This window comes from Plecotus auritus (genome assembly GCF_963455305.1).
Source record: "Plecotus auritus genome assembly, chromosome: 5".
In the NCBI taxonomy this organism is placed as follows: Eukaryota; Metazoa; Chordata; class Mammalia; order Chiroptera; family Vespertilionidae; genus Plecotus; species Plecotus auritus.
Genome location: NC_137776.1, coordinates 168,530,266 through 168,674,444, shown reverse-complemented (window position 1 = coordinate 168,674,444; position 144,179 = coordinate 168,530,266). Strand labels below are relative to the sequence as shown.

The following is a 144,179-nucleotide window of genomic DNA, read 5'->3' as shown; positions in this document are numbered from 1 at the left end:
TGTCCTCTTACTGCTCTCCTTGAATGACTTAAAGCTGAATGGAGGAAACGCAGATAAATGTCAGATAAACTTCCAGAGTCAATATCAAATCAGGACACCGTGAGGTTATTTGAGGTTCCAAGGGCAACAGTGAAGAATCCAGATCTCCTGTCCCAGCTCAGGGGACTTTGTCATCTGAGTCTCTGGTCCCAGGACAGACTTTAGTTGGAACTGTCTGTTCCTGCCCGTCAAGACACCAACGGTTGGTTGTTCTTAAAAGTTGGCTCTTCTGAAACATTGTTCTGCTGCTTACAAAACATGTATGATGGCTCTGTTTGGTTATTAGGATAATAGACGATTGCTGGCTGACGGCTTGGTAAGGACAGACAGAGGCCTGGAGAGTCAGCTTGATGAGGAGAGCCTGGTCCGGGCAGAAGTCCTGGGAGGCCGCACTGACCGTGAGGACCTGCTTGGTAGGCTTTGGCCGGCGACGCAGGCTGTGGGGGAATTCACAGCTGAGAGAAGAGAGTGACATAGATAGGAAGTTTACCTTACTTTCCACGAAGGGAAAGGTCCAAGTACTGCCAATCACTACAGGGCAAGACACCAATGACGGCCTGCTCTTTTAAGCAGAGGCTGTTGATAAGCAAAAAGAGAGGGGAATTTGGGTCTGAAGTTGAGCAGACCTTAGGAGCTGTGTTGAAAAGTTAGAGTTTTTTGTTTGTTTTACAGGAGAGAACCCTGCAGATGTCCAGGGAGGTGTCTTATCAGTATTTTCCCCAAGGCTGTGAATCATGCTTAGAGCAAAAATTATGAAGAGTTTGAAGGGAAGAAGGGAAGGGAACTTTCTATTAACTAGAGACTCCTTGGTGCGAATTATCCCTGAGTTCTAAAAACAGCAGGGAAGAGAGGCATGCAAGAATGTGGCCATGAGAGTAGCTTATCTTGTCTTGCAGTTTGAACAGAGGGGTTGTTTGATTCAGAAGAGCTGACTATCTTGGGGATTCATTACCAGGTGCTTCTCATAAACTGTGGAAGGCTACAGCAAAGGGAAAAAAAAAGGTCTTTTTTTCCTGTCCTTACACCGGTTGCCAGGAGTCACACCACCGCCTTTAGTTTCCCAGCTTTCTGTTAAACCTGAATCGTTAGGTACACAATTGCCTCAGACACCCAGGAGCACTCCTGTCTCTGGACCCTTTGTATGAAACACTCCACACTCAGACATCTGCATGGCCTGCCCCCTCACGACATTCTGGTCCCTGTGTGTCTCCTGACACAGAGGACTCCTCTGAACTCAAGCATTAAGTAGTGCTCTTTCTCCACCTTCCTTGACTGGCCTCTCATACTGATTTGTTCACAGCCTGGACCAGCTTGCTCGAAGGTCAGTGCAATGAAGTCAAGGAACTGATTTTGTTCACTGCAATAGTCAACACCCGAAACAGTGCTTAGTTCTAGGACACAGGCACTCTGTGCTGTTGATTTCATCAGTAGCCTCCCTGACCTCCACAGGACAGCCTTGTGATCTGCTTTGACCAGTGGAAAGTCCCCATGTTGTGTGCACCAGGATTTCGGAAAGCTCTACAGGTGATTCAAAAGTGCAGCCACAGTTGAAAAACATTCATGTAATGATGGAATGAGTTGGTGTCACCACTTATGTCTACAGTAGAATCAAAGAGCTAGAGCCGTGGAGAGGGGGTGCCTGAACTTCCCCAAACGAAGTTCTGCAGATGGGGGTGATGATCACAGTGTGGCCCCGGTACTGTGAGGAACTCCAGAGAATGGTTTAGACCCCTCACAGGGGACCGTTCCAACGCCCCTGGCTCAGGCTTGTCTTCCCTGCAGTTGGGCATGCACCTCGAACTGGGCATTACCTGGAGCCTGAGCCTCTATCTCAGGATGTCCGCGGGAGGCCTGGCGCCTCCTGGTGGCTGAACGCACGCATCACAACTGCCTCCTCTTGGGCACTGTATGAAAATAGCCAGGTACCTTGGGGTCTACACTGAATTGGGCACTAAGAAACGATGGGCCACTTTGGGAGGCCTATTTCAGAAAGCCTGGGGCTCACACTGGCTTCCCCAGGTTTCAGCAGGACCAGAAAGCCAGGTCAGCGGGGAGCATGAAGGAAAAGGCAGTCTAAGGAGGCTGTGCACCAGGGGAAGTATGAGGCTGCAGCTGGCCTCCCTAAAGGGATGCTTTTAGAACCTGGATGTCTCCGGACACCAGCTGGAGTGGCAGAGCTTAGTATTAGGGCTTGCAGGGGCCCTGTGTTGGCAGAGCCTGCAGCCAGCTGGTGGTTTGTTAGAGGTAGCCTCCCAAATGTGTCTGGGAACCACAAGCCTTTGCTCATCAGAACTCAGGGCCCATCAGAATCTGGACCTCACAACCAGGGTCTGCTGGTCACCCAGTATCCTGCAAGATGTGTGTGGATTCTTTACTCCCAGACAGCCAACTCCAGTGCCTTTAGGAACTTAGAAAGCAGCACCTCCCATAATAACCCAGGGCCTTAGCCCAGCCTCTTCTCTGAGGCCTGTGTATCAGTGCAGGGCCAGAAGTCATCAGTTCTGTCTTCCAAAGATAGGCATTTCACTGATTAATATCAGAAATAAAATATCATGTTCGTAAAATTCAGAGGTTCTGTGTGCAAATGCTAACTGCAAACTTATTTCCTATTGTTAATAATAGTTTTCTTGAGGTATAATTGACAATCAACTGCACATATTTGAAGCATAAAACTTGAGCCCTGGCTGGGTGGCTCAGTTGGTTGGAGCATCATCCCATATACCTAGAGGTGGTGGGTTCGATTCAAGGTTGGGGCACATACCTAGGTTGCGGGTTCGATCCCTGGTCAAGGTGCATACAGAAGGCAATAGTGATGTCCTCCACCTTCTCCTTTTCTCTCTCTCTAAAAATCAATAAAAACAGATCCTTAGGTGAGGATTAAAAAAAATTAAAGTATGAAATTTGACAAGTTTTTACAGGGAGATGCCCATGAAACCACCACCACTGTCTGGATATGAATTTACCCATGGTCCTCTGTAGTTTCCTTTGTGTCCTTGTGATCCCTCCCTCCCACTGTGCCACTCAAAGCCCCAGGCAAGCCCTAGCTGGTTTGGCTCAGTGAATAGAGCGTCTGCCTGCTGACTGAAGGGTCCCAGGTTTGATTCTGGTCAAGGGCACATGCCTGGGTTGAGGTCAGTAGGGGGCCTGCAGGAAGCAGCTGATCAATGAGTCTCTCTCATCATTGATGTTTCTATCTCTCCCTCTCCCTTCCTCTCTGAAATCAATAAAAATATTTTTTTAAAAAACAAAGAACTAAAGGACTGGGAAAACATTCTGTGGCATATGCCTTCATTTCTGGTTTTCTCTTGGGGCACACAGTGGCAGTGCCCAGAAGCATACAATTGCAATATGATGCTCTGGTGTGTGTATGGAGTTAGGAGGGTGGAGGGATGGGATACAGATGGTGGGGCAGCACCGTTGCTGATTCTCCCCTCAGCTTTGTAGCCCAATTCATCTTGCAAACCTGGTTGCTCACAGGGTACCATCTATTCTTGGAGAGAATCAACTAGACAAAATGAAGTGCACAGCCTTTGCCACCATTCAAGAAGCGCAGTTCCTCTATCTTAGGGGCAGGATAGTCTATAGCTCACCCATGGTGCCTAAATTTATATGAACATCAAAATACCAGTGATTAGGTGTTTCTTAAGCATTACCTAGGGATCACTTTGGAAAACAGGCCGCAGAGAGAATGCCACAGTTCCTTCGCTCTCTGCTTTGTGCCCAGCTCCTCCCATGACACTGGCCTCTTTCTGTTTCAGGGGGTGCAAAAGGGAGCCATTAGCACAAGCCAGGAATGAGCCACAGCTCTTAACCAGCCCCAGTAACAGGCACAGGAGCCTAAATCACAACATTCCTCTCACCAAGAATCCCCTTCCCACGTGCTCTCCACATCTCCACACATGTCTAACCTTCAAGACCTTCCCCAAAACCCACTTTCCCAAGAATAATTTTCTGATTCCACCAGCCCAGCTGTGCCAGCCATTAGTCTGAGGGTTCTACACACACCATCCCATTGAATCCCCATCATAATCTATCAACAGGTGCAATTATCCTCATCAAGAGGTCACTAAGGCTCTGAGAGGTTAAATTTGTTCTTCTGGCTTCCAAATGACAGGGATGGGAATGAAACCCAGTACATGATTCCAAAGCCTATGTTCTTAAGCACTTTCTACATAATGTCACCTGCCCAGCATCACCCCTTTTTCTGATCCATGATGGTCTGGACTTGGTCCCACACTGTTGAGTTAGTTCATATGCTTGTAGAATGAAGTTTTTCTTTTTTTTAATTTAATAAATCTTTATTGTTCAGATTATTACAATAGCTCCCCTCTACCCAGTTCCCACCCCACCCTCTGCCCTTACCTCCCCCCCACTGTCCTCATCCATAGGTGTACGATTTTTCTCCAGTCTCTTCCTGCACCCCCCATACCGTTTCCCCCTGAGAATTATCAGTCCACTCCCTTTCTATACCCCTAATTCTATTATATTCACCAATTATTTTGTTCCTCAGATTTTTAATTCACTTGATTTTTAGGTTCACTTGTTGAGAGATATGTATTTGTTGTTCATAATTTTTCTCTTTACTTTTTTCTTCTTCCTCTTCTTAAAGAATACCTTTCAGCATTTCATATAATACTGGTTTGGTGGTGATGAACTCCTTTAGCTTTTTCTTATCTGTGAAGCTCTTTATCTGACCTTCCATTCTGAATGATAACTTTGCTGGGTAGAGTAATCTTGGTTGTAGGTTCTTGCTTTTCATTACTTTGAATATTTCTTGCCACTCCCATCTGTCCTAGTTTCTGTTGAGAAATCAGCTGACAATCATATGGGTGGTCCCTTGTAGGTAATTAACTGTTTTTCTCTTGCTGCTTTTAACATTCTCTCTTTGTCTTTTGCTCTTGGCATTTTAATTATGATGTGTCTTGGTGTGGTCCTCTTTGGATTCCTCTTGTTTGGGGTTCTGTGTGCTTCCTGGACTTGTAAGTCTATTTCTTTCACCAGGTAGGGGAAATTTTCAGTCATTATTTCTTCAAATAGGTTTTCAGTATCTTGCTCTCTCTCTTCTTCTGGCACCCCCATAATTCTGATGTTGTTACGCTTGAAGTTATCCCAGAGGCTTCTTACACTATCTTCAACTTTTTGGATTCTTTTTTCTTTTTGCTTTTCCGGTTGAGTGTTTTTTTCTTCTTTGTTTTTCAATCTTTGACTTGATTTTGCATTCCTCTAGTCTGCTGTTGGGTCTCTGTATAATATTTTTTATTTCAGTCAGTGTATGCTTAATTTCTAGTTGGTCCTTTTTCATATCCTCGAGGGTCTCGCTAAATTTATCGGCCTTTTCTAGGATATTCTTGAAAAGCCTTATAACCGTGGTTTTGAATTCTATATCCAGTCGTTTGTTTTCCCCCATTTCTTTCATTTGTGATCTGTTTCTTTGCCTCCACATTTTCGTTGCTTCCCTGAGTTGGTAGGGTAGCTTTGTGTGCTAGGTTTCCTATATGGCCTAGTGGGTCAGCCTCCCCAGTTAACCTGAGGTGGACACGCTTGGTGCACCCTTTTGTGGACTGTGTGTACAGCCTTGTTGTAGTTAAGTCTTGATTGTTGTTAGTATAACTGGGAGGAATAGACCTCCAGGCCAGTTGGTTGTGAGGATCAGCTGTGTCTACACTGAAAGAAGTTCAGTGCTGGAGACAGCCTTATAGGATTAGACTTGCCAAATTGCAATAGCCTCTGTGCTCAGCTTGGATGGGGCAGAGTCTCAGGGTGGAGCAGACAGTCTTGGCTTCCCGTCAGCCCTGCCCTTGCGCGTGCGCCTCCAGACCTCTGCCTTCCGCGACTCCCCTGAGTTTCTGCCTGACAGTCCAGATTCCCCCTGTAAGAGCGTGGGTCCCCAGGGGCTTTTACAGAACTGGGGTTCAGTGCAGTTTGAACTAGGGTTCAGTGCAATCAGGAGCTTCTGACTCCCTTCCGCTAGAGAATGCCTGCGGCAACCTCCATGTTCAGCTTTCTCTGTGAGCACTCGCGTGGGCACGTGCACGCCTACAGACTCACCGCGGCTCCCCTGAGTCTCTGAGTCTCCGTGTGCCTTTCTCTCTACCTGACAGTCCAGACTCCCCCTGTATGAGCCTGGGTCCACGGGGTTTCGCCCGGAACTGGGTTTCAGTGCAGTCGGAACTGGGGTTCAGTGCAGTTGGGGGCTTCCTTCCCCCTCCCGCCAGAGAAAGTCAGCCAGGCACTCGGTCGCCCTTCCTCTCTGCGCGCGTCTCCGTACCTCAGCCCTCCTTTGCCGCTCCTCTGATTCTCCGTGAGCTTTCCTCTTTCCTTCTAGTTGTAGAATTTCCACTCAGCCAGCCTTCTTGTGATTCTGGATGATGTCTGTTGTTTTTTAGTTGTAGTTTTGAAATTGTTGTGCGAGGCAGCAGTTTAGGTGCTTACCTATGCCGCCATCTTGGTTTCTCCTGATAAAGTTTTCCTTGAGTATGTAAAGCATTTCCCCACCTTCATTGAAAATTTCTTGAAGAAATGGATGTCATCTTCTACTTCTCTGTTTCTCTTATGGGGTCCATGGTATATAGCGAGGTATATGGAGTGATTAAACATTTGTACATTCATCATGGTTGAATTCAGACAATAAGGAAAAGGAATTAAAATGTGCTCAGTACAGACACCATACTTTCAAGACATGGTTTTATTCAAACCCATTCTAATCTGGAATGCTTTGAGATGGTCCTAACATATTTACTTATTTATTTTTAAATATATTTTTATTGATTTCAGAGATGAAGGGAGAGAGAGAGAGAGAGAGAGAGAGAGAGAGAGAGAGAGAGATCAATAATGGGAATCATTGATTGGCTGCCTCCTGCATGCCCCCTACTAGGGGTCGAGCCAGCAACCCGGACATATGCCCTTGACTGGAATCAAACCCAGGACCCTTCAGTCCCCAGGCTGACACTCTATCCACTGAGCCTAACCAGGTAGGGTGGTCTTATCATCTTTAGTAGAGATAGTTTCTTTGCTTCTGAGGCTAATTATAATGGAGTAACTCACCTGTTTCCACACACTGTGTGAGTGGTGGAACATGGATTGTCCACACATTCTACTTCCCAGTTCTACTCCATTTCTGACACACATAATTGGCTTTCTGATTTCACAGTTAACTCAGGTTTCAAAAGGCAGCCTTTTATGACGTCCACTATTTTTTTTTTTGAGTATTCCTTTTGATCAATTTCAGTTCACTAAGTACATCTAATAGAGATGAGATTGACAAAAACAATCTTGGCCTCACATCAATGAATACAGACCATGCCTGAAGTGGGAGGAGAAAAGGTGCCGCCCTGTGGACAAAAAAGTGGACCCAGAATGAATATAAAGACAGAGGATCTGGGGAGTGGAGGCGCCATCAGGTAAAGACTCACTCCAAGTGCCTGTAGCTGAGTCAGTGTCGTCTCTCCCAAGATGAAACTGCTGCTGATGTGTCTGGGGCTGACGCTGGTCTGTGCCCATCATGAAGGAAACCATGATGTTGTGACAAGCAACTTCGATATGTCAAAGGTAGAGTTGGGGGAACATAGCGTCTTCTGACTTTGGGGGTGTTTGGGGGCATTCTGAAGCAAGATGGCCCTACTGGAGGGCAAGAGGTTTTCAACATATTGGACAAAGGGGTTGGTTTCTGACCTTGGACAAAAAGCAATCATAAGATGTGGAAAGATGATAACACTTGGGGACCTCCATTCTCATTGGAGGTCAGTGAAAGGAGCCTTTCATGTGGAATCAATTGACCTGGGTTCTAATTCCATCTCCATATCACCACTATGAGTCCTGGCCCACAGGCCAGAGTTCAAGGATACAGATGTTTATGTGGTATCCCCTCTCTTCTTTTCTTACCCATTTTAATGTTTTTTTTTTTTTGCAGATTTCAGGGGAGTGGTATTCCATTCTCTTGGCCTCAGACATGAAGGAGATTATAGAAGAAAATGGTAGCATGAGAATTTTTGTGGAATCGATTAAAGTCTTGGACAACTCTTCCTTGTCATTTAAATATCATAAGAAGTAAGTATGGCTTATTTTCACTTGGGAAAAAAACACCAGAAGCCTGACTGTGGTCTTGGAGCTCTACACACACAGACACACACACACACACACACACACACACACGTGTGTGCACTTACATTGTGGGCTTGTATCCAAAATCAGAGTCATTTATCAGGCACTGATCCATGACATAATGAACTAAGGATTCAGATATATGAGTTGGTGACAGGAATGAATTTAATTGGGGATAGGGGAGTTCAGAGATTGAGGGGTATCAGAATCATAAGAAATGTGGCAATATAGCATAGGTTAAGTGCATAGGATTGGGGGTCAACAGCCTAGCTATCTCTTGAAATTATCTCTTACAAGTTGTGTGATCCAGCAATTTTATCTCTTTCCACCCCAATTTTCCCTTGGGTAAAAGAGGAAGATAATAATTCTCTATCATGGATTTCTTTTTTGTGAAACAATGTTTATTGAGCACTTATCTGAGAGGCTGGCACATCTGAGAACTCAACTGATTATCTAGGCAAGTAGCTAGCTATATATACAAAACCCTAATATTCAAGTAGACCGAACAGCGGAACAACCAAACAACTATTCGCTATGACGTGCACAGGGGGTGGGCGTGGAAATTGGCAAGCGTCAGCAGCACATGGCAGAGCACAGAACATGGCGGGCTTTGGCTGTGGCAGGATGGTGGATAAGGTGAGAAGGGGCACCAGTCCAAGGCAGGGCGCTGATCACTGTCATTGGGGCAAGCATCTGGTGGTTACTGAAAATTCTTTGTTCTCTCACGCCGCAGTACTGCCTGATGCTCGCACCTGCTGTCGGTGCCAGCCCCGCTCGCACCCACTGCTGGCACCGGAGCCACTGCTCACACCCTCTGCCTGGCACCGGAGCCACTGCTCACACCCTCTGGCACCGGAGCCACTGCTCACACCCAGCACCAGCCCCAATCGCTTGGTGTCGTCAATGGGTGCAAGCGATGGTTGCCAGCCCTGATCGCCGCTGAGGGCTTCTCCACCTCTCCCTGCTCCTGAGGGGTGATCGGGGCAGCAGCAGCCACTAGCACCTGCTGACGGCGCTGGCCCCACTTACACCCGCTGTTGGCGCCGGCCCAAATTGCTCCGTGCCGTTAGTGGGTGCAAGTGGGCCTGGCAGGAGCAGGGCTGCTGGCAGAAAGGGGACTGGGGGTTGTCATGGGAGGGGCCGGGCAGGGATGCAGAGGATGGGCTGAGACTCACCCCTGTGCCTACCACAGCCTCACGGCCCACAGTTCCTTTCAAGGTACGGGAATTCATGAACTGGGCCCCTAGTGATAATAATAATAGTATGAAGTGGTGGTAGAGTAATAGTGACTTCAGTAGTAGACTCTTTCTTAAAGTAGCAAGTAAAGTGAAATAAGGTAAATAAAAGCTGTTTCAAATTTGTACCAAAATGTTCTACAGGTAATTGGAATCAGACACTCAAGTCACAGGTGGAATGTGAGGGAGCCAGACCCATCAATATCTCTTGGACATCAGCTCATTCTGTTTTACAGGGTCAATGGAGAGTGTATTGAAATTTTTTTCATTTGTGACAAAACAGAAGAGAAGGGTGTATATAGTGTTGAATGTAAGTATACATTGAAAGTGTTTGTAAATTCTACTTTCAACTGCAAGAAATTTACTAAATCCCAATATCATTCATATCCTGATTAATTCTTGATTGATACTTATTTAGGTAATGTAAATGGGGCTATCTAATAGCCAACATCCTCAATTTGGGAGAACCTGGTGTGTAAAAGCCAAAATATGGTACATAATATCACCAGAAAAAGATGGCAATTTGGTCACATGCACCACCTACAACAAAAGAACATAGGCACACACAAAAAATAAATTTTTCTGATAGCTCTTTATTCCCTGCCCACTTTGTTGATTTTTGGTGGCCACTAACAGCAAATTGCTTGCACAGAGTGTTGCGTATATAATGCCAGTGGGTTTATAGGCAAGACAGAGACACATAGTTGGCAGAGATGGCTGAGGGAACTACATGAGCTTAATAGAAGGTAAGTTGCAGCTGTGGCTGAATTTTTTACCACTAGCAATCAATGTACTACTGCTTGTCAGTTCTATACTTAGAAGTCACCAGATGAAGCCTAGGGAGATGCAAATGGAAGACATTAGCTCTTACTCTTTATCTCTTCCAAGGTATGCACTTGAATTTGCTCCGTGAAAGAGAATAGTTAAAGAATTTCACTTGCTTCCTATGCACTATGGAAGTTCTGAGTTATTTTCTTTCCCCCCCACAGATGATGGATACAATACATTTCACATAATTGAAGCTGTCTATAGTGACTATCTTATTTTTTATGTCAGTAATGTCAACAATGAGGAAGAAACCCAAGTGATGGAGCTCTATGGTAGAGTATTTTTATATGGATATTCACCTTAGAGGGTGCTGGAGACAAAATGATCCTTACAATCTTATCCTGGGCTGTCTCTCCTTCTCTGAAGAGAGGGACTCATCTTGGGTAATCCCTCAGGCTCAGTGATGGAAAGATGATGAAATTTCTCATCATGCCAGAAGGATATCCTAAAAATGTCAAATTCAATACAGGAGATAGCCCATCCCTAACTTCTGCCTAAGCACCAATTGGTGCCAATCATCTGTCCCCACTGCCCCCAAGAGCCTCAATGACCAAGACACAAGATACAACAGTTATTGTCACTCTTCCCACAGCCCGAAAACCAGATGTGAGCCCCAAACTCAAGGAAAGGTTTAGAAAACTTTGCAAAAAAATTGGAATTGCTGAGGAAAACATACTGGACTTGACCAAAGTCGGTAAGTTTAGCTAACTCTGGTTTTCTCTTTTCAAATTCCCATATTCCTGGATGGAGAAATGCAAGAGAAGGTAACATCTCCAACCAGTCCCCTTGGTCCTGACCTGGGAAATCATTTGATCTCCTGCTGAGAAATGAATGGGTTTGTGTTTGACTGTGCTCTGCTCTGCCTCTGCAGATCGCTGTCTCCAAGCCCGAGGGAGCCATGATGCCCAGGCCTCCAGGTTGGTCATGTCTGATGGAGAGGGGGTGGCACAGGCACCACTGCCTTCCAACACCATTAGGGGTTTGTGACCAAAGATTACAATAAAAATAATTGGGCAAGGAAGCTTGTGGGATGAGCTTGAAATTTGGAGTTGGGGGTCCTGGGTTCCATGAGCTGTAGAGCAAATGACCTATGCAATTAAAAGGAAAACAATAACGTGTACCTTACAGAGTTACTCTGTGGATATCCTGCTGGTGAAAAGTAAAGTCCTAAAAATCACTAAGTCTTGGAATTTGAAATAGGAAAAGAATACTAGGGTGTGAGCATGAAAACCCAAATACATTTCTGTCTTCCAAGGCCAAATGTGTGGTCTCACCCTCTAATATTTGATAATACTGTCTCTCTTCGATCTCTGCACATCCTTAGCTTCTAATCTGGAAACAGAGCTTTCTGACCTTCCAGTTGTCGTTCATCTGAAAAATAGGCTCTGATTTTCCTCATCTCTTTCCTACCTTAGCTTTATTTTGCCCCAATTTGCCCCGATCTAGAATTCTCTTTCTCAAGGAGATACTGAGAGACAATTGCTGCTGAAGCTGATACTGGCTCACCATGTTTCAGGACATGCCTCCACATCCCAGCTTCCCTACATTATTCAGATAATATATGGAAATATATTAGCAACTATGGCCTGCATAAAGTCAGCATTTAATACAAGGTAGCTATGGTTTTGGCCATTCTTCCTTAATTTATCAAAAATTCCTCAAAACATTTAATGCTGAGAATGGCAGAAACCAGCTTAGGGCCCTTCATTGATGTGGATGAACCATTGATTCCATGGTTCAAAAAGAATCATTGATTCAATGACCTCCTTCCCCCTATTTCAGCAAGTAACATAGGTTACAGTGCAGGTAGAATGATATCTATTTCTTCACCATTTTTCTCTGTAATAAAAATTCTCTTTGTCTTTAATTCAACTCAGAAGTGCTTAATGAGTTTCTATGTTCCCTCTCATCTGCTTGTTTAGTGCTGAGTGAATGATTCCTCACCTGGGCTCCACGATCTTCATTCCATGGTCCCCGTGTCAGCCTGTCCTAAGGTCTGCGACCTGATCTCCGTTAGTATCATCCAAGAAGGCATTATCTCTGAATCAAAGGATCTTCTCTAATTGTCTAGACAGACTCATCAATTCACCAAGAATCAAAGGTTTCCTCCAAATTTCTGAGTCTGTTTGCCATACCCAGAACTCTACCATGAATAAGACCTCCTGTACCTGATCAATAAATGACTAGTCTTGCAGTCATGTGATTGTCTTTGTGTGTGAGAGAGACATGGGGCTGATGGCAAAGGAATGAGGGAACATCCTTGACTCGGTACCCATATGGTCCTCTAACTTCTCAGAATCTTCCTGAATTTCAGGATTTCCCTTTCTAGCAGTCTTTGTTCCTGTGATGCTGCTCCCCCTTTGTTTGGCCTATTTCTTAGTGAATAAAGCAAATTATGAGACTTGCCTCACAATATTACCGATCCTAGAATTCTCTTTCTCAAGGGAGTACTGAGAGACAGTTGCTGCTGAGGCTGATCCCGGTTCACCATGTTTCAGGACATGCCTCCACATCCCAGTTTCCCTACATCATTCATTCTATGACACAGAGCATCATCTTTTCATGCTCTCAGAAAACCAGCACTGTTATCGACTGTGAGCATGTTAAATGAGATGCCATGAAATGTGAACAATAGAGATCTTTAGCCATCGGTACTTGGTACAGTCAGGAATCATCAAGGAGGCTAAAGAGCTTTATCCTCTTTTGAGGGGGAGCTTCTGCGCTTTGAAGAAAGGAAAGTTAAGGTTCTTCCTCCACTTATAATCCTTTCCTTATGTCCGATGATAAAACTGTCAAAGTTGCATGTGGGTGCTGGAACAGAGCAACATGGGTAGGGGGTTGTCATGCAGGAAGAATGACTCAGTCATTATGAACATAAGCTTAAGGACAGAAGGCTTTCAAGGGATATGACACTCCACTTATCTTACTCTGCCTTCATGTCAGAAGAAAAAGTAAGGTTTAGGCTTATTTCTCCAGAATTATGCACTTGACCTGGTTTGCTGACATATGCAGAAGGCCATGAAGAAAGTCAACCAGTCATGCTGGGACCTGTCATTTTCAAATGTTATTTAAAGGACAGAATAGCTAATGCCCAGAGGGCATGGCCTAGCAGATCCTTGGAAATGTTTGGAACATTAACAACCATAACAATCAATGCAAGGAGGACCACTTTGATGGTGGGAGACGGCTGGCTAGTGTCATATGTCAGGAGACTACAGCCAAGAGGGAGGCACAAAGACCCTCAGCTGCTCCTGGATCAAGATGGCAGCTTAAACTTACTCTGAAACCTACCCCTCAATTCCAAACATTTTCTGTAAATGAGGCATGAAATGTTAAGAACACTCAAAAACAAGGAGTGGCCCTAGCCAGTTTGGCCCACTGAGTGAAGCGTCCCAGGTTTGATTCCGGTCAAGGGCACATACCTGGGTTGCAGGTTTGATACCCTGCCCTGGTCAGGGTGCATTTTGGAGGCAACCAATCGATGTTTCTCTCTGTGTGTCTCCCCTTCCCTTCCACTTTCTCTAAAAATCAATGGAAAAATATCCTCAGGTGTGGGTCAACAACAAAAAAGCAAGGAGCGAAGACATCTATAAATCAGAAACAGAACAGAGCGGTTATTTTCAAAAGGAAAAAGATAAAAGTTATGGTGGAATCAGCCATCAATGGGAGCTACACTACTGCTCTATGGGGCACTTTGCTCAGGGGCTGGAGGGCCAAAGTAACAGGCAAGTCCTATTGGGGATTTTCCACCATGACATGTAAATGCTAAGTTGTTTTTTCACTAGTCCCTACTCTTACCACACTGCCCATCAACACATTCTTAGGATCTGAAAACAAATGAAGTTGGGTCAAGAATGGGAAACAAGCGTATTGTAAAGAGCGCCACGGAAAAAATGGCCCCAATGCAGGCAGGTGTGAATTGGAATTATTCAGTAGATCATATAGGCCTCACTTCCTTCAAGAGTTAACTCTGCCAGTGTACCAGAAATAGTGGCATAGTGAGGACACTCTATTCTTGGCATACAGCTGGACAGGAGAAACGAGTCCTGTACTAGTTTCCTGTTTGTGCCAGAACAAATCGCCACAAAATTAGTGGCTTAAAACAGCACAAGTTTATTATACTACAGTTTTTGAGGTCAGAAGTCTGACACTTGGCTCCTAGTACCAAACCCAAACGAGCCCCATGTCTGTCAATGTTTTCAGATAATCTTCTATGTCTTTTCTCAGAGTTTTAAAATTCTCTCCTTGGTCGTCTTCTTGTGTATTCTTGTTTGTTAATTCCTGTATACTTTTGTTACCAGAGAAATTAGGGGGTCTATTTTTCCCAATGCTAGTGGGTGTGGGGTGGCTCTTGTGATATCTTCTGAAAGAGAATTTTCTGAGATTCACAGAGGAGAATGAATGGTTTTTATTGGCATGGTGTTACATCCCTCAGCTGTAAAGTCCATTGTCACTTAACTGAGTCCTGAGAAAGATGCAGCTGGGAGTTCAGCAAAGCCAAAAGCAAGGCCAGCGTCCAGAGCTTCTGTTTCATGTTGCAGCCGAGTCCAGCATCAGGTTATTTGAAGTCCATTAGTCCATTGTGTGGAATCCACATTGCGTGGCGTCCGCAGGGCAGTGTGGGGGAATGCAGGGGAGTGGGCCCCCTGCAACAGGAGTCCCCAGAGGTTCAAGAGCCATGAGTGGGAATTTCCTTTGTGCAGAAGTTTAAATATTCAGGTTTCAAGCCCTTGCAGTGTCCACGCCTATTATGGCCCATTACCTGTTCCCAGGTGTGGTTGATAGACAGGTAAGCACCTTTCCACCTCATTCAGACCTTACTGGTAATGTGTCTATTGTCCAGTCCCCTCCCCAGTGATCAGTGGGGAACAGACTTAAAGAGTGGCATGCCTATATTATCTAGTCTTTCCTTTACTCCTTTCCTGTTAAATAATAACCAGATTATTACAAGGGTATCACTTTCACCAGTTTGTTTGTTTTACTGTATAAAGTTTTTATATTTAGAATTAACCAGCTGGACTCAGTTTAGATGATGCCAATTTTATTGACAACATCCAAAGCACAATAGTTGGGCGACATTTGAATGTATGCCTCTTGTCTCCATCTGGCCTGATCAGGGTGTTGATCTTGGATATGTCAATGTCATAGAGCTTCTTCACAGCCTGTTTGATCTGGTGCTTATTGGCCTTGACATGCACAATGAACACAAGTGTACTGTTGTCTTCTACCTTCTTCGTCGGTGGTCAGGGGGAACGGATGATGGCATAGTGTTCAACCTTGTTTCTCCGGGGGGTGTTTTTCCAAGGATATTTAGGCTGCCTCAGCACCACAGTGTCTTTGGCCATCGAAGGTAGGTAACAAACAGATCTCTTTTATGGCTGTGAATGCTTTCAGCACTGCTTTCTTTGCCTTCAAAGCCTTTGTTTTGGCTTTGGCTTTGGGAGGGGGAGGGGCTTCCTTCTTCACATTGGGCTCCATCTTTGTGGAACAGGTTGTTTTCCTGATCGTTAGTTATGATCATGAGTTTTTGCTGGTATAGAGAAATATACCAATATATACCAAATATGCCAATAACTTACTATTGATTTCTGCAAGCTAATGTCTCTAGCAACTTTGATGAAATTTTTTATAGTTATAATGAAATAGGTTCAATACTTTGTGGATTCCATTGGTTTTATAGGTATTTGGTCATATTATTGCAAATGTCAATCTATCTCTTTCAATACTTATGCTTCTTTCTCTCTTTGTGTTTCTCCTCTCCTTATAACTTTAGCCAGAACCCCCTAGGGCACTTAAATATTGAAACCATGTTTTCTATACCAGAAGTTGGTTTGGAACTATGGCCCATAGGCCAAATCCTGTCCACTGCCTATTTTTGTATTGTCCGTGGGCCAAGACATGTGTAATCAATGCAATATTAAAAACACTATTTCCAACTCAATGATTTCCAGTCACTTTATTTCAGAAAAGAATCAATTCCTCTCACTAATAGATTTGTATTTTCAAAACAAATTATATTCAATTTTGAATTTCATCAAAAAATGTGGAAATGTGTTTTCTCCATTATTCTATTAGTACCTACACAATATCTTTGATTTTGCCTCTTGGCCTGCAAGACCTAAAATGTGTCCTCTCCTGCCCTTTAGAGAAAAAATTTGCTAGTCCCTTGTCTGTACCATGGTCTCTCCCCTGACTGCTATTTGTTATGCACTGACCCCCAAATGCACAATTGTGTCAAAACAAACCCCTCAGAGTGCCTTCAATAAAATGGGCATCATATTATCTAATCATGGGATCAGGAGATATTTTTAAGTTGTCCTCTTACTGCTCCCCTTGAATGACTTAAAGCTGAATGGAGGAAATGCAGACAAATGTCAAATAAACTTCCAGAGTCAATGTCAAACCAGGACACCCTGAGGTTATTTGGGATTCCAAGAGCAACAGTGAAGACTCCAAATCTCCTGTCCCAGCTGAGGGGACTTTGCCATATGAGTCTCTGGTCTCAGGAAAGACTCTAGTTGGACCTGTCTGTTCTTGGAAGTAGGCCCATCAAGACACCAGTGGTCATTCTTAAAAGTTAGCTCTTCTGAAACATGTTCTGTTGCTTACAAAACATGTATGAAAGCTCTGTTTGGTTACTGGAAGAACAGGCGATTGCTGGCTGACCCTTTGGTAAGGGAACACAGAGGCCTGGAGAGCCAGCTTGCTGAGGAGAGCCTGGCCCAGGCAGAAGCTGAGTGGCTGCACTGACCTCGAGGACATTGCTGCCAGGATTCCCACCGCCATCTTCCGTTCCCCAGGTTTCTGTTAAACCGCAGTCATTATGACCCACCCCAAAATGGGAATTTGAAAAATAGAAAATCCAGATATATAACCAATTGCCTATGGAAATTTCACATAAAATAAGGCAGCATGTCCAGTCAGTGGGGAAAGCATAGACCTTTTGTAAGTTATCATAAGTAATTAGGCCCATGAAAAAAGATAACATTAGGATAAATTGCAAACAGATATGTAAAGAAAAAAATAGGAGAACTGGAGGGAAATCTGAGTGAATTCCTTTACATACTGGCCTTGAGGGAAATGTTCCTAATTATGATTCAAAAAAGACCAATAAAATATAGTGATAAAATTGAGTGCGCAAACCCAGAAAACTTTTGCATAACAAAAAAATACTACATGAGAAAAATTAAGGCACCGGCTGAGAGAAAAAAATTTACTAACATATTACAAAGTTTTAGTGTCACCAATATTATAAAAAGTTTTGAAAATTTGAGAAGAAAAAATCAATGATATGATAGGAAAAAATAAACATATTAATAAAAATAAAAAAATTAAGCATCACCCAAAAAGGGTCCTCCAAAGAATAAATACAAATGGCCCTTAAATATGAGATGTTCTACCTCAGGAAAGAAATGCACATTAAAATTATACTGAGATGCGAGCTCTTGCCCATCACATTGGCAAAAATTCCAAGTCTAACAACCTGCTCTGTTGGTGATGCTGTGGGTAGACGGTCTCAAAGCTACTGCTGGTGTTCAGGGGCCTTCTTCTGTACCACCTATTACAACATCCATAAACAGGCAGATGTTCTTTTTCTTCAAAGTTGAAACACTTTACATGGCTCTGGGAACTGGTAGAAAGGATTTGAGAATTTTCTTTTCCCTTCTCCTTCAAATCACTGGAGGTAACATGACTATTACGCCATTTCAATTGTTTTAACTGGATTTTAATTTTCTAAAATTTTAATCACTTTCCTCTCTAACTAAAACCATCGCCTGATTTATAATGTTTTCCATTGTCACATGCCTCGGTCACTTAAGAAAGTCACATGTGCACACACTTTACCATTTTTTTTGTCGTTGTTTTTGTAATAATAAAAGCTCCAATGATCTTAAAAAATAATGGGTTACTGAGGAACACCAAAAGGAGTGGTGACTGCAATGGACTGAGCATATAAACAAGGACCATCCACAAATACAGCCCTAAATCCATTTAAATATGGGGGTGCTTAAAAGCCTAAACCAGAGTATTTGTCAATGAGAATATTTTCCAAGAGGTCCCATGGGTCACCTTACAATTGCAGAATGAAAAACATACTTTACAACAGCGACATCTGGTGGTCACCCTCTTAACCAGGCGACTAAATTAAACATCACCACTAATGGGGCCACCTGAGACTATGTGTCTCCTTGTGTGATGCAATATGTAGTACACTGCATCACCTATGACAAATTGTTGCCCTAAATGCTTAACTTGAAATTAATCAAGCATTTAGCCCTAATCTCCAGTTTACAGGAAATTAAAGGGATAACGGAACAGGTTAGATAGCAATATAAGAACCCAGACAAACCCAGGGATAGGACATTAAAAACAACAACACACAACTGGCTTAGTCTCTTCAAAACGTCAATATCATATTGTATGTCAACTGTAATTAAATTTTTTAACTCAATATCATGGGTGGGGGAGAGGCAGGAATCAATGATGTAGGAAAAAAGTGAGAGGATGGTACCCAAGATGCTACTGATCACTGATCTGTTACTCAAAGTTTCTAGTAAAGGCTCAGTATGGCTAACAGGGCTGCATTTTTAGTGCTGCTGATTGATCAGGCTGGGCCCCCTGGTCCAGGATCTCAAAAGCATGTGAGGGACAGGGGTGGCTGCAGGCCAAGGGCGATAAGATCAAAACTTGATGCAACAAGGACGAGAACCAGAACTCAGTCGCTCCCTCTTTTGTCTGCACAGAGCATCCTCACGAACAGTAGGCCATTTCATAAAACATGTCTTTATATGCCAGGAGTTACTTTAAGTCACAAATAAGTTTTCATTCTGAAATTAGAGTGTCCACTTTAATTTATTAATCAACATTTTGATATTCATTGTGAAAAGAGGTCTTCTCCCTTCTCCTAGGGCTAAGGCCACTGCAGACTTCAGGGGAGTGTCTTTTTCTCTTTTCCCCACTTCTTCACCCTTAGATTCCTAAGGGCAGTTTCTGGCCTATAAGAGAGCAGAGTGCAGAGAGGGAGAAGGAACAGGGAGTGAAAACTGGCTGAAACTATCACAAGATGGCTTTGTGCTCTCTGGACTTGGCAGGTGTTTAAAGCTGACCCTTACTCATGTGTGTTCCCCTGAAGGGTTTCTCTGACCATCCGCCCTCCTCCCCCAATCCAGTGCTCCTTTGACTAGCTTCTTCTGACCCCTTCCAACCCCATCCAGTATGTTTCTGTAATATATCCCAGAATCTCCTCTGGAAGTCCATCCTCTTGGGAAAATGTCTTTTTAAGCCTGGCCAACATTTTCTGCAAACATTTCTGAGAATTCTGGCCTTTGTCCTCAGTTATGGAGAGGTATCTCTTTAAAATATCCTACCTGATAAGAATGCCTTTGGGTACCTAGGGGTCTGGGGCCACACCAAAGAGTCTAACAGTGGGATTTATGATGGGGGTTTTGGGCCATGCAATAGCAGCTCAGGACACAGGTTGCCAAGCCTGTAATGTTAAAGTCTGCATTCTGGAGCTCTAGTAAAAACTCGACGCCAAGGCTCAGGCGAGCTTCTCCGGTTGGCAATTCTCCACGCATATTGTCCCACATTTTTGCCAGGAGAGTAGCACCATCCATGAGTCCATTAGGAGAGGACAACTGCAGGCTCCATTCTTGGGACCTTCCTGACTCTGCCCTATGCATCTCTTTCCTGGGCTGATTTTAATCCATATCTTTTTACTGTCAAAAGCATCACTGAGAGTTTAACAGCTTCCAGTGTGAGTTCTTTGAATGAATTATCAAACCTGAGGGTCGTCTTGGGAGCCCTCCTAACTTGCCATTGCTGTCAAAGGTGAGGGTGGTCTTGTAGATGGCCTCCCCAACATGGCAAGTGCCTTGAACAAACAAATGTGCAATAAGTGTTCACGGAATGAAGGAAAGGATGAAGGAATTTGTATATACCAGCAGAAGAAGCCATGCCAGTTACCTAAGGGTAGTGTTTTCTCAAATGCAGCATGATAAGGTTTGTGCTCATGTTGTTGTTGTTTTTTGTTAATGCTCACCCAAGAATATTTTCCCATTGGTTTTTTTAGAGAAAGTGGAAGAGAGAGGGAAAGACAGAGAGAGAGAAACTTTGATGTGAGATAAACACATTGATTGGTTGCCTCCTGCATGTGCCCCAACCAGGGGCTGTTGGTGTGTGTGTCGGGGGGGGGGGGGGGGCGCGCTTTTAATTAATTTTTTTTGTTAATCCTCACATGAGGATATTTTTCCATTGAGTTTTAGGGAGAGTGGAAGAGAGGGGGAAAGACACAGAGAAAGAAACATCAATGTGAGAGAGACACATCAATTGGTTGCCTCCCCGCATGCCCAACCAGGGCCAGGGATTGAGCCTGCAACCGAGGTACGTGCCCTTGACTGGAATCGAACCTGGGATCCTTTAATTCGCAGGCTGATGCTATATCCACTGAGCAAAACTAGCTAGGCTGTGCTCAGATTTTGTATGACAAAATTAGACTTTTTAATGCTGTGGGTTTTCTTCCCAAGTACACTTGGATTTTCCTGGTCACACCTTAAACACATTTCAATTGCCACACTACTTCAAAGACTAAACATTAAGCAGATTTCTGCCTGAAGAGTGGGAGTAATAGCATTGTCATAAAGCTCTTTACTGAGTAATGTAGGGTTTGAGGCTGGCCTGAACTATTGCCCATTGTACCTTTCTCCAGCGCTCCTTTAATATGGACACAGGAGGACAGCTGGCCGCAGGACACACCCTCCACCCAGAGCTGGCTAAAGCTTCACAGTCAGGAATGACCACTCTAAGAAACCTCAGGGACACAGCACACTCCCTAAACTGCTGTCCATGGACAAAATGAGGTCTCCCCTCAGTAAGAGACCATGCTATTTATGACCCCGGGGAAAAATAAAGCCTGTAGATGTAACATCGAGGGCTTCCTCCCTGTCCTCCCTCCTTTGGAGACCCAGGGAAGGTCTTCTCCGACTTCTTTGGCACCTTCGACCTCAGGGTCAGAAACAACCCATTAACAGGTTACTTTCCATAAGTATTTGAGGGCGGCCTTTTCCTCCCACACTGTTTTCAAGAGTGAATTGCTGTGAGGCAGTTGCCATATACTCATTATCAGAGAACAGAGAGTACGTTCAGATAGTATGAGAATGAGGCCCAGCAGAGCTCAAAAAGAACTTCAGATTCCTAATTCCTATCAGCTTCTGGATGGCCTGGTATCTGAGTTTTTGCCCAGGAGCCAATTCTGGCCTCAGAAATCACCAAAGAAATATCGGCTACATTATCCAGACCTGGGGTCACTGCCCTTTTAACTCCCAACTGAGCGATAAAGTTTTGATCAGATAGCCTCAGGTGATGCAAAATTTTGGTTCAGATGTCCATAGTCTCTTTGCAAGAATTCTTACTTTTATCCTAGGAATTTAGAGTCAACTTCCATTTGCACACTTCCCTGGTGGGTCAATTCTGTATCAGTGGAATCCAAATATTAGGTAGTGCCTCCTAGCCTTTAAGTTCTATAGAACACTGGCTTGAACCTCCCTTCTACAGTCTGGAAGTCCAAAGCTTTTTAAACACTTACTACAAGTTCTCAGGGGGTATGTTCTTCTGTTCACTCAGTTTCCATGCTCAGCCTCCTTGGGCTGCCTTTCTTCAAATTATCACAATTCTTAAGAAATATCCTTTAACTACCAACTACTTAAAACACCCCATCTAATCATACCATCTCTCTCCATTTTTTCTTCTCAAGCCTCTCCAAACAAATACCTTTATTGCAGCAGAGTTCTTGCTCCTGAACCCCAAATTTTTATCAAAAAAAATTTTTTAAACAATTAAAATGTTTTTCTTCATCTCATAAAGAACTATTTTGGTGCCACTGGGATCAATGAACCATATTAGGAAAGATAAACCCATATAAAGAATATGTATTTGTCCTGGTCAAGATGGTAACTGCCCCGTCTAGTGTGCAAGAGATCCAACGGAATCAAGTTACAGCCAAGTGACTGGTTAGTTTCCTTAGGGGATGATGCTGTATCAAAGGTTCAGTGTTGGTCTTTGCTGCTAACAGGTTGGATTTTAAACAGAAACAAGATCAACTGTTAGACCAATGCACAGCCTCCATCCCTGGTTACTCTGTTAATGCACTCATTGTACCAACACTCAGGTAGCTGATGACGGAGGCCTTGGCCTGCCTGCTGATGGCGGAGGCCTTGGCCTGCCTGCTGATGATGGAGGCCTTCACCCTTGAAATCGATTTCTATTCCCAGCTTAAACTTCTCTGTCACCACACACACACACACACACTCCCTCACTGTTCTTTCCCTAGCCTCAACAGTGACATGTGGGTGCCCTCCCTGGCCTACTGTCCCTGATCGTCACAGAAATGATTGCTTCTCTCTTTTCCGTTATATTCAGACTCTCCTCACCCTCCTTCCCCATCTTTCTCTTCTGAGACAAGACTTCATGTTTGATATGGAAGGCCCTAACTGAAGTCACTAGCAAACTCCTGAACTGGGGGCTCCAGTGTCTGATCCCTTCTCTCAACACACAATAGGTGTCCCAGTCCTCAGAGGTGGTAAGATGATGAGAGACTGAGCCCTACCCTCTTATCTCTAAAGGAAAATTTAGGCCTCAGCTAAACAGGGTTGAGGTACAAGGATACCAAAACTGGGTGGCATACACTTGGGGTTCTGGAAAAAGAGGGACTGTGAACTAATAGGGGATTGGGAGATAAACCCCACACTGAAGGAAATGAGCCAATATAAAACACTCTCCAATACTGGGAAAGAATGAGTGATTGTTTATTCTCTGGGCCCAAATCCTATAAAAAGTCTAGGCCTCCACATGCTGGTCTCTTATGTGACTGAGGGATAGAGCCAAGAATCTCTAATTTCAGATATCAGTGAGAGCAGGTATCATTTTCTTGGTGAAAAGTGGTAAGTGTGAGAAAACGTATGTTATATATTTCCCAAGACATGTTCAATGGAAAGTATTTATGTTTGAGTACTTTGAAAGCTCAGAACTGTGTAGAAAACAAGCTGTTCTCCCCTAGGGTGCCTTCTTCCCACATAATATCTCATGTACATTTATCTAGCTTATCTTCCCTACCTCTCTGTGACCTTCTCTAGTCCAAAGAGAGGCCAGCCCCTCCTCTTTACAATAGGATCTAGATCCATCACTGCCCTCTCCACCCTAATTCTTCAACCAATTCCTTCCCACTGGCTCTTTTCCCTCTGCCTAAAACCCTTCCCAATAACCACACTTGAAGGCCAGGGCTGCCATGTTGCACAACTGCACAAGGCACCACTGAATCATAGTCTGTGTGAATGGTGCCCCCTGGAGTTGAACATTGTGCACTTAATAGAATGAATGAACAGGGAAGGGGGGAAAGGAGCATTTCCTCTGTTCACTAGGTGGCGCTCAGGCAATTTTCAACTATGTGATGTGTCAACAGCTCAGAGATTCACTACAGCAGTTTGGCAATCTCACTACTATTTTCTTAGCCAAGTAAACCTTTATTATATGGATCCTGGAATTATAGACTCAGATCCTAAAGGAAGCTTTGGGTTTGTGTATCCTTAACTTAAAACATCTCCAGTGGAAGGAGTATAATTCCCCCTTAAAGAACTCAGTCAGCTGTTCATGCATTCATTCAAGAAGCATTTATAGAGCACCTACTACATATCAGGCACTGTGCTCCGTGCTGAGGATTCAGCTGAGGATAAAAAGAAAGAAAGGGCGGGGAACAACAACATGATCTCATGGACCTTTTAGGCATTCATTAAAAGTTCATACAAATACCATTAAATTATAACAGTGGAAAGACCTGCACATGAAAGGTACATGATGCTGTGGGAACATCTAATAGACCAAGACAGGAAGTTCAAGGAAGGTTTACTTGAGAACAGGATGGTTGAGTTAACATCTAAAGAGAGTAGATGTTTATTAGATAAAATGGAAATGGGATGTCATAAGCAGAAATAAAAGCATGATCTAGGGCCCTATGGGGCATTTGAAGAGATGAGTGGAATGTTGAAGACCAATGTGGCTGGACCAGTGTGAGCAATTGGGAGTTTCAAGTGAGATGAGGCTGGAGAGGTAGGGTGGGCCAGACCTGGTAAGTCTTATAGGCTATAATATGAATTGTGTTCCTATACTTGATCTTAGCTAAAAGGCCAAGAAGTGATGAACTGTGGTCCTTATTCCAAAAATAACTGGAAGTAACTAAAAGGTTGTAAGCAGAGATATGACATGATTATATCTGTACCTTAAAAGGATCACTTTGGCTGAATAATGTATTGGAGGGGCTTTAGAGGTGTGGCAAACAAATTAGGAGATTACTGTGGTAGAGCAGGAGAGAGACACTGGTGGTTTGTACTGAGGTAGGTTTCGAAAGCTCTGGCTATTAGAAATTCCTTCCTTATATCAAAGCAAAATTTGTCCCAGCTTTTTCTTCTGAGACCACAAAGACCAAGTCAACTCCACATCAACCTGGCAAACCTTCAAGCAGATTAAGAATACACTGCCCCGCAACCTCTTCCACTCTACCCCTTCTTGACCTCATCACTTAATCCTCCTTTCTTCTTGTTGACAACACAGTTCTTTTAACAGGTCCTTACATGGCCTGACTATGAATTCTCTTGGCCATCCTCACTACCCATCTCAGAACAGTGTTAGTTGGCCAATAAAGACTGAAGCCCTCAATTAGCCAAAGCTTCTAGAGGTTAAGATGAACACAAAGATAGGATTGATATGCTAAACCCTGATTACAGTATGAAAACAAACAAGGAAGAGTTAAACCTACCACCAGAAGCTAGAACATTATAAATTAACATCTGACTTCTCTATCAGGCTGAAAATAATAGAAATTAACATATATTGAGACTATTTTAAACATATAACATGCATTAAGTCCTTTTGTCCTCTCAACAAACCTTGAGGTAGGCCCTAATATTATTCCCATCTTACAGATGAGAAAAACAAGGTATGAAAGACTAAGGTCACACAGTCAGGAAGCAAAAGAACCAGGACTCAGGCACTAATCTGACTTCAGGACATGTGCTCTTAGCCACTATACTACACTACCTTCAAGAGCAAGGAAAATTATCTTCATACTTAGAAGAAAACACACACAATAAAAAAGAATTAAAGTCCCCCCCCCACCCCCCAAAAAGAGAAGATAACCAGAGGAACTTGCAACTTCTTGATTTAATTTTAATCTAAAGCCAAGATGAAAAGTATATTAAGACACGGTGAGATATGAACCCGAAATAACAGTTGTTCATCTTTAAGAAATATTGGATGACCAACACATTAAAAGACAAATTTATTTTTTTTAAAAAGAGTAGCACTGTTTTTAATGAGTTTTAGTCCAGAATACAAAACAGGGTGCTAGCTATGGCCTCAATGTTAGTACAACTGTGAACAATGACTTTTCCTTCCCCCTTAAAGACAAGTTACAAAAGTGTATCAGATGGAAGGGGATGAGACATTCCAGTCTATTTTTGAAAAAAACGCCCTGAAGCTGGTGGCATTGTTGCAGTTTCAAAGGCTTTTCCATAACCTCTTCACTCTACACCCACCCAATAGGAATTCAAATTCTGGGCCTTTCTTGATCCAAGAGATTTTTGTGGGAGAATTTCTCTTTTGAGACTTTTAGAGTGCAAAGGTCATTTTTCTTGTTTTTGTTTGTGTTTTTTTTTGTTTTGTTTTTTTAAATCTTGTTGAACTTTCTGTCACTGGATGAGTAAGGAAGCCAGTGCGGTTCTTTATGAGTTCTTCTGAAGAACTTGTCTGTGATTTTTTTTTAAAGGGTCAATTTTAGAAAATTGATGTACTTTCTCTCTGTCTTAACTCACTTCTGTATTAATATCTTTTATCATCAACCAGGAAGATGACTTTAGAGAAGGCTTTGAAATTTTGGCTCCTTTAACTAATCATCTACTTGTTTGTTCACAAATATTAAAAAATATCTGCTACATGCCACGCAGACTGCTAGGTGCTGAAGAGTCAAAATAGCCAGGGTTCTTACCCTCATGGGGAATATCATTATTGACATAATAATTTCAGGAGTGGCCATAATTATAGGCTGAGTCACCTGCTATAATTATTTAAGAAATTTCTCCCAGAGCAGTTTCTAATATTTTAGTGACAAGCAAGAATGTAGATGACTCTTCTTTCCATATTTTAATGACATTCACACAATGGAAAAAATATATTAAAAATCTTTCAGTGACTTAAAAGTTTGATCATAGTCTTACAGTAAGATTATGCCTTAAATTAGAATACAAAGTTTGTAAAATTATATAAATCATTGAAACACCATTAAAATCTTAATAAAAATGAAATTGAAGAATCTGCTTTGAGTCAATTTTTTAAATCTCCTGATATATATAATTCATATGCCATAAAAGTTAGCCTTTTAAAGTGTACAATTCAGTGGATTTAGTATATTCACAAGGTTGTGCAACCATCTCCACTGTCTAATTCCAGAACATCTTCATCACCCAAAAAGAAAGCCCATATCCACTAGCAGTCTTTCCCCGTTGCCCTCTCCCTGCAGTCCCTGGAAATACATCTATTTTCTGTTCCTATGGATTTGCCTAATTTGAACATTTTGTATAAACAGAATTATAGAATATAGGGCCTTTCGTGTCTGACTTCTTTCTTTCACTTGAGATGTTTCCAAGGTTCATCCATGTCTTAGCCTGTATCAGCACTTCGTTCCTTTTGTTGTGGAATAAGTGATTAGCCAAAAGAACACCATTTTACATGCACTGGATATCAATACAATAGACCACATAAATTTCATATTTTTCATGTAATTTCTGGATTCAGGAGTTAAATATTATACTCTCAAATACAGGTTTATTCAAATGAGCTACAAGCTATGATTATTCTATAAGAGCCTGGACACTTCAAGATATAATATGGCTTTTATCTCAAGATGGTGGGAGGATATATGCATTACCTCTCCTTCCTCTCAAAATATTATTGAATTCAAAAGGAATATTTAAAGTCTAAATAAGAATAACTCGATTGAGCCAAAGGCAAACAGGACAGATGCCATCAGTGAACCAGAACCATCAAGAAACATCAGGAAGATGCTAGGCAGATAGAGCCAGCATGAAATCCATAGAACAGAGACATCCAAAAGCTGGTGAGAAAGGGAGAGGGCATTGTTCTCCTTCCTTGTTAAAGGGAAGTGACATGAAATAAACACTAACCCAGATATGTGATGACTCAACCTAATCTTCAAAACATTAACTTGCTTTCTGGAGGGGGAAGCAGATGTATTTTTTCCTCGGCCCTCTATGGTTCTGCAAATGTGGTGATATCTACATGTGGGGTGTGGTCTTGACTGTCCCTTTTCTCCCTCTGGACGAAGTTATGAATTTTCCACAAGATTCATGTTTTCCTCACACTTTTATTCCCTGAAATCAGAAAGCAGTTATGTGCCTAACTTAATGTAGCTCATTACAGAAGTGTTTTCTGACCTGTACTGGCCACATCTCTCCAAGATCTACTTTTTTTTCTGTTTCATAAAGCAAAATCTGACTGATAAAATGACAGTGCAGACATGTAAATACTGAGTTAGGGTGATAGCAGGTATATTGCCCTTTCCCCCTCCGCCCCTCCCTTGAATTACACAATGCGGTTTTTAAGACAAAACTTAAGTAGTCAGAAACAGAAACTTTTTTTTTTTTTTTGAGGAACAGAAACTTAATTTTCATTTCTTAATTTTTTTTTAAATTGTGGAGACTTTCACTTTGAGGCTACTGATCACATGTTGGGTAAGGAGTGTAGCTCAGAGCCCCCACTCCCTAAACTAGGGAACAAGTATCTATCAGCTCCCCATGGTGAAGCTCCTGAGTGGAATCAGTTTCTGAGGAGAGAGTGAGAAGCACAGATGTGTGTGTTAAGAGTTGCTATATCCTGGCCAAGGAGAACTGAGGAGGGCTGGTTAGTGGGGATTAAAGTATTTCTAAATGCTCCTTTGCCAAAAACATTCCTGGTGTATTATATCAGGAGCTGCCAGAAAGTGATGAGACAGGAAATATGGAAACATAGGCTATAGCTTCTAGCTCTAAATCCAGTTTCAGTGGCTGCAAAGCTTTCGATAAATCAGGGCTTGGAGGAACAGCAGGATTCTGAGATCACTTTGTAGATTTGATTTAGTGGTGACAGTTTGTCCAAAGTGTAGTGCTGATGAAACTAAGAGTCTCATCCCAAGGTACCTGTGAGTTAAACCTACACCCATGGCCACGTGCTACTCTGCTGCGAATCCATGCAAGATGTTGGAGGGTTTAGTTTAGTGTGACCCATCACCACTGCATGGGAGGAAGAGTGGTTCTGTGGGAGGTCTGAGTCATGGAATTGAAAACTCGTCCTTACTAACTGTGGTTTGGGGCCTCAGGTTTGTTAGGAGGTTGTTCTAAATAATGACTGACATTTAATTTTTCTGAAAGTCTAAACCCATGGGTTCCCCAGACAATGGAATAAAATAGATCTTTATTCATTATTTATCAAATATTGACTGCATGCCATCTAAGCGCCAGACAATGTGTTGGGCTCTGGGGCTTGATGTCAACCAAAATATGGGCTCAGCCCCCCTTGATTGTACAGTCTAATGTTACAGCCAAAATACATGAATCAAATTTATCACAAAAACAGATGTGAAAAGTTCAACTGTGATAAGAAGAGGTCTTATGAGGTGCTAAGGAACCCTATAATGGGGATGGGGTGGAATAAATGACTTAGCCAGAAAAGTCAGGAAATTTTTTCCCAAGGAAGTGGCATGTACGCTGAGACCCAAAGGATCTTTAGCAGGTTGTAGATAGAAGGAATAGTATGTGCAAAGGCATGTGTAGGAGAAGCAAAGATCATCTGAGAAATAGGAAGCCAATATGGCTCGAGTAGAAACAAGAGACAGCCTGGTACAGGATGAAGGTGCAAAGGTAGTTAATTACCAGACAGTGCAAGGCTGGCAGACCATGTAAGAGGATTTGGCTTTAAAATAAGATATGCATTTTGAAAAGATAAATCTGGTTTCAGTATTAGAGAGGAATGAAGTGGATACATATAAAATATTAGCAGTTTATTGTGTGGGCCAAGCAAGAGAAAATGATACTTTGAACTAGGTTGCTGCTATGAAAATGGAAAAACATTTATAAATTCCAGAGATATTTAAGAGGTTAAATAAACATGATTTGATAAGGAACTGTGTAAAAAAAGGCAAGAGAGAGAAAGATATCAAAGATACCTTTCTAGCTTACACATCTGTATGTATATAGTGCTATTCACAATGATAGAGAACACTGTATTGGGGGTGAGGAAAGGAGACTATGAGTTTGGTCTTGTATATATTGATAAGATAACAGGTGGGTAATTGATATGTGAGTCAGGAGCTCAGAGAAAGGTTTGAAATGTAGACACAACTTAATGAGTCAACTACATATAAGTGGTAGTTGAAACTATATGTGTAGATGAGATTGTTTACATAAGACACTAAGAAGAAAGCCCATGGTTGAGCCATATGAATTATAAATTTAAAGACTGGTTAGAGTTTGATGAGTCTCCAAAGATGAGAGGAGTGGCCAGAGAGAAAGGAGATATGCCAGGAGGTGTGGTGCTACCAAAGCAAGAGAATAAACTCTCAGCGGTTAGGAAAGAGGTCAAAACTCTCAAAGGTTGCTCAGAGTCAAGTAAGACGAGAACTGAAAATGTCCATTGAATTTAACGACACAGAATGACTGATGACCTCCGAAAAAAAATCCATTTTAGTGACATGATAGAGCTAGAAATAAAATAGAAAATAGTAGAAGAGTTTGAAAGTTTGAAGGGAATCACTAATTTCTGAACTTGTAATTTTGGAGAACTAAAGAGTGAGAGGTGGCTGAAGAAACATCACAGAGCTGCTGGGTAGCTTCGAGGGCTCATTTGAGATTAGAGTTTGTAAATTTATAGTTAAAATCTGCCCTATTGTGAGACTTCCCCCAGCAGTCCTCAGCTACTAGAATGCCAGCCCATAATTGGGTTCATCCACGGTTGACATGCATTGAAAACATAGAAGAACCAGAGAGTTTGATCTACTGAGAAGGATGATACTAAAATGATGTACCATAAAATCTAATTTGGAGGAAGAGAAGAAAGGAAAAACTACTTGTTTGGAAAATCATACATTAGTGTAGGGGTATATGGATCCTGATAACATCAAAGAATCATTAAAGTGGGAGTAGTTGAACAAGCAACACAGAAGGAGAGGATGCTGTAGGCAGAGAGTGGGGTGTTTGAATTAATGACTTTGGAGTTGGCACAGTACAGTTGATCAGATACAGGATCCAAGGGAGTCTGTGGCTGAACAAGGGTGGAAGTCACTAAAGATGAAAGGCCTTGGGTTTGACTCCATCAAGTCTCTTTTATTTGCAATTGATAGAAAACCCAAATCAAACTTCGAAGGGGAATGTAGAAGGCTTTGTTATTAAAAAGTCAAGGGATAATTTAGCTTCATCATAGCTCTCATGATGTCATTAGGATCTGGACTCTCTCCGTCTTTCAGCTCCTCTGTTCTCTGTGTGCACTCTGATCTCTGATAAGCTCCTTTCTAGTGGTAGCAAAACATCTTCTAGCAACTCCAGGCTTTCATCCTCATCAGTCGAAGACAGAGTAGAAAAGAATAAGCCTAACTAAGCTTAAATCCTGGGCCTTATTCTGACTGGTCCAAATTTGGGTCACATTCCCATCTCTGAACCAATCACTGATCACAGGCACGCATTGCTGGGATTGGTCAGACTTGAGTCTCATATCCACTTTGAGGATGTTCATCAAAACAAAAAGGGGTGTTGTTACCAGAAGAGTCAATGTATGCTGGCCAGTGAAAACAACAGATGTCTTTCTTCTTCTACAGTGCTGAGCAGGTTGTTCATGAGGTTATTCAAGTTGGTAGCAGAGGTTGGGGTGGAGAGGGATCCCACAGAGCCAGTCTCTGAAGCAAGAGGAGATATGGCCGGGCGTCAGTGACTTCACATGTAAAACAGAAGGTAGAGTGTTAGTACAAGTGCCTTTTGATAACTTTTTGTGTTGCTAATCCTCACTGGAGGATGTTTTTTTCATTGACTTTTAGAGAGAGTAGAAGCGAGTAAGGGAGGGGGGAGAGAGAGAGGTGGAGAGAGACATTGATGTAAGAGAGACACATTAATTGGTTGCCTACCCCACGCACCTAATTGGGGTCGAGGATCAAAACAGCAACCCAGGCCCTCACCGGTTTGGCTCAGTGGATAGAGCGTCGGTCTGCGGACTGAAAGGTCCCAGGTTCAATTCCGGTCAAGGGCATGTACCTTGGTTGTGGGCACATCCCCAGTAGGAGGTGTGTAGGAGGCAGCTGATTGATGTTTCTCTCTCATCGATGTTTCTAACTCTCTATCCCTCTCCCTTCCTCTCTGTAAAAAATCAATAAAATATATATTTAAAAAAAAACAAACAAACAAAAAAAAACAGCAACCCAGGTACATGCCCTTGGCTGATAATCAAACCAGTGACCTTTTGGTGCTCGGGCCGACAATTTAACCACTGAGCAACACCAGCTAGGGCAGACTGCAAGATCTTTGAGGGCAAAGAAGTTTGTATCCCTGGTACCTACTAGTAAGCCTGATACTCAAAATATTCCTGTAAATAGATGGATAGATAAATGCATAGTAAATTATAGATGAATGAATGAATGAACCACTTTATTTGAATATATCTTAGGAATAAGCTCACAGTATTTGATGGAAAGTATTTAACAAACAAATGCCTTTATAAAACGTATCTCTTCTGTTCACTTACATAAAAAGTGGAGCATTGTGAAAATAACATACACTCGGAAGTCACAAACCTAGATTTGAATCTTGGCTCTGTGTGATCCTTGTGCAAATTATTTAGCTACCCCGAGTCTTAGTTTCCTCATCTATAAAGTTGGGTAATGTTGGGGTGCCACCTCAAGGGGGAAAGGCCAATGAAACAATCTCCCAAGAGTATCCATATGTAACATTAATCATTTTGATAAATTTATAGATAGGGCCTCATTATCAGTCTAGCAAAATAAAAACAACAACAACTTCATTTCATCATCACATGGAGAGGGAAGCCATTTTCCAGACAGAGGCTCCCATGCCATTAACCTAATCAGACAGGTAGATGCAATATAATCAGAATGCCAACTTACTAATTTACCATGAGAAATTTTTTAGAGCATCCAAGTAACTATCACATTTTCTCCCTGTGTGTGTGCAACTGTATTTGTGAAGGAAAATCATAAGCAGAAGATTGTTGTGATCAGGCAAAGGGACATGGGCTGCCACTTTCTGTGGTGACAGGCCAGCCACTGGGAAACCCTCAGAAGAAGGGGTGACTGACAGGGTTTGTCCTCATGTCCTAGGATGAGAACAAAGTCTTTGCTTTGTTCTAGTATATATTTATGTTTCGGAAGGTATCTTATTTTCCTCGCATTGCAATGTCTCAGGGAAAGGCTGACCCCAACTCCTAAAATATTAACAATAAAAAGGACAACACCTTCTTGATCGGTGCAGCCTGCACATCAGCGGCAGGGGTTTCTTTGGCCGTTAAGATCTGGGTCAGATGGCTTCACTCCCCATGTCCATCGCTGTGACAGTCCCAAGCCCATCTAAGATTTCAGCAAATCCTTGTGTTCCTGTGGACTCCTCTTCCATTTGCTTCCTCATGATCTCTGCTCAGCATAGTCAATCCAGACACGAATCACAGCTGCTTCACTGATATCCTCCAAAATGAAAAATAAAAAAATCCCGCTCACACAAACCTTTCCTGAGCAGACTCTGCTAAAGAACTGAGGAGGCAGGGAGAAGTCTCAGGAAGGATTCATCTACACATGACTGACTACACAAGCTGTTCAAAACCCATATGAGACATTCCTATCCTGACAGGAATACCAGGGTTCCTGTCCTGGCCCTTCCCACCAACAGTCCTCCTTCCCACACCTCTTTCCCTCTCTCTCTCCCTTCTCTCTCCTCTTCTCTCTCTCCCACCCCTCCCACTCCAACACATCAGACAACTTCCTCTCTTTGACTCAGAAACAGAGGTTCCACCCCCTCTCTGGAGCCTCCTCCACAGCTGAAATCCAGGCCAGGGCATTTCACCTTCTAACTGATCAAAGGTATTTTCCCAACAAAGACTACTCCTTTCTAAATTGAATTTTGGGGCCAGCTGTTAATAAAATAAAAGTATGTAAAGTGCCTGGGATGTACATTCAATAAACAAGCTTCCATCCGCTCCTCTTGTTCCTCTCCATTTATGCAATACATTGTTGTTGATCAATGATAATTTCAAAATGACGAAGATGTCTCTGCTCCTTTCCACATTCATAGGTTGGTTGGGAGGACACCCTTAAATAAAATTTCCCATAGCCATTGGCATTTAAAGACTGGTGCCAAATACTGGCTCCCCAATTTACTGGCTTTGTGATCTTGTGCAAATTACTTAACCTTACTGGCTTCAGTTTCTCCACCCAGAAAATGAGAGGATGGACTAGCTTAAAGACTTCTTGGGTGTGGCTCAGTTGGTTGAGTATCATCCTGTGCACAGAAAGGTTGCTGGTTCAATTCCCGGTCAAGGCAAATGCCCAGGTTTTGGGCCCGATCCCTGTTAGGGGTCATGCAGGAGACAGCCAATTGATGTTTCTCTCTCTCTCCCTCTCCCTCTCCCTTCCTCTCTCTCCAAAAATAAAATAAAATGAGACTTCTCAGGAGGATTAAATTACTTTGCTAGTACAGAGTAAGGGCTCAGTAAATGTTAGCTGCTTAAAAACATTATTTTTTGTTTCTTTATCTTCAAATAAGTGACTTTACCAATGTAAAAGATAAGAGAGTTTAACCTTTGCATTTTAATAAAGTCAACCTTGAGCTAGAGACTAAAGCAATAGAGTCAGGGTTCAACTTGGCTCATGGGCTATATATACCCGGCCAGTACCCTAAGCCACAGAGGATGGCCAAGTACTAACTCAGTTGGGACCTGCATTCAGAGACGGAGGGGGTAGTAGAGACATGATGAAAATACACTCCAAACCAGAGTAGCCTAAACTGGGAGAGATATCCACTGCCTGGGTCTAGTTCATTTCTGGGTCAGAGGATTCAGGCTTGGAGGGTCCCAGGGCTGGCTAGCATCATGATGAGCCACTCCCACTATCCCACTAGACTTGTCCTGTATCTCCTGTGAATCTCAGAGATGGGAAGAACTGAGACACCACAGACCCTCCCAGAGAGGATGAAGGCTGCCCTCTAGTGTCTGCAGCCCCAAGAATAGCCAGACTCCTTGATTAAAATGAGCAAAGTGGGCTCTCTGGTCCAGGCTGCTTGCTCTCATGGCCATATCTGATTGCTGAGTACCATCTTCCCCCATCACCTCCCCATCCCCTGGAGCCTCTGCCCCTCACAGGAACAGGCTGGTTGGACTACTTCCTGCAGCCTCTGGAAAAACAGGGTTTAGGAATGGAGTGGGAGAGCCAGGCATGGGTTAGGTGAAACCAGTTCCTCCCAAGGTGGGCCCAGGTGAGGGGGAGGAAGAGGGAAGGAAGGGAGGAAGGGAGGAAGGGAGGAAGGGAGGAAGGGAGGAAGGGAGGAAGGAAGGAAGGAAGGAAGGAAGGAAGGAAGGAAGGAAGGAAGGAAGGAAGGGAGCTTTGAGGGGACTGCCAGGCCAGCTCCACAGGGCACATCTTGAAGGGGGGTGTGACTAAGTGGGTCTTTCTCTTTGCAGAAGGCACAGTTGTCTGGGCCTGGACACAGGGGGCTGCCTACGGACAGGGAGGGGTAGAGAAGATTACGGCTCACCTAAAAACTACCTAAAGGACACATTTCTATAGAAACCCGTTTAGATGTAGTCCCTACACCCAGAAGTACATTATCCATGTGGCTTTATAAACTCTCCCTGCAGACTTGAGCTTCCCATGTGTGACTCTGGGTTCCGGCTCATTCACGCTGCCTGGCTGCGTCAGGGTTAAGCCCACAGGGGAAGAAGTTTGCATTCTGACTCTCCATCCCTGGGCAGCTCTCCATGATTGGCACATATCGCACCCCTCGTACATACTGTTACCCCTGCTCCACCCGCCACCCTGGTCCTCTTTGCAGAAGTGTGTGCTTAAAGGCGGAAGCGAGGCAGCCTGGGGGCTCTCAGCCCGTGCAGTGACAAGCCCTAGCTAGGAGATGCCCAGCGACCTGCGGGAGGTCCCGGCACTCCTGGCTGTGGGGAAATCTGAAATCGGCGCCTGGTCGGGCGGCTGCGCTCACTGGAGCAGCGTGATGCGCGGCCACGGGTGGGGACGCGAGGGCCAAGACTCGCTGTGCGCTCCTCTGCGCCTGGCCGCCCTAGACGGCCGCCGGCTCCAGGGGCGGGGGCGGAGGGGAGGGCGGAGCGCGGCCTTTTCTGGCTGGGGAGGCGTGGCCGCGGCCGGGAAGGTCACTTGGCCGCTGGGCTAGCTGCTGTCACAGGCGCCCCGCGCCCAGCTCAGTGGTTCTGTCTTCTCCAGGCTCACCCGTTCGCCCCAACTGCGCGGCTCGCATTTGCGCTCTGGAGCAGCGCGCACTGAGCAAGCTCCTCTATTCTCCATCAGAGATCCCATGGGTCCCCAGGCCACCTGCCCTTGCTGGGGCTTCCAGTCTCGCCTCCAGGTGAGGACCTGGATCGAGCCCGTGGTGGCCTCCACTCAGGTGGCCAGCTCCCTCTACGATGCGGGGCTGCTCCTAGTGCTGAAGGAATCCTTAGGGGCCAGAGTCTCCAACCACAGCGCCAGCCCGTCGCCCCGGGGGGCTCTAGAGGACCAACAGCAGAAGGCCATCTCCAATTTCTACATCATCTACAACGTCGTGACCGGCCTGACGCCCCTGCTGCCTGCCTACCTCCTGGGCTGGCTCAGCGACCGCTACCACCGCAAGATCTCAATTTGCGTGGCCCTGCTGGGCATCCTGCTCTGCCGCCTCGCGCTGCTGTTCAAGGTGCTGTGGGACTGGCCCGTGGAGGTGATGTACTGGGCCGTGGCGCTGAATGGACTCTGCGGAGGCCTCTCAGCGTACTGGGCCGGAGTTATATCCCTGGGCTCCCTCGGCTCCTCGGAGGGCGGCCGCTCGGTCCGCCTCATCTTTATTGACCTGATCCTGGGCCTGGGGGGATTCTGTGGGAGCATGGTCTCCGGGCATCTCTTCCAGCAGACGTCTGGGAAAGCCTGGCAGGGCCTGGTGCTGACGGCCTGCAGCGTGAGCTGTGCCTCTTTCGCCCTCTTCTACAGCCTCTTGGTCCTGAAGGTCCCCGAGTCGGTGGCCAAGCCCAGAAAGGCACTCTCCACTGTGGACACAGTGTCTGGCACGACTGGCACATATCGCACCCTAGATCCTGATCAGCCAGACATGCAGAGTGTGGTGGGGCATCCTCTATCTCCTGGGAAAGCAAAGCCCCCCAAAACCATGATTGTCCTGCTCTTTCTGGGTGCCATCATCTATGACCTGGCCGTGGTGGGCACAGTGGACGTGATGCCCCTGTTTGTGCTAAGGGCGCCTCTCAGTTGGAACCAGGTGCAGGTGGGCTATGGTATGGCCGCAGGGTACATCATCTTCATCACCAGTTTCCTGGGCGTCCTGGTCTTCTCCCGCTGCTTCCGGGATACCACCATGATCATGATTGGGATGGTCTCCTTTGGATCAGGAGCCCTCCTATTGAGTTTTGTGAAAGAGACGTACATGTTCTACATTGGTGAGTCTGACCTTCTTGGAGAGGCAAGACAAAGACACCCCTGAGTCATGGGGCTGACACCCAGGGATGCTGTGGTCTAGGTGTCCCAGCTCAGCACCAGGGATTATATCTGCTACCTAGGAAGTTCAAGGGAGACAGGATTATGTGCACTTGAGTTTATCTGTGTTGTATTGGGTATTGTGTTATCTGTATTGCCCATTGAAATGTTACCAGAGTGGTGTCCATGGCTCTAGAATGGCTTTGGATGGAGGAGATGGGGTTTGGTTTCTTCTCCCCAATTTTAAAGAGATAAAACATTGAATATTTCACCTGAAAAGATCCTTTAATTAAAATCATTTCGGGCCAAGCAAGAGCTTTCTAAAAATGGATTTACAAAAATTTCTCCATAAATGTTTTCTACACCTCATGTAATAATAAATTCCTTCAAGGAAGCAGAATGTAGTCTGTAATGTAATAAATTCCTTCAAGGAAGCAGAATGTAGTTTCCACGAGAGGACACAGCTCCAACAACCACAAGCAGACAGCTCCAGACCAACGCTCCAGCAGAGCTTTCTCCAATGATAAAAATGCTCTCTATCTGTTCTAAGATAGTAGCTACAAGCCACATGTGGCTATTGAGCACTTGAAATATGACTAGTGCATCATTTAAAATTTTATTTCATTTTAATCTATTTAAATAGCCACACATGGCTAGTGGCTAACATATTAGAAAGAATAACTTAAACTAGTTACCAAGAGGGCATGAGTCTTCGAGAGCAGGCCACATAGGAGCTACGGGAAGGGGGAATTCTAAGTGAGACCTTTGCTTTATTCTAATTCACACCTTGGCCAAAGATGGGCTATAGTGAGAAGTGTTCTTGTGTGATTTCTTTCCAGCTCGAGCCGTCATGCTGTTTGCTCTCATCCCCATCACAACCATTCGATCAGCAATGTCCAAACTCATCAAGGACTCCTCATACGGTGAGTAACATGAATCTCTCTGAGATTCTCTGCCCGGGCTGTTTCAGAGCTCTTTGGCTTGAGGCACAGGGTTTGGACTCACAGAAGACACACGAAGAGAGCTCCGGGAGCAATCTCAAATACTTCAGGAACACACTGATGTTCGTCCAGGGCAGAGGGAGGGAAAACAGGAGGGTGGGGCAGACTCAGAAAATCAGTCACCGGAGAGCCACAGTCAAAGGAAGACACTACTATTCACAGGCCACAGGTAGAGCCACAGAAGGGAGGCAGGAGTCCTGGTGAGATGAGCCATGAAGACTGAGAGGGAATCCTGGGAAGTGGGAGGGGTCTCCTGAGAGCTCCCAGGGATCCAGCTAGCTGGGAACAGGGAGGGAGCGCAGCCTATGTTCTTGGTGACCTCTGTTCCTTCCACAGGAAAGGTGTTTGTCATCCTGCAGCTGTTCCTGACTCTGACCTGGGTGGTGACATCCACGATGTATAATGAGATCTATCAGGTCACCATGGAAACGTTTGTTGGTACCTGCTTTGCTCTCTCCTCCTTTCTCTCCTTCCTGGCCATCGTTCCAATTGGGTAAGACAGGAGCAGCGTCCGCTGTTTGGGTTGGGACCCTGGGACTTAGGTCAAGGGCTGTTGGACAATCTCCAACGCATTACCATAAAGCATTGCTTATTTTCAGTGGGTTCTCACAGAAAGAAAAAAGTGCTGCAGTTCTTCCAAATTAATTATTTGGGAATTCCCCATAGTCATAAGTAATGAACAGAAGGCGCCAACCAGCTGGCTCACTTCCTGGCAGTTTTGTAATACAATTTATTTATAGGAGCCTCATACATTTCTTGTCATCAGAAGCCGGGATTAGAAAATCTCTTGAAGCTCTCAGCCCTCTTTGGTTTAGCCTGTTTAGGGGCGAGTACTCCCTCCTCACTTCTGTGCCCTCCCAGGGCTCGGCATCTGGCAGCCCCTGTGCTCAGTGCCCCTGAAATTTCATGGCCACTGGACGTGTGAGGTCCCTGGAAGACTTGGACAATTCCCTTGATGTCTTTGGGGGAATTGTCTCATTTGTAAAACAAAAGCACTCAAGTCTGGGAAATAACAGGCCAGAAAAAAGCTGGAAAAGCAAAGGAGAGGCATTCCAGGCCCTTGGCCAGAGCGCCAGCCCGAGTCATCACCAAACTGAACCACACGGAACAGTCTGGTCTTCGACCCCATCCCTGTCCCATGAAAATACGGAATGAGCCATACATGCAAGCCATGTCGGTGATGTTGAACTTTCCAGTAGTCACATTTAACAATGATAGAAGTAACAGGTGAAATCAATTTAATGACATATTTGATTTAACCCACTATATCCAAACTATCATTTTCACATGTTTACAAAATTAATCAATGAGATTTTTTTTTTTACGGAGTCTTTGAAATCTGGTATGGATTTCATGCCGACAGCGTGTCTCAATTTGGACTAGTCACATTTCAAGTGGTTAGGAGCCAGTGTGACTAGGGGCAGCACAGCTTGGAGTGTTTAAGGCCTTTCCCCCCTTCCCCTAAAGCACGTTCTCTCAGGCTTGTATCAATTCCAGCAGAAGAGAAAGGAATGCAACAAAAATATCCACAACAAGGTGCAAGGGATTTGATGTAGAGTTGCATTTTAAAGGGACCTGCCTAGGAGCACATAAGAGCTGCGCATATCAGTAATGATGGCATTACAGGCAGCAGGGCAGAAAATAAGTGAAGGCAGGTGGGAGAAGTAGAAAGTGGCCCTGATTTGAATTCTCACATTACATCACAACATGTGTCCCTGCCTGCATATGAAGGGACTGAGACAGAGGCCATCAATCATTAAGGCTTTTTACAGCCAGAACAGGCCAAGGCTGTACCATTAATCATTAAGTGACATCAACAGGAAAGACCAGTAGAACTCTAACCACAGAAAGAACAGCTACATTCCAAGGACATAAGAACCCAGGAAGACACGTCAGAGCAGGAGAGCCGAGGAGCCGTGGAGGACAGAAGGCTGGGAGGAGAGGTCCCTGGGTACAGCTGCCAACAGCCTATTTGCAAGAAGGGGCTTTGGCCCCAGCAGTTCCTGGTACCAATTTCAGTTACCGTAGAATCTGCCCTCTCCTGCTTGCTCTTCTTTATATGCAGTAGGGAGATGCCGAGGAAACAAATATCTGGCCCTGCCTATCTGCCGCCCACTGCCCACCCAACACACGCACTCAGCTGCTGCCTCGTGCTTCATAGAGAAAATAGAAGCCATCAGAGGAGAATGGTCCCATCTTTCCCAAAGTTCATCTACAAACCTACCTTCATTTGCATCCATCCTATTCTTCTCCTCCCCCACCCTTTAAAAAATGATAATAATTGCAAACACGTAAGTGTTCTTAATATGTGCCAGGCACTACTTTAATTATTTTATATATTTTAATTAGTGTAATACCCTCAAACAGTCCTCCTATATAATTTCTATCCCCATTTTGCAGGTCAGAAAACAGACTCTAAGGTATTATATAACTTGCCAAAGGTTACACAGCTAATAAGTGGCAGAAACAGGATTCGAACCCAGGCAGTCTCCCTTACCTACTACATGACATTGCTTCTTAGAAATGTCACCAGGTGTCTGGGTGCCACCTCTCCCATCTCCTCAGAGAGACCACTACTAGTTAGCTGCTATCTCGCTCCTGATTTCTTCCTACCAGAACTGACACATGATCCACTGCCCTTTCTCCTTCTCCTCCTTTCCCCACTCCTCCTCCTCTGTTTTATAGCCAAGTTCTCCAAAGGCTGGTCTGCACATGCTGTCTCATGTCCCCCCTCCCATTCACTTTGCAACCCTCAACAGACTTATGTCCCCAGCTCAAATCCCCCGAGCTGCTCTCACCAAGACTAAGATATGACTTCCGCAAAGCTGAATCCAGTGGACGCGCTGCCATCTCGCCCCACATGATTTCTCAGTGACCCCCAACACTGTTGATCACTCTTTCCTTGGGTGGCACTTGTCACTGTCACTCACCTTTCTCAACACCTCACTCTCCTGGTTGTTCTCCCACCTCTGTGATTGCTTCTTCTCCACAAACTCCCAAATGGAAGAATCTTTGGGGCTCTGCTCTGGGTTGTCTCTCACTTCATATTTTCTAAGTCATCTAAAGTACTCTCAAATTTTCAAATTATCATATAAATTTCTAAAATTGGATTCTGGACACCTTCCTAAGTCTGTTCTCCCTCCAGTCTTTCCCATCTCATTTCTACCACTCACCCAGGACAGAGATCAGATTCACCAATGTCCTCCCTCTTCTTCCTCTCTCTACCTGCAATCCATCAGGCCTCATTGATTCTACCTCCAAAATATGCCTCAACTTCATCCTTTTCTTTTTATCTTTCTGCTGCCATTCCTAGTCCAAAGCACTCATGACCGAATTAGCTTCTGAGCCATTCTCCCCACATCCACTCTTGTTCTCCTCCCATCTTTTCTTCACCAGGTGGCCAGAGCAATTTCCTGGGAGGGTAAATCAGATCATGTCATCTCTTGCTCAAAACTCTGCACTTGGCTTTCAATGTTCTTAGGATAAAACTCAAACATCTCACCACGGACCACAAGGTCCTGTGACATCTGGCCTTGCCAATCTCTCTAGGCTCCTATTCCTGCCACTAACCACCTTCCCCCCAACTCTATGCTTCAGCTCCAGTAGCCTCCCCTCATGCTCTGCCCCTTCCTCACCCACACATCTTTCTTAACCCAACTCACTGTGATCTTAAACACCATTTTCTCAAAAAGGATTTGAGAAAAATCCCCTTTTCAATCTGAAATAGATCCTTCTATTATATGCTGCCCAAGCCTCCTATACTTTTTCTTCATAGCATGACAGATGATGACTATCTGTTTCATGTACTTGCCCACTAGAGCGCAGGCTCCCTGGAGGGATCATGGCTGGATTGCCAGGTGTCCTCTGTGTCCAGTAGCTAACCTGGCATAAAAGAAGTACTCCAGTACATTTGTTTAATGAATGAATGATCTGTCAAAGGGTGTGGAACCTACTACCAGCACTGCTGATCATCACATCCCTGTGTTGCCTGTTGGCTGACCTTGAAGTCAGGGGCTGGCCATCACCATGTGGCTGTGCTATAGTGGTCCACCAAAGGGGTCAGCTGCAGAGTCAGGGCTCAACCCAGAGATCACATGGTCCTGGGCTGGCTTCCTCCAAGTCTTAGCTCTCCTCTTGCCAGTTTTATAATAATAAGTTTTAAGGGCAGTAAGTGTCCCTCTCTGTAGAATCCTGGGGCTCATGGAAGGTGGGAAATCAGAGAGATTGGAACTTTCCACAAAGCTTTCCCTTTGAGATTTGGATTTAAGCTCCTACCCCATCCAGCAGCTCCAAGTGTCCCATGTCATCCAGGAAGAGGTTAGAACCTGAAGTACCTAGAGCTCAAACAGATGAGAAAACCTCTGATGGACACACCAAAAGTCACACAGATCCAAGAGTTCAACTTAGAGCTATGCAGTCCTACACATTCATTTACCTAAAAATATGTTTATCAATGCAATGACTCATGGAAGAGGTAAAGAGGCTGTTGAAAGGCAGAAGATGAGGCAGCTAATTCTACTTGGGATTAGTGACCCTTGGTCTTGAGATACATGGGGAAGTTCATCCTCATGCAGAAGACGTAAGATGGACAGAGGATATAGCCTCTCCGTCTATCGGTGATAAAGAGATGACCAGAGCCCTCCCCACCATCAGTGAGGAGGAAAAAGCACATCTTTGCCCCAGTCCAGCTCTTCTCTTGTAATTCTCTCTTGTAAATTCTTACAGCATCATGGCCTATAAACAAGCCTCATGGTTGAAACATGCAGACATCACAGAGACATGAAGGTGCTGACCCACAGAAGCTGCAAACACCAGCAATGGCCAGGTCCCTCTGAAGACAAAGGGAGGGACCAGGAACTGGTGACCAAAGCAACCTACTGCTGAGAAACCTGAGTTCCAGCCAGTCAGCTTCGGATGACCTGCTCTGGCTTAGGGGTCCCTGGTGGGTGGGAAAAGCACTTTCCTGGTGATGGAAGACCTGTCTCAGCTTTCAGACACCCCTGACAGGCAGAGGTTAGGTTCTGCGGGCAGTAGAGCATGAACTTTAATGTTACATGCAAGCTGCACACACAGCCATACCAGGCTCTGCAAGGAGCTTCAGGCAGCAGCCTCCTTTTTTCCAGAAATTGTCTTCCAGGCTCCAAGGTATGGCTAACTGGTCACCTGGGTCCGGTGCTAGGAGTCCCATGTGAGAATTCAAACCAAACAGCTTCCAGCAACTCCTCAAACCAAAGCACGCATTTTCAACAGCCTGAGGGGAATGTCGAAGGGATGCTTTGTAAGAACTGCCAATAGTGAACATCAGCCAATATTTTTTAAATGAAAATAAAACCTTGGATAAAAGTTAGCTTTTTTTTTTCCCCCCCCTGCGGCCTTGCTAGCTGTGAACTCTCAGGAAAGATTCCAAGCTCTGGCACTTGGCTTTGGGGTAGTTTTGTTGTCATTGTTCTTGTTGTTTTTAAGAAGCGATTTTCAAGGCCTTTTCTTTAACAGAATATTAAATTGAATACTTTCAGTCAACAATACTTCCCGAAGTGAGTGGTCTGAAGGGAAGGGGAGAGGAAGTACAGGAAGAGCCATTTTATTTGAAGGTACTTTTATTGCCTATTTTATTTACACATATAAAAGCACACTCGCCTCCTCGTAAAATCAACATTCACGGTAAGTATGTGACTCAGTCTTTCCCAGGTCAGATTCCCTTCGTAACCACAGACACAGCATTCTTATACTGGGGTAAAACTTAGAGCTAGAGAATGCACTTAACTCGCAGAGCATCTGGGCTCAGAGGCTTTGTATCTCTGATCCTTTGCAGGGAAGGAACAAAACTTCTTGGTGCATCTACTGAGGTCCCAGCACCATGCTAAGTGCTGAGATACAGCGAGAATATGACTGCTCCTGCCCCAACAGAGTGCACTGTCCTAACAGAGTGTATTTTCAACTAAAAACAGTTTCACTCTAGGGAAATGGGGCTAGCTGTTGGAAGGTCTTAAGCAGGAACACGGAATGCTTCCCTTTGCATCTCTGAAAGAGCTCTCTGGCACACCGAGGATGAATCGATAGGGGAAGGAGTGAACAAGATTTGCAGAAAGGAGACAAGCAGAGAGACCCTTGCAGTAGCCCAGGTGAAGGATAATGGTGGACTGATATTGGGTAAGAAGCTATGAGGATGGAGAAATGTAGGTGGACTTGAAGAAACATTTGGAAGCTAGAGGTCAACAGGAGGTGGTGATAGATGGACTGTAGAGGGTGAGATAGATGGAGGCAAGAATGATTCGGATTTGGGTTTCAGGCAACTAGGAAGAAAGTAGAGCCCCTCACTGAGACAAGCAACATAAACCCAGAAGGTGGGATGGGGAAGGTGAGTTCAAGGCCATGCTCCCATCTAAATTCTCACCAATATGCTCATTCCTCTTGACTCTGCCTTCCACCCCAGTTGTAAATGATTCCCCCAACCTGAATGAATCTAATCATTGGCTTCTTCATTTCTGCTTCTGAAAAGCTTGCTCTGAACATCTAGAACAATCTCCTTATTTGTCCACATTGATCCTGCCATACACTCTGGGGTTTAACCTGACTAGGGCTCTCAAAGCCCCAATAGTGGCTCCTTTATGGGTGGGGCCCAACAATTGCTATTTTCACAAGCCTTTATGCTTAAAAATCAGGGTTCTAATCTGTGGTCCTGACTTTTTCTCCTTAAAATCTGTCTCTGGGTCCCCCTCCTCCTCTCCCTGCATCCTGAATTCTTGAGTCCCTCAAATCCATGTCCTTGGTTCTCTTCCCAAGTAATCTAGTTTACTTCCATGGACTCCAGAAGTCTCTTTCTAATAATCCAGTAACACCTCCACCTGGATCTCCTCAGACATAAATCCAAACCAAACTCCTCTTCTCCCACCCTATCCTCTAATATCTTTTATATTCTCCTCCTGATTGATTTCACAGTTCACCTCCCAGCTCCTAGGCTGGAGGTCTCCAAGTCATCTCTGGCCCCTTCTCTCACCACAGAAATCTCTTCAGTCAGCTCCCTTTCTATCACTTCTTGCCACTTTTGCAATCTACTCCCATCGAATCCTCCACATACTACTTCCATCGTCCTTTTAAAAGAAACCCATTGAAAAGGTATTAACCCCCCCCCAAAAAAAAAGGTATACCCCACTTCTTAATTTTCAATGGCAAAGCATCCAAAAAGTATAGTCATGGGAATATTCTTAATATCTAACTTGGCCATATTTAAACAAGTTCTAGGAAGAGTCTTCCCATAAGGGCTCTCCTATAATGGGTGCCCAGCAGACACTAGGTGCTTTGTATACATTATGCTAGTCCAGTGGTCAGCAAACTCATTAGTCAACAGAGCGAGCAACCCTTCAGGGGAGGCATGTCTTCATTCACAAATCACAACACTGGCATACACAGGCCTAGCTCCTGAGGGCGCCAGCCTGGCGCCTGGAAGTGTGAGGAGCCTGCAAGCCTCTCTGCTCTTCTAGCTTGGTGCAGTCAGCCCTGCTGGTGTCCATACCAAGTCTGTCTAGCTCAGCCATGGCTCTTGTCAGATCTTCATTGCATCTACTTTTCCTTGGACAACGTCATATCCTTGTCTTCATTTCAAGTATTAGATTGACTTATTGCTCAAAATTCTCATTCTGTTCATGTTTTCTACAAGCAGAATTCCCTGGCTGAGAGATAAAATTTTCCCAATGGGACATTTGAGGAGGTCAAATCAGGTTGATTCAGTCCATGCCCAGGTCATTGTCGAGGAGTAACTAAGATGCGCTTCTGGTCTGACTGCTCAAACTGAATTTCGTGATACAAACCACATGCAGAAATAAATTATATTCTATACATATTAAAAAATCACAACAACGCTGTGGTGAGAGTTCGGAGATGTGGCTTGCCTAAAGTTACAATTTAATGCCAAATCTCTCTCCTTCATCCACCTTGCTGCCTCATTTTGTATGGCTACATTATATTAATGACATCTACTATCAGTAAGCCAAATTTAACACCAGTTTAAGTCCACTTCCAGGCCATTGTCTTCATTAGGAAAGCTTAACCTAGCTTTCTGGCCTCTAATTTGCAACACACTGTAACACTCTAATGAACCACAGACATTTCTTCTTAAGGATTTTTAAATAACATCCAAGCAGTCAAAAAGAAATCAGGAAATGACTGGCCCTGGCCCAGAAAACGAGGTTGTGCTTTGCTATGGAGGGAGTAGGAAGAAGTCCTTCCTGTAACTCCGGGGCTGGCTGCCAGCCTCCCCGCCAATCCTGGTTTCATACACAGTTTTGTCTTGGTTACACTACAGACACTAGGTAGTTTCTTCATCTCCCCAAGCCAGTGCCAGCATGTAAATGTAGGAGACAGTGAATTGAGGATGAGTCTATAAAGAAGTGAAGAACAAAAACTGGTCAATTATATTTTGTTGCTGTTGCTCTATATATCCCGATTTTTGCAGGCAAGCTTTAGAGAAGAAGAAAAAAGAGAGACATGCATGTTTTTGCTCTTATAAAGGGGTACAAATGAGAACAAGACTCAAGGTAAAGAAAGCATCTTTTATAGATTTATTGGTCCATTACTTTAATTGAGGTAAAGAAACCTTGAAAATTTACAGGCTAACAGTTTATCAAGCAATACAAATTCTTTTGTTTACCTCAAAATGTAATACTAATCCCATAGTAAACAATGGACAGAATTGTTTATACACAAACATATGAAAAAAAAAAAAAGTGGACAAAACCTCGTGCCAACATAAAAAAATGCAACAAAAGGTCTTTTTCTTTTTACAATCTCTGGGTTCCACAACAGGGGGGAAAAGGTGACATTCTTTTTAAAATTTGGTACCTTCATGACACAAAGACTTTGATCTGTAAATAAATCACTTTCTCATCAACACACATTCTTGAATACATATTTTTTTATTCACAGCTTTTGATTTGGCTTAATGGCAGCATGGAGAGAGAACACATTTACACAGAGGACTTGATCAACACCTCAGAAGGTGTTTTTTTTTTTTTTTCTTTAGAAAATTTAAATGTAAATAATGACTTCTAAACATAAGAAATACGGTCCGTAATTTGGACATGACCTAAGCAAAGGGTTGTTTTTGTTTTGTCTTTTTCAACAGTTAAAATACAAGTAGAAAGTCTGCTGGCAGTTTATGTCATGGAAATACTATCAGGTATACATCATTTCTCCATGCATTCCCAACTCATAGACCTCAAGGGAGCAGGCACACAGAAGTACAGCGGACAGGGCATCTGCTGGCCGGAACCAAACCTCAGGGTGAGCAGGTGAATGGGGTGGACTGTTCAGAGCTGCTGGCTTGTTATTCGGGGAAGGCCCAGCTGACATGGCCACCATTTCAACATACTGAGTCATGTTTTTGTTTACAATCTACTTTCATCGCTCCATTTCCACACCGAGGAAAAAGCATCACCCCTTTTTCTTTGCAGTGTGTGGCTGGAGGGCTGGCCTGGGACGGTGAACCAGCCTGTCAGACAGGGGTGATGACAGCTGTTGCCTGCTCTCACCTGGCCTGCAGGGAGCCAGAATCCCCCAGTGAGAGCAGAGCACGTACAATACCCAGTCACTGGTTTTCACTGAAAAAGCCCTAGTAAAATTGACTAAATTATGTGAGTCAACACAATACGTTTTCTGTTTTTGGCATTTTAACCTGTGGAGCATTTCTTCCTGAAATGTGCTGGTCTGGTGCCCCCACAGTATCTCTTAAAAAGCTGCTCTGCAGAATCAGGGTAAACCTTTGATATTATCATAATCTATAGAGTTCTTTGTATCTATGTGATTTGTCGATGCTGATGCCATTTTTCCTCTACAATCAAAAGTGTGCCAAAAGGCACTAAGTTAGTCTTTCCCACTCTAAAACAAAATGGTCTTGTGGTCCCTGTGTGTCCTTACATTATCAAAAACATCATTTGGCAATAGCAATACTTAGCTTTCTCCTCCCAAAAGGCAGCCCTTATTATGAACCCTACTTTCTTACTTGTTTCTTTAAGAGGACTGAGGACTGACTATGTTAGACCTCTTGTATTTAAGCTGAACAACTGATTACATTTCTAAAAATTCTTTTCTTTTTTTTAAATCCAGAATCTAAAAAACACCCAATGAAAAATATTTTTAACAGGTGTTGACAAATTCTCAAAAAGTAGAGTCAGGCCTTTAACAGTATGTGGCATTTTAAAAAGTCTGGATTGGTTTATTTTCAAGTGTTAAGTACACAGAATGTTTATGTATGAGACACAGAATCTTACTGGTTTATTAAAGTTATTTTTTCAAAGCCCTTATTTACAGGCTCTCTATAGTAGTAAAAACTACCTGGATAATGCATTTTTCTGCCACACAGAAGGAATCAGACAGCCGTACCCGGAAAGCATTTCAAATACATATGATTAAGAAAGAACAATCAAACCCCCTGTAACAAAGTCCCACCCACCTTTTCTAATGTTGCCAGCCCTGTGCATGCTCTAATCCGTGCAGCTATGGGGAGACCAGACATCCCTCAAACAAAAAGCTAACCACCTACTGGGTAGACTGATCAAAAACCGGGTTTCTGGTTTAGTCATCTTGAGGACTTTTGAAAGTAAGAGGCAAACCCCCATTCCCAACATCATTTTGTCAACGGAGATGACCAAAGCGGTGTTACCCCAGCCTCATAATTAGATTAACCAGTTTCCACAAACCTTCAGAGTAGGCGTCTAGGAAGGCGGGGTCCAGGATGATACACCCGCCCTGACCACAGGCAGCCCATTTGCTCAGCAGAAGCACCTTTTAGCGCAGCCAGAGCGGAGCCCAGCTCTGGCCCATCCCAAGACTCAAACAGATGAGGCCAACATAGACCCAGGAGGCAGCTCTGGACCTCAATGTCCCTCCTGTCTCACCTGTCAGGACAGTACAGAGAATGACTGTTCTGCAATCCCATGAATGGCATTAAAAGAGCCACTGGTGCCCATGGTTTCAATGCTCCCAATCTCAGGGTCAAGTTACACAAACTCTGGGTTTCTTGGACTGATGCCGTCCCGAGAGAAACTCCACTGGCCGACTGCTGTGGGGCCATCACGCCTTCCTCTAAAGCAGAGCTTCCTGTCGTTCCGTCACAAAAGGCGGCCTCCCAGGAAATGAGCAGCAAGTGTGCGTGGATGGCGACTGAGAAAACATTCATTCAACAACATGCAGAACACGCTCCGGTGTGGCTGAAATTTGGCATGAAGATAAGCTTATGTTACATTCCCCAGGATCCCAGCGTGGTGCCGGGTTGTGTTATTTCAACTAAAGAAAGGTGTCTGGTGAGTTCAAGGAGCCGCACAGTGAAATACAAGCTGATCGCCTCCCAAATCGCACTTATCTGAGCTCACCGGGAATCGTCATTAAGCCTTACTAAAGGAGAAAGCCCCACCATGCAGGACAGGCCTCCTCCATCAGGGGCAGTGGTTCCTTGCAGAGTAGCCCAGGATCTTCTTGTAGGCCCAGCCCACGATAAGGAAGAGCAATGCCTGCATCTGCTGCCATCTTATCTTCACCACCACCTGCTCTCCAAAACCTGCTCAGTTTCTAGGAACCCTCTCTTCTGCCTTGGCCTGGATTTATGACCTGGTAAATGAAACCTGTTGTTTCCCAGGCCCGGGGGCAGCGGACGGGATGACTGTCTATCCCACTGCCATGTGCTTTCAAGCCTCACAACCTGCCCATGTCTGTCTGCCTGAGGCAAGGCGCATCTGCAAGCAAAAATCTCCTGGAAAATAAATATAAGACAGGAGTCGGTGCTCTCAGCACCACGGCTTCGTGGAGACAAGGAGGATGGGGTGACGAAGCCTCGATGAGGCAGTCTTTGGCACAGAAGTCTCTGGATCACACATCTCTCCTAGGGGATCAACCACCTTTGTGCTGATCGAGATGAAGAGGTGAATGCTTGGGCCTGCTGACCCTCAGGGGAGCCCTGGGAGGACTGGAGAGCCTCCCTCACTGCCTACCGTCCCTTTCCTTCTGGCCCTGACTCCTCACCTTAAGATGCCAGCTTAGGCCATTTCTCCAAGGAAGCCTGTACTACACACAGCTTTCCCCAGATTTACTACCAGTAGCATGCTGGAAGGCAGTTTGCCGTGTTTCAGCTTTTGCTGGTGTCTTACAGCACAGGAACATCACACGGGGGCCAAAGAGAGGAAGACAAAATCCCAAAATGCCCAAACCCTTTCAGAGCTAGTCTTTCACCTCCAGAAATGTCCAGAGATGACTGCAGACCCTACTCCCTTCCCCAAATGTCCCATGATGAACCTAGCAGACTACCGTCTAGTTTTCCTGTAACTCCTGCCATCGTTCTTTCTGAGTATTTATTACACTGGGCAACATTGTAAAAGCACACATTCCATAAGGCAAGGCTTCACACATTCCCAAAGATGAGTGTTCTCTGCTGGGCCAGTCTAGTGTCTTCTATCAAATATCAATAGAGAGCCATCAACCCACCCTGATTCTACCAGCAAGCGGTCAGGCTGGACCCGGGCACCCATGCCCACATCAACGTGATGGTTTAGAGGTAGAACGAAGCACTGAATCATCCCTCGGGGTAGATGGACTGTTCTTATCCATCTATTTCAATGTATCATTTCTAATCGTACCAAACTGAAAATTCACATCCAAGGATTTGAGCATAGCACAAACAGGGTCTAACAGTGCAGTGAAGTACCCATTGATATAAAAATTATAATTTAAACCGCAACTTTTTCAAACATGATGAAACAGAACCAACTGTCCTGTGCCGTCCAGCTGCTGTCCCGACAGCATCACAGCGTGGCTGACACCAGGTCAGCTCTGCCGTCGGAAGTGGAGTGGAGTGACTTCCACGTGCCGCCCGCTGGCTGGCGGCATCTGCAGGTTACCTTCCACGTGCAGCACTGTCTCCGCACAGCTGCTTCGTTAAAAAAAGAGAAAACTACCACGTATTTGAGGCTCAGATTTATAATTTTATAAGGATGAGCCAGAGAAGAAAGAGCACAAACATGATATGTAGCTTCCTTTCAGGAGAAGAAAAAACCTAGTTGGAAGATAGATCTTTTTTTCCCCCATTGGCTTGTTTGATGTTGATTTTAAAAGTAAACCTGGTAATAGTTTGGAATAAAGACTAGATGCAGCCAGCAGGCCCCAGGAAGTTGGCTACAAACTGACCTTAGCTCAACCAGAAGCAGAGTCCCCTGCCGCTGGAGTCATAGTGCAGGTTCGACCGGGGACTGACTTTCCTCCTGCTCAGAAATAGTAGGGGTTAAAGCACTTCCTGTAGGACACTCACACTGAGTTTGCAGAATCTCGACTGTGTTATAACCACACGCCAGCCTCTCACCAACACATTGCCTGAGCACTCAGTGGACGTAATAGGAAACATTAAACTAGGACTTTTTGGTGAGGTAAAGGCAATTGCACAAAGCAGATGTGGGAAGCGGGGCTTGGTGTCTGCCCCATGATCTCAACAACAGGGGGAGCTACCCTGACTTGGAGACTATAGCTACTCCCCCACAGGCCTACTCTCTACTTTGATGACATTTCACAAACAAAAACAACAACATGGAAGGACGTCACAGAGAAAAATGCACCTTTTTTTCATTTTACACAAAAACAGTTTCCAATCTTCCGCATTCTAGTGTCAGAAACAAGTTTGGGGAGCCCTGTCCTCCAGCTCCCCGAGGCATCGCATAAGGACAAGGACACTGCTGGCTGGCTCTAGTTCGGATGCATTTAGACACTGATTTAAATGGCCCCACGGGAACCAGAAACCATCAGACGGGCACCACTCATCACGAGCAGGCCACTGTACATTAAGGACCTTCCACGGAGGTGCCAATACCTCCTGCCGGGCTGGGACATGTCGTTGCCCACAGAGGTCAGTCCAGAGCTGCTGTGTGTCCATGGGAAGTAAGAATGGCCTCCTGTGTGTACCTTCCTCACATCCCTGAAAAGCGGGGCCCGGGTTCTCTTCCGCAACAGGCAGCTCCGCTGTCCCAGGACAGGAAACAGTGACAAGATGTCAGAGTGTCAACTGAGGATGTCTGGTCCCTCACTTTCGAATCTTCGTAGTGTTCCGTGTCATAGGTTCCTTCACAGCACGGAGGTCTGCGGCTTTAGCTGAGAGATGATTATAGCCTTACACCTCCGCCAAGGAATAAATACTAAGTGAAAACAACTGTCAGACAAAGGCAGGTGGGGAAGGGAAAGAAATACACGAGTAGAGATGTTTCTGTGGTTGCTTGCTCGGTGCCTGCTCTCTGGCACAGCAGGGACATTCCGGGATGGCGTGTGTGCCCTGTGTAGGTGGAAGAGCCTCTGTCCCCAGAAGGAACTCACTTGGCCTCTTGCTTCTCCTGTAGAAGTGGAATAATCGACTCCCACGCCATGAGGCACTGAAACAACAACACGGGGCACGGAGTATCAGCATCGGGTTTCAGATTTCAGGGTCAGCTTCTTAGTTCTGCTCTAATCCTGCCGATCCTGCTGGGTGACCTTGTCTAATGATGCCCACATGCGTTATCCATAACTACTAGCAAGGGAGGAGGTAACAGGTGCTGGTTTCAAATATTTCACCCCCATTTCTACAAAAGATACACAGCGTCTGTACAAGGTCGCAATGCACTGTCCATACTAAATGCTCACATCCAGTGAGTGGAAATGGAGTCACTGAGAGAAATTCCTTCCCTTCAAAAAGCAGAGAAGAGACCAGGCTGCAAACCCTTGATGAGGCCCTAGGTTCTCAGCCAGGATGGGGACATGGCTCCAGGTATGGGTGGTGCCTGCATAAGGCTGTAAGTCACACTGGAATGAGTCAGCCACCTGGCTCCGAGGGGGTGGAAACCCGCTCTTCCTCCCCAACTTCACTTTTGCTTGTATGGCGGCTCCAGGAGCTCCCAACTGGGACAATGGTGGGAGGGAACTCTGGATTTATTGTTTCATCATGTCCAAACACTGCCACGTATTTTACATTCACTATCAGTAGTCCTCACGACACACACACACACACACACACACACACACACACTTCATAGGTGAGGAAAATGAGACCCAGGAGGTTAAGTAACTTGCCCAAGACACACTGCTAGTAAATGGCAGAGCTCATGACTCCAAAACAAGAGTTCTTCCGACTATACCAATCCCCCTGCACCTCAGGTCCGCAGACAACTTGGGCTCGCTCCTCTAAGACCACCCTACTCAGCAGAACTGATTTTCCCTTTGACAAGTCTTTTGCAAAGAGGGACGGGCAGGGGAATCACACAAGGCCTTTCTTTGAAGCAGGAATATGTGCTGAGTCATTTGGGGGTGAATTCAGAGGAGATGGGAGGAAAGAGGCATCCTTAGGTCAAGAGTAGTGAAATCACTCCCTGCTACTCTTTCTTGGTGACTCTGAGGTTGGAGAAGAAGCCAGACGCAGAGCTTACTTTCAGAACCAGAGACCAGGGCGGGGTCCAAGGCATTCTGGGTCCTGCTCTCTCCCTTAAGGATCCTTCTGTGTCAGCGATGGATCCAAGGTCACACCAGTTTTCCTTTTAATCCTCAAATGCTTAAGCTTTTTCTGACCTTGCATATGTTGCACATGTTGTTCCCTTTGCCTGGAATACTTACTCCCCAAGTCCTTGTCTCTGAGAATCAGATTAAATGCAATTTCCTCAGTTTGGCCTTTCCTGCCCACTCCACTTGCCCCTTCCTGTCCCTAATCTGAATTATGCCCCCAGTACTTTCTCCCAGTTTCCTGTTCTTTCCCTCACTCTGCAGTGGTGGCATTATTGTACCAATGCATATCCTCCACCAGACTGAGGGCTCGTTAATGGCAGGGGTCCTGCTGTTTTGTTTATTAATGTGTACCCACCCCTTGCACACAGCAGATACACAGAAAGCATTTGTTAAATGTACGTAGGAGCCAAGATGAGGTCCCAAGACAGTGACCCTATTTGTGATAGAAGGGAATTTATGAAAAAAGCTGTTTTTGTTTCCCTTGTAATTCTACATGCCTTTTAAAAAGATATTTAAAGTCTGTTTTAAAACAAAACAAAACAGTATTTTGATAAGGGGTCTACAGGCCTCAGCAAATGACCAAAGGGATCCATGGCACAATGGAAGTAAGGAACCCCTGGAGGTAGAACCACAGCAGGTGATTGCTTTAAGCTGCAACCCCAAAGCCTCCATTAAAGTAACCCCAAAACCACATTAATGTAACCCCAAACCTCCGCTGACTGGGGCATCCCTGTGCTGAAGGCCTGACTGATTCTGGGAAGTGGCGAGCTGCCAGGGCCAAAGGACACGGAAGAGAAAACCACTTCCATCAGCAGTGACTGCAACTGAAACCCCGGTGGGGGTTCTGCTCCCAAAATCAGCACCACATCAAGCACAGCTGGGCACAGACATGCAGGGGCTGCTAAGGATAAAGTAAAATAGGGAAGGAGTTGGAACTGACAGGATCCCTAATTCTGGGTTTGACAGGCCCTCCCGAAAGGCTCTGCCTATGGGAAACACTTCCTTAATGAGAGGGCTGTGGTCCTTCGGCGTGCCCCTTACCTTCTCATAATATTGGATGTTCTTGTCAGCCATTCCCATGAGCAGCTGCCGGAAGTCCTGCCTCTTGTTGTTCTGCCACCTCTCCATGTCGGCTTTCAGGTCAGCATTGAAGCACTCCATCCGATCCTGACATTTCTCAACATCCGTGGGCACCTGAAGGGCAATGCAGAAGTGGGTGAAACTGGTCTCTCATGCCCCAAACTGCTCTGCTCACTCATTTGTGAAGGGCCAAATCACTACATTAAAATGCCATAAACCCACTCTCTCCTCTGGAGGCATTTACCTGAAGGCAGAGCCCATTGTTTTCAGGTCTAAGAAGGAACTCTAAAAGACCACCCTGACCCAAATTTTCAAACCCATCCAAGCATAAGGGACTTGTGTGAAACACACACCCCATTTACAAACAGAAAGAAGAAACACTGTAATCAGAGTCATATATCTTTGGTTCCTTTTTTTAAAATGTAAAAATGTGTATAGATTTTGCAATAGCCAGCAGGATTTGGTATTGCCCTGCGAGTTTCCCATGTCCAATAATGGAACTAGAAAAAGTTCTCCCATATCAAGTGAACTATTCCATTAGTTCTCATGCTTGACAATGTCTATCTACATTAATCAGAGAATTAATTGCAATAATACGACTGTTGGACAGCTCCCTCTTCTGAACCCCACATTACATATAATCTGGAGACTTGTCTATGCTCCCCAAGATAGCAGATTACCAAAAAAGAACAGTTAAAGTTAGGCAATTCTGGGGAAGTAAGAGAAAAATTACGTATGCATGTCAAACGAATATGAAATACAAATTAAAGTTTTTCTGAAAAAAGACTTTCTCAAAATGGAACAAAGTCTGAATTTCACAACTTTCATTTTGCTTTGGTGAGTTTTATCCATCCTACACATCTAGACAGAGAACCCAATATTATGAAAAGGTATCAGGAAATTTTAACCTGGTTGCCAAAGCACTAGGCTAGATTCTCTCCTAACTCAAGAGCTCCACTGGGCCCTGATGGTGGCCAGGGGCTCCAGGTGCCCAAAGCTGGGTCAACACCCACCTGCCAAAAGCTTCCCAACAACAAATAAGGCCTTATACATTTTGTGTGCCGGGTCCTGTGAACCCCAATGTCTCCAAGCTGTGGGTCATCTTCAGGGTCAATCTTTACCAACCAAGGAATTTTTATACTCTGGCCTTATGGGCAAGGAGCCAACCCAGAAACAGCAATAATGGTGAGGCCAAGCCTGAGGGAGCTGGACACCTTCAGGGCCTCTACAAGTGCCGAGGGCACTGGCCATCTGCCACCCAGACCACTTGGAGATGGCTGCAGTACACAGGAGCAAGGACAGGAAAGCAGCTTAGGTGAGGGGATCTGAGAGTGCGTGGCATGGAAACTAAACCTGGGTAAGACAAGGATGAGTTGGAGAGAAAGAGACAGCAAGGCATCCTAGGCAACTCGAAAGGGAAGAACTTTTTGAAGTATGGTAGCAACCATACTTGGGTAAAAACTGCTGTTTGAATTTTAACCGCTATTCTGGTTTCTGCACACACTTACTTGCTTAAACGATAGGGTAGTTACCTCAGCACATAAATCCATCCCACATCACAAAGGTTATTTTCCTGTGCCTGTGGACCAGAACCACAGGAGATTGATTCCCACTGACTCAGGAGTTGAAACTGCAGACAACTTTTAGAGATTATTAACTTTGCTTAATTCTGCTTCTGTACAATCTGCTTTCGCAAGATAGGTCCACATTCCAATCCGATGTCCAGCAGGATGTGGCTGGGGGCTCGTTTAGAACAAAGGAAAATTTTTGTGGTTTAGACCTTTAAAAGGACTGCCTACACCTGAAACGGCGCGGTCGTGAGGGTGGCCACCTGCGTGTGGTGCTCTCGCAGCCGTACTGGCCAGCTCAATAAATCCTTGCCTACTTTTTTCAATCAATCAGCAGCCTCCGGTGGTCTTATTCTGACTCCAGGGTTCGACCCCACAACACTTTTCTCTTTAGAGGGGAAAAGGAGCCTTCCTCAAAGCACGGAAGCTTCTGGAATTGCAAACAAACTTGACTTTTTCTTCTGGTGCCATGCCTGAAGTCACCCTTGCCTTTCCCTGCTGACTCACCCATTACTGTTGGCCACCTCGGGGGAAACTGAAACAAGAGTGCCCTGACTTTGCTGCACCGGAGCCATTCCCCCATAAACGTCCAGTTAACTGGCCCCATGGACACCCACGGGGCCAGGGTCTCTGGCCAGGCCTCAGCTCCCTGCAGGCACAGTCCAGTTCCCTTATTCCTCTCGTGGGCACTGCTCAGTTTAGCATGTGGGTGAGTGAGTGCATGGGAGCAACTTCCTGTTTGCTTAGCAAAACTATTTCAGCAACGAGGAAAAGTAAAGCTCTGAAAAAAGAACCTCGTCGGGGGGCACAGGGAGAAGAGGAAGGCTCAGCTCTCTGACTCAGAGGAGTTCCTTCATAGGAAAGGGGAGCTGCTCATGGGGGTGGAAGCTCTGGTTGACCCACAAAAAATCAAGAGTCAGGACTACAGCTCTGGAGTTTATGATCGCCCCAGCCTGGCTTTGGGAAATATTTTTAGCTCATCATTCTCACAACATACTCCCCAGTTGGCAGTGAGGAATCTGAAAGTGCGTAGGTCTCTACAGGCAAACTTATCTCAAGTTGCCCACAATCTACCTGGGAAGATGCTCCCACTGCACTCAGAGCCCTATGATGAGCAAAATGTAAGGCGGAACTAGAAACGAGTCCAACTGGGATGAGGGATCGGGCTTCCTCGAAGATATTCCACTGAGGCCACTCTTCAGAGAAGTGTGACGATTGGGGAGAGGGCACTCTAGAGTACAGTCCGTGCAAATGACAGAAGTGAGACGGCACCAAGACCTACCTTGGAACAGCTCACAGGCCACAGTGCCCACAGAGGCACAGAGAGAGAACTCCAGCTGGTGAGATTGGTGGGGGCGGGGCATAAGCCTGGGGCTCTTCCTGAAGGCCAGGTTTTCTGGGGTCCATTTCCCTCATGCCCCCCTTTTTTTTTAAATAGAAAGCCTTGTGCTTCCTCCAACTGTATAGACCGTTATGGGGCCACATTTCCGGAGTCTGAATATGGCATCTACCACTTGCTAGACGGGCAACTTTGGGCTTCTCTATGCCTCAACTTCTTTCTCTGGATAATACTCTCCACTTCGCAAGGTTGTTATGAGGTTAAATGAGATAGAATGTATAAAACACTTGGTGCCTGGCATATATTAAACACTCAATAAATATTTGCTCATTCTGGTCATTATCAACATTATAATCGAAGTTCATAAAAGATAATCTCTCATTTGCATTGTTCCTTAGGTCAGAATATTTTATTGAGCTTTATTCCATGTCTGATTAAAAAAATATACTTTTTTGTTTTCCAAATATAAACTATTATAATATAAGCAAATATAGTCTTTCAAACTTCATGTACTCTTCACCCTTGCTACCCAACCCAAGATTTCTCCAGAGATTGGAGATGAGTCAACACCAAACTCTACTGTCATAGATCATCCCTGGCACCCTGGAACCGGGGCAGTGGCTGTAACTCCAGGAGGGAGGGCATAGTTTAGATCAACCTAGTGCAGATAGAACTGACAGACTTGGCAGCCAAATGCATGTGAGATATAAGATATAGAAAGTCAGATAAGAGCCTGAAGTTTCTTTCTAGTCTGGGTGACCAGGATAGCAATAGTCCACTGTAGGGCTCACGGTAAAGGACAGGACCACAGATCAGATAAAGGTGGTAGCTGCAGCCACGGGAAGAGTGAGATCCGCCCTCCACAAGAGGGGGCTGAAACAACTTAACAACAATAAATAACCTGATTTTAAAGAGCAAAGGACTTGAACAGACATTTCTCCAAAGAAGACACACAAATGGCTAACAAGCACATGAAATGATGTTCCACATCACTAATCGTTAGGGAAATGCAAACCACAATGAGACCACTTTACACCCATTAGGATGGTTATTATTGAAAACACACACACACACACACAAAATAAAAAGTGTTGTCGAGAATGTAGAGAGATTGGAACCTTTGGGCACTGTTAGTGGGAATGAAAAATGGCACAATCATGGAAAACAGTGTGATAGTTCCTCAACAAAAAAATAATAATTATAAGATGATACAACAATTCTACTTATGGGTATATACCCCAAAAACCTGAAAGCAGGGTCTCAAAGGTATATATTGAACACCCACGTTCATAGCAACATTATTCACAATAGCCAAAAGGTGGAAGCATCTCAAGTGCCCATCCACAAATGAGTGAAAAAGCAAAATGTGGTATATACATACAATGGAATATTATTCAGCCTTAAGAAGGAAAGAAATTTTTTTATCTCACTCGAGGATATGTTTATTGATTTGAGAGAGAGAGGAAAGGAGAGAGAAAAAAACATGGATGTAAGAGAGAAACATCAATGGTTGCTTCCCATACACACCCAACTGCAAGCTAGTATATGCCCTGACCGGGAATTGAACCAGCAATCTTTTGGTGTACAGGATGACACTCCAACCAACTGGGCCACCAGGCCAGGGCAAGGAAGTAAATTTTGACACATGTTACAACATGAATGAACCTTAAGGACATTATGTTATGTGAAATAAGCCAATCACAAAAGAACAAATACTGTCTGATTTATATGAGGTACCTAGAGTAGTCAAATTCATAGGGCCAGAAAGTAGAATGGTCGTTTCCAGGGACCGGAGGAAGGAGGGACATGCAGAGTTGTTGTTTAGTAGGGGGAGAACTTCTGGTCTGGAAGATGACAAGAGTTCTAGAGATTGGTTGCACAACAATGTGAATTTACTTAACACATTTGAACTGTGCACTTAAAAATGGTTAAGATGATAAATCTTATGGTATTTTGCCATGATTTAAAATTTTTAATATATGAGGGAATAGAAGAGGAGGCTGAGGAAGGGAGGGTCGATGGGTAGAACTCATGGAGAAGCCTATATTTATAGGGCTAATAAAGGAACCAGCAAAGGTCACTAGAAAAGATCGTCACAGAAGCAGGAATGAGTCAGAGAGAACAGAGCCCTAGAAACACAGGGATGGATAGAGGGGTTAGATGAGGGGGAAGAGGAGGGTTTAAAGAGAAGAGAATAAGAGGAATTGGGGTGAGCAGCCTGAAATGACTAGCTACTGAAGTTGTCCAACTTCATCAAGAGGAGGGCCATTGGCATCAGACACTCAGGATCACATTCTTCTCGCTTTTGTTTCTTTTAGGACAGTGTTTTTGTGACAATCAGTTCACTGACCAGAAACATCCAGCATTCCTTTTTATCGCAATGTTTTAATTTTCTGACTGAGGTATTGTTAGAGTTGTGCTATCTTGTGTCTGAAGGATGCTGAGATGGCAATATCCAATGCTAATGGTTGGGTGCTGCTTATCACAAGCCACCAAGAAAAAAAAATCACCAGATTAGACCTCAAAGGCAAGAAAAACTTCTAAATAGAGAACAAGACTGCTTTTTCTTATCGGGTTCCCTATCTCGCATGAGAACATCCACTACAGAATATGGGTTATTGAAGTGATGAGAGAAGGGTCACATGGGGCTAAAGCATTTGTGTGTGTTGGAAAGCAGGTGGTAATGTAAGTTCATACTACATTCACTTTTAAATGTATGATTGAGTCCTTTCCATGTACCTGGATTTCTAGGCCCTGATATAAATCCCTACCCAAGTGTCCTTGGAGGAACGCTGCAGATGTCATATTATCTGCTCCCACGATGACGGTAGATTGAAAAGTCCCCAAAGGTTATATAAAGCAGACATGATCCCAAAACCTGGGGGAGAGGGGACGCATGGCTGCCATGGGACAGGTGCCAGGACCAATGACAGAAGCAATTCAAGATGGGAATCTTCTCGGCCGCATGCTGCCGGGTGAAAGGCGGGGCAGAGCTTCCTAACAGGTTCTGTGTGAATGACAGCAACACTGACCCCAGCCCTCGGGGAAGCCAGAGTCTCAGGCTGCTCACCTCCAGCTTCAAGCAACCCGGTCTGTTTACCCCAGTGTGCCACACAAACATTTTCATTTTCTATGTGAGCTGTGAGATGAAAAAATGTTGAGAAAACACTGAGACAGGGTCAAGATTGAGAAACAATGGGTGCCCTGAAAGAATGCTTTTTAAAATATATATATTTTTATTGATTTTAGAGAGGAAGGGAGAGGGAGACGGAGAGAGAGAGATACAAACATCAATGATGAGAGAGAATCATTGATCGGCTGCCTCCTGCACACCCCCCACTGGGGATCAAGCCCACAACCTGGGCATGTGCCCTCGACTGGAATCGAACCTGGGACCCTTCAGGCCAATGCTCTATCCACGAAGCCAAACAGGATATGGCTTTTTTTTTTTAATTAAGGGAGAAAAAGAAACGAACTTCAGAGAATGGCAGGTGAGGAGAGCAAAGAAAGGGCACAGGTGAGTCAAGAGCAGATACACTGAGAACAGAGGAGCCCTCAGATCACCTGATCATGGCTGAAAGGAGCAAGCAGACACAGAGACTGAAGACTCAGGAGAAGGTCCATGTTCTTTCTCTCCCTCAGTCCCTCTAGCACTCATCTATACATGCTTACAGAAGCCAGGACCCTCCTCCCCAAAGACTGCTGGGAGCCCGAGCAGTAGGAATAAAGGACTCCAACTCTGAAGCAAGACACATCTGAGGGCCAATTCCTGCTCCACCACTTGTTAGCTTTGGCACATACTCTATGTATGTAATTCCCCTGAATCCTGGCTCTTCAGCTGTAAGATGAGAACAACCACACCCATAGGGGTTGAGGCAGGAATTACATAAGATAAGGGAGGTGACAGAGCCTGCCTTCTTTGGCTGAGGTGACCTGCCTCATTAGTCTGGCTTTCGAACCCAGGCTGAGATAAAGGCTGCTGCGGGGAGAGCTGGGAAACCTCAGGCCTGTCTGTCCTCATGTGGCGGAAGTACCTGGAAACAAGGACACTCACTTAACTAACTCCCAGGTCTGCAGAAGCTCCAGACCAGAGTCTCCTTGCTCCCATCTGCCACCTCAGAGCTGGACTTCTTGCTCCTGGCACATCTCCACTCACCCAGAACGTTGACCATTCTGTAGTCCTAAGAGCTTTGTCCACAGCCTTGGCGAGATCTGTCCAAGTGACCCTAAGTTCTCTCTACTTGTGCTCAACCTGAGAAGCAACAGCTCAGTCCCTCCTGTTTTCTGCACCCACCCCCCTCCACGGGACACACCTCCACACTGACCTCCACACTGACACGACCATTCCCAAAGCTCCTACACCTGGCAATACCCAATTCAAGGCCACCAATGGGCCAGGGCCTAAAAGAGCACCCCCTCCTCCCTTTTACCTTTCAAAAATAAATGTAAGGTTTTTAGAAAGCCTTCTCTCTTGGCATCCCTTCTTTGTTCTTTTTTAAACTAGCCACACTTGACAATATTAGCATTGAAAAGTCAAATGCAGAATAAACCGCACATTTCCTCCGTGGCCCACCCTCACGTTCACATTAGGGTAGGTATGCTTCCTGCCCCATTTTAAATGCAATTCCCGCCCCTCTTTGTTTCCAGCAGTAGCTTTGGTATCTTCAGTGGCTTGTAAGGAGGGTCAGATTCACAGGTTCACACACGCCTGTGGTTCTGACAGATCCAGCCCAAGGCAGCGGCCATGACTAAGAGCCTGTAATTTCTCCAAATTCAAAATTAAGATGAAGAAAGCCAAGTATATGCCATCCAAAGCTCCATGCTCCATCTGCCTGAGAACAAACCACTGCAGAATCTGCTGAATTTCCTCAACCTAAACATAAAGCAAAACTTCACATTCTCTGACACTAACATTTTCCCTCACTGCAGAGGCCTCCCAGCAGCTGGGCCACAGGGCTCCCTCCTTCATCCTCCGGACAGCCACTCTTGTTCCAGCCAAAGGAACAAAGAGAGGAAGGGAGAGGGAGAGGGAGAGGGAGAGGGAGAGGGAGAGAGAGATTGAAGCATCAATGATGAGAGAGAATCATTGACTGGCTGTCTCCTGCACGCCCTCTACTGGGGATTGAGCCTGCAACCCAGGCATGTGCCCTTGACCAGAATTGAACAGTGAAGGTCGTGGAGGCCCACGAGGCCATTTCCTTCTTCTGGGTGATGGGGAAGTGGTCAGATTTTGCTACTAGTTGTGGCTTCACAAAAATCAACTTCCTCAGTCTTCAGAGCAACTTTTCAAGATTTCACTTCAAAACAAGAAGGCCCTAGCCCAGCAGTGGGCAAACTACGGCCCGCGGGCCAGATCCGGCTGTTCTATCCGGTTCTCTTGCTCTCCCCTCCGCTCCTTTACTTTGAATTTATATTAGTTCACACAAACACTCCATCCATGCTTTTGTTCCGGCCCTCCAGTCCAGTTTAAGAACCCATTGTGGCCCTTGAGTCAAAAAGTTTGCCCACCCCTGCCCTAGCCCTTCTCAGGTCTTCTGTTAACGTGCTCAGACCTGGACCCTCCCCTGGGAAAACTCCCCATTGTTCCTCTCCTTCCCTCATCCCTGTGATGGGCCAGTGAACAATCTTACTCCCTCTATAACTTACTTACAGCAGAACTCATCGAGACCTGGGGTAAAGTCAGCCCTGACCCACTTCCTGATATCTTGACTTTCATCTCACCAACAGGAGCTCTGGAGAGTGAAGCTCAAAACCACATAAAGCAGCTCAGCTGGTGTAGCTCAGCGGTTGAGCATCAACCCAGGAACCAAGAGGCTGCCGGTTCGACTCCTGGTCAGGGGCACATGCCCAGTTGCAGGCTCGATCCCCGTGGGGGGGGCATGCAGGAGGCAGCCAATTGATGTTTCTGTCTCATCTATGTTTCTATCTCTCTCCCTTCCTCTCTCTCTAAGAAAATCAATAAAAACACATTAAAAAACAACAACACATAGCACATGTCCTGGCCAGTTTGGCTCAGTGGATAGAGTGTCAGCCTGTGGACTGATTCGATTCTGGTCAAGGGCACATGCCTGGGTTGCAGGCTCGATCCCCAGCAGAGGGCGTGCAGGAGACAGCCAGTCAATGATTCTCTCTCATCATTGATGCTTCAATCTCTCTCTCCCTCACCTTCTTCCTTCCTCTCTGAAATCAATAAAAATATATTTAAAAACAAACAAACATATAAAACAAAGCACAGCAAAAGCTTTAGCCATTCACTTCCCAGATGTCTTTCTACTGCTGAAGGGTGGTCAGAGGATAGGTGGTTGGGAGGAGTGGGAAAGCAGAAACCTTAGGACACAAAGAAATAATGCCTAAAAAATATGTTTAGACAAAAGAATATTTTTTAATCATGACAACAAACTCAGCAAACACGGTCAGCATTCCTACTAGTGACAAATGGAACTCAAATGGGCAGCAGAGGCTCCACCAGTGGAGCACTTGGGACCACATCCAACACTGTGCCCATCTCTGCACCCACACAGCAGTCACAGGTCTGAACCCCACCACGGCTAATGAGCAACCCAGTCCAAGCCGGGGCCGAGCTGGGATTTGCATCCAGGGCCGTCTGATTCAAAATCCTGTGCTCTTTCTCCCAAACCATAGTCGACTTGGACTGACTGCCCTCCTCTGCCCACCAATGGAGCTGCTGCCCCAGATCCAAACTGGTGGTACAATTTGTGCTGCCCCCGTTACAACCTCCATCGGGCTAAATATCATAATTCCAACTAGGTAGCAAAGTTAACTTCGGCAGGGCTCAGCATGGCACCAGAAAGAGGGGTGATGAAGACAGCCTGACGCAGCTGCTAAGAGGACGTAGCTGTGTCTGGACCCTGCTGGTTCATCTCATGTGCTGGAAAGAAACCTGCTCCTCTGTAAACTCCTGTGGCCGGCAGCATGAGTCGGATGGGTCAGTGATGCTCCAGGGAAGTGAGAACAACAGCAGCAGGAAGATTTCAACGCCCACTGGGAGAAGAGAAGTCACCCAGTCCAGCAAGAAGGGGAGAGAGCATGAGGCAGGAGCCCCACAGCTTGGCTAGCTAGGACTCAGGAACCGGAACCAGCAATTCCCACTGCTCCATCTGCCCTGAGACAGGTGTGAACTTCTGCAGCCAGCAAGCCAGGACATAATCAAGATTTAAATGGACCTATTATTCACACCCTTTGGCTCCTGCCTTTACAAAGACACTGTCCCACACAGGACCGGACATATACTAAATGACAAAACCAGCCTCTAAGAAAGCTTGTATTCAGGGCTGAGCAGGCACGGATGCTGACACAACTATTTAAGTGGCATCTTTTAAATATAGGGTCCTCAGCTTGCAAACTAGGCCAGTGGTGGGACTTGCCATCTCCCTTTCCCTCCCTGGCCAGGAAAAGTAACATCTATATTTATATTTGGGATCTAAATTGTAAGAATGAACATTTAAAATATATAAACACAGTATTCTGTGTCATTCCTTTTTTGTTTTTTGTTTTTTTCATCCTCACCAGAGGATGTTTTTACTGGTTTTGAGAGAGAGAGAAAGTGACGGAAAGAAAGAGAGAAACAGTGACATGAGAGAAGCATCGATTGGTTGCCTCCCTTACATCCCCTGGCCAGGGGTCAACCTGCAACCTAGGTACCTGCCCTGACTGGGAACTGAACTTGTAACCTTTTGCTCCAACCACCTGAGCCACCCGGCCAGGGCTCTGTGTCATTCCTTTAAATGAGACTGAGACATGGGCTCAGCAGACAGCACCATGTTCCAAAATGTCACAGGGCCAACCGGACTGGCCAATGAGACAGGCAGCTGGGAGGTAGAGGACAACCATGTGCACAGCTGTATTCCCATCATCACCTCCCTTGTGACACACAGTATGGAAGAGGGTACCTCGCTCTCTGGCCAAGTTCCAGCTGCCAACACCGGGCCAATGATAAGAGGCCCCATCTTTATGGTTGTACTCTCCGTTCGCAGCCTTCACTCTCTTGTGTAGACACTATGGGTGACACTGGATGCAATGCCTCAAGTGTATTGCCTGCCTGCTGTGTCAAGCACACTGGATAAAGATCTTTGCACAAACAAAAATAGGCAGTTTATTGAGATGCTTTGTGCCTTGTTTCCTTGTTCCCTGAAATGGGGAAAGAACAGTGCCTTCCCTCTGATGACTGCTGGGGTGATCATGTGAAGCATAAAAGCCTAATATGCTAAGTGTCTGGTCGTCTGGTTGTCTGTTCAACCAATCAAAGCGTAATATGCTAATGATATGCTAAGGCTGCTCACCCGCTCACTATGATGTGCACTGACCACCAGGGGGCAGACAGTCAACCAGTCGACCAGTCGCTATGACATGTACTGACCATCAGGGGGAAGATGCTCTGACTGGTAGGTTAACTTGCTGCTGGGGTCGGCCGAAGATGCTCTGACTGGTAGGTTAACTTGCTGCTGGGGTCGGCCGATGGGAACTGAGTGAGATGGGCCGGACACGCCCTGGAGCCCTCCCGTGGCCCCTCCCTGGCTGGCCAATCTCCTGCGTCCTTCCCTGGCCCCAATCGTGCACTGGTGGGGTCCCTCAGCCTGGCCTGCGCCCTCTTGCAATCTGGGACCCCTCAGGGGATGTCAGAGAGCCAGTTTTGGCCCGATTCCACAGGCCAGGCCGAGAGACCCCACTGGTGCATGAATTTGTGCACCGGGCCTCTAGTAAACATATAAAAGTACTATACAGCGTCAGGTGTGCCATTTCTGAGGTTTGGGTTTCAAATTCCCAAAGCCAGTTCTTTCTAGACAATGAGAACCAAGGCAGAGGAGGAAACCCAAACAAACGGTTCTGTTGTCAAACTATTTCCCTGAAACGGGGCCCCTGCTATTAATCTAATAACATCCCCTATCCCACCTCTTTTTCAAAAACAAATACACCTTCCAATTACAAACAAAAAGGAGCAGAGTGACATCACGATAGCTGGCAAGGTTCTAAAGTCCGTGTGTGACCCCCTGCTGGCTGTGTGACCTTGGGCCTCAGTTTGCTCATCTCCCAATGGGAATAAAGATGGTGCCTGAACCATGTGACTGTTGTATGGCATAAATGAGACAATACAAATATAAAGCGCTAAGCACACTGTAAGCACTTGCTTGTTGGCTGTTATTGCTCTTGTTTTGAATCCTGGCTGGTGCGGGGGAGAGAGAGACAACAAATGGAGGTGATACAACAGTTGTGAGTGCTTAGATAGACCCAGCGCCCTGGAGCTGGACAGCATCAGAAACTAGATCAGTGCTTTGCAAACTGTGTGCTAAAGGAGCACTTTCTGTTGGCTTTTCCCTGCAATCCAACCACGCGGTAGTGCTACTGTGCATAACCAGTGTGTAGCTTGCTCCACGTGCAAATCTCCATGCTAGTGTGACACACTCGTCCCGAGATTTCAACACAAACCACAGCACCTCCTCTCAGCTTCTATACCTTCCCGTCATGGATTGGCAACAGTTTGTGGACCAGTCCACAAATCACACTTTTGAAAACCCTGATCTAGACTGCTCTTCCCCCTTCTTCTCAATCCCATTCACAGAGAGAGGAACTGGCCATGGTTAGCAGAAAACTCAATCCCAGGAAACAGCAGAAAACTCAAGCTCAAGGCCCATGAGGAACACCCAGAAATAAGGCTGAAAGGGAGCAAAAGAGGGAATGGCAGCAACACAGCCCAGCTGGCACCGAGCGCCTCCATGGTTCCCAGGTAGGGTCAGGCCTCACTGGGCTCCAGCAGGGATTTCAGGGTGCAGCCCGAGCAGCCCGCCCTCCCTGGGGGCTCCCTGACCTTGGGGCGGTCCTCCTTTCTCAGAGCCACGGCTTCCAGTTTGGCTTCGTACTCCGCTTGCACTTGGTCCCTCTTCTTCAACACGCTCTGTGGGAGGCAGAAAGGGGAAGCATGTCACACAGAGTTCACAACAGGGCCTTCAAGCCCCAGGGACTGTGTCTTCACCCCATTCCTCCCAAACCATGGCCCCCAGGCCCAGCCACGTGCTCCTAGGATAGCTTGGCTGTGCGTGACATGTGGCATGGACTCTGGAGGAGGCAGAGTTTTTGCTGTTGTTGTAAACTTGTTTACTAATATTAATTCAAGCAAACATTTTCCAACTGGGGAAGAGAGAGGGCAAAGCTGGTACAAAAGGCCTTCTGAGACATGAGCTTGGGTGAGAGAGAGATTAAAGACTTATCCCCAAACCAATTCCAGGAGGAAACAATAACAACGTATAGAAACATTTTTTACTATATTTGAATAAAATACAGTCTTATCCATAATTTTCAAACTGATTTTCCACTTTAAGGAGAGAAGGAGAACCATTCTGAGAGACAGCTTTCTAGTGAGATAGCTCAGCCCAACTCTGAAAGTGATAGGATTCCGGGGAAGGGCAGGTGGGGTGACCAGTGCCCATCCATCGCCATGGTGAGGAGAGGACTCTCGGCTGAGAGAGAATGGCACTGTGCAGAAATGTGGAGCTTGGCAGGTGACAACGTACGATGTTTTCTGAACTGTTCATGGAAAAGTCTAAGCCAAGGGAGTTGATCCCTGGCAGGCTGATTTGCTCACTGATCCATTAGCCACTTACTTACATGTTCTCCAGGCTAGGCCAGGTACACAAAGAGCCAAGAGGCCAGTCCCTACCTGAGGGGTTCCAGAGGGGGAAGAGGTGCAGACACAGTGCGAGGCTGCAGGTGCTCGATGAGCTGTGTGCAAGTCCAGGACGCCTGCCAGTGAGCCTGCCAGAATGAGTGGTAAATGGGCCCAAAGCCAGGCAGCAGGACGGAGCTAAAGTGACAAACCAGGTGCTCAGGATGCAAAATTTAAGGAGACGCTCACCCATGAGCATGAGTGTCTCTATAGATCACGGAGGCCTGGCTCTTCGACTGAGACACCAACAGGTAGACCAGAAAAGCATGCAGTTCACATGCTAGGGAAGCCTCTGGGTGACATTCTAGGGAAGCATCATCCAAGGGTTTCTCTTTTCTTCTTTTCATAGGATTACAAATGGCAAACTAACAGTGGTAAGAATGTCCTTCCCCACTAATTCCAAAGTCACGTTGCTATAACAGCTCCCAATCTTTCACTTCTCCCCAGTGTGGGGACGGTCCAGCAGAGTGCGAGGTCGAGTGGGAAGGAGCCATTTCTTGGCTAAGCTGGGGGGTGGAGGAGCAGCTTGTGCTGAAAGGTGGTGAGTGGCTCCATGGCTGAGAGCACTCTGGGGACAGCCTTGGAATGGAAATTCAACACCCAGAACCTTAAGTCTTCCCCTAAAGTAAGAGTTCATTGGAGATGTGTTTTACCGTGAGAAGAGAACACGAGGTCAAACCTGCAATGGCTTATTTTCCATCGTTTGCCACTCATCTTTCTCCCATGTGCTCGGGAGTTCCCTCCCCACAGTCGTCGACCTTGGACAGAAAGATTTCCAGCACTGCCTTCTAGAATGTTCCGCCGCGAAGGGCATGTTCTATAATGTAACACAGTAGTCACCAGCCTCATGTGCTGACTGAGCTCTTAAAATATGGCTCGTATGACTGAGGAACTGGGTTTAATTTTTATTTAATTGTATCCGATTTGAATTCAAACTTAGTCACCTATAGCGAGTGGCTGCACAAGTCTAAAGAACAAAAGCAACAACAACAACAAAACCAGGGGTCCTCTCTGGGCTTCATAGAGCCCAGGAGACATTCCAAATGCACTGAAGGTACATAGTCTGGCACCAGCAGCAGTAAGTCCAAGTCCCCGTCCCAGAGAAATAAGCAGGATGCTGTCCTTGGAGACGCCCATGTGGTCCCCTGAGGGGCAATGAGAGAGCAGGGAGGGGCGCTGGAATGCTGATCACTGCCACGTCCTGCCTTCACAGGGTGCCTCACACCTTATGGGAAAAAGCACATATCCAGTTGAGGGATGGGCACGTGAATGAGCCGTCCCTGTAACACATCCTCTGTCAGTGTGGCAAGAAGGGGAGGGATGGTGAGAGATGCGTCAGCTCCACACAGCTGAACAGTCCCGGCGCATCTCCTCGCCCTGCCCCACAGCAGGCGAGGGCCCCAAGATTCAGCCATACTCCCTCCCCAGTTAGCTCGGGCCTTCCCTGCCCTCTGTCTGCTCAGTCACTGTCACCCTCACTTTTCCCAAGGCCAGAGCGCTGCCTTCTGCAGGCTGACACCTCCCCTCGGCTCCCCCCACATCACTGGGCAGCAGGGAAAACTCACAACAATGAAAGCCACAACCACCCTGTGGGGCTAAAAAGGTACTGTCCCATTTTATATGGAGAAGGCGAAGGTACGGTGGAGGGACTGGCTGAGGCAGCCACTGGTTAATACCGCAGTGCTGACTCACCCCGGGTTTCCCAGTCTGACTGCAGGCCAACCACAAGAAAGGTGAAGAAAAGCGTTTTGAAGCAAGAGAATCTGTGTATGACCACCATCCCTGTTCAGACTGGTGGTGATGGTCTGAAAGGACTGGTCTCCCACCCCAAACACAGGCTCTGTTGACAAAACTGGTCAACCAGCCACCCTGAAATGGGGTGAAAGGGACAACAGACTAAGTCAGCATTGGCAGAGGGGTGCCCCCATCACTGAGGAACAAAAGGTATTCATCCTCTGAGCTTCCCACAGAACTTTATAGGGATCTCTGCATCCAGTGACACTAGAAACCAGAGAGGTGGCGTGCTACTGTAATGAATTTTGCTATTGTAATGAATCGTAATGTGAATATCTGTGTTTTCTGATGGTCTTAGTCGCGACCCACAGGTTGACAACCGCTAGCAGGGTCGCCTAAGACTATCGGAAAACACAGATATTTATATTACGATTCATAACAGTAGCAAAATTACAGTTATGAAGTAGCAACGAAAATAATTTTATGGTTGGGGGTCACCACAACATGAGGAACTGTATTAAAGGGTCGCGGCATTAGGAAGGTTGAGAACCACTGCTCTAGAGGGTAGGTAGACAGTACACAAGTAAAATATATTCATACAGAGCCCCTGAGGCAGTGCCAGGTATCGGGAGGAAAAGTGAAAGAGGAAAGGGGGGTGTAAAGTGACCAGGGTTTGGAAGATGGCAGGATTGTTCACTGGGTGGCCAGGGAGGGCCTCAGGGACAAGGTGACTTTTAATTCACAACATGGAACCAATCTCTCTTGAACCCTGTATTTTTTTTTTAACCTTGTATTTTTTTAATGTAGAGCAGTTCATCATGATTTCAAAGTATTCCTAGTAATATGGAATTTCACTACCTTATTTTCAAATACAGAGAGAGAAAATGACTCAGTTTCTTTAACAAATAAATTGCAAGGAAAAATAAATAGATGGGGAGGGATTTTGAAGATATTTTGAAAATGTATGGATTTTATTTGGATCCCAATTTGGAAAAAATAGATAAAAACAGCATCTGAGACAATTGAGGAAACTGAACACTAACTGGATATTTGAGGATAATAAGAAAAGACATTTCTTTTTATTATTAATGATGACATGATTCTCTTTCTTTTTCAAAAGAATGCTCATATTTTAGAGATATGTACTAAATGTTTTTGCATGAAATAACATGATATCTGGGATTTGCTTTAAAACAACCCAGAGGGGGGAGCTGGGAGGGGGTGGGAGCAGAGCTAGAACAAGATGGACCATGAGTGGACAGCTGCTGGAGCTGGCTGATGGGTACAATGGGGAATTGTTAGATTTTCACTCTGCTTTGAATATGTTGGAATTATTCTATAATAAAAGTTAAACAATGGGAACATAATACTTGTCATCCAAAGTGTTTATCAGAAATTAATAACAGTCATTAAACTGCAATGAAGAAAGTGTCTGGGAATTGGATTACAGATACCATCTGTGTTTGGCTTTCAACATCTCCACTGGATTCTTCCCAAGAAAGTGCCACAGTGGTTAGCATCAACAGGAAAGCTCAACACTCCCCTCTCCACCCGCTGTGCTCATGCTCATACCTTCCTCTGGGGCAGTTGTGGGCTCACAAACTTGTAGGGGGAGAAACAGGCAGCCCAAAACTAGCCCCAATGCAAAAGGTCAGCAGCTATTTGAAAAAAACAACCTTCCCAAGTCCAGAAGGTTTTTAAGCTCCAAAATATTCGGATGCAGCGTGAGAAAGTATATGAAACAGCAGGGACAGCTTGGCCATGCGTAGATAATTAAGAACAGAATGGTTCATTCTCTGGTCAGGGGCTGACAGCCCAAAAGTCCCCAGAGGAATTCATGTAAAATGAGTCTTTAGTATGAAAGAAAGAAGCTCAAGTGCTAATAAAAATCAAATACCGAACACAGCCCTGTAGCCTGTTTCTGGGTGGCTCTCTAGGAGAGCATTTTCCCACAGGCAAGAAAATGAGTCTGGTAATGTCATTTATGATTAAATTAGAGGTCCAGTGCATGAAATTCGTGCACAAGTAGGTACCCTAGCGACTGCCGGCTGCCGGCCAGGGCCTTCCTTCCTGTGGTTAGCTGGCCGGCCCCACCCTCTGGTCAAACTCCCAGTTGAGGGGACAATTTGCATATTAGGCTTTTATTATATAGGATAGGATGATTAAATTTAAGTTGCCCCTTTCAACATGCTCCTTTTACACATTTATTCTATTGAAAACAGGATCACCTGTGAGTTCAATGTTCTAGGGCAAAGTTGGTAATATTGGAACCATACATTTCCTCCTAATTTTAAAAGATGGTTGTTACAGAAAATTTGTAAATTAAAGAAAAATGTAGAAGGGGGTGAGGGGAAGGCATCCCTAAATCTCATCTTTCAGGCACAAGCAGTAGCACATTATGTCTTTACTTCTCGTCTCTTATCTTGAATGACTTCTTTGATGCTCTCCAATGTCCATTTTCTCTTTTTGGCACTTCTGTTAGTTATTCAGATGTTGAATTTTATAGTCTAGTCCTCCCGTTTTCATATATTTTCTCTCCAGTCCTCGATCTGTGTTTTTTTTGTTTCACTTTATGTGTGATTTCCTTAATTTTTTCTTCTAACTCTTCTATTGATTTTTTTTTCATTTCTATCATGATCTTAATTTCCATGTGCTCTTTGTTCTCTGGGTTTTAAAATTCTTGATTTATGGCTAAGATATCTCTTTTCTTTTTGAAGATATTAATGATTTTTTTTTCCTGGAAATTTTCTTCTCCCTCAATGATGCTTCACTCAATATGCTTTTCCTTCTTTGTTTTTACTGCATATTCATATTAGAATCTTCTCTTAAATAGTTGGTGGCTTTTGTCTGTCCAACAAGCTGAGATGGAAACACTGAAAACCTGATTGAAAGCTCTCAGCACATCGAGGGCTTGCTGGTAGTTCTCTGCAGGGACTCTGCTAGGTCATTCTGTTGAGGATCTGCCCTCCCCTCCAATATCAGTATCTCCCAGTTTCTTCTCCTGGCCTGTCCAGATGTTCAAGAAAAGCTCTAATCCTTGCAGGGAAGATATAAGGCTGAGAGCCAAAGTCTCGACATTCAGTAACCTTTTACTTAACATCCTGATTTTAGGATTTTTGTTCCTACCCTCAATTGTGCCTGGTGTCCACAGACTCTCTATTTTACCCCCTCCAGAGAATTTACCTCCAGTTCTGCCATATGGGGAAGGGACAGTGGCTTGGGTGTGAGGAATGAGAAAAGAATCAGAAGCTCTAACTGCTTCTGGGGCTCCTAACATTCTTCTGGTCAGCTCCACCTTTCTGTTAGTCCTAGAGGTTCTTGGTGCTCCCAATTCTTGGCCTTTTTGAAAATTTCCACAGTGTAAACTTCGTGGCTTCTTAGTTTTACCCCTCAGGGAGCTCCTAAGGCAGCTGGTTTGGGTTGCCTAAGTCCTTCCTCACCTCTACATTTGCTTTCTAGTCCCCAATTGTACTGATGCTGCCTCCCCTTCTATCTTTGTCCTTACAGGTGTATGTCTTTTTTTTTTTTTTTTAAATCATTCTGGCCCTAGCTGGTTTGGCTCAGTGGATAGAGTGTCAGCCTGCGGACTAAAGGGTCCCAGATTAAATTTCAGTCAAGGGTACATGCCTGGGTTGCAGGCTTAATCCGCAGTAGAGGACGTGCAGGAGGTAGCCAATCAATGATTCTCTCTCATCATTGATGTTTCTATCTCTCCCTCTCCCTTCCTCTCTGAAATCAATAAAGATATATATTTTTTAAAAATCATTCTGGTGTCATTTTGGTGCAATTTCATGAATAAGTTTAAAAATGTATTCAATCTGCTATCACTAGGAATCTCACAGTTTTAATTTTACACTTTTTAATTTTTTAAAAAAGTTTGAGATCATGTACATTTCTATATCCCACTTTTTCATATTTTCAAGAAATTAGGGCCTCAATCTATAATCACTTTTGTTTAGCAAGGAGAGTTTTTCTCTCCCGACTCAATCTTCCAGGAAATCTCTTTAGTTTTTCAAAAGCACCAGAGCTAGTCAACCTAAAGCAGCTATTTTCAATCTTTTTCACCTCATGGAACACATAAACTAATTATTAAAATTCTGTGGCACATCAAAAATACATTTTTTGCCAGTCTGACAAATTTTGATTCAGTCACACCAGACAACTATTATTGTGTTGTCTGTTGTCATTTTTTAATTTGACAGTCTAAGGGAAAAGAGGTCAGTGCCCCTGATTAAATAGTCAGATATTGCATGCTTTACAAATTTTTGCAGCACACCTGGTGAAAATCACTGACCTAAAGCATCAACTAATTACTCGACTCATTAGCTCCACCTTGAGGCCCCTGAGGGGAAAGGCGGCTGACTGAAGAAATCATCTTACTATTAAACAATTGGCATTTGAGTATCTCTAACTCAAAGAATGAATTCTGTCTTTAAACCCAAATTTATGCATCCATATGAGACCTCTAATCACGATCACCAATGACGTCCATATGATTAAGTCCAATGGTTGCTGTTTATCATGGTCCTTCTAAAAACATTTGGCCTTTCAGAGGTAATCCTCCACTTTTTTTCCTCCTGCTACCCTGACATTTCCTTCTCAGGCTCGTTGCTACTCTTCCTCCTCCTAATCATTGTCATGCCTCAGGGCACAGGTTAGTCTGTTAACCTCAATCTCATCACTAGGTGATCTTCCCAGCTCTCACAGATTTAAACGCCATCTATACACAAATGCCTCCCACATGTCTATTCCCACTCTGACATCACCACGTTAATGACTAACAGGCATTTTTAACTCAACCTGGCCAAAACAACTGATTCCCAACTGCCCAATCCATTTCTCCCAGACTTGTCCTGCTCAAAAAACAGTACCACTGTCCACCCAGTTGCTGAAGTCAAAACCCAGGAGTCATTCTCAATTCCTGCCTTTCTTCTTTTTTTTTTTTTTAAATTGATTTTAGAAAGAAAAGGGAAAGGAAAAAACGAAAGGGAAGGAAGGGGAAGAGGGAGGGAGGGAGAAAGAGAAATAAACACATTGATTTGTTGTTCCACATATGTATGCATTCATTGGTTGCTTCTTGTATGCAGCCTGCCCAGAGATCAAACCCACAACCTTGTTGTATCAGGATAATGTTCTAACCAACTGAGCTATTCAGCCAGGGAAATTCCTGACTTTCTTACTTCACATTAATACAGAAGCAGGTCTACTTGGCTCTCATCCAAAATATATCCCAAATCCACTCACTTCCCCATCACCGTTTAGTGTAAGCTCTGACACCTCTGTTATCTGCCACTTGGCTACCTGTGACAGTCTTCTAAATGGTCCCTACCTCCACTCCCACTTTCTACAACCCATTCTCCATACTGCAGCACCAGTTGTCTTCTTAAAGGAAGAACTATATACTGTCATCCTCTGCATAAAACCAGATAGCTTCCCTTTTATTCCTAACTAGAGGCCTGGTGCACAAGATTTGTGCACTCGGTGAGGGGGAGGGGTTTCCCTCAGCCCAATCTGCGCCCTATCGCAGTCTGGGAGCCCTTGGGGGATGTCCAATTGACGGCTTAGGCCTGCTCCCCACAAACCATCAATCGGAGATCCTAGGGCTGCCATGGAGGTGGGAGAGGCTCCACCACCGCCACTGTGCTCACCAGCCGTAAGCTCAGCTGAGCGGCGCTCCAGTTGTGGGAGCACACTGACCACCATGGGCAGCTCCTGCATTGAGCATCTGCCCCTGGTGGTCAGTGCATGTCATAGCAACCAGTCATTTCACCATTCGGTCAATTTGCATATTAACCTTTTATTAGATTTATTAGATAGGATAATAAAATCCTGACTCTTACCAACCATGGCCTTTAAAGATACAAATAGTACTGTATGTCCTGGCCCCTACCTCACCCCTCCCACTTCCTCCCTTGCTCATTGGGCTCTACTCACACTGGCCTGACCTGCAAGGACACGAAGCTCATTTCTGCTTTAGAACTTTTGCACTGCCTGTTCCTTCTGCCTAAAATACTCAATCCTACATGTCATTCGAGTCTCCAACTGAAGCCTCTTCCCCTATGTGGCTTTCCCTGCCACCCACTCTTCTCTCATCTCACCCTAGTCATTCCCCAACACCTCTGAGATAAGCATGCTCTTGGACTTGTACATACACCTCTTAAAAATAACAAGTTACGTGGCATACTATAGTTATACAGGGTGGGGCAAAATTAGGTTTGCAGTTGTTCCTATGGAAAATAAAACAATAATTAATTAATAATAATACAAGAATAAATTGTTTCATGTACTCACAACTGTAAGCCTACTTTTGCCCCACCCTGTATATCTGTAAATATTTCAACATCACCACATTGTCAAGTTCAATTAAATATTGGCTGACCACCTTCTATGAACTAGACAGGGTGGGAAACAAGATGGCCTTGCCCTAACCTTCTTAAGTAAAGCTTCTCCAGCTCTTGGCCTGGTCATAATGACACCAGTATTTAAAAAGCATTGACAGAAATTTGGTAAAAACTCTAAGATATTCTCTCCTAGCCCATCACTAACCTAGTTACATTCTACATACTCACCATGCAGAGAATGTGAAATTCCCTCTCAGGGCTCACCTGCAGATGTCTACAGGGTATTTAACTTGAGTCCTGGGCACCAGAGTAACTTTGTTAGCCCTCCTTCTCGGGCACTGTTCATTCCCGCTTCACAGCATCCTTAGAATACTCGTCTTCAACCATCCCTCTAGTACGAGATGTCCCCATTGTTCCCTGAACATTGTGCACCTGTTCCACAGGGCCTGACAGCAACCCTCCTTTTTGAGTGCTTTCCCTCTTCCTCCAAAGGGAACAGAATGTCCCCAAACATAACTGTGCTCAAAGAGAGACAACTGAGACTCAGCCTTGAAAAGCAGAGCAGATCTGGTTTCCTTCTTAGTTGATGTAAAGACACAGACTCAAGGCCACTGGTTGTTAGAATGGTGGCCACGGGACAGAGAAAAGATTTACCCATGGGGCCCTGTTTCTTCATCTATGAAATAAGTTAGAGGAGATGATTCCCAAAGGCCTTTTCAACCTCAGAGAAGAACCCCAATTTCAGCCGCATTAGGAGAGGGCTTCAGTGAACGCCAGCATTTTCTCCACACGGGGCTCCACTGACTCAGCTACTTCTCATTCCTACAGCACAGGCCCGACTCCAAATCATGAGGACAAATATTCCCTTTGTTCACTCTAGGCCAGTGGTCGGCAAACTGCGGCTCGCAAGCCACATGCGGCTCGCAAGCTGCGGTTTGCTGCTCTGTTGACTAATGAGTTTGCCGACCACTGCCTTAGGGAAAAACACTTAAAAAACATTTTAATAATGTACTAATGTCTTTAACCTGAAGTCAAAACTTCTGGGTAAGGGTAATGCCTTACGCAGTGGTCGGCAAACTCATTAGTCAACAGAGCGGCAAACCGCGGCTCGCAAGCTGCAGTTTGCCAACCACTGCTCTAGGCCATTGCAGACTGACAAACGTCACCACATCAACACCTACCTCCCTACCAAAACCAGACCATGATGTCCCCAGGTCTGGAGATCACTCAGTGGTTGATAAGAACAGGTTTCATGCCCGGCTGCCATGGCCCAGAGGTTGAGCATTGACCTATGGACCAGGAGGTCACTGTTTGATTCCTGGTCAGGGCACATGCCCAGGTGTGGGGCATGCAGGAGGCAGCCGATCAATGATTCTCTCTCATCACTGATGTTTCTATCTCTTCCTTTCCCTTCCTCCTTGAAATATATATATACTAGAAGCCCAGTGCACAAAATTTGTGCATGGGTAGGGTCCCTAGGCCTTGACAGTGATCAAGGCCAATCAGGTTCCTCACCTCCTTCCCTCGCTCCCTCAGTGCTCCGCCACCGCCACTGGTCGCCCGCCACGTTCTGCACCACCCCTGGTGGTCAGCACACATCATAGTGAGCGATCGAACTCCCAGTCTCCTGGTCAAACTACTGAGGGGACACTTTGCATATTATCCTTTTATATATATAGATAAACAGGTTTCACACCAGTCCTTCACAAGCCCTCTACTCCAAGTTTAGTTTTCACGCTGAATAACAAAGTCTGTCCCATGTATACCTTAAAAATCAGAATGTTATTTTGGAAGTAAAATTATATGACACTCTTAGAAAAAAAAATAAAATGTAGATAAGAATTCTTAAAAAGCAATAAAGTCAAAAGGCCAGGGAGCCACTTAAGACACCTAACTCTCCTGAGGTCTTTAGTCTTGGCCACACGGACCCTGACAACCCTATGTGCAATCTTGGCTTTGCCTAGACCACTCTGCAGACACTTTCTGGTTGGAAAGATAGGGAGTAGGAGGCCTTGTTTCTTTCTAAATGGACTTAGCTCAGCTCACCGTGGGGCAGACAGGATTTCAGAGGCTGCCAGTTAACACTTCCTCCACATGCCCTTCCCCAGACAACATTGTATACCAGCGATTTTCAACCTTTTTCATCTCATGTCACACCTACACTAATTACTAAAATTCTGCAGCACACCAAAAAATATATTTTTTACTAGTCTGACAAAAAGATAGGTGTAATTTTGATTCATTCATACTAGACAGCTATTGTGTTGCCTGTTGTCATTTTTTTTTCTACTGAACAATCTAAGGGAAAAGAGGTCATTGCCCTTGCCTAAATAATCAGGTATTGCATGTTTTAAAAATTCTTGCAGCACACCAGTGTGCCTGCCATGGAACAGCAGTTGAAAATCGCTGCTTGATTAACCCAATTAATGTTTCTCCAGTGAACAAGGAACTTAATACATATGTGTCTACACAATGGGTGAAGAAAGAGAGCAAACAAGTGTTTCTTTGATGTAAAACTTCAATTATTCAAACAAGCTTATTATGTCTCACTGTGTAAAAATGTTTTAATAAAGATGTCAGATAAATCCTTGCTAAATGAGAATTTAAAATCCTGCTTCAAGTACAAATATATATTAAGTACAAACATACTTGCTCTCCAAACAGCCTAAGTACAGGCTGGGGTACTTTCTAGTGCGGGCATTAAAGCATTTAATCCTGTATTTCATCTTTATGACTTTTTTCTAAAATATCACAAGTATATGCTTTCGGTTGGTTCTCTGTTCATTCCTTTTGCTGGGCAATTAAGATGTCCTTTTAATCTGAAAACTCATAACCTTCAGCTTTGGGAGATTTTCTTGCATTATTTCTTTCATAATTTCCTTCCCTCAATTTTTGCTGTTCTCCCAGTCAGAAACTCTTATCAGTCAGATATGCTGAAACTCTGACTGAGAGTAATCCTTCTTAGCATTCTTTCACATTTTCAGTATTTTTGCATTTTTGTTCTACTTTTCAACAACTTTGTTTTACTTTCCAAGATTTCTTCATCCTTATCTTCCAACTTTTCTCTTCAATTTTATTTCACCAACCATATTTTTTTTTCCCAAGGGAGAAACCAAGATGGCGGCATAGGTAAACACCTAAACTCCTGCCTCGCACAACAATATCAAAACTACAACCAAAAGACAAACGGACACCATCCAGAACCATAGGAAAGCTGGCTGAGTGGAAATTCTACAACTAGAAGAAAAGAGGAAAGCACATTGAGACTCAGAGGAGCTGCAAAAGGCTGAGGTACGGAGACTCGCATGCGGAGAGGACGGGCGGCTGTGTGCACAGGCAGCTGAGTGCGCGGCGGGCTTTCTAAAGCGGGAGGGAGAAGGAAGCTCCCGACTGCCCTGAACTCCAGTCCCAGGCGAGACCCTGGGAAACCAGACTCATTTGGGAGGAATCTGGACTGTCAGGAAAAGAGAAAGCACACTGAGACGTGGGAGCTGCGGAAGGCAGAGGTTGGAGGCGTGCGTGCGCAGAGAGGACTGACTGCTGAATGCACAGGAGGCTGAGTGCTTGGCTGGCTTTCTAAAGCAGGAGGGAGACAGAAGCTCTGAACTGCGTTGAACTCCAGTTCCGGGCAAGTTTCTGGGAACCCTGACTCATTCGGGGAGAAACTGGACTGTCTGGCAGCAGGAGAAAATCGAGGGCAGCTTTCTCTCAGAGGTGCTTGCAGTGATTACTGAGGGACACTGAGACCCAGGGGCCTCATAGGGCAGGGCTGACAGGAAACCAAGGCTGTCTGCTCCGCCCTGAAACTCCGCCCCATCCAAGCTGAGCACAGAGGCTTTTGCAATTTTGCAAGTCTTGTCTCAAGAGTGTCTCCAGCACGGAAGTTCTCCCAACATAGACACAGCTGATCCTCACAGCCAATTGGCCTGGAGGTCAATTCCTCCCAGTGATACCAACAACGATTAAGACTTATCTACAACAAGGCTGAGCACACAGTCCACAAAGCGGTGCACCAAGAGTGTCCACCTCAGATAACTGGGGAGGCTGAGCCACTGTGCCCTAGGGGACACCTACCACACAAAGCTACTCTACCAACTCAGGGAAGCAGCAAAAATGTGGAGACAAAGAAACAGATCACAAATGAAAGAAATGGAGGAAAACAAACGACTGGAGATAGAGTTCAAAACCACGATTATAAGGTTTTTCAAGAATTTCCTAGAAAAGGCCGATGAATTTAGCAAGACCCTTGAGGATATGAAAAAGGACAAACCAGAAATTAAACATACACTGACTGAAATAAAAAATATTATACAGAGACCTAACAGCAGACTAGAGGACCGCAAGAATCAAGACAAAGAGTCGAAATACAAAGAAGCAAAAAACACTCAACCGGAAAAGCAAAAAGAAAAAAGAATCCAAAAATTTGAAGATAGTGTAAGGAGCCTCTGGGACAACCTCAAGCGTACCAACATCCGAATTATGGGGGTGCCAGAAGAAGAGAGAGAGCAAGATACCGAAACCTATTTGAAGAAATAATGACCGAAAACTTGCCCCACCTGGTGAAAGAAATAGACTTACAAGTCCAGAAAGTGCACAGAACCCCAAACAAAAGGAATCCAAAGAGGACCACACCAAAACACATCATACTTAACATGCCAAGAGCAAAAGACAAAGAGAGAATCTTAAAAGCAGCAAGAGAAAAACACTTAGTTACCTACAAGGGAGCACCCATACGACTGTCAGATGATTTCTCAACAGAAACTATGCAGGCCAGACGGGAGTGGCAAGAAATTTTCAAAGTGATGAATAGCAAGAACCTACAACCAAGATTACTCTACCCAGCAAAGCTATCATTCAGAATTGAAGGGCAGATAAAGAGCTTCACAGAGGAGAAACCAAGATGGTGGCATAGGTAAACACCTAAACTGCTGCCTCGCACAACAATTTCAAAACTACAACTAAAAGACAGAACGGACACCATCCAGAACCACAGGAAAGCTGGCTGAGTGAAAATTCTACAACTAGAAGGAAAGAGAAAAGCTCACAGAGAATTGGAGGTACGGCAAAGGGGCTTTGTGCGCGCAGAGAGGAAGGGCGGCTGAGAGCCTGGCTGACTTTCTCTGGCGGAAGGGGGAAGGAAGCCTCCGACCGCACTGAACCCCAGTTCTGACTACACTGAACCCCAGTTCCGGGCGAACCCCTGGGGACCCACGCTCTTACGGGGGGAGTCTGGACTCTCGGGCGGAGACTCGAGCTGGGAAAGGCAGAAGTCTGAAGGCACACGCGGGCAAGTGCGCACAAAGGCTGCGGAGGTTGCCACAGGCTTTCCCTAGTGGAAGGGAGTCAGAGGATCCTGACTGCACTGAGCCCCAGTTCTGACTGCAGTGAACCCCAGTTCCAGGCGAGCCCCTGGGGACCCACGCTCTTGTGGGGGGAGTCTGGACTCTCGGGCGGAGACTCGGGAGCCGGGGAAGGCGGAGGACTGAAAGCGCGCGCGCGTGCCAGTGCGCACAAAGGCTGCGGAGGTTGCCACAGGCTTTCCCTAGTGGAAGGGAGTCAGAGGCTCCTGACGGCACTGAGCCCCAGTTCTGACTGCAGTGAACCCCAGTTCCAGGCAAGCCCCTGGGGACCCACGCTCTTGTGGGGGGAGTCTGGACTCTCAGGCGGAGACTCGAGCTGGGGAAGGCGGAGGACTGAAAGCGCACATGCGCGCAAGGGCAAGGCTGACAGGAAGCCAAGACTGAGACTCCACCCCATCCAAGCTGAGCACAGAGGCTATTGCAATTTGGCAAGTCTAATCCTATAAGGCTGTCTCCAGCACCGAACTTCTCCCAGCATAGACACAGCTGATCCTTACAGCCAACTGGCCCGGAGGTCAATTCTTCCCAGTGATACCAACAACAATAAAGACTTAATTACAACAAGGCTGTACACACAGTCCACAAAGGGGTGCACCAAGAGTGTCCACCTCAGGTTAACTGGGGAAGCAGACCCACTGGGCCATATTGGAAACCTAGCACAAATATCTACCTTACCAACTCAGGGAATCAGTGAAAATGCGGGGTCAAAGAATCAGATCACAAACGAAAGAAATGGAGGAAAACAAACGACTGGATATAGAATTCAAAACCACGGTTATAAGACTTTTTAAGAATATCCTAGAAAAGGCCGATAAATATAACGAGACCCTCGAAGATATGAAAAAGGACCAACTAGAAATTAAACATACACTGACTGAAATAAAAAATATTATACAGAGACCCAGAAACAGAATAGAGGAACACAAGAATCAAGTCAAAGAATTGAAATACAAAGAAGCAAAAAACACTCAACCGAAAAAGCAAAAAGCAAAAAAAAAAATCCAAAAAGTTGAAGATAATGTAAGAAGACTCTGGGACAACTTCAAGCGTACCAACATCAGAATTATGGGGGTGCCAGAAGAAGAGAGAGAGCAAGATACTGAAAACCTATTTGAAGAAATAATGACCGAAAACTTCCCCCACCTGGTGAAAGAAATAGACTTACAAGTCCAGGAAGCCCACAGAACCCCAAACAAAAGGAATCCAAAGAGGACCACACCAAGACACATCATAATTAAAATGCCAAGAGCAAAAGACAAAGAGAGAATATTAAAAGCAGCAAGAGAAAAACAGTTAATTACCTACAAGGGAGCACCCATACGACTGTCAGCTGATTTCTCGGCAGAAACTATGCAGGCCAGACGGGAGTGGCAAGAAATTTTCAATGTGATGAATAGCAAGAACCTACAACCAAGATTACTCTACCCAGCAAAGCTATCATTCAGAATTGAAGGGCAGATAAAGAGCTTCACAGACAAGAAAAAGCTGAAGGAGTTCATCACCACCAAACCAGTATTATATGAAATGCTGAAAGGTATTCTTAAAGAAGAGGAAGAAGAAAAAAGTAAAGAGAAAAATTATGAACAACAAATACATATCTATCAACAAGCGAACCTAAAAATCAAGTGAATTAAAAACCTGAGGAACAGAATAATCTGGTGAATATAATAGAATCAGGGGCATAGAAAGGGAGTGGACTGATAATTCTCAGGGGGAAAGGGGTATGGGGGGTTCATGAAGAGAATGGACAAAAATCATACACCTATGGATGAGGACAGTGTGGGGGAGGTAAGGGCAGAAGGTGGGGTGGGAAATGGGTGGAGGGGAGCTATGGGGGGAAAAAGGAGAAATAATTGTAATAATCTGAATAAAGATTTATTTAAAAAAAAAAAAAAAAAGAGCTTCACAGATAAGAAAAAGCTAAAGGAGTTTATCACCACCAAACCAGTATTATATGAAATGCTGAAAGGTATTCTTTAAGAAGAGGAAGAAGAAAAATTTAAAGATAAAAATTATGAACAACAAATACATGTGTATCAACAAGTAAATCTAAAAATCAAGTGAATCAAAAATCTGATGAACAGAATAAACTCGTGAATATAATAGAATCAGGGGCATAGAAAGGGAGTGGACTGACAATTCTCGGGGGGAAAGGGGTGTGGAAGGTGCAGGAAGAGACTGGACAAAAAGCGTACACCTATGGATGAGGACAGTGGGGGGAGGTAAGGGCAGAAGGTGGGGTGGGAACCAGGTGGAGGGGAGCTATGGGGGAAAAAGGAGAAACAATTGTAATAACTGAACAATAAAGATTTATTAAATTAAAAAAAATGTTCTCACCCCTCCAAAAAAAAAGAGCTCTAATTACCTAATTTTTCCTTTTCCACAGCATCCTGTTCTAGTTTAGAAGACTTTATACCCCCTTGAACTCACAGTGAACACTAATAAAAATTTCTTCCAAACTAGTTTTTTCACTTAATTCACACACTTGGTTCACCAGGTGTTCTATTTATATGTCCATGATGTCCATCCACATGTCTGATCCTGCCCACCCAGGATAAAGGAAAACTGTACCACATGCAAATAGGCAATAATCAATTGCTTTTTTGATAATAATTACAACAAGAAGTTGTGCACAAGAAGTGAGCCAGCTTACCTTCATGGAATCAGAGTATAAAATATATTCCCTGAGCACAGGCAGAAAGTCTTCTGTCATGTCATCTGTCAGCTCTTCCAAGGCTGTGGAGCAGTTGCCGATGCACGCTGACACGCCTTCCAGGGGTTCGGCCAGCTCCCCCTCTAGCGCACTCCACGTGGAGTACACAGGCCCATATTCTCTGAGCTCTACAAGGTACTCTAAAGCGGGAAGAGGAACCAATAAGCTTGGCTGGGCAGCAATCACTGGTATTACAGACTCAGTAACCAAGATGTGTTCACTCACCTGAGCGTGCTCCTCTTTAAACACAACACTGCTTATAACCATTTTTTAATCTCTAAAAGCTGATGCTACAATCAGCTCCACCCCATAATGAGAATGCCATGCCTCTGGGTAATGGGACCATACTGACTTCTGGGAGGGAGTGATAGAAACCACACCCATCAAATACTGAAAAAAATAACCACTCTCCTACCCACACAGTGAAGCAGTATTTTAACAGCGGTGGCAGAGTTTCCTATAGGTTTAGGGGGATGTGTGTGGGTTGTGTATTTTTTAAAATCAGTCACAATGGAAAAATGGAATTTTAGGAAAAATTTGATACAGGAGATGTGGTCTTACATAGACAGACTCAGTCTTTCAGTCAAGGGTCACCCCACCCCCTGGTCCTTAGAGGTGGACGGTACCGACAGCTAACTCCCAAACCTGCAGGCCCCACATGATACAATCAGTGGGTAAAGAGAACTAAATCACAGGAACCAAGAAAAATGTTACTTCCCCTCACAAAGAAAACCTGGCTCATCATTGTCTCCAGAAGGCTTGCCATGACAACAAAATGTTGCTGCCATTTTTTTTAGCAACCAATGGGTGGCGACTATTGGAGAATCCTTTCCAATGTGCTGCATATCACTGCCAGCATGTTCGTTCATTAATACTGTTCAGGTATGTTTGGCTCACATGTGTGTAAGAAGACAAAAGGCCCCAACATTGTGGGATACAGAAAAGCAAGTGGCCACGAGAGGGGTGGGGAGGAAGTGGAAGAACAGCCAGGAAGAATAAAGAAAGGCCTCACAACTCCCCAGGCCAGGGAGAGCGGGTCTGAAATGCAGCAGGGCTCATTAGGATCATAACTTCGGCAAGCAAAGGTCACCATACTGTCCTTTTTTTATTATTTCAGAGAGGAAGGGAGAGGGAGAGAGAGAGAGAAATATCAACGATGAGAGAGAATCATTGATTGGCTGCCTCCTGCATGCCGATACTGGGGATCAAACCTGCAACCCAGGCATGTGCCCTGACTGGGAATTGAACCGTGACCTCCTGGTTCACAGATCAATGCTCAACCACTGAGCCATGCCAGCCGGGCCTTTTGTCCTTTTGGACCACCTTTCTGCCATAAAGGATACCTAAGTTTGTTTTTAAGCTATCATTCTTATTAATGAAGGGAAGTTGAGTCAATATCTCCACTTCTTTTTTTTTCTTTCTTTTTTCTTTTTTTATATATTTTATTGGTATTTCACAGAGAGGAAGGGAGAGGGATAGAGAGCTAGAAACATCAATGAGAGAGAAACATCGATCAGCTGCCTCCTGCACATCTTCCACTGGGGTTGTGCCCGCAACCAAGGTACATGCCCTTGACCGGAATTGAACCCGGGACCTTTCAGTCCGCAGGCTGACGCTCTATCCACTGAGCCAAACCGGTTTCGGCAATATCTCCACTTCTAAAGCTAAAGTTAACAGGGGGAAGTAGGAGAGCCTAGATGCTCAGAGGTGGTTGTTTGCCCCGGGAAAGCAAACACTAGGCTGAAACACAGGGCAAAGGAGGGAGCACAAAGTTATACTCTGCTCACAACTACCTCTTCCCCTCCTTGTATTTACTTATTAGTTTTATAAGCAGAACGTGGCCTCGTTCCATCACTCCAGCACTTCCGCATTTGATTCTATTTAGCACACGACTGACATTTCTGCAAATGTGGTCCCTGGGCACGATCAAACTCGCAACAAAGAGCTCACCTATTTCTTCTTTGATGATCCGCTGGGCTATCCGATCTATGGTTCCCAGTTTGAGTGCAAACGTGTCTAAGTATTCACCGATGGCTGCAAACTCCAGAGGCCGACTCCTCAGCTTGTAGCCTCCGGTGACATGCTTGACCGACTCGCCCACTCTGGTCAGCAGCGCCATCCCTTGCTTCTTGTAGGCATTCAGGTCCTAAGGATGACAGATGAACAAACAAACTCGAAGGGCTCAATCACTCACACGGCCAGGACTCAGTAACCAACTCCTTCAGGCAGTTGTTCTTGGAAATGGGAGGACTCGGAAAATAAGGAGCTGAGTTAGAAGACCTAACCACATACACAAAGGTGTCCTCTCCTTGCCATCACTTCCACCAAGCTCATGGCCTGCCTTTCTAATCAGGTTCACTTACCTGAGCATGCTCTCCTTTAAACAACACTGTGTTTCCAACATCATTTTTAAAAAACTTAGACCAAAAACAAAAAGTCCCTTCCTCCCTTGCAAAATATCCTAAGTTGTCTTTAGAACCAAAATTCAAGGACTAAAATTCATTCCATTCGTTTTATTTATATCTCAACCAAAGCCAAGTTAAGTAGAGAGTAAAGGGTGGGAAGCCAGACATGGGGACAAAAAAGCCAGGGCTAGAAAACTCAGGGCAAGGGCAGCTGCTGTAACGAAACATTTCATGTTGGGCTTCTTGGTCAAGGCATACATGGGAAATACAGTGAGCAACATACCATTGTATCTCAGTTTAAAAATCACATTAGTCTGCCAGGTAAAACAAGCTTCTTCCTATTGCTAAACTCTAAGAGGAGCTGACCGTGTCTTAGGTTGTTCTATGTCCCTAACTTGAACGATGCCTGTTCAAGAAGATAGAAGATGCAGATGTCAGCCCTAACCGGTTTGGCTCAGTGGATAGAGCGTTGGCCTGCGGACTCAAGGGTCCCAGGTTCGATTCCGGGCAAGGGCATGTACCTTGGTTCGGGCACATCCCCAATAGGGGGTGTGCAGGAGGCAGCTTTTCTCTCTCATCGATATTTCTAACTCTCTCCCCCTCTCCCTTCCTCTCTGGAAAAAATCAATAAAATACATTTTTTAAAAAAGATGCAGGTGTCTGTTCCTTCTGTCCACCCTCATTACAAACAGAATGTTAATTCCTAGTCCTAGAAAGGCATGTCCACAGGGAGATAAGGGACCACTGCTTTCTGGTGACCCAGTCTGATGTAGGGACAGGGCAGAGAACAGGGAATCACAGTGAACACAGCTGTCCCATTTGACACACAATCGTAGGCTTGGCTCTCCATGGCTGAAGTGTAGACTCCTCCTGATTTCACTTCCTTCTCTTTCTTCATGCAGTCAGGGTCTTCACTTTTGCTCTTGATTCCACCCTTCCTTGTCCACCCCTCCCCAATTACCCTTCCCCTCTCCTGTCTGTATTTTTAACTTCTATTCCTTCAGCATGTAAACTATACCCAGGGCTTGCCCATCTTAAAAACAGCAGAAACCACCTCTAGCCCCCATCCTCTACTTCTTTCCTTGTTTTCAAAGTCTGGCTGCCTGAGAGAATGTTCTAAAGAACCCATTTCCTGTTACAACTTCAGACATTCTAGACCCCCCCCCAAAATATCATCATAAGCACCAGGCTTTCACAAGACCGTAAGTGAAGCCCTGGGATTCTCAGAATTGCTTCCATTTACAATATTTTTTGGTGTAAGGCTAGATCCAAAAGGGCTCCTTGAACTGCATGCGCTCTAGTTTAAGTAGAGCTTTGAAAGGGCAACCCCAGTTATCCAGGTTCATTAACATGCTGAACAGTTATTTATAGTACCTCTCTGACTGCTGCACCCATTCTGCCAACGATAAAAACACGGATTTGAACATAGTTGATACTGAGTGTCCCCTACCACTCCCAGCATTCCTGGCTGCTGCTTCAAGACACTTCTAGTTTGTGATAAGATCATGCCATCATGAGGAGAAGGATGCTTCTGCATTCACTGTGGCAGAATGTGCAAGTGGGTAAATTTAAGAACAAGACTAAGTTTTTCCTGATGTGTTAAAAGAAAAGGTGGGGTGCTGGGGAGATGAAGGGATGGGAATATGGGGAGTTGTTCTTTAACGGGTACAGTGTTTCAGTTCTGCAAGATGAAGAACTTCTGGAGATTAGCTGTCCAACAATGTGAATATACTTAATATTAATGAACTGTACATTTTCAAGTGATTAAGAGAGTCAATTTTATGTTATATGTATTTTTCCATAATTAAAAAGAAAACATTGTGGTCATTTAGTGCATGTAGTTCTATAAGTAACACTGAATTAGGGCTAGACTTTGTTCTGCTTAAACAAACCAACTCCTCTTCCTCACTCACATGAATTTGGATTTTGATTAAGACACTGAAGAACTATTTTTTTTTTTAAATCATTGCATACCGCCTGGCTCACAGATAAATTACACACACACACACACACACACACACACACACACACACACACACACCTTCCTATTTATTCTTCACACAGATTCCCAATCACCAGGGCCCAAGTAACCCCCACCCCACCCCTTTACCTCTCTGTGTAATTAAAATGACTAAGCTTGAGGGCCCGCCTGGTCAGTGGACCTATAATTTGGGTGAATCAGTGAGTTGCACCTTGGAGAACAGGATGGATTTTACTTTGTATATAAGCTGAAAGAACTATACCTGGGGATCAGTTCACCAAAAAATACTTATTTAAAAAATAACACAAGTTTGCCAAAACCGGTTTGGCTCAGTGGATAGAGCGTCAGCCTGCGGACTGAGGGGTCCCAGGTTCGATTCCGGTCAAGGGCATGTAACTTGGTTGTGGGCACATCCCCGGTGGGAGGTGTGCAGGAGGCAGCTGATCCATGTTTCTCTCTCATCGATGTTTCTGACTATCTATCCTTCTTCCTTCCTCTCTGTAAAAAATCAATAAAATATATTAAAAAAATAAAATAAAATAACACAAGTTTGAGCCGTTGGGGAAAAGGCCGCCTGGAAAAAGAGAAGATGAATGGGAATGCCATCGATGAGGCTAAAAGTCAACTGCGGTTTAAAAAAACAACACAACAACCTCAAACATTCAAGGACTTGCCCATGTGATTTCCATTGTCTGGAATGACACCTCTAAAGACTTTAATGTCCACTGAGGTTATCTGTAAAATACTTCTCAATTTTGCCATTTCAAAAAAGAAAACTGGAAAGTACCCGGCCCCAACACATTTGCGCCATAGGAAAAATTACCTGTGTCCGGAATATGGGAATAAGATACATGAAACTAAAGAGAAGGAGCTGGAAGGAAGCTGGCACGAGGTCGCATTCCTAGACAATTAGAGTAGAGCGCCGCAGGTCTGCCGGCTGGTCTGCCAACAGGGAAGTGCAGAGAGAAGTCGAGTTGGGTTTGAATACACAGAATCTGGAAACTGGGGAGAACCCACCTACTTCTCTGCCAAGGCTGGGAAATGCCCACCTGATTAGAAACTGGGCTGTGGGCAAATCATGCTGAACTCCTCTTGGTCAGGCAGTCATTACAGAGGAAAAATGTGGCCTCAGGGGCCACAAAGACCCAATTTCAAGTCCTAGTGATGACGCTTGAATTGTACAAACTCCTCGGACTTGTTTCCTCATCTGTGAACTGGAGTACGAAGAAACACACACAGGAAAAAATTACCGTGTCCAGAATATGGGAATACCTTGTGAAGAACATCCTTGCCAAATACGCATAAGTGTTCTGAGTCTTGCATACCATTCTGACTCTTGGTCGGAATGGCCTCACCCAGTAATGTGCCAAGAAGTGTTTAAAGAAACATTTCTCCCTGCTTTTGGCAAGTGAAAATATTCTAACTTCCTCTGCTAATGGAAGGAGCTGTTTCTCCTAAATTCTATCACAGTAACCATGATAATGCAAAGGGCACCAAAAACACAGGGTAGTCAATGACACCCATGATAGTGGGCCATTCATGAAGGTGGCTTGTGAGAGATAGAAACAGAAAGGGCTGGAGAATGCTGTTTTGGGGGAAGGAATATGAAAAAATCTGTCCTTACCTTAGCAGTAAGAAAAACATTGAAGTGTTCATTGAAAGAAAGTACAGGATGATCCGTAATTCTTTTTAGGAATTTATCCAAAGCTTTTCTTCTGGTCTCCACAAACTCTTCCGAAAAACGATCCACAACACCCTTCACCACAAACTTCTCAGGAAGTGGCTATGAAGACAGGAAGAAAAATATTCAGAGCAACTGATAAAATTGTGCAAAGAAAAACCACCATGCTAGCAAATTATTCCTATGACCCATCTGCCCAAGAACAGTATTTCTTAACTGCTCCGATCTTTAAGAAGACAGTCATCAATATAAACATTTTAAAAAATATGTAGACGGAATAAATCAAAACTACCCTGTCAGCTTTTAAATGCAAGAAATAAAACACTAGAGCATAGTTCCTGCATTACGAGAAAACAGCCAGTCAGCATTTATCCAGTAAATCCAATAGTTAGTTACCTTCACATTGCTTGATGCACAGATGAGATAATGAGAAAGTCAGAACAAGATAAAATAGTCTAAGGAAAGAAGGCAGATAACATCAACCACACAGAAATATATTTAAGTATAATAAGATTCTACTCCCAGTTCAAGAGGTAAAAGAATTTGGTGGATAGAGAAAGAAGTACATGTTATTTTAAAAATACCTTTCCTTCTCCCTGTTTTTGTTTAGTTTTATACTAAAAGGTTCTTTAAAATGTAACTTCCTTTACTTCCCTTACACAAACAAATTTCTCTATCATATTTTCTTTAAGCCAATATTGTGGGTAATTTCAAACTACCTGGCCACTGTAGGATCTCTGAGCTTTAACCTATTTCGGTAGTAGTTTGATCAAATTAAAAGGCCTTCCTCATTACTGCCACCACAGGGAAAGAGAGTAGTTATGAAATATTAAAATAGCATTTACATAAAAAAATGGGCAAGTGATCTGGTCAATATTTCTCCAAACAAGATAAACAAATGGCCCAATAAGCACATGAAAAGATGCTCAACATCATTAGTCATTAGAGACATACAAACCAAAACCACAATGAGATACTCTTTCATAACCACTAGGATGGCCATAATCTTAAAAAGAAAGAAGAAAAAACACACACCAAGTGTTTTCAAGGATGTGAAAAAATTGGAACCAGTATTTAAATCCACAACTTGTTCAAACTCCATAATATGGCCATAAAGAGATGTTTTCTTTTAAGTTATTAACCCTCGAGAACAAAACACACACACACACACACACACACACACACACACACACACACACACACACACACACAAACAACAACAGAAATAAGATACAGCAACAAGGACTTAGCCAACCCAAAGAAGGGGAATACTAAGACACTCAAGTAGAGCAGGAAAGACAAGAAGCAACCCAGATTGATAACACGAAACCTTAGAAAGACTTAGGAACTGGCAACACCAGCACCCCTGGAAATGAATACTTGGAAAAGCTTTGCAGAGCCAGTATGTTTTAGTTCTCGAGAGTAAAGACTCCGGCGCCGTGCCTCCTGGGGTCATCTTTCACCTCTGCCAAAGTGTTTGACTTTGGTGAAGTTCTATAATCTCTTGGTACCTCAGTTTTTTTCTTCTGTAAAAAATAGATAACAATAGTACCAACCTCATGAGGATTAAATCAGCTATGAGGTTGACTGTGCTTCAAACAGTTCCTGCCACTGAGCAGACACTTGATAGAAGTTTGTGTGTTTTGGGCTGTAGGAGTGGCTGCAACTTCAGGGGACTACTGTTCAGGTAAACCTTGAGATCTTAAGAGTGTTTGGAGAAGAGGTGAAGAATTGAGGGATTTCTTTTTAACAGAGAAGGAGTTCTAGAGGGCACAGTGGGAAGGGTTAGTAATAAAGGAAGAGCTCTTAGGGGAGAAGAGTCAGGCATAAAATGACGGAGCCACATGGGGATAACATGCCCAAGTCAGATGTCCACACCTGGGTAGAACATTAGATATGCATGAACGACTAGCTAAGATGCGGAGGCCACCCAGCCCAATGCTCCGGCAGCAGAGAAGCTGCCTTAACAGGGTATGGTTTTCCTTTAGGATAATTCCTTTACTCTGCTTTCTTCTCTCATTCCCTTAGACCAGTGGTAGGCAAACCGCAGCTCGCGAGCCACATGCGGCGCGCGAGTCGCGGTTTGCCACTCTGTTGACTAATGAGTTTGCTGACCACTGTCATATACTACCCTTTACCTCTTTGCACACAATATGCCACAATTGCCTAATCCTCACAGTTTCCAACTACATGGTAACATTTAGTCTAGTCCAGTGGTCAGCAAACTCATTAGTCAACAGAGCGGCAAACCGCGGCTCGTGAGCCGCATGTGGCTCTTGAGCTGCGGTTTGGCGACCACTGCCTTAGACAGCCATCCTCCTGAAACCCTACACTCAACTGCAAACATTTCATGCTAAGCAAATTACCATCTCTCTGAAGGTATAAGGGCAGCACCTGGGAATCCCCTAACCATTTTGCTTCCTCCACAGAAACCCATCTACTGGGCACCACCCTCACCTCTATTGCTCAGATCCCTGTGGAGAACATGCTCCTTCTCATCCAGCTCTACTCCCTGAGTCTACAAAAATATAGCTAGACCCAGCTGGTGTGGCTCAGTGGTTGAGCATCAACCTATGAACCAGGAGGTCATGGTTCGATTCCCTGTCAGGGCACATGAATGGGTTGTGGGCTCGATCCCCAGTGTGGGGCATGGAGGAGGCAGCTGATCAATGATTCTCTCTCATCATTGATGTTTCTATCTCTCTCCCCCTCTCCCTTCCTCTCTGAAATCAATTAAAAAATATACTAAAAACATATATATGTGTATATATAGCTATTTCTTTTTCTACCTGAAAAAAATAAATCCAACTATTATTTGACCTTATATCCTCTCTACTCCCCTTCCTGTCTCATTCAACCTTTTTGAAAAAATCATTTATCTTTACTTCCACTCTTTCCATTGATTTCTCAACCCCCAACCTTCCTCTACCCCAGTGGTTGGCAAACTGTGGCTCGCAATCCACATGCAGCTCTTTGGCCCCTTGAGTGTGGCTCTTCCACAAAATACCACGGCCTGGGCAAGTCTATTTTGAAGAAGTGGCATTAGAAGAAGATTAAGTTTAAAAATTTTGACTTTCAAAAGAAATTTTAATTGTTGCACTGTTGATATTTGGCTCTGTTGACTAATGAGTTTGCCGACCACTGCTCTACCCCAAAACAAAGCTGTCCTTGGTACTGTCTTCCATGCTGCTTTTCCCTGCCACACCTCACCCAATGCAAAAATTGTTCTTTTAAAGATAAGCAGTGACTTTCTAATTACCAAGTTCAGTGGATATTTTTCTGTTCTTAACTCATAAGTCCCGTTGAGCATACACTCATATCCTTAAGCTGAACAGGACTTGGGAAGGTCTAATGAGCAATTAAGAGGTTAGGTATGCCTCATCCTATATAATAAAAGTCTAATATGTTATGTGTCCAGTCGTCCATTCAACCAATCAAAACATAACATGCTAATGATATGCTAAGGATGCTCAACCGCTTGCTATGATGAGCACTGACCACCAGGGGGCAGACAGTTGACCAGTCGCTATGACATGCACTGAGCACCAGGGGGCAAACACTCAATGCAGGAGCTACCCCCTGGTGGTCAGTGAGCTCCCACAGGGGGAGTGCCGCTCAGCCAAAAGGCAGGCTCACGGCTGGCAAGCACAGTGGCAGTGGCGGGAGCCTCTCCTGCCTCTGCGGCAGTCGGACATCCCTGGCAGGCTCCCGGACTGCGAGAGGGCACAGGCTGGGCTGAGGGACCCCTCCCCCCCTGAGTGCATGAATTCCGTGCACTGGGCCTCTAGTATAACATAAGAGATAACCTCCTGAAATAGTTATCCATTCTTCAGATTTAATACATTGAACTTTATGTTTAATGAATCAGGGAAGTTTGCTATTTAAAGGAACTCTTCTACAAACAGAATTACCTCCTGTAATAAGTATTATTATTCCCAAATGTACATGACTTCGAAAATTTGTGTCTTCCTACTTCCAAGCTTCCTTAAAGGGACACACTCTCAACCTCACCTTTATAATTGCCTTCCTGGTTATTTATGCATAGGAATCTGGGTTACTGGTTCTATACTGGTTCCATCAAGGGCATCTATACTCTGTAAATGAGACACAGAGTGAAAAGTTCAACACAGTTCCCAGCACATGGTGGGTATTGTACACACTGAGAACAGGAAGCAAAAAAAGGGAGAATGAACTAGAGAGTGGAACTTCCATATATCTTTTAGGCCAAAATGGTGTGTTTTTTTTTAAATCATCCACGATGCCATTTCACACCACTAGGATGGCTGTAAAAGAAAAGTAAAAGGAGATTAACAAGTGTTGTCAAGTATGTGTAGAAACTAGAATCCTCATACATTGCTGGTGAGAATGCAAAATGATGCAACCTCTGTGGAAGTTTGGTGAATCCTCAAATAATTAAACATACAATTACCATATGATCCAGCCATTCCATTCCTTGGTATACAGCCAAGATAACTGAAAGCAAGTGTTTAAAAAACAAAACAAAACTTGTACAATAAATGTCCAAGCAGCATTATTCATAAGAGTTGGGCTGGGGAAAAGGGAGAATGGGGATTGCTTAATGGGTAGGGGGTTTCTTTGGGGGGTAATGAAAATGTTCTGGAATTAGATAGTAGTAGTGATTACAAAACATTGTGGACACCATCCAGTTGGTGTTCCTTCCCTCCCCACCCAATCCCTGGAAAAAAACAACAACTCTATATATACATATATATGTTGGGGCCTACCAAAAATCCTATTTGCAAAGCATTATAATGATCCATTAAATATTTCAAGGTTTAATCTTAAAATATTTACATTTCTTGCCCTGGCCAGTGTGGCTTAGTTGGTTAGAGTGTCATCCTGTGCACCAAAAGGCGGACGGTTCGGTTCCCAGTCAGGACACATACCCAGGTTAGACACATACTCTGGTTGTGAGTTCAATCCCCGGTCAAGGTGCATACAGGAAACAACAGGTCAATGTTTCTCTCTCACATCAACATTTCTCTCTCTCCCTTCTTTCTCTATGCAATTACATGCTAACAAACATACACATCAACAACAAGAAAGCCCACTGCATGGGAGAACATATTTGCCAATGATATCAACGATAAGGGTTTAATCTCCAACATTTACAGGGAACTCATGCAGCTTAACAAAAAGAAGATAAACAACCCAATCAAAAAATGGGCAACTGATCTAAATAGAAACTTTTCGAAAGAAGACAGAAGGAAGGCCAAGAGACATATGAAAACCTGCTCAAAGTTACTAATCATCAGAGAGATGCAAATCAAAACAACAATGCGGTACCATCTCACACCTGTCAGATGGCTATTATCAACAAGTCAACAAATGACAAGTGCTGGCGAGGATGCGGAGAAAAAGGAACCCTCGTGCACTGCTGGTGGGAATGCAGACTGGTGCAGCCACTGTGGAGAACAGTATGGAGTTTCCTCAAAAAACTAAAAATGGAACTCCCATTTGACCCAGTGATCCCACTTCTAGGAATATATCCCAAGAAACTAGAAACATGAATCAGAAAGGATATATGCACCCCTATGTTCATAGCAGCACAATTCACCATAGCTAAGATTTGGAAACAGCCTAAGTGCCCATCAGCAGATGAGTGGATTAAAAAAACTGTGGAATACTACGCTGCGGTAAAAAAGAAGGAGTTCTTACCATTTGCAAAAACATGGATGGAGATGGAGAGCATTATGCGAAGTGAAATAAGCCAGGCAGAGAAAGATAAATATCACATGATCTCACTCATTTGTGGAATATAATGAACAACATAAACTGATGAACAAAAATAGATCCAGAGCCAGAGAAACATCAATCAGAACGTCAAAACTCAGGGAAGGTAGGGGAGGGTGGGGGTAAGGGGGAGAGATCAACCAAAGGACTTATATGAATGCATATAAGCCTAATCAATGGACACAGACAACAGGGGGGTGGGGGCATGAATGGGAGGTGGGGGGTAATGGGGGAATAAGGACACATATGTAATACCTTAATAAATAAAGAAATTTAAAAAAACACACATCATCACACTTCTAGTTTAAGATGGCATTTGAAGAACGTCTGATTATTTCTTTCCGCTTTTAAAATTCCAAAGGAACAATGCAATATAAAAAAGAGAAAAATTTGTTGCAGCACCAGAAAATATATTGTTAACAGGACAGAGTTTGTTAAAAGACACAAAGCAGAAAAGCTTGGGTGGAGAGAAAAGTCAATCGATATCAACCATCTCAGGCAAAGGAAAGGTAGGCTGAGGAAGTAAGGGGTTGGGTTTCTCCAGTTGAGCCCCAGAAGCTGCCAAGTTCAGAGCCTAGAAACAAAGGCAGGCCTCAAGGCAGCCAATAGGGGAAGACAAAGGATAGAACTTGGGTGCCTCCCCAGAACTTGGCTGACTGTTCACCTACAACTTCAACTTCACATGACCCCACTGAAGCCCAGATAGAGTGGGAACTTTATCTCCATGCTCCTAACATAAGCAGTTGAGTCTGAAAGCTCAAGAACTCTCACACGTTTTTAATCATAATTGACTTAAGTTGGCAGAAACAAACAAAAATCAGAAACTCACCACTCCCCCCCACTAATTTTCCCACTAATTCAAAAGATTCTAAAGTTCATCTTGAAAAATAAAACGTGCCCTGGTCACCCACTTGGATGGCAATAACCAAAAATAGATTATAACCAATGTTGATGAAGATGTGGAGAAATTGGAATCCCCACACACTGTTGGCGGGAATGTAAAATGATGCAGCCGCCTTGGAAAACAGTCTGGCAGTTCCTCCCAAGGTTAGGTATAGAGTTACACATGATTTAACAATTACACTCCTAGGGATACACCCAAGAAAACAAAAACTTGCATGTGAATATTCATAGCAACATTACTCATAATAGCAAAAAAGTGGAAACAAATCAAATGTCCATCAAAGGTGAGCAGATAGACAAAATGTGGCATATCCACACAATCAAACGCTATTCAACAATAAAAAGAATGTAGTACTGATACATGCTACTACATGGATGAACCTTAAAAACATTGTGCTAAGTGAAAAAATCGACTCACAAAATACTACCTAGGGTATGATTCTACTTATATGAAATGTTCCGATTAGGCAATTCTATAGTGACAGAAAGTAGATTAGCGGTTGCCAGGCATTAGGGAAGACAAGATTTGGAAGTAAAAGGAATAGATTTCATTTGGGGATGATAAAATGGTTCTAAAATTGATTGTGCTGATGGGTGTACAACTTATGAATACACTAAAAGCCCATGACTTGTACATTTTAAATGGGTGAACTGTGTGGTATAATAATTGTATCTCATTATTGAAAAATAAATGAAAATTTATGCAATGATTACATTGAGTAAAGTTTAGTGGATCTCCATCTGACAATAAACTCTTCAGGGTGGGAGTCTCTTGTCTGTCTTATAAGCCCTCGCCTTCCCAAGGGTACAAAGATGATGATGCTTAATAACAGGTAGACACCTCCTAGCAAAGTTGCTACAAAACGCATTTCTATAGGGGAAAATTTTTTCTTGTTTCCAGTTTGACTTTTCTGCTTCAGTCAGAGATGCTCTCCTATATTAAATCTCTCTGCAGTCTGGCCAGCGTGGCTCAGTGGTTGAACACCGACCTATGAACCAGGAAGTCACGGTTCGATTCCCAGTTGGGGCACATGACCGGGTTGTGGGCTCGATCCCCAGAAGGGGGGCATGCAGGAGGCAGCTGATCAATGATTCTCTCTCATCATTGATGCTTCTATCTCTCTCTCCCGCTCCCTACCTCTCTAAAATCAATAAAAAATGTATTTTTTTTTAAAAATCGTTCTGGCCCTGACCGGTTTGGCTCAGTGGATAGAGCGTCGGACTGAAAGATCCCGGGTTTGATTCCGGTCATGGGCATGTACCTTGGTTGTGGGTACATCCCCAGTGGAGGGTGTGCAGGAAGCAGCTGATCGATGTTTCTCTCTCATCGATGTTTCTAACTTTCTATCCCTCTCCCTTCCTCTCTGTAAAAAAATCAATAAAATATTATTTTTTAAAAAATCATTCTGCAGCCCAGATATGTACTAAGAATTTATAAAGAAATTTAAGTTTCCATTTGCTTCTAAAATCCCTTCCTCCTCACTGCTTCTACCCAGACCATGGGAAACCATACTTAAAGATACTCTGGATCATTCTAAGTATTCTGGAGACTTCCATTATTCTCTTCCAGTTCAGGCTTCAATGCCTGCCCATGAGTGCTACTATTTCACCAGCAGGGGTTGCTATCTAACCTTTGATGATTAAGCACTAAACTTGAAATGCACTATCTGCCAGGAGATGGAGCACAACTCCCCTAGAGCACACAGTGTGGGCTCCGCATGAAGAGCGACTTCCTTCCTTCCAAGGAGTTCAGAATGGAAAGGGGAGAACACAAGAGTAACCGCAGGGGAGAAACCTGACAAGCACTACCTCAAGTCAGGTGATCAAGGTGAACATCAACAGTGATACCTACCGTGTACAGTATGCATCCCTGATAAGATGCAAGGAGAAAGGCACTGTACCTCTGTGCTTTTTCCTCCCCAAAACGCATCACCGTGGTCAAATCACGAGGAAAACATCAGATACACCTCAGCTGAGGGACACTGTACAAGATGCCTGAGCAGCACACCCCAAACTCCCAAGGTCATCAAAAACCAGGGAAGCCCGAGCAACATCACAGTCCAGAGGAGCCTAAGGAGACCTGAGGACTAAATGTGATGCAGTGTCCGGGATGGGACCTGGGACAGAAAAAGGACATTCGGCAAAAATGGGGAAGCCAGAAATAAAGGGCTTTCAGGAAGCAATAATGTACCATGACTGCAGCTGCAGCATGGTTTGCTCACTGTGACAAATGCGCCATATTAAAGTGTTAATAGCAAAACAGTGTGGGGTGTAGGAGAACTCACTGTACTATCCTTGCAATGATTCTGGAATTCTAAAACTGTTCTAAAATAAAGTCTATTTTTAAAAAAATTCGCTAGCTGCCAATTTTGCCAAATTAAGATTTTTCTAAAGATTCTATTTTAAGGAATAGTTCCAATGGTTTCAATGCTATAGTTTTTTCTTTGGGCACATTTTTAAGTGATTGTAAGACAGAAAAGCAAAACTCCAGGCTTGGGGAGCGGAAGGGTGGAGGAGGTATGGGTAGGGGTAGAGGTGGGGTAGGTCTCTGAGAAAGAACAGAAGCCCAGCCACCTCCCAACATTCCCATCACAGCACTAGCAACGTGACTGCTTTTGCCTTGAAAACCACCAGAGTGTCCCGTATATTCAGCCCTTCCCACCCATGTGTGAAAAAGAAGCGTTAGAAGAAGCAGTGGTAACAGGAAAATTGGTAGGGCTAAGGAGTTATTCAACCAAGGTTTTTACTGAAAGAGAAAGCCCCGCTGAAGAGGTTTATGACCTAAATTGCCCTAAAGCCACCTAAACCCCAAGAAACATCTGGAATGTAAACAGCTATTATCCCTACACTAAAAATAAATGTAGTCAGAAAAGCACTCAATGAGTACGCTGATCTTAAGTAGTCTTTTCTGTTTTGTTTACTCTGGTTCTGGTTTAAAATGTGCAGATATAAGTAATAGATAAATATTATGCTGCTTAAATAAATAAAAGTAAGGTGGCTTTGGGTTTGTTTTTTAAAGGGAAACTGGTGGAGTGGATCGTGTGCCAGATTCCTGCTCCCTGAATTACCCACGTCTAAAGAAAGCCCAGCAGCTGCGAGCGGAGGCTGCATTCTGCACCTGGTGGCAGCTGTCCAAACCTCAGGAACTGAGTCTCAGAAGGGGAAACAGACTTTAAAGGGGCAGCAAATGGGAACTAAAACTCCCCATACTTCAAAAATTGTCATAATGGAAGTGAAATAAGTCAGTTAGAGAAAGACGAGCATCACATAATCTCACTCATATGTGGAATCTAATTAACAAAATAAACTGATGAACGAAGTGGATCCAGAGACATGGAAGCATGGAACAGAGTGCGGAATCTAGGAGGAAGGCGGGGGTGGGTGGGTAGTTGGGAGGTAATCAACATAGACCTTGTATGCATATATGCATAACCCATGGACACAGACAATAGGGTGGTGAAGACCTGGGGCAGGGGCTGGGGGTGGGCTAGAGGGGGTCAAAGGGGGAAACGGGGACATGTGTAATACTTTCAACAATAAAGATTTATTTTTTAAAAATTGTCATAATGGAAGTGAAAAACTACCCCATCCCACTCAGGAAACTGGCATACTATATAGCAAATCAGAAACCAAAACCCAGCCCTAGCTGGTTTGGCTCAGTGGATAGAGTGTTGGCCTGCAGACTAAAGGGTCCAGGGTTCAACTCCGGTCAAGGGCATATGCCCGGTTTTGGGCTCGATCCCCAGTGGGGAGGGGGGGGAGGTGTGCAGGAGGCAGCCAATCAATGATTCTCTCTCAACATTGATGTTTCTATCTCTCCTTCTTCCTTCCTCTCTCTCTAAAAATCAATAAAAATATTTAAAAAAAAACAACCCAAAGCGTAGTATATATTTACACAGTATCCATAAACATTTGATGGGTGAATCTGGTCTAAAATGTAAGGCAGAGTTTGCCCATAATTTAAGGGGTGGGAGTTGAGTGAACAGTCTCAGGGAAGAAAAGGCAGGAAAAGTGAGTAATAAGCTATAGTGACTTAGTACCTACGGGAATGAGATGAGTGGGCTGCGATTCTTCCAGTTTGTTCCTCAACCAGTCAAAATCCTGGTATCTTCGACGAACAGAATATTCTGGCAGGTCAAACTCCACCCGAGTACTCTGCGAATAAGAAGAATGGAGCAAAATAAGCATAAGAGAATAGGAGCCTATCTTGGCAGAAGGGGAGGGAAAAAACTCTCTGTGAATAACTAGACTGGGCAAGAACACACTTTCCTTCCACCAAACACACAGCCAAAGGGCAGGGTCTGCCAGCACGGAAGCGGGTCTGGGCCACAGGCCCCAGTTAAAAAATCAAGGATCTAGAACGAAAAGGTCCACGTGTGTGAGTGTGTTTTGTTTTGTTTTCCACCCTCAGGAAGTGGAACTCAACTATCCCTCAGCATTGTGTTCAGAAACATTTGATTCATTTCCTCCAAGCTTCACTTTGAGAATTCTTTTAGCCGAATCATTCCACTGAAGATATTGCTACAGAATCCGAATCTGGGAATCTGTGAAAAGGAATTACATATCTACTTTCTGATAAATATGTTCACAAGTTTTGCCAAAGGGAAACAAACAAACAAAAAAGTAGAAAGAACAGGCCATCAGCTCATTTAGGAGCCAGATTAGATAAAAATAGAAAAGGTTTTGCCTCATTTGCCATATTCTGGCCAGAACCATAACCTTGAAATAATACTGTATTTCAGATGATAAGAAAAAAAAATCTACTGGTAAATAATACCAAAATGACATTGTATGGAATAAAAATATTTCTCTCATCCCCCTTCCTGAATTTAATTTTTCTGAAATGTGATTGTAGCATTTTGATAATGAAAATCAATGTTAAGTGAAATTAATTTACAGGAAAACGAGATTTTTACACATTAAATTTGCCCAAACTAAAGTTGTCTCAGCCAAACCATCTTCTCTATAAGGGTATCAACTGTATGACAGTCACACTTCTCAGGTATTAAAGTACGAAATAAAAATGGCTCAAACTACATTTTGTAAAATTACCCTTTAAAGCCAAAAGTCTGTTTTAACTACACCACCAAGAATATCTTTAAAACACATAGGAAAGAGTTATTCATCAAAGAAAAAGCTGTTAAAGGCTTTGGCATTGAAAATTATGATTTTACCCTCCCCAAAAGCTGTGCTCACACAGTCTGGATAAAATCGTGCAGTTAAAGGACTCAGCCTTAGACTGGACCCAACTAACTCTTTCTGCATCTTTTCCCCTTTTCAGAGTCCCTCGTGTTAGCTTATGCCCATGAAACACAAACTTCTCCTATGATGGAGTATAAGGATGGGAAGATGTGGGGAAATTCATTTAACTTAGATTTTTGTGATTTATCGGAAGACTCCCCAAAGGAATTAGCACTGTAGAATTGGAGGGCGGGGGAAGAATACTTAAATCTGAAGAACAAATCACTGCCCACAAATTTTCAGGCATACGGATCATGGAAATATTGAGAGCAGGTAGCCTGAGGAACTCTGTGCATGAGCAGTCCCGAAACACCACTAAGCCTCCTGGGTCTCCTCCACAGTTAGAAGACAGTTGGAAAGGATGTTCTTTGAGACCCCAAAGAGCCCCCCAGCAGGCTCCATTTCCCTGGGTTTTCAGCCTCTTGAGACCTACAGTCCCCAAGAGTGTCTTTTTTCCTTCCTTACTCGGGGTCAATTCCACGAGCCATCACTTGGGCCTCTGATTTGCCAATATGCCCCTTCCCCACTGTCCATGCCACAACTCCCGTAGAAATGCAACCATCCACTTCTTGCTCACATGGACCCGGGCGTGTGAGCACATTCCTGAAGGAAAAACAAAGTCAGGCAAACACACTGATCAACACAATAAATTCCCCAACTGGACCTTCAACACTGGCAAGCAATCTTTCTTTACTTCCTTAATCAGCTCTCTTCCTCATTTTCCACATCAGTAAATAGAAAGCCTGTACAAGTTTTGAGAACTCGTAAGCCCCACTTCAAAACTTCCCTATCACTCCCAGTAGAAGACCTCATACCTCTCCACAGAGAAAACTGCAGCTATAAGCAAAGAACCCTCAACTTTCTGCCACAAAAAGACTCCCCTCCTTTCTCCAGAAACAATGAAAAAAGTCCACCCCCCTCATTAGAGGCCACTCCCTCCCTCCACTTCTGCTGAGGGTACTTACTACCTCCTCAGTGGCTTTCTACTCTCCAATCTTCAACCCAATGTCTCCTTCTCCTTCCACACTGGCCACCTGGCACTTAAACAAGTTTCATCCATCCTTAAAAAAAAAAAACAAGAAGCCCACCCCCCTTCAATTCACACCCCCCTCCAGTTATTGTTCTTTCCCTAGACTCGCTTTCATTGCCAAACTACCACCACTCACAATGCCTTTCTTTCCTCTCACACCCTAACCCACTGCAAACTGGGCTCTACCCCACCACATCAATGGCACTGCTCTCCCACAGTCAGCAATGACCTTCTTGCCATTAAATCTTACGTTTATTTTGTAATCCTCATCTACAACTGATCTTTCAGCAAGATTCAGCCTGTTGAACCACTGAGGCATTTGAAAAGAAAAACTAGTTGGGGCATAAGTGTTGGTAATGGCTGGTGATAGGGTAAAAGACAAAGAGGAAGATGGGTTTTAACCTCCAGTCTGCTTCCACATCATCGTCAGTGTCAACAGCTGTGGTAGTAAACCACAGTGCTTGGGTAGGCAGGGGAAGGAGAGGTGAGGGGTGGGGGTGGGAGGGAATCCTCTCTTAAAAATCATGTCATGTCCTGAGTCCAAGTTCTAGCTTCACCATGTATTAGTTGCACGTCTCTGAGCAATTTTCTTACTATCTCTGTGTCTCAGATTCCTCATCTGCAAAATAAAAATACCACTGGTACCTATTTCATTGCATGTGAGGATTAACTGATGATACATTTAAAGCACTTAGCACAAAGTAAGTGACAGCTCATCCATAACGCAGAGCACTATTGCAGATTCAGAAATGACAGCATAAAAGCATGTTTACTGGCATTTGTTAGCATAGAAAGACATTTGCAAAATAGTAAGTGAATTGACAGCATGTAAAATACTCATTTTTGTAAATGAATAGAAACAAATAGTTCCTAAAGTTGTAAGTGATTATTTCTGGCTAGAGAGCTTATAGATAATTTATTTCACTGTTTTAGCTTGCTTGTGTTTTCCACAATGAGCACATATTACTTACATGAAATAAAATTTAAAGGGTTTCTACTGCAAACAAGTATAGCACACGGTAAGTGCTCAATAATTAGCTATTATGATGATGTTACTTTCTAGGAGCCAGCTGAGAAAATCGCCAATTCCGCCTGAAAAGATCTCTCCACCATTAGGGAGATAAGAAACCCACAACTTAGATTCGCTTTGCCTACAGACTCTCAGCTCTAGACTAATTTCTTTTTTAATTTTTTATGTATTTATTTTGAGAGAGAAAGATAGAGATAGACAGAGAGAGATAGAGACAGAGACAGAGAGAAAGAGAGAGAGAGAGAGAGAGAGAGAGAGAGAGAGACAGAGAGAGATTTGTTGTTCCACTTTTTTAATCAAACTCATTGTTTGATTCCTGTATGTGCCCAGACCAGGAATCGAACCTGCAACGTTGCCATATGGGGACGACAGTGTAACCAAAGGAATCCTTAGGCTCATTTTAGCTCAGACAAAAGCAGCTCTGTATTTTGTCCAGCTTTGGTCATCAGGAATCTAAGTAGGACTGGGAATCAAAGCTCAAAGTAATAGAGTAAGTATATGTACGGCCTTGTCCTCTGACCATTGACTTTGCTTGAGAACCTCAGTAGAAGTAGGGGCCCTGGGACAAGATCAGGTGTTTGGGACCCTGTGTTCCTATTTGTCCTCTCTCTCTCATCCTCGCACTTCTCTACGAATCCTACACAACATTCAGAAAGAAGGCTTCAAATGCATCACCCAGACATTAAACCTGGTGTCGCTATTTGGAACAGGAAGAGAAAAAGACTCTGGTCTGAGATCAGAAGTGGAATTGACAGTAATAAGTAAAACTTAATATTGCAACAAGTTTACCTGGAGGTGTTAACATCGCCGCCAAATGAAAATGTGGGATTGGAACTTGGAAAAGGTTATACTGAGACATTATCTGACTTATTGGAAATCAAACAGCCCCAGGAAAAGGAACAGAAATAAGACCACAATGAGAAAGGGCAAGGAAGTAAGTAAAGAGAAGAGGCACAAGAGAGAGCTCATGGGGTAGCCTGTGAAACAAGGCCCTGCAGGATTAGCATGTGGGAGGTGAACGGCAGGGCTGAGAAGTAACGTGGAGGTGGGAAAACATCCAGGGAGCCAAGCATCGCTGTGCAGCAAGGCAGTCACCTTGTCATCCAGCTGTTCAGAGCACAAATTCAAGAAAAACAGGTTTTGCATTTCACTGACTGCAGGTTAAAAAATAAGCTGACCCTAGGGGAAAAAAATAAGTAACTGGAAATAATTCATGGGAATACATTATATCCACCTAGGACTTCTGAGGAGATAATACACATCCAAGCACCTAGCCCATAGTGCCTGGGAAGAAGTAGGTACCCAGTGGCAATGGCAATGGGGGAACACTGTGTGAGTGCATGTGTATGTGACAAATGTTCAAATGTGAACCAAGTGTGAGAGGACAAGGCAGTAATATCACAGTGGCACATAGCAAAAGTCCATAACTATTAGTTTCCATCCTTCTCTTACTCCTTCTCCCCCTACCATCAAGTCTAATTATACCAAATTATAATCATGACATCATCACAGAGATTTAGGTTAACACAATGATTTATAAGTTTCAAATGCCATAAGGCTGTCTCCAGCACAGAAGTTCTCCCAGCGTAGACACGGCTGATCCTCACAGCCAATTGGCCTGGAGGTCAATTCCTCCCAGTGATACCAACAACAATCAAGGCTTAACTACAACAAGACTGTGCACACAGCCCACAAAGGGGTGCACCAAAAGTGTCCACCTCAGGTAACTGGGGAGGCTGAGCCACTGGGCCCTATAGGACACCTAGCACACAAAGCCACTCTATCAACTCAGGGAAGCAACGAAAATGCGGAGGCAAAGAAACAGATCACAAATGAAAGAAATGGAAGAAAGCAAACGACTGGATATAGAGTTCAAAACCACGATTATAAGGTTTTTCAAGAATTTTCTAGAAAAGGCCGATAAATTTAGCGAGACCCTCGAGGATATGAAAAAGGACCAACTAGAAATTAAGCATACACTGACTGAAATAAAAAATATTATACAGAGATCTAACAGCAGACTAGAGGATCGCAAGAATCAAGTCAAAGATTTGAAATACAAAGAAGCAAAAAACACTCAACCGGAAAAGCAAAAAGAAAAAAGAATCCAAAAAGTTGAAGATAGTGTAAGGAGCCTCTGGGACAACTTCAAGCGTACCAACATCAGAATTATGGGGGTGCCAGAAGAAGAGAGACAGCAAGATACTGAAAACCTATTTGAAGAAATAATGACCGAAAACTTCCCCCACCTGGTGAAAGAAATAGATTTACAAGTCCAGGAAGCGCACAGAACCCCAAACAAAAGGAACCCAAAGAGGACCACACCAAGACACATCATAATTAAAATGCCAAGAGCAAAAGACAAAGAGAGAATATTAAAAGCAGCAAGAGAAAAACAGTTAGTTACCTACAAGGGAGCACCTATACGACTGTCAACTGATTTCTCAACAGAAACTATGCAGGCCATATGGGAGTGGCAAGAAATATTCAAAGTGATGAATAGCAAGAACCTACAACCAAGATTACTCTACCCAGCAAAGCTATTATTCAGAATTGAAGGTCAGATAAAGAGCTTCACAGATAAGAAAAAGCTAAAGGAGTTCATCACCACCAAACTAGTATTATATGAAATGCTGAAAGGTATTCTTTAAGAAGAGGAAGAAGAAGAAAAAGGTAAAGATAAAAATTATGAACAACAAATACATGTCTATCAACAAGTGAATCTAAAAATCAAGTGAATAAAAAAATCTGATGAACAGAATAAACTGGTGAATATAATAGAATCGGGGCACAGAAAAGGAGTGGACTGACAATTCTCGGGGGGAAAGGGGTGTGGGGGGTGCGGGAAGAGACTGGACAAAAATCGTACACCTATGGATGAGGACAGTGGCAGGGGGGTGGGGGAAGGGCAGAGGGTGGGGTGGGAACCGGGTGGAGGGGAGCTATGGGGGAAAAAAGTGGAACAATTGTAATAATCTGAAAAATTAAGATTTATAAATAAAAAAAGTTGCAAATGCAATGTGATAATAATACGTTAAATAGTATCATGATAGAAAATAAGTAAAAGTGGAGTTGACCCTTGAAAATCACAGGGGTAGGGGTGCTGATCCCCGCACACACATCCATGTAACTTTTGACTCTCAAAAAACTTAACTACTAATAGCCTACTGTTAACCAATAATGTGAACAGTCAATTAACACATATTTTGTATGTTATATGTAGCATATGCTGTATTCTTACAATAAAGCTAGGAAAAAGAAAATGTTATTACAAAAATTATAAGAGAAAATACCTGTACAGTATTTAATGAAAAAAATCCATGTATAAGGGGACCCACACCATTCAAACCCATGTTGCTGAAGAATCAACTAAGGATTAAAGTTTTCTTTGAAAGACTGTAGTCACAATTTCTCCTTCATTTTATGATTAAAAACACATATAATCCTTTTACTCTGAATATATCTACTCTCTCAGAAAGCCATACCCACAATTATAAAAGGGGAACAGAACTGTACAAAAGGAGAGAGAAAGCAAAGGCAGGAATCATGGAGGAGGACTCTCATTCTCCAAGACCAATCAACAGGGGCACAAGATAATAAAGGGACCTACTTTGGTGGTGATCCTGTACGTGATATAGGTCTCCATTGTACAGACATGCTTCTTGGGATCATCAACGGTGACAAAGAGATCTCTGGTCTCACCATCGATGTCGTCATCAAGCTGAAGTCTGTTGAGAAGGGAAGATGAAGAAGCTGGACTCGAAGTGCCTGCTGGAGTTCCACCGTTGGGCAAAATGAGATCCTGAAAGAAGAAAAAAATCACCTTTCAAATTAAATGAAAACATACACCCTTAATGTTAATGAATCGTAATGTAAATATCTGTGTTTTCCGATGTCTTAGGCTCTACAGCAGCGGTTCTCAACCTGTGGGTCGCGACCCCTTTGGGGATCGAACGACCCTTTCACAAGGGTCGCCTAAGACCATTGGAAAACACAGATATTTACATTACGATTCATACCAGTAGCAAAATTACAGTTATGAAGTAGCAACGAAAATAATTTTATGGTTGGGGGTCACCACAACATGAGGAACTGTATTAAAGGGTCGCGGCATTTAGAAAGGTTGAGAACCACTGGAAGCTCTCCAGTTCCATCCATGCTGTTGCAAATGGTAAAAGTTCCTTCTTTTTTAGACACCCCTGTTCTTGTCTGCAGGCTGGATATGAGCCCCCAGATTAGAGAACACACTGGAAATTAGAGGTCAACCTAGTGATCATATTCATGAGCTCCAGCTAATCCTGGGACATCTGGGAAGAGGGCTTGGACAAGACAGAGGGAAGCAAGGCCTGGGGTCAAGGGCAATGTCACCAACTCGGATAATTTAATCACACACTCAGTTACGTGACATCAAAAATATTTTTGTAGCTACTGAAAGGGTACCATTTTCACAGGAGGTGCTCCTGAGAATGGACCCCACCTCCACTTCACCTCGGCAGTGGCAGCGGGGAAGGCAAAGCCCTCCACAGCTGCTCTGGTTGTGGACGTGACTGCGAGCCCGGCTGCAGCAGCCGCCAGCTGGTTCTGCCTGCTTTCTCAGCATGCTGACACCACAGAGCACGGGGTATCTGGGGATCTCAGAGAGACACCTTCTCTGAAGCTCCAAGATAACTGTCATGTTTTCATCACTTCAGTAAATATTTAAACAGGCACTGTGCTTGGCACTGCAGGGACCCACCCTAACATTTCATCAACACTAGGGCCCCGAGCCCCAGAATGGCTCTATAGGTGGCGAAATATTGCACAAAAAGAACTCAAAATCTTTACTCAGATAAACCAAGCAGCTTACACAGCAGTTTTCCACAAGTCTGGCCTGGACCAATCTTAGCAGCCACATTTCTCACCACACCAGCTCCCGGAACCCATCAGGCTGTCTCGCACCCCTGATGTTTGCTGCAAAGCCCCCTCCTCTTTTTTATGTACAGGTCTCCAGGTATCACACAGGCATCTGCTCAAATTCCCCTTCCCCTGGGAACCCTTTCTTGACCTACTCCTTGGCAGAATTAGTCACTCCCTTCTCAAAACTTTGAAGCAATTGTCACAGTTTTAATAATTTACATGTATAAAATCCGCAAACACTGTGAGTCCCCAACAACTGTAACTGTACCGTGTGTGTGTGTGTGTGTGTGTGTGTGTGTGTGTGTGCGCGCGCGCGCATGCGCGTGTGCATGTGTGTGATTGTTTGCAGGTCTCCCGGTGACTCCCAGCCAACCTCCCTAACCTTTGCTATGGGGACTTCAGCCAATAACCTTCCAGGAACAGCCCACACAAAGTCTGAAATGTTTTGGCCAGACAGTGGGACATGAACTATGTCTCAAACCAGTCAGTAGGGGAGAGAGGGGAGAGGCAGTCCTGGATCCGTGGCACACTGCACATTCTTTCCTCGTAGGGCTGTGTGACCAAGGAAAACACTCGCACTCCTGCTGCGGGTGTTTCACAGACAACTATTTGACCTCATACAAATAGCACCAATCTACCAGCATCTGTAGTTTCCTAAAAAGGGGTGCTACCAGCACAGGTTTCCATGGCACCGCTGGACACAGTGCTTCCACATTCTTATTTTATTGCACCCCACATGGGCCTCGTGAGGTTAGCAGGACAGATATGGTCTCTGCTGATGAGGAAGTAGATCCAAAAAGATTAAGTAACGTGTTCAAATATATCGACACTAGTCATTGCTATGCTAAGAGTTGAGCCAGGTTTCTGCTTCCCAGTTCTAGGTTCTTATCAAACTGAATCCCCTTAAGGTGGCTTTTCCCAACCCAACCTGGCCCCTCATCTCCACTCTCTGGCCATAAATCCATTTGGGGAAACATGAGAAAGACTTCTGTTTCTGAAGCCAGTCAGGAAAAGCTAACATTTTCCTTGGGGTCTTAATTAAAGGTGTTCCCCAAAGGATTCCCCTCAAAATATGGTCCTCGTGTGGAGAGAAAATATGAAAATCTTGGGAGGAAAGGGCAGAGGGTGAAGTGGACGGAAGGGCCGCGGTTCCCCTGCCCTCAGAGTCGCCCAGCAATGGATCTGCTGCACTGAGAGACAGGCTAGCGCAGGTGTTGTGGGGGAGCAGCACCTGTAGACCACTGTGACCGACCGAATTGGAGAAGTGAAAGATCCTCTTGGCTCAGCACAAAAGCCTCCTGTTTTATTTTTGCTCTCCCATAGTCAGTCCTCCAACTGCAGCCAGAGTGCTCTTTGAAAAAGGTTAATCATTGTTGACTATAGTTAATGACACTGTATTGCATATTCGAAATCTGTTAAGATAGTAGATCTTGAAAGTTCTCATCACAAGAAAATAACTTCAGAAGAGCTTGAAAAGCCTCTGAAGGCATCCTTATGGAGGACGAGAGGTCTCTGAATGTGCAGACTATACCTGACTTGCCTCACCTTCTCCACCCCTCCCCACCCCACCCAGCTCCTGCCAGCACATAGAGATGCTTGAAGAATGAATATATATTACACAAACGGAACAGAGCATTCTTTTTTATTTTTTAAAAATATACTTTTATTGACTCCAGAGAGGAAGAGAGAAAGATAGAAACATCAATGATGAGAGAGAATCATTGATTGGCTGCCCCCTGCATGCCCTCCACTGGGGATCGAGCTGGCAACCCGGGAATTGAACCATGACCTCCTGGTTCATAGGTCAACAATGCTCAACCACTGAGCAATACTGGCTAAGTTGAACAGAACTTTCTTGATTGCGGACTTCATAGTAAAGTTTTATAGTTAGGCCCACTTTGGAGAATAAATTCAAAGGAAAAATCCCAAAAATGTTTTGTTCAAAGATGTTCCTAACAGCAAAGAACACAGAGTGAACTCTGGAAAAACCCCAATGGCACAATGACCAGGAAATGATTGTGTTTACCAATTAGAATGTTACACACTCAAAATCACAAGTTTAGACTCTTGTCTAGATAAAGTCAGTGAATTGGGCAAAGCCTTTGCTTTCTCCCTCTTTCCACCCTCCAGGTCCTAACCTAACAACCTAGAGAATGGGAGGGAAAGAGAGGAAGGAAGGAAGGAAGGAAGGAAGGAAGGAAGGAAGGAAGGAAGGAAGGAAGGAAGGAAGGAAGGAAGGAAAGAAGGAAGAAAGGGAGGGAGGGAGGGAGGGAGGGAGGGAGGGAGGGAGGGAGGGAGGGAGAGAGGGAGGAAGAAAAAGAAAGAGAGAAACAGTGGCTGGAATTGTACCAGACTGGAAACTAGGAAAGAGTGGAATCCAATACTTTCCAAGATTTTCTACTGGATATGATTGGGACACAACTGAGAAAAGAACTAAGAGGTATCTTTAACCCATGGCACTGAGGTAACGTACATTAGCAAGGTTACCTAAGAAGTAGCAAATGTCCTGAACTCCTCACATCCACTCTAATTTGTAAATGCGATTGTCTAGGGAGCACGGGAGAGTGGAAGGGCCGACAGTGGGGCAGAGCAAGACCACCAGAGTGTCTCACTGTCAAAAAGGGGATGTCAAGCACAGGCAGATACACCATGTGAGGTCCACCAGCAGATGGCACCCTGCCCACATGGCTTCATCTAACCATGGTGGGTAGAGATGTAACAGAAAGATGGGAGCAACGTGAAGGCAACTGGGTCAGCTGCCCTGGGCAGGCCCACCAAGCGCAAAGCAGGCGAGACTGCACATCCTGAAGAAGTGGTCTCTACGCAGATGGGGAGAGCACCTAGAACAAGAAGGAAGCCAGGCGACACTGGGTCCAACAGAGAGGAACCAGGCCAAGTTTCCCTGACCACCTGTCCAGGACCCTGGTTTGCTTTCTTCTGACCCTTTCCCCACTGACAAATCACTCTACCCATCTGTCAGCTGATTACTCAACTCAACCTAAGATCCAAGGAGATAATTCTAACATCAAGTAGAAACACAGGGGACCCAATAATTCACTTGTTCTGATGGGAGGCAACTCACAGACCTACATTACACCTCATCAGACACAAGCAAATCGAAAAATATATCCAGCTGTACTATCTCGTCATTCAGACGCAAGAAAACCAAAATATGAAGACGCATAGTCCTCAAGGGCACATATATATATATATATATAGTACATTTGAAAAAGATTTATCCCATGAAATTGAATACTTTAGGCTACATCTACATTGTACTTCCATTTAAAATAAGTGGAAGAGCCCTAGCTGGTTTGGTTCACTGGATAGAGAGTCGGCCTGGGGATTGAAGGGTCCCAGGTTTGATTCCAGTCAAGGGCATGTACCTTAGTTGCAGGCACATCCCCAGTAGGGGGTGTGAAGGAGACAGCTGATTGATGCTTCTCTCTCATCAATGTTTCTGGCTCTCTATCCCTCTCCCTTCCTCTCTGTAAAAAATCAATAAAATATATTTTAAAAAATAAATAAAATAAGTGGAAGAGGGAATTTAAAAGTTAAAAGTGGAAGAATAAAAAATTAAAGCAGAAATTGAAAAGAGAAGAGTAAAAGCTATAAGCAAAACCAAAAATTTATTCTTCTAAGAGATAAATTAGATAAATGAAAACTTAGGAAGCCTAATCAATACAGAAAGGGGGTGGGAGAGAGCAGGCAATAACTCTTAAGTGTTACCTCTCTGTATGACTGACTGTAAATTATAAAAATGTGCCCTGGCCAGTTTGGCTTAGTGGATAGAGCATTGGCCTGCGGACTGAAGGGTCCCGGGTTTGATTCCGGTCAAGGGCACGTGCCCGGGTTGCAGGCTTGATCCCCAGTGTGGGGTGTACAGGAAGCAGCCGTTCAATGATTCTCTCTCATCAGTGATGTTTCTATCTCTCTCTCCCTCTCTGAAATCAATAAAAATATTTAAATAAATAAATTATAAAAATGTGCTATGAATAACTATGCTAATAAACTTGGAAATCTATATGAGTATATGGCCAAAGTGAAGTGAAGTTGACATAGAAAACCTAAACAATAGCCACATAACTGTTATCAGAGAACTTTTACTAACAAGTAAGCTTCCCTCCAAAGTAATCTAAAATTGTAATATACATAATATGGAAAAAACGATTCAAAACACTTTAAAATGGTAAATCTGAATGGATATAAAGTATTTACTAAATCATTTACTAAACAATTCAGTGACACAAGGAGAGGACACAAACTCTCTGGTAGGTGGTATTGTTGTTTGCAATTATTAACTCCCTTCAGAGGATTATACATTCTTTCTATTGCCCAGTGACTGCCTGCAGGACACATCTCCACTCCACTGACTTTCAGTGTGACTTTCTCAGTGGCATGTAAGCGAATGTGACATACACCAGATGGGAGCAGACAGTTTAAGAGCCATTGCATGATCCTACCAGCTCTCTTGTTCTCCCTCCTCTGCCTTAAAACTGGCATGGCCCCAACAGGGCTGCTCCTTCAGAATGAGTCTTGTGGAAAAGAGCCACAGCGACTGACTTGCAGCCACCGACACATAGGGGGACTTAGACATTAATGACTGCTGCAAACCTGTGAATTTCGGGAGTTGTTAATTACCACGGTAAGGATGACTAATATATACAATTATTTAAATGTCTATATCATTTTTAAAATCTAGATAGGAAATAGTTTGGATAAACAGTATAAAGTTTTAAGGTGTGGGGATTTATTTCTGTAGAATTATTCGAATGCATCTTAACGGTATATCCTAAGTTATGGGGCCCTTCTTGCTTATTAGTGGGAAGTTCAGTCCTCCTTCCCTCCCACCCCTACTCTGGAATCCCTATCTCAAATATTCTCCAAAACCTCCAAGGATGCTTGCACAAGTATCTATCTCTAAGTTCCCAAGGCTGAGCAGTCTGTGGTTTCTAGCATCTTCCCTGAAAAGTCGTATTTTCCTGCTTTAGATTCTGGACCATTTCTTATGAGGTGAAGACTCTTCTTCTTTAGACCTGGGTTAAGAGACCACCTGTTTTAAAGCTTTGTTTGTAAGTTAACGAAGTTGTTTGGAACAGAAAATGTTTTCCTAGCTTTTCTATTAGTAAACCTGCCATTCAAGTAAAATCCACTCATTGGCCCGATGTAAAACAACACCTCCAATGAGATCACAGTGAGGTCGAAATGAAAGAGCACAAGTTCACATTCCTTGGCTAAGTGTCCATCCAGTATCCGTTCCTAGCTTTTTCTAAGAATCTCCAGATTAGCAATCGCTTCTCAAGACATACTTGTGATTTCTGTGAGCAAACATTCCCCCCACTCTCTGAACGTACACATGATCCCTTTCCATCCCTTCTAAGGAGGATCCACTATTTCAAGCACATATTGAACACCTAATACCCATCAGCCAAAGTGCCGGCTCAGGGCTACCAAACAAAAAAGGTATGACATCTGTGTCTAAATAACTCAACCTAGCCGGGCATGTGGACACGAAAACCTCTAACTATGATGCAACACAAAAGGATTATAATAGAGCTCCAGGCACAATGCAGGAAGCAAGCAAAGGGTTCTGGGTAACTTGAGAAGAGGGAGTAAATTTGCCACGTGGAAAAGCAAGGCAGAGACCATGGCATGAATATCCCAGGCTGAGAAATCACTGCCACCGAAGGAGGAAAGGTATTTCCAAAAGTTTGTCCCTAACTGAATGGTAACCAAGACCCACAACACGTGGGTTCTGCCTCTATTGCTAGTTAAGTATGTGCATGCCACCTGGGGGACTCAAAACCCCAAGCAAACAGCTTTCTAAAGAGGTGGGTTAAACCTCCTCAAACACACACATTCAAGGAGAATGTGTCTCCGATACCTCTTAACTGTGCTACTTGTTCATCTTACAATACCTGGTCTTAGTTTACATGTTTTTGTGCTGCCATCTGACACTGTCCTAAATATACAAAACACACTGAGTGTTTGATGAAATAAGATGCCTATGAAAAATTAAAGAGGAGGCTCTGGCCGGTGTGGCTCAGCTGAGTATCTATTATGCACTGAAAGGTCACTGGTTCAATCAGAGCACATGCCCAGGTTGTGAGTTCAGTCCTCGGTTGGGGTGCATACGAAGGCAACTGATTGATGTTTCTCTCTCACATCAATGTCTCTCTCTCCCCAACCTCCCTCTCCCTCTGCCTCCCTCTTTTTCTAAAACCAATAAAAAAAAATAGTTTAAAAAAAATCCTGATGCCTAGGCTCCACCCCGACTTAAATGGTCTGGGATGTAGTCTGGGTGCCAGGATTAAAACAAAATAAAACAAGATAAAATAAATTTTTAAAAATTAAAGGAAAGGACAATTTTGGTGTTCAGAACAAAGACCTAGGCAAAAGACTATACAAAACTGAATGTGTACGAGGTGATCAAATGTCTATTGATGAATCATCACCCCAGACCAAACCTTTTCAGAAACAGGAACCACTCAAGTGAGGAACAGAACAGGGCAGGACTCGACCACAAATAGCAACTGCCAATAGCAACTCCCACACCACTCATCTGTGCTTCAAAAGAGCCTTGCGCATTTAGCAAGACTACAGGTGTCCTGGCCTCAGAAATCATCTGAAGCGCCTCTACAACAGGGACTCTTTCCCTGGGGTCCCTGGGCACCTCACACCAGGATGATGTGCAAATTCTGCATGTGAGCATGCAAGTTTTAATCTTCCTTCAGAGAGAAACTGTCATTTTAAAGTCCTAAAAATACCTGCGAGGAAAGAAAGTTAGACACTGCAGATTCTAACTGTCTCTCTAAACTAAAAAGAGGAAACAGATATACATTTCAATTCCATGAGCTGCCCAAATTCAAAGTGCCCTCTAGAATACTCTCCCATTCCATCATTTGTGACACATACACCCTACCTTTGGGGGTGGGGATGTTCTTAAACCCTCAACCCAAACCTAAAACTAACCGGGGCTGAGAACTTGTTAAATTAGAAGGAAATATGTGTCTATATCTCAATAGGTTATACTTGCTTAAAGAAATATTTCCCTTCATTTTTCCCTCCTACCGGATGCATAGGGTTCTCCCAATACCAGTTTTGTGGCATTAAACACTGTTGTATTGATTCTGGATTCTGCGCCTTACCACAAAGATGTTTTTCTGTGGAACTCCTCAAAGCCTGAGACAGTCTCCCCACGGCAATCTTTTCAGAAGCCTGAAGTGTACCTGCCTCCCGCCCATAGTGTAGATGGGTTTCCAGGCTCAAGATCCACCTGGCTACCTGGCAGCTCCAGATCGAATTCTCATGTTACTACTGACATGGCTCAGACTGGATGTGGGGACTCCTTTTTATTTCCATGGTTACTTGATTCCTTGTGGGGGTGGGGGTGGGGGAGGGTGGGAGGGGGGCCGAGTTGGGGGAGAGGAGGCACTCAACAAGCAAGAGTCTGATCACAAAGTAAAAGAAAAAGCAGGACTAGGGCATTCTAGAACAGAACTGCTCAAAAGAGTTTCACAACAGGTAACCAGACAGGGAAAGTAGAAAAGAGGCAGGAAGGACATGAAAGAAAAAGGCCTTACACTTAATACTGGTTGGTCTGAGCTCTCACCTGAGCTCAAAGGCAGAAATGAGCCCTGTGACTAAGGGCAAGTGGAAGGATTTCAGACCAAGTACAGGTGGCAGAGGACAGAAACAGATGAAGGAAGGAAGTCAAGGAATGGATGAAGAAAAAAAAATCTTACAAACTTATTTGCCTATAAACTATGAGGTTAAAACAGAGTCAGAAAGGAGGTGGCTCTGGGTACCCATCTATGTGGGGAGGTGTGGAAGCCTGTTTTGAAACCAATATACAAGAGATCAGTAAACAGCAAGCCTTTCTCAAGATGCTTTTATTTACACTTCACATATGAGAGAGAAATGTCAACTGTCCAAAGTGAAGAATATTATTATTTTTTAGTTAAGGCTGCTATGGTGGGAGGAGAGCTAACTTTCCTCAAAGCCACTCCTGGGTTTAGCTGTTGGTTTGACAAAATTTAGCTAAAAGGAATAATATATGTTTTACAAAAATATATAGGAATATTCTAAAGACATTTCTATAATATACATAATTAAATATTTTAAGCACCTTTCTCCAAGTAATGAAAGACCTGATCATGTCTCTGAGATGGCAGAGGAAATGTGATAAAGTAATGATCACTTTCTATTTATTCTATTAGACCAAAAGAGAGATGTTTTCCAACAAATGGGAGAATTAAGTAGCCTAATTAGCAGGATGCTATACTCCCACAAACCACAAATTGGAGGATATGGAAAAAAAAATCTATTCATTCACCTATTCATCTAAACAAACACCGATCAAGTTCCCACTGAGGGCCAGGTACTTACTATTCTAGATGCAGGGGAATGCAAGCTGATAAGGAATTCACTGGAGGAATCAAGTATTAGGGTGTGGCACTCACCCAGGACAAACAGCAACGTGATATAAAGTGATAAATACATGCATGAGGAGAAACCTGCTGTGCTAGAGTCTAGAAAAAGTCTGCCCTGGGAGGAAGGCTTCATAGGACGGCAGAGGCCTGGGTTTAAATTCCAGCTCTCCTACCAGCTCTGCAGCCATAAGAAAACAGAATGTGAACAAGGTGAATGAACACACCAACGTTCGCTGTCTAATGCCAAGAGCACTGGGCAGGTGGCGAGGTAGGCTGTGTCTGTGAAAGCCCACTATAAACAGAGACGAGCACTCCCTGGGAGAGAAAGGCGTTCCTGGCATGCAACTGCATCAGCAAAACTGTCCGAGAAGGGCGGCAGGCACAGCTGGAGAATGTCATCCCCACAGACCTTGAGCCACCAGGGATTAGCTCCAGACTCTGAGGGATCTTAAGAATTTGAGGTGGACCTCCTGGGCAATGGCTAGCTTTTAAGCAAGTAAGTGGCCATTATATATAAATTTGATTAAAAGAGCTTAGAAAAAGCACACAGAACAAATAAAAAGGGGAGAGATTAGAGATAAGAGAGGGATCCTGTAGGGAGCTATTATAATGGTCCAGGCACTCTCTCCCCTCCCCGCCATGGGACCTGAAGAGGAAAGGACAGATGAGAAGTGTGGTCAGCATTAATGTCAAATGGCTTGAGAAACTCTAAGGAATGTTTTCTAGGTAGAAAAAAACAAAGTCTGGCCATACCAGGGAATCTGTTTCAAACACAGGTAAATTACAGAGGATTAGAAATGCTGCAGTTCTAACAAAACCAAGTAAACCCAAGTTCAACAGCCCTATGTGCTTGTCCTGAAATCCACAGAGCCCAAGGTTAGGACAAGAGGGAAGTCCTGTCAAAGTGACCGTGTTCCGCAAAGGCCTAAAGCAAGGTCACTGGTACCCAGGTGGGAGCTGCCTCCCTGGGCGGATTCCTCCCACACACCTTCAGTCATCCACTTCATTGATACCTGATTCGAGTCATTTTTCCACTGTCACAAGCCAGCAATCCTCACTGTGGGAACTCGCATGGGAAATTTTGCACCATAGTCCATTTAAGGAGGCCAGAGGACCAAACAGCCCACCAGCTGTCATCACGGCCTGACTCCGACATGGCCAGAGGGTCCTCCTTGGATCATATGAACAAATGACCCGCAGAGCAGAGAGCAAAAGATGGCCAGCTGAGCACCTTGGGAACCTGGGCTCTAAGTTAACTCAAAAACACAGTACAACCCCAAATAAAAAGCAAACTATTGGGGCTAAGAAATGCTAAAGGATTTGGAGACAAAACCCATACTTTTCACAGCAATCTCGAAGTCATGGAAGATAAAAGAAATTAAATGTTTTAAGCTCTCTCTCTGCCAGGCATTGGGCAAGCTTTACACATTACGTCTCATTTAACCCTTAAAATAACTTGAAGGTGGGGGAGGTTAAAGGAGATGACTATTATCCCTGTTTTTCTATAAGAAGAACAGGTCTAGGGAGGTTAGAGGGTGGCCAAGCAGAGGCTCACCCCAAGAGTCCAGAGCAGAGGCCAGTGGCCTTCCACCACCTGCCCCTTTGTCACAGGAGATTTCATTAAATGGGCACCTACTGGACAGGAGGTCCCCACCCCACCCCAACTGTCACATTAATCTTTGCATCTTCACCAGCACCTGGTCATGAGCAATACTTCATGTGTCTCTTCAAACAATTCCTGCTGTGCCAGTGTCAGAGAAATAAATCAAGCCACTTCACTCACAGGATTTCAAGAGCCCACCAGCTCCAGGGAAGAGCCAACATAGAGGACCAGAAACCACTAACAGCTCCATTTGTCTTGCAGTGATGGGACAGACTGTACCTTGTTTGCGGTGCTGGGTACAGAAACCTACACACGTGACAGAAGTGCACAGAACAAAATACACACATGCACCCAAACACAATGAGTGCACGTAGAACTGGAGAAATCTGAATGAGTTCTGTGGGTTCCATTAAAGTCAATTTCCTGGTATTGTTATACAATATATTACTATTGGAGGAAACTGGCTAAAAGGCCCCTGGGACCTTCTTATTCACATTTTTTGATAACATCCTATGAATTTATAATTATTTCAAAATGAAAAGTTTTAAAAATTATTAACTCATGGGCTGTACAAAACCGGTGGCTGGCTAGATTTGACCTCTTGGCCTTCATTTGATGATTCCTGATTTAAATGAATAGTATATAATATCCTGTGTTTGGGAGGGATTTTATAAACCCAAAACCAAAAGTAGAATCCATACAGAAAAAAAGACTAACAGATTTAACAATTTCTTTTCTCTATGTCAAAAAGATACAATTAAGTAAAAATGAAAAGATAACAGCAAACTGGGAAAAGGATTTGAACATATATAAGTTGACTGCTTTAATATAATAAAGGTTTTGAAAGCCAATGTTTAAAAGGTTTGGTACATAAATGGACAAATGATATAAATATGGCCAATAAACAATAATTGTTCAACATCAATAGTAAACAACAAAATGAAAACTTCTCCCATCAAATTGGCAAAGATTAAAAAGATTACTTCTGATTCTAAAGCCACTCTGTTTCTATTCTACCATACTAAAAATATTGAGAAAAACAAAACAAAACAAAAATGGCTTTTTCAAAGCTGTGTTCAGATCCAAAAGAACAAGGAAGGACTTTGTAAACCAGAGGAGAATGTGGGCTGGGTGACAATACCGTAGTTAGGGGACTCTGTGACTGGTTGATCAAACCTTAGCTAAAGAGAAAATGTTGACAGTAGAACCGGTGTCTCTTCCTCCATCTTCATCCATGCTGAAGTGTCATCAATGTCAATGCCAAGGACAAAAATGCAGGAGATATCACCATTTGTCTTCAACGACCCAAGCGCTTTCCCTCTGTCGGCTGTGACTAAGAGCAGATGGTAATATTTATACCCAGTAAATTCATCTTACTATGAAATTCAAGCCCCAGGAAAGCAGAGTCCTCAAAATCACCCAAGGAAGGGAAGGACACAAATGGCGGTCAGCCAAAACGCTGTGCTTAATCCTAAACACAATGGTGTTACCACACCAAGGGAGGAGTCCATACAGAAAAGGCAGGAAACCCATTCTTCTAGGGTTTTGGTGTGAAGATAACAGCTTCCAAAAGTGCAAGTAAAGAGTTTAGAGGGAGGTGGGAAGAGATTAGCCAAAGAATTTATATGCATATATGCACAGCCCATGGACAAACAATAGTGCGAGGAAGGCATGGGGAGGGGACAGGAGGGCCAAGGGGGAGGGGTACATATGTAATACTTTCAACAGAGACATGATGGGGGTTAGGGGGCATTGCTGGGAGAGTGAGGTTTGGCAAGTAATTAGTTGCTGCTGGCCCATGTGCTGAGAGATGAAACTATAGCAAAAGTAGGGTTTACCTTCGGATTCTGAATCTTGGCCTGGCCTCTGAGGGCCCTCAGTTGGTTCTGTATCAAGTGTGCTCCTAGGGTGCTCCTTAGGAGTGATGGAGTGATGGATGGGCTGCTTTAGGGGATGGTAGCAAAACAAGCCTCATCGACTCCATTTTGGGGATCCTTTCCTGGACTCTGTCCATTCTTCATCGTTCTTTCCCCTACTGTGACTTATCCTAGCCTTTGTTTCTCCATCTGTAGCACAAGTGAGCATGTAGAAAAGGATTATGTTCAGTGTTGAAGGATAGGGCAGACAAGGGAAGAGACAGATGGGAGTGAGAGTTGAAGAACCTACTCATTGCGCAGGGCTTGACTGAGCATTTCACCCATTTTCCCTCACTTACTCTCTGAGGCAGGCAGATAAATTATCCCTGTTTTACAGATGAGGAAGTGGAAGCTCTGAGATGCCTTCTTCCTCCTTGTTCACCTAGTTACTGCCCGTTTGTGCTTCAAGACTCAGCTCCAAGTGTCCCCACTAAGATGCCTTCCTTCTCAACAGACCTCTCCATCCCCAGCCTGCCAACACTTGTGGAGTGTGGGTTAGATATCCCCTACAATGCTTTCATCAGGCCCCTGTGCCTAGCGCTTTCCTAATACTTATCATTTACACTACCATTCTGTTATCTACCTGCCTTTGCCACTGAAACATACGGTACGAGGTGCTATGGACCTGGAATCAGTGACCTTTCTCTCTCCAGCATGGTGTCTATGTCTTAAGTACATTCACACTGTGTACAACCTATCTCCAGAACTTCTTTCATAACCTTCTTTTTTTAACCAAAGGGGGTCGGGGCTATGGTTGGGCTTGCCCCCACCCCAACTCAGCCCAAACTTCAGTCAGGACAAAGGCCAACTAACTGTAGTCTTTGAGCACACGTACATACATGCTTGTATGTACACAGGCATGTACCCAGTAATGGCACAAGAACAAGTCTCACTGCTGGGAGCAACAGCATGTGCCTCCCTGAGAAGGTAGAGGCAACAGAGCCCCACATGTGCAGACTAGAAAGTCAGGGCTCTCTAGTTCAGGTCACTAGGGCAGGTGGTCAATTCCTGCCCTAAGTTAAGATCACCATCTTGGACATCACATTCTGAAAGCAGGTCCAAAAATATGATTGCTAAACTTATCATGTGAGGTTAAATGTCAATTAAATAGAAAAGTAGAAATAATGGAATGGAATGGAATGGAATGGAATGGAATGGAATGGAATAGAATGAAAAATAAATCCACCATCCAGAAGATCAAGTCAAGGAATTCTCTCAATATACAGAATGAAAATATAACGCAATAAATGAGCCCTCCAAAAAAATGAAGCCAAAAAAAAAAAGGAGAGACTAAGACCCAAATATCCATAAGAAGTCTTTTCTCCAGAAAAAGGGAATGAAGTATGAATAGAATATAGACCCAGCAGTAAAATGGAAAGGTTTTCAGTGGAAATACCTAAGAAAAATATACACCTAAATACCAGCATGCTGATGAACTTTCTGAATTTAAGAAGAAAAATCAAGGGATATGTGGAAGAGTACACGAAGAAGGAAAAAAAATCACTGGCACAGACTTCTCATCTGGGACTGTGGTGCTGAACTAACTGAAACAAAGAAAAATAATGCAGTCGTTAAAAAGGAAGGGAGTGGAGGGGAAGGAAGATTTTTCAGGACCAATATGCAACAATCTTCAAGATCTACGGCTGTGTAAAGCAAGGTACAAAACACTGTAAAAGGGACCACGAGTTTTTTTTTAAAGACTACATTTATGCATTTTCATATTTATGCGTAACATATATCCTAGAAAGTTTCTTCAGAAACTGGTAAAGTGGCCTCTGGGGAGGGACACCTACTGCTAGAGGAAGGGCAAAAGGAAACTCTTCGCCAGATGAGTGTGTGTTCCTTCTGAATTCTGTGCCATGTGAATGCACTGCCCACACCAAAAAAAAAATCTCCCTCCCTCCCTCTCTATCTCCCTGTTACACACACACACACACACACACACACACACACACACACACACATTGGGAGAAAATGCATCTATCTGACAAGGCCTTGTATACAGAATATATCAAGAATTCTTAATAAGAATATATATATGTGGGTGATTCCTACCCCTGGTGGGAGGGGCCAGGCCCCACAGGGAACCCACAATCCCTCCAAAGACCCCCACCATCCCTGCCAGCCTCCCACTGGGATGCAATACCCTCCACCTCTGCCTCTTCCCTGGCCAATGGCTCAGATGCTGGCCATCACCGCCCCAACACATTGAATATTTTTAAATAAACCACTGAAATTTGCATGCCATATGCACATTTTTGACTAACGTTCTATTTTCTTTAGTCAAAGACTTATATAACTTCAAATACTTCTAGCCACTGAGTCTCCCCATTCTACCTTTGTGCAACCACACATCTCATTAAGTTAATTCTATACAATTTTCAAGGACTTGTGAGTGAGGGTTAGTGGTGTATTTGGAAAGTTCTCAATTTGATAATGATCATGTGTATCCACATATTACTACAATGTAAATTACTCAACTTACCGATGTAATTCAAAATTAAAACATTTTTATCCCTTTTTTCCCAAAAAAACAAAGTCTGTGTAGTATATACATACAATATTATTTAGCCTTGAAGGGCGGGGGGGGGGGAGGGCGGGGGCGGGGAGACTCAGACAAATTGCCATTCAGACAATAAAAGAGTAATGCATACAACTCAATGTTTGTTATGTAATGTAATAATCCAGGGTTTCTACTTCCCTCATGTTATTCACAGGCATAATGTAGCACACTGAAAACTAAATCAGAATAAAGCTGTTTAAGAAACAGTTTCATGGAGCACTGACGTTACTGTAAAATGTGACACAACTGTTAAGAAAGATTTCATGTAATAGAAGGGGCATTAATTTTTTTTAAAAGAGTGATCATAATCAGGAACTCCAATTCTGAATGATTTCAAGGAAGTGGAAGTAAAAGCAAGCCCAAGGCCTCTTCTTGTTCTGGAGAAAGTTACAGACACTAATTAAATCATGCCTATGTAGAAAAAGAGAATTATAAACATTAGTCAAATAGAAACAGGAAATAGAACTTGGAGGAAAATAAAATTGAACAAAGCACACTTGATCAATCCACCCAAAGTTGGGAAATGGAGAAAGGGGAGGAAAAAAATAGCATAATAAACAGAAAATATAGAATAAATCTAAAATTCCACATAAAACATTAGCAAACCTAGTAGGACTTACAAACGTAAGTATGCTTCAATATTAAGAAATCAATTAATTATATTAAAAGATTAGTGGAGGAAAGTCCAGTGATCATTTCCACAGATGCTAGGAAGGCACTTCGTGGCCTCTGAAGCTCCAAGGGCCTGCGATTCTACAGCAGAAAAACAGCCACTGTGGCTGCCTGTGAGCAGTGAGTGGTAGGGGCAGAACCTGGACCAGGGGGCTTGCTTGATGCTGAGGCAAGAGGCGGGCAGATGGCGAGGCAGATGGAAGCAGTGCACAGAGACCTCTGATCCGAGAAGCCTGGCAGTGATGGGAAGAGTGAGCGGGCAGAAGGCAGTGAGCCTTAGGACACTTCTCTAACAAGGCAGACTGATACAATGAGGAGGAAGAGGCTAAAAAGGCTAGAAACTGAAATAAGGGAGGAGACACAGGCTAAGATACAGTAGAGGCTGGTTTCATCCCTGTTGGCCTGAGGACTGTGCTTTCTATATAGGACAGCGACTAATGCATTTAAGTGCGCAAAAATAAGGAAGGAGAGGTTAGGGAAAAGATGTCAGTTCTGGAGCAGTGGTGGTTAAGAGAGTGTGCTCTGAAGTTACAAAGACCCAAGTTCAAATCCCAGCCTTACTCTCTTCGAGCTCTGGGGGCTTGAACAAGATACTTCACCTCTCAGAGCCTACATTTCCTCAGCTGTCAAAGGGGAATGAGATAGTAACTGCACCATAGGAGAGTGCTCCCAACCAAAGTAAGTGTTCTGTAAATGTCAGTAATGAGTACAGGCACAGTACTATTACCTCTGCGGTAGGTGAGGGCGGCGGTAACTGAGGGACCATGTGCTGAACACCCTGGATGAGGAAGGGACCAGAACAAAGGAAAAGTAAAGCAGCAACAATTAGAAAAATGAAAAGCAGTCCCAAGCACATGTTAAATATGAAAACCTGAACGCAGAGGAGACCACAGTAAGTTTTTCTAGAAACAGGGACTGCTAGAACGTTGACAGAGGATGGGTACTCCCAGCAAGCTCCACGTCAATCCAGAATGGAGGAGCAAGCCCTGTGACCAGCAAGCCCTGTGACCCCCGACGCATTGCAAGCAAACCCAGAGAATGAAAACAGTCCTGAACAAGAACACCGAATGGATGAGGGGTGATTTTAACTGGACCTGAAAGCAGTACCTCCAAAGAATACTCTCCGGGCCAACCTCATGGTTGGGCAATTTGTGTGATCACACGGGCTACTGCTGCTATCATGCAATTCTTAATACTTTTTTTTAACAAGGGGACAACCATTTTATCTCTGTGCTGGGCCCCAGAAATGTTGTAGCCAACTTTGGATATACTGGTAAAAAACATTCATTGGATTAACACACACAGAGTAAAATCTAAGGGCTGAATAGTAAAGAATTTCCCATTATAATCAGACCAGAAAACAATTATTCAAATTGTCATTGAAAATCCTACACTGACCAGTCATTTAAAAGACAAAATGTAGCTATTGCCTATTATAAAGAACCCAAGGTCTCCTTCAAACATGCTTCATTCTAGAATTTCTTTAACGCAAAGTAATCACTCTGATTACCATCATGGCATTTTGCATAATACACCCTTATCGTCATGTTAAAGCGCAATTATTCACTTGTACCTCTTCTGTCTCCCTTCCTGGATCTCGGCTGCCTGGAAGGTGAGGTCATCTTGTTCATCTATGTATCCTTCAGGCATAGCACACGATAGGCCCACATAAATCTCTGAGGAATGAACGAAAAGACCAAGTGTCCTTCACAACTGCTGATGTGAGTCATTGAGATAAACCAGATTCTCTTGCCCAGACAGGGCAGAGAAAGGCTGCGATACTGCATTTTTGCAGCATAGATGCCAATGCCAGAAGAATGACAAGCCCAATTCCTTAGAACAGCGGTCGGCAAACCGCGGCTCACGAGCCACATGTGGCTCTTTGGCCCCTTGAGTGTGGCTCTTCCACAAAATACCATGTGTGGGCACGCACGTACAGTGCGATTGAAACTTCGTGGCCCATGTGCAGAAGTCGGTTTTCGGCTCTCAAAAGAAATTTCAATCGTTGTACTGTTGATATTTGTCTCTGTTGACTAATGAGTTTGCCGACCACTGCCTTAGAACATACCTCTGCCCTAATTAAATAGCTCTAAAGAAGGCCTAGGCTTCCATTTCTGCAATAAAACAACCATCCCATACCACTTTTGATCTAATTACAATAAGGTATCATTTATCTGCACGTCTGAGACCTGACCTGTCCCAGGCTAATTTTTACATATATACCCAGGATATATATCCCGGAATTTGGATATTTTAACTCCCAAGGAACATAAGGCCTTATACAGTGCACAGTACAGAGAAGTTCTTCATACACTTAGCACTTCAAATATTAACATAACATGGTTTATTAATATTGGTAAGAAATGAGCTTTAAACATATATACACCCACAATGGGGAAAGGATAGTCTTTTCAGCAAGTGGAAGTGGGAAAATTGGATCTCCACATGCAAAACAATGAATTTGGACCCTCATCTTACACGACTTACAATAATTAACTCAAAATGGATTAAAGACCTAAACCTAAGACCGGAAACTATGAATCTCCTGGGGAAAAAATAACAAAAACAAACAAGAGAAAAGCTTCAGGACATTGGACTTGGCAATGATTTCTTGGATATGACACCAAAAACATAGGCAACAAAAGCAAAAATAAGACAAACAGGTCTACATCAAACTTTCAAAGTTTTGTGCAAAGGACACAAAACTTTGTATAACTTCACATCCATTAAAATGCCACCATCAAAAGCCTAGAAAAGAACAAGGGTTGGTGAGAATGGAATGGGAATCCTCATGCACTGTTGGTGGGACTGTAAAATTTTCATTGTGCAGCCACAGTGAAAAGCAATACGGAAGTTCCTCAAAAAAGTAAAAAGAGAATCACTAGGCCCTGCCAGGTCAGTTAGTTAGAACATCATCCTGATACGCCAAGGTTGCAGGTTCAATCCCCGGTCAGGGAACATATAAGACTCGACCAATGAATGTATGGATGTGTGGAACAACAAATTTATGTTTCTTTCTCTCTTTCTCTCTCAAACCAATCAATAAAAATTCTTAAAAAACAGATTTACTGTATGATCCAGCAATCCGCTTCTGGGTATGTATATATATAAAAGAACTGAAAACAGGATCTGGCAGAGGTATTTCCATACCCAGGTTCATGCAGCATTATTCACAATAGCCAATCAACAGATGAGTGGATAAAGAAAATGTATATACACATAATGGAATATTTTTCAGTCTTTAAAAAGAAGAAAATTTTGTCACATGCCACAATTGGCGACCCTTGAGAACAATGTAGCGCCATTGGATTTCTATCATTTGCACACCAAACTCCTGACGGCTCCACTCCCTGAATCCAGTAAGTCACAGCTCTAGTGAAACTGTCCTCCCTTACTTTCTGCTGCAACAGCCTTCTTCCTGGAGTCCTTGCCTATTGGCTCCACCCACCCAATCCTGGCTAGGGGCTCAGCCAGTGACCTGTCTAATCACAAGTATGGCCCTGCACCTTCCATGCTTAAAATACAATTGGCCTCCCAGTCATGCAGGATAAAGCCTTTACTACTTGCCCTTTCAGACTACAACCTGCCCACTACCTACCCTTCCAGCCACATCGCTCACCTGCCCACTACCCCACACACACTCATGCAATCTGACACTGCCAAGCTTTGCACCTGCTGGTTTTTCTGCTCAAGATACTCTTCCTTCCCTGCCCATTTGTAAAAACATCTACTTCTTCATTCTCCAACTCAAACATCATCTCCTTTGGAAAAGTCACCATCCTCCTCAGCACGGTCACTCCTTACTTCTTTCCCTGTGTATTATTTTCACAAATGTAGTAGACGATGTCTGTGTCCCACCCATATCCTCTTGGCCTGGCCAGTTCAGTGCCCACTGTCCTGACTTCCAGCTGCCAGCACCTTCATTTCTTGGCCTGACTGCTTCCTCTGGCTGCTGAACCTGCTTTGCTCACTCATGCGGCAGGATAGAAAGTGCTTGGGAATTCATGCCCAAACACCCCACTGAGCAGTGCGCAACCAACGACCGACAGGGTTGCTGTTTGATAACCAAGGTGCACGTTCTACACAGGCTCCCAGGAGTCCCAGGGGGGTACAGCTCCAGCTCTGCTCAGTGAACAGCGGCTCCGGAACACCTTTCACTGGTTGCCTTCCCTTCCCTGTCTCACCCCTTCACCTCTCAAACTACCAGCAGTTAAATGTTTTCCCTGGGTCTGCTTCGGAGGTAATAACAACACCCAGTATTTCCATAGTATTTACTGTGTGCCAGACACTATTTTAAACACTCATTTAATCTTCAGAGCACCCCTGAAAAATAATCCAAAATTTAGATAGTGGACATTGGGCATTATGGCAGTCCCCCCTTATATGCAGGGGATAAGATGCAAGACCCCCAGTGGATGCCGGAAACCTCGATTAGTAGCAAGCCCTGTATATACTCTGTTGCTTCCTATAGATACTTACCTATGATATTACAACAATATACTGTAATAAAAGTTGAGACTATGGTCTTCCTCTCAAAGTACCCTATTGCACTGCACTCACCCTTCTTTTTTTTTAATATATTTTATTGATTTTTTACAGAGAGGAAGGGAGAGGGATAGAGAGTCAGAAACATCGGTGAGAGAGAAACATCGATCAGCTGCCTCCTGCACACCTCCTACTGGGGACGTGCCCACAACCAAGGTACATGCCCTTGACAGGAATCGAACCTGGGACCCTTGAGTCTGCAGGCCAACGCTCTATCCCCAAACCAGTTAGGGCATCACTCACCCTTCTTGTGATGATATGAGATAAATTGCCTACGTGATGAGATGAAGTATGGTGAATGACATAGGCACTGGGATAACATTAGGCTACACTGACCTCCTGACCATGTCAGATCAGGAGGAGGATCAGATGCTTTGGGTGATCCTAGATCAGGGAGCCATGACAGTGTCAATAGGTTATACACTGAGTGGCCAGATTATTATGATCTCTGAACGCATAATAATCTGGCCACTCGGTGTGTGTGTGCGCGCGCGTGTGTGTGCGTGCGTGCGTGTGTGTGTGTGTGTGTGTGTGTGTGTGTGTGTGTTAGAGGCCCGGTGCATGAATTCGTGCATGGATGGGGTCCAGCCAGCCTGGCCGGGGGGAAGGGACATGTGCGGTTGGCCTGCCTGCCTGCTGGTTGAACTCCTGGTCAAGGGGACAATTTGCATATTAGCCTTTTATTATATAGTACCTACACTGAGTGGCCAGATTTTTATGCATTCAGAGATCAAAATAATCTGGCCACTCAGTGTATGTCAGGAGTAGAAGATGTTGATGGCTGAGAAATTTTAATATTTTCAGACTGCAGTGACCATGGGTAATGAACTGCGAAAAGCAAATCTTCGCATAAGGGGCGAGGACTACTGTACAAAGTTAAGAAACTCACCCACAGTCATAGAGCAAGTAAATATATTTAGCATCTTTCACATTTTATTACAACCATCTGTGTATGGTCATTCTTCTTCATTGGACCATGACCCTCTCAAGGGAGAGACCTTAATAAATCTTTTTCACTATTCCCATTATATAGCAGAGAACCAGGCATGTAGCAGATGCTCAAGAAACATGGGTTTTGAATAGTGCTTACACTCTGCTACTCAAACACGCTGTGTGCTTTTCCTTCCTCTGTGCCTTTCCGCAAATAGGAGCCCTGAAACACTTTTTCTGTGTATCCCTCTTGCCCTTGTCCACTCTCTTACACCCCCTCCCCCCGCACCTCCTCCCTGCACACACACACACACACACACACACACACACACACACACACACCCAAGACAAGAATTCCTGATCCTTGCTGTGGCAGTCAAAACAAGGAATTCTCACATCTGGGGCAAAGCAGATGTCGGATAGCATATGACCTCTCTAATATCAAGCAAACAAACCCAATTGCTCATACATGAATTAGTGCACTTTTGACAAGCTGTTATTTATGTACTTATTTTCATTTAAGAGACTCTTATTTATCATAGAACGTGGCTTCTTCCCCATAAACTCCACTAACACTCAATTCTCCCTTATCCTGAAGTCCTTCCCTCAACTCAGTCTTTCCCCCTAAGCCACCAAACTGCTATGACCTCCTCCCTCCATGTGACTGTCAATATCTACTTGGTCTAAATTCTGACCTCGACCTCTGCACCTTCCACCCACATCTCTATTTATATCTATTGGAGTTATGCATCTCTTAATATAAAAAGCCCGTGGCCATCATGCCGTCAGGACCAAAAGAGCAGCGGCTCTCACACTGGGCGGGGCGAGGGCGCGAGCTACTAGCAGAGCTGCGAGCAGCGGAGAGCTATGAGCAGCGGAGGACGGGGCGGCCAGCTGAGGCAAGCAGAAGCGAGCTACTCGCACAGGTTTTTGTGCACACTGCACGTTTTCGTGCGTGCTGGGCCTCTAGTATATAATAAAGAAAAGCTTCCCTGAGGCACCATTTGTGCTAAGCCTTGATGTTCTCCTGGGCTTTCAACTGCAGGGTTTGGGCAACTCTGTCTTGAACTCCTGACTTCAAACTGCATCCTAGTCATCTTGACCCCTTTGGCTCCCACTTGCTTCCCAATCTGCTACTGCTACTCTCCAGGTTACGGCTCTGTCCTCTGCCAGATTTCTCATGTTTTCCATCACTTATGTAACTAATTCCCGGCATTATAGTCTTTCAGTTTGAAATACCTACAGTGGTTTTTATTTCCTGACTGGACTGCAACTAATACAGAAATTGACAAAAGACTAGGCAAAAAAAAAAAAAAGCTAGGAATAAAAACAACCACCGCCATCTCACATTTATGAAAGGCTCACTATATACCAGACACTCTCATGGTAGTGTGTTTTTGAAATGAACTCAATGGGTTACCATAGCAACCCTGTGATGTAGGTACCTCTGTTATCCCCCTTTTAAGATGAGGAAACTGAGGCTCAGAGAGATAAAATAATGTGCTGTTCCAAAGACGGTAAGTAGTGGAGCTGGGACTCAAATCCAGACAACCTGGCTGCAGAGTGCACTCTCCAAAACACAAAGCCCAGCGCAGTGTTTCAAGCGGGGAGGTTCTCAACAGGATCAAGTGCGTGTTTCAAGCGGGGAGGTTCTCAACAGGATCAAGTGCGACCAAGAGGTCAGGTAAGATAAGGGCTGCGAGGCATCTACTGGATTTAGCAATAAGGAAGTCACGAGGAGCCCAGAACAGGAAAGTCAGAAACCAGACAGCATGAGGCTGGCCAGTAAGCCAGAGGTTAGGAAGTAGAGACAAGAGGAGCAAACCTTTCTTTCAAGAAGTCTGGCTCTGAAGAGGAGTCACAAAATCAGACAGGAGATGAAAGAGAAGCAGAGTTTTCTTCACTCCTGCTTTGTTTTAGAAACAACAACAACTTGAATGTTTAAATATTGACGGGATTGAGCCAGTTGAAAGGGAGTCTGAAATCGTGAGGCAGGAGGACAACAGAGCAGGGTCTGGTCTCCAAGAGGCCAGAGGGGCGGGCTGTATAGTCCAGGATCCACTTAGAATCTCTTCTACTGCAACAGGGGGCAGAAAGCAAGGATGGCTGCAGATTCAGAACATTTGTATTTTGGTGAAGTTATTTTACTATGGCTTCTATCTTTTCTGAGCTAGAAAACGAGGCCATTAGCAGAAGGAAGGGTGGAGTAGAGGGGTGAAGGGTGTGAGGAGCAGAGAAAAGCTTGAGATCAGCCACAGTGCTGAATGGGGGCCTACTGTGGAAAGGTGGGAGTCCCCAGCCAGAGGCCCCAAGTGTAGCTGGAATTTGTGGTTTTACATGGGCAGGAATTCTCCGGTATCTTCAGCCCGAGGTGTAGGCAAAAGACATGAACAAATGGGATGACCCAGATTAGGTGTAAAAGAAGGAAAGCAAAGAAACTGAGTAAAAGACAGTGGCAGGAGCAACTGACCAGATGAGCCATGGACTACAAAGGAGGTAGGTAAACGCAGGCGGTCAGAGAACAGGTGTAGTCAGTTATTACTAACGAAGGCAGCCGTGGGCAAACTACGGCCCGCGGGCCGGATCCGGCTGTTCTATCCGGTTCTCTTGCTCTCCACTCCGCTCCTTTACTTTGAATTTATATTAGTTCACACAAACACTCCATCCATGCTTTTGTTCCGGCCCTCCGGTCCAGTTTAAGAACCCATTGTGGCCCTCAAGTCAAAAAGTTTGCCCACCCCTGGACTAAGGAGAGGGTAAGGCAAGAAAAGATGGCATCGGATGGCATTATCTCTGAGCAGGAACAGTTGTGATGTTATAGTACAAGGGTGTGGCCATGGGAGAGGGCAGTTGATTTCAAAAAAAGAAGTGAAGGTGACTGAAATAGGGTAAAAAAACATGCACACTAAAATAAAATAAAAAATTTAAATCCTGAGAATTTTGGATAGAGTTCCGTGAGGTGAGGGCATGATTTGAGAAGACAGTGAGTTGAGGAGGGAGAGGTCTAAAGAGTTTAACGAATAGGAGTGGGAAGAAAAAGGTAGTGGAAGGTCTGCAATGGACATTTGTTGTTTCTGCTTGTCCAATATCCATCGGTCCTATTTCTAATAACAGCATCTTCACTTTGCTTTGGAGGCCACCTCTTTCCTCCTCAGGCACCAAGAGGACTTCTAAAATATTCATAATATTCTATAGTTTAACCTGGAGCATAAGGAACATGAGTGTTCATGTTATTATTTTTTAAACCATATAGATACATTTTATTCTTTAGATTAAAGAGATGCATTTTATATACTTTGGATATATATTTCACAGTTCAAACGAACATACTAAAACTTCCTTTCTCCACGCTCTAAAGATAAGGGCCGGTGTCAGGTCTGAGTCAGCCGAGTTACAAAGATTGGCTTCGGTGCCTGACCCAATTTAGGTCCATGAGACACCAGGCCAAGCTTCTGCTGGAACTATCAGGAAAGAGGTGCTCTCTTTCTGCCGTAGTTGTGAAGCTTGTTTGTACAACATATCCCTCCCCTAACAATAAAGCTAACACAGAAGAACGCAGAGACAAGAGGAAGGTGGCAGATCCCCGACATCATTTGAATACCTAGTTCCAGCCATCCATGAAGCCAGATACCTGGGGCTCTTTAACAACACGAGCCAATTTGCCTTTGGTTTATGACCTTTTAATTAAAAAGAAACCTAACCCAGTAGTATAGTCAAATAAAGGATTCTCAATTCAACAGCCTGTGTGATCCTTTTCAACACATAAGCCAAACCATGCCCTCCTTCTACTCAAGGCCCTGCAATGACTCTCAGAGTAAAGCCTAAAGTTCTCGGGGTGGCCTACCAGGCCCTACACGGTCTGCCCCCATCGCACCACACCCTCAGCCTGTGACTTTCCATTGCTCACTCTGCTCTCGCCACACTGGCCTCTGGGCTATTCCCTGACACCCCGAGAATGTGCCTTCAGGCCCCTGCTTTGGCTGTTCCCTCCACCTGGGCATTCCTCCAGACATCCACTCACAGACTGCCTCACTTCCTTCACGTCTCTGCTCCAATCTCCCGTTCTCAATAAGGCCTACCTACATCCCCACCCCCATGGCCAGTGATCCTGAACACTCCCCTCCCTGCCCTACTGCTTCCTCCTTCCATAGCATGTATTACATGATACAGTAAATGTACCCAATGAGGGTGAGAGTCTTCAACTGGTTGATTCATCTCAGGTTCCTAGAACAGTGCCTGACTCTTAGCAGGCCCTCAAATATTTGCTGAATGAACAAATAAAAAGGCATGAACCTCCAAGGAGCAGAACTTGGCTCGTGGAGAGAAAGGACACTAACTTTTATCTCCTAAACCTGATGTACGTGGCGTACAGGAGGAAAAGACACCTCCATTTCAAAGACTTCAGGGGAAGCAGTGACCTGAGGGGGCTGGAAGTAGGTGGAAGAGTTCAGTAAAGAGGCTGAGGATGTGGGCAGGGGTGTTAACCACCATTGGGACTTAAGAGGGATTGATGTTAAGTTTGGGGAGGCACACGGGAGTTGGAGACCGAGTCAGGGGAGACGCACCCAGAGCGGTTTGCAGATGAAAGTAAAAAAAGAGAGATGGACAGTGGTTTACTTACATTGTAGCTGGAAATGAAGGATGTAGTGATGGAAGGCCTGGTGAGCTAAGCTGGCTTTAAAAGACCTAGTCTTAGCAACTCTTGGTAGAAAGGGTTCCTCCCATTACTCCATGGGTTGAATGATTTTAGATTTTGTGGGTGGAGAGGCCATGGTCTTTCCCTCCTCCTAGTATCCCAGAGGCCATTCAGACCTGCCGGGACACTAGGCATCCCTGTTCATGGCACCGTCCTGGGCCCACAGAAAGCAATTCCCCTCGCGTAATGTAATAACCCTGCACTGTAAGCAGCCTGTCAAATCCTCATTCTCCAAGCCCAGAACTGACTCTGAAGCAGGCATCCAGGATCACAACCCTAATATCCAAAAAGCCAGGAGAACAGGTTTCTTTTTTTCTTGTTTATTTATCTTCACCCGATGATATTTTTTCATTGATTTTTAGAGAGAGTGGAAGGGAGGTGGAGAGACGGACAGAGAAAGATCGATGAGAGAAAGACATATCCATTGGTTGCCTCCTGCATGCACCCTGACCAGGGCCAGGGCTTGAGCCTGAAACCCAGGTACGTGCTCTCGACCGGAATGGAACCCAGGACCCTTCGGTCCACATGCCAACGCTCTATCCCACTGAGCCAAACCGGCTAGGGCAGAATAGGCTTCTTTTTAAAGACAACCCGGAGCACTCAATGTTCCTACCTGCCCTGCATGCTGCCCAGGCAAGAAAAAGCAGGGCAAAGGGAAGCCTTCCTTCCACTGGTCCTGATTCACCTTTGATGCTTGTCAGCTTCTCTCTACAGAAATTTCTCCAGAGTTATGAAAACATATATGCACATGCCAAGATTCAAGGAAAATGTTACTCCCAGAGAATCAAATTATATTGCTTAGCCTCTAAGGAAAAGTGAGTTACTATAAATCAGACCCTTGGGAATGATGTCATTTTGGTGTTCCTTACAGCTCTAAGGAGACTTATTAAATATTCAATAATTATCCCTGGCCATTGTTCTCAGTGGTTAGAGTGTCAGCCCATGCACCAAAGGGTCTCAGGTTCAATTCCTGGTAAAAGGCACGTGCCTAGGTTGCAGGTTTGATCCCTGGCCCAATCGATGTGTCTCTTCTCTCTCTCACTCCCGCCCCCTCCCCCTTCTACTCTTTCTAAAAGAAAAAATCAATGGAGCCTGGCCAGTGTGGCTCAGTTGGTTGAGCATCAGCCCATGCACCAAGACGTCACCAGTTTGATTTCTAGTAAGGGCACATGGGTTGAGGCTCAATCCCCAGTGGGAGCATGCAATTGATGCTTCTCTCTCATCGATGTTTCTCTCTCTCTCTCTCTTTCTCCCTTCCTCTCTCTCTAAAAATCAATAAAAACATTTTTTTAAGAATCAATGGAAAAAATAACCTGGGGTAAAGATCAACCAAAAAAATCAATAATTAATAATAAGGCCTTCAAGACTCTCTCTCTCATATAACTGTCTCTGTAAAAGCAGCCAGCAGAAATTAGACTTGATCCTGACCTCCTGTCCATCAACAAGATCTTGGTGGTACAGGGCATATGTCCTCCCAGTACTTATTAGTGAAATGCCCACACTTCTGGTTCAGGTGTCCTCCAAGAGTGGACTATTAAGCAAATATTTAAAATAGCCATCAGTTGTAGCCAGCCGCCAAGATGGCCCCCCTGACCTCTAACTTAATGTTGCTGATCAGTTCTGTGACTTTAAGTGAAACTACATGTAATGAAGCCATTGGCTAATTATATAAACAAGAGTGCCTATATTCATTCATACCCTCTTCCCACACTGTACTGGCATTGGTCTATGTGACCAACAGAATATGGCAGAGGCATGTATGTCACTTCCAAGATTAGCTTATACAAGATTGGGGATTGAGTCTTGGGATCTCTCGCTTGCTGGAATCACTTGCTGGAAGAAACCAGTTGCTATGCCCAATGGAGAGGAACCAATGCCGCCAACAGCCACCTGAGTGAGCTTGGATGTTCACTCCCCATTCCAGCCTTCGGATGACCACAAAACCCTCGTCAACAGCTTGGTGGAAACCTCATGAAAGACCTCAGTCAGAACCACCCAGCTAAACTTCCAGATTTTTGACCCACAGGTACTATTTTCAGGTGCTAAATTTTGGGGTAATTCATTACACAGCAATAGATAAATTCACTCACTATCCTACACGGACCTGAGATGGAAATCAAAAGATGTAACCTCAGTTCCTAACCAACATACATATAGGACAATTACTCTTTCCATGAGAAAGCAACAAATTATTCAGTCATTTCAACTATTTCTTATTGAGTGGTAAATATGAGGAAGGTATTTCCAACTGACATAAGCCTTCATATAGTTTATCATCTATAAAATAAAGAAAAACAAAGAGCCACTCACACACACTTCAAGTTGCTCAATCCACTGGCTTTATTAGCTTTTTAAGTCTTCTTGCTCCTAATGCTTTTCCCCTGACTCCCCGATCTTTGCTTTTGCAAACCCTCTCAAGAAGGTATATCAAGCACCCTCCCTAGATATTTTGAGTGCTCAGTGCAGGCATGCTCATTTTAATTGTACCACATGCCCTCCCATCTAAGGGGGAAAGAAAGTTAGGTTCCCTAATTTCACTTAGTAGCAGAACAAGAAGGAATTCATCTCATATTTTACTAGGAGGAGGAAACCCTGGTCACAAGTGTTGAGAACAATTCTAATTTCTGCAACTAGTAATAAATGTCAACCGCAGCGCTGGTACAATCGCGGCTCAAGCCCTGGTCACAGCTGAAATGGCGATGGGGGAGGGGGATGCGGCCCCTTACCCGCCACTGGACTCTGCTGTCTCTCAAAGCAGCAGGAGGGTTACGCTGCTTAGAGAAAATCAGGAGCCTCTCTCTGCACAAAGAAGGTCAAAGGGCGAGCTTTCTTTCCCTCGACCACAAAACCAGCGTCTGCCAAAGCTAAATAGTGTGGGAGGCCGTCAAAGGTGAAGGGAGCCCAGACAGAAAACCACAGCTGAGTCCCCTCCCGCCGCTGGGGTCTGAGTCAGGTGACTTCTCAGGGCACACAACAAACCTAAACAAAGATCCCTCCCCACCTGACAGACGGGGAAGATGACTGGCAGTGAGATCGAAGCTGCCCAGACCTGCTGCAGAAAACCATTAACTCCTACTTCTTGGCAGCCCCAGCCAGCTGGAGGGACCTACAAGTTACTTTGCAGCTCAGCCATCTGGGATGCGCCAGGAGGAACTTGGGACCCCATCCCAGGGCACAGGCGCCGAGTACTGCCCGCAAGCCTCCGGCCCCTACCCGCAGGCGGGACCCCTCCCACCAGCTATCACCACGCAGGCGGGACCCCTCCCACCAGCTATCACCAGCACTCCAGACCAGTCACAGCCTGGCAAGCCCGTTCCCTCGGCCCGCTTCCCCCGCAGCTGTGACCCCACGGGGGCGGCAGAGAGGAAACGCCTTTTCCTAAGGAAAGGCTCTGGGGGCGAGGGTACGGCCGTGCCCCTCCATCTCCCCACCCCCCTCCATCCCCCCAGGGAAGGGGCGCCAGGGTGGGCGCGGCCCGGTGCCCAAGGGGGCTGGGAACCATCATCCCCTTTGGGAGAGACACGACCCTCCCGATCCCCAGCTAAGCGCGCCCCACCTTGTCGCCGAAGCTGCGGGCCATCAGCAGGTCCGGGCTGGGCGTGCTGTCGCCGCCCACGGCCTCCTCGCTGCTGGAGCCGGCCAGCGGGTGCGGCATGTCGCGCAGCGAGTGGGGCCCCGTGGACGGCAAGGCCTTGGGGAGCCCGCCCGACATGACGAGCACCGCCCGGAACGCGCGGCCGAGGCCCCGCTCGGCCGCAGCTCTGTCAGAGGCCCTGCACCCGCTGAACTGGAAGCCGCCGCCGCCGCCCGCCGGCACCTCTGCCCGCGGGGCTGGGCTGGGCTGGCTGCTCCGCGCTGCGCGCCCCCGCTCCGCGCCCGAGCCCCGCGGTCCGCTCGCACCTTGGCCGCTGGCGGCCGGCCAGCACCGCCACGCCGCCCAGCCCGCTCGCGCCCCGCCCCCGCGGCGCCTGGGCCACCCGGGAAGGAGGGGTGGGGACAAGGGGAACTGGAGGAGGGAGGACGGGAGGCGGGCAGCCCCGCCCCGCCCGCCGCCCCGCAGGAAGTGCGCCCTGAGCCCTCGGCCTCGGCCCTCCTAGTGTCCAACCTCGCCTCCAAGAGACCGGCCCTGTGGAGGCTGCGCGCTGTGCCCAGCGCAGATGTTTAACGGAAATCGGAGGTGGAAAAGACGTTGGAGGAGCCTGTTCCATTCCACCCACGTTTACTGGTGCGCCCACGGGCAGCCACGCTTGGAGATGGGGGCTTTGGAGCACGCACGTGGATCGGGATCTTCTGGCCTTTAACCCAAAATGGAAGGAATTGTGAGCCATAATAGGAATGGCATAAAGGACTATTATTAGGCTCGAAGGAGAGAACAAACAATTTAAGGAGATGATCTGGGGTTTCTTCAAATGCACGCTGAGACCCCCATGCCATCTTGCTTCTGCAGCTAGGCTGGGTTTATGTAAGGTTAAACCTCATGAGTGAACATCTGTAAGTAAAGAGAAGGAGTGCTACCAATGATACGACTTTTAAACTCACACCTTGACTGAACTGAAGCTTTTTGAAAGAACAGTGAGATTTAAGCTCTTTTTCATGCTTTTGTGCTTTCTTTCAGGCCTTTGGCTGAGCTGGATTCTCAGCTTTCTTTGCTAGCAGAGTGGAGATAGGCAGGCATTGCTTCAGCCACGTGGGGTGGAAGTTCACTTCCTTTTCCCACCTTACCTGCCTCTGCAGCGTTTGCTCTTAGGCCAAGTCAGTAGAGGCTATCAGTCCAGACAAGAACAAACCAATACTAACAATGTAACAGGTAGGGTGGCTTATTGTGAGGGAGCACGTTTTTTCCCCTATCTGTTCCCAAACTCTAGGTTTGTCCCGTTTCACCACAAATCTTGAAGCTGGGATTCACTGTGGTCTACACCACACTTTAATCTAGAAACAAGTGATGTTTCGGCAGGAGGAGAATGCAGAAAGTTGAAGCTGACCCAAAATATCACTCAGAGACTCAATGAGCTTCAAAGACCTTCCCCAGCGTGATTCATTGGGCCTTAGTCCTCAGTTATCATCTTTTGTCTCCTCCGCACGTGTCTGCCGTGTGGGGAGACTAGGGCTCAGAGGGCACTGGGAACAATTTTAAGTGCTGCATCTTCACAGGAATGCCAATGTCCGGTGCTCTTGGAACTGGGTAAAATTAACACTATATATTCAACAGCTGCTTGACAACTACTACAGGCCCTATTCACGGTTCTTCTGATTGGCGTTAAAATGAACAGCATGAATATAACTAGAAATGAGTGTTCTATAGATGTATAGCATAGGGATTTCTTATTGAATGGCGATATTTATTTTAGCAACCAGGCTGCCGTACCATAGAGGGGATTTTATTAAGACTCCACACAGCTTTCTCTTCAAGGACACCAAGGAAGAGTAAAACGGGATCGACATTAGAATTCCTGCTTGGTCACCACAAGTGGGTGACCCTGAGCAAGTTGCCTAACCTTAAGGAACCTGTTTTCTAGCCTAAAGGGAGGAGCACAGGGAGCAAGGTAGTGTTGTGAGAATGAAATTGTATTCCTAGCAGAATACTGGTGTGGCATAGAGCTCCCTTCCCTTCCCTCTCTGTCACGTTTTCTCTGCTACTCTTATGAAGTGATAATCCCAACGTTTTCACAATTAAACATGCTGCACTCCAAACTCCTCTCTTTGCTCAGTTTGGGTCAGAGTACCATTTTCTATGTTCCCATCCCACCAAAAAAACCCTAAAACAAAACAAAAACATAAAACCAGAGTTCCTGAAAGGCTGGATTCAAAATTGAAACAGTTTATTTATTTATTTTTCAATTTCCTGGTTGGTCAGTGGCATCTGGCCACAATGACCCAGTGGGTAGTCATCAAAACTAAAGAAAGTGAACTTCGGTGGAAAACATTTTGGTAAAAGTTTCCACCATTCATTTTTAGCCCAGGACTGCCTATTCATATTCGCCATTTCCTGTTGTATTGGAGTGTTCCTTGTGGTGGAAAACGGACAGTGAAATAACGTTAAGTGTCCCAAAGTAGATGACTATGCTTTTACTAAAGGTTTTCAAAGCGACATGGTGCTAAGGAGGAAACATGACGTTTTTATGAGATTTTATTTTATTTTTTATTGATTGGTTCCGAGAGACAGAGAGGAAGGGAGAGAGAGAAACATCGATTTGTTGCTCCTCCCACTTATGCCTTCATTGGTTGATTCTTTCAGGCCCTGACCAGGATCGACCCCACAACCTTGGTGCATCTGGATGACACCAACTAACTGAGCTACTTGGCCAGGGCCTGAAAATTTTATATCAGAACAGAAAATTATTGTGTTTGGTGGAATTTGTGGAGGGCTGAGCTCTGAGGAAGAACAAACTAGATATGTGTGTTTGGGGGCACAGGGAAGATGCCACCAGAACCCAAGAACTGAGCCTGGGGCCTTCCCGCATCCGTAGGGAATCTTAGACATTTAGGCTTGTGCCTTACAGGGGCCAGGGCCTTGGGCCCCAAAATTGGTAACGTTTGCCAAGCTGGAATCCTATAAATCTCACTAGCAAGTCTGTGAGGACTTTACATGAGCACCCAGACCTCAGAAACAAAGCAGAGCCACAACAGAGCATTCTCTTTCTCTACCCTGGTACAGCATGTGCTTAGGCTGTATTCATGTTTGTGTTAGCTGCTCACCCTCTTCTGGTTTTTAATACAATCATGGCTTTATTCTACATGGCATCCCAAACCCTGCCTCAAAATAACACCAGCACTTCTGAAGTGGACGGCTGATGAGGACAAAGGAGGTTTTCAAAGAGCATTCAGAAGTGACATGGACAAAGCCACAGAGGGCTGTCTCAAACAAGAGGGACAACTGAGAAGGCGCTGTCACCAACAGAGGCAAAATTGTGTGGATGATTTAATTCAGCCAATGGTATCCCAGGAAAAAGCAAAAGCCAGTAGGTCCACTTGAGGCTAGGATCTGAAGAGTTTTGCAAACAAGAAATTGGACCTTGCCCCAGAACCAGCAGAGATGCTTAGGGGTAAATGATAGGACATTTATCTTTCTATATTGAAGTGCCTGGCCCCCAAAAACATGGAGACCCTTTGCAGTGGGTAATGCAGCACAGATCATGGGCTCGGTGCCTAAGGACCACCTACCTGTGAGTTTGTTCACATGCCAATTTCTAGACCCCACGAGATTCTGATTCTGGGGTGGGGCTGAAATCTAAGTCTTTTATTAACAACTGATGCTCATGTTGATGCTGGTCTATAGACTGTACTTTGACAGACACTGTTTTTAGAGCTCCACACATTTCTCTAAACCAGAAATTGACATTCCAAACCTCCTTTTGTATATAGTATTTTAAGTGCTTACTTTGGAGAAATTTCCTGTTTCCTGAAAAGTGCTTAAAACACAAATTTCTCTTACAAAATGCTATTGCAGCGAACTTTACCCTATACTTTTATGGTTATTTTTTATTGAGGATCTACCAGATGCTTCAAGTACAGAGGGGCTCAGAAGAACTAAATTATCTGTTGACATTCATTTTTTAGTGCTGGCTCTGAAGTGCCTCATGATGGAGTGAATATTTTCCAGAGCTCCAGAAACTTATTTTGGCTGGCCACGTGGGCTCTTAGTAACAAGGGCCTCATCTGGCCATAGAAATGCAATTCACCCCCATCACAAGGGACACCTGCTACTTGGCTTTCTTCACAAGCAGGCTCTGGAGTGTGGGGGTGTGCACGTGTCCTTCTGTAGTGGCTACCCAGCAGGGGCTGGGCTGGAGAAAATACTGCGCTGACAAGCCCTGGCACTGAATCTTATTTTTAAAAAATATACTTTATTGATTTTTTACAGAGAGGAAGGGAGAGAGATAGAGAGTTCGAAACATCGATGAGAGAGAAACATCGATCAGCTGCCTTCCGCACACCTCCTACTGGGGATGTGCCTGCAACCCAGGTACATGCCCTTGACCGGAATCGAACCTGAGACCTTTCAGTCCGCAGGCCAACACTCTATCCACTGAGCCAAACCGGTTAGGGTGGCACTGAATCTTATTAACCATGAATTTTTGGATAAGATAGAAACACCTATTTACTGGCTCTGTGCTCCATGAAAGTGTTTGGGTCCATTACTAGGAATGATCCTTAAAGGGCATCTAGAAGAGGAACATTCAGATATCATATGACCTAGCAGTTTCATTCCCAGACCACAACAGAAATGCATGTGTATATTCATCAAAAGATGGGTTCAAGAATCTCCACATCAGCGCTATTTATACGTTTCCATAATCAGGCATCTAGTGCATGATCCTAACTTCATAAATGAGGAAGCTGAGGCCCAGAGATATTAAGTAACTTGTTCAAGGCCAACCAGCTAGTGCTATTGCTAGTGTACCCTTCCAAGTGGATGCATAGTGTCCACGTGTGGGTTTGGGGAATAATAGTTTAGATAAAGCCAAAAGGTAAAGGAGTGAAGAAAGAAAGAGGCCCAGCTGGAGTGGTTCAGTTGGTTGAATGTCGCCCTGTACAACAGTTGGGGTGCGTAAGGAAGGCAACCGATCTATGTTTCTGTCTCACATCAATGTTTCGCTCTCCATTCCTCTCTCTAAGCATGGAGAGGTGAGGATTTAAAATTGAAAAAGAGAGAGCTCAGCAACTTTTATTTGCCTACCAGTCATCTGCCCCTTTTCACTGTAGTCCTGCCTCTTCCTCCCTCACCCTACAAATGCAGTTTTGTGAGGTTCTGATGCCTGGAGCTGCTACAGCCATCTTGTGGCCAAGAGTGGAGACATACCCGATACCCTGAGGATAGTGGAGTGGATAAGAGCCTGTTCTGAGGGCATCAGTGAGCCACTGCACCTAACCCCAGACGACTTAAGCAAACCATAAACACCACTGTGGTCTCAGACAGTTTAATTGGGATCCCTGTAACACGCAGCTGAATTCATCCTTAGAGATTCAGAAGACGAGGAATGCAAGCAGGCAGGAGAGAGACTAAGAAGCGCGCTTCCCTTTGTGGGTAAGTGGTGTTCTCAGCAGCAGAACCATCCTTCTATCACATGCATTCTCGAGAGGGGAAATTGATTCTTGGGGGTGGGGCAAAAAACTCTCAGATATTACAATGGCTTGTGGCCCTCCAAAGTTACCTGCCAAAATCTTGTGTCTCAGTATTTACTTTTTCTCATTAGGGAAAATTTAAACCTAATCAACTTTTCCCCAGTGGAGGCAGTGATAAGAAAAAAAAAAAAAAAAAAAAAAAAAAGTTGAGAAACACTGCTCTCTAAGATGCATAAAAAGAGGAACAGAGCTCCTGCCTCTAAATTCCACCAGCTCTTCCCACACCTTTGCCCCAGGTTCCACCATTGTGGTAGCTCCAGCCAAGCCTACTCTGCCAGCCTCTTCTGCGCTTTGTAAACCAGGTGACTTGTGCAGGCCCACAGGCTCATCCTAGTCACCCAGAGGTAGTGAGACTGCAGGCACAAGACCTTGGCCTTCTGTATAACCTGTGGGCAGTGTAGCAAGATGGTGCTGGGGCCACAGCAAGGAAAGTATACTCAGTACCCAGGTTATAGATCCAGGCGATGAGACTTGCT

At 44.6% G+C, this 144,179-nt stretch overlaps 3 protein-coding genes across 3 annotated transcripts; 2 read left to right on the top strand and 1 right to left on the bottom strand.

The window, feature by feature from the left end:
• Positions 1-7,423: 7,423 nt before the first annotated feature.
• Positions 7,424-11,189, top strand: LOC308248690 (lipocalin Can f 6.0101-like; the record flags this gene model as incomplete). Its single annotated transcript, XM_080668958.1, has 6 exons — positions 7,424-7,587; positions 7,949-8,085; positions 9,611-9,684; positions 10,364-10,474; positions 10,795-10,896; positions 11,074-11,189. Exons 1-6 carry the CDS (start codon positions 7,492-7,494, stop codon positions 11,187-11,189), a joined length of 636 nt encoding a protein of 211 aa, XP_080525084.1. The 5' UTR covers positions 7,424-7,491.
• Positions 11,190-35,699: 24,510 nt separating this feature from the next.
• On the top strand, positions 35,700-43,330 carry SLC46A2 (solute carrier family 46 member 2). Its single transcript, XM_080668955.1, has 4 exons — positions 35,700-36,953; positions 37,830-37,913; positions 38,328-38,484; positions 42,717-43,330. Exons 1-4 carry the CDS (start codon positions 35,828-35,830, stop codon positions 42,772-42,774), a joined length of 1,425 nt encoding a protein of 474 aa, XP_080525081.1. The 5' UTR covers positions 35,700-35,827; the 3' UTR covers positions 42,775-43,330.
• Positions 43,331-46,526: 3,196 nt separating this feature from the next.
• SNX30 (sorting nexin family member 30) lies at positions 46,527-138,498 on the bottom strand. The gene is made up of 9 exons (XM_080668956.1): positions 138,137-138,498; positions 107,938-108,129; positions 101,071-101,181; positions 90,313-90,471; positions 86,253-86,448; positions 84,243-84,442; positions 67,300-67,386; positions 54,531-54,683; positions 46,527-52,387 (listed from the first exon to the last, which is right to left on the bottom strand). The coding sequence occupies exons 1-9, from the start codon at positions 138,290-138,292 to the stop codon at positions 52,328-52,330; spliced, it is 1,314 nt and encodes a 437-aa protein (XP_080525082.1). The 5' UTR covers positions 138,293-138,498; the 3' UTR covers positions 46,527-52,327.
• Positions 138,499-144,179: the final 5,681 nt, after the last annotated feature.

Coding starts and splice junctions, on each gene's coding strand:
- SLC46A2 (XM_080668955.1), top strand. CDS start 35,828: ATGGGTCCCCAGGCCACCTGCCCTTGCTGGGGCTTCCAGTCTCGCCTC. Junction 36,954..37,829: donor GACGTACATGTTCTACATTG/GTGAGTCTGACC, acceptor ATTTCTTTCCAG/CTCGAGCCGTCATGCTGTTT. Junction 37,914..38,327: donor CATCAAGGACTCCTCATACG/GTGAGTAACATG, acceptor TTCCTTCCACAG/GAAAGGTGTTTGTCATCCTG.
- SNX30 (XM_080668956.1), bottom strand. CDS start 138,292: ATGTCGGGCGGGCTCCCCAAGGCCTTGCCGTCCACGGGGCCCCACTCG. Junction 108,130..138,136: donor CCCGCAGCTTCGGCGACAAG/GTGGGGCGCGCT, acceptor TTCTTCTTTCAG/GATCTCATTTTGCCCAACGG. Junction 52,388..54,530: donor ACATCCAATATTATGAGAAG/GTAAGGGGCACG, acceptor TTGTTGTTTCAG/TGCCTCATGGCGTGGGAGTC.